Raw genomic sequence first — 143,184 nt, forward strand, 5'->3', positions numbered from 1 at the left:
GGTTGGGCATTCATATCCACATAGTGAGGCGGTGCCAAAACATAAGCTACATCTTGATGCAGGTAGTAATTTTGTGGAGATCTTAGTGGTATATAAGAGTGGTAAAATGATTGATGAGGCCCTCTTGAACCCGAAGCCATCATGGCTCCCTCCTTCCTCTTTTTGGCTATTAGCCAAACCCCCTGAACCATTCTGGATGGCTTGGGAGGTAGCTTTCAAGGCAGCTTGACTCAATATCCGGCCAGTTTTCAGACAGTTCTCTACCATCTCCCCGATTTTAATGGCCTCAGTAAATGGTTCGCCCATAGCGGACAACATATTCTTAAAGTAATCAGCTTCTTGATCTTGCAAGAAGATTGTAACCATTTATGCTTTGTTCATGGGTGGTTTCACTCTGGCGGCCTGCTCGCACCATTTGATAGCATACTGGTGAAAACTTTCCGTTGTTTTCTTCTTCAAATTAGACATTGAGATTCTGTCTGGAGCGATGTCGACATTGTATTGGAACGGTGTGACAAAATCCCGAGCTAAATCGTCCCATATATGCCAGTGGGAGATTTCCTGATCCATATACCATTCTGAGGCGATTCATGTCACGCTTTCTCCAAAGTAGGCCATCAATAACTCTTCTTTCCCACCAGCCCCTCTCAGCTGATTGCAATATCTCTTTATATGAGCAATTGGATTTCTGTGCCCATTATACTTCTCGAACTTTGGCATTTTGAAACCGGCAGGTAGATGAACATTTAGGAACATGCACAAGTCTGAATAGGAAACACTTTTTTGGCCACTAAGGCCTTGCTTCTTTTTCAAGCTTTGTTCCAAGTTTCTCATCTTTCAAGCTATTTCTTCCTGCTCGGGATTCCTAACCTCTCTTTCTTGATCAATTGGGGACTCACGTTGTGGCTGTAAAGCGTATTTGTCCGGAGTAACATGAGTCAGGTCAGGCTGAAATTGCGAGCCTTGGAAGGTGAATGTTGAAGGTTCAAAGCATAGTCTGGGCATGGTTGGTTGTGCCATGGTGAAGACCACTGGTGCGGAGAACAACGTTAACAGTGCTCTAGGGCACGGTGCCTTGGGGTGGACCACAGAAGGCATACCGGTGAAGTTGGATAATATAGAAGGGTACCCAAATGGGACAAATGGATTTGTCATAGGGATGTTGGTGGTTCCAACTGTCCTTGTGAGAAGCTCTGGGAACCCGGAAATTGCGCTTAGCGGTTCCTTACCGTTGGACCAAGCGTCCCACATTTCCAACATGCGGAGACGCATCATCTTGTTTTCTTCAGCAGTTTCCGACTCGGGTTGTGAAATAGCTAGCTCAAGGCTATTCTTAGTGTTAATAATGCGGAGATTGCTTTCTGAAGCCATTGGGATCTTTCCTTTGGATCGTGTAAAATAGGGGTGAGAAGCCAGATTACCGACAAAACCAACCACCTGAACAAGACTTACTGAATTGCACACAACACTCTTGTCAGTTTTGAGACATTTAACATATAAGGAACCGCACAATGGGGATGCAATGCACCTAAACAGTTAAATATTTCTAAAATATTTTTGCAATAGCTGCGTGTTTCATCCCGGCTTTCACTATCTCTTTTTCATTTTGTAGTTCTTTTCTTTTATTTCCACTCTCTTTTCTCTTTCGCTTTGTCATTCCTAGTTTTTCTTTCATTTTTGCCACACTTTTCTTCCCTTTTTTTCTTCTCTCTTTTTGTTGATTTTTACTTAGATTAATTAGGGTTATGATCGTATCTGACGGGGATTGCCTACGTATCATGACGTAGTATGAATTAGATGATTACGTAGTTCAGAGAAAGATCACGAATAAAGTAAATAAACTAATTCTTTGCACCTTTATTTGTTTTTCATATACAAACACACCACAAAAGCTCCAAACAATGAAAATAATTTTGAATTTTGAATTATTTTTTTTTTGGGAATTTTTGAAAGGAAAATTTTTTAAGAATAAAGAAAATATATTTTGGATTTTGATTTTTTATATATTGTGTTAACTTTTTTTTTTGAGAATTTTCGAAAGAAGGACTTCTAAAGAAGCAAGAAAATATTTTTGATTGATTTTTTTTTTTAATGAAAGACTTCAGGAAAAAAAATTGGATTTGATTTTTTTTTTTTTTTGAATTTTCTAAGGAAAGAATTCTAAGAAGGAATTAAGGAAATGGAAAATATTTTTGGATATTTTTTTTTTAAATTGGGGCCGAAACCGATGAGGTTTGCTACGTATCTCACATCTTGTGAGAATCAGACCCGCATAGTTCGGTAAGATTAGGAATTAAGTAAATAAACTTTTTTTGGATTTTGATTTTTTCTTTGTTTTTTAATTTCCGAAAGAATGACTTATAAAAAAGAAAGAAAATATTTTTGGTTTTTAATTTATTTATTTTTTTGAGAATTTTTGAAAAGAGAATTTGCTTTTATATATTTTTTTTGAATTTTGATTTTTCGAAGAAAGACTTCTAAAGAAAAAATATATATTTTTGGATTTTGATTTGATTTTCTTTTCGATGAAAGACTTATAAAAAGAAAGAAAAAAAATTTGTTATAAATTTTTTTTATTTGGGATTTTCTAAGGAAAGACTTCTAAAGAAGGAATTAAAGGATAATATTTTTGGATTTTTATTTTTTTTTAAAAAACATTGGGGCCTGAACTGATGAAGTTTGCCTACGTATCTCACATCCGGTGAGAATCATACCTGCGTAGTTCGGTTAAAACCGACTATGTTCTCTTTTGATTTATAAAAAATAATCCTTAAAATCATAGAACTAGACCACATCGTCCCCTTATTTTATTTTTATATTTTAATTTGTTTCTTTTAACGGACATTTGTACAAAAATCAGAGGAATTTGTCTCTTGTTCATTCAACTAATCTATCCTAAAGCCGGTCAACATACAAGACTCCAAATTAATGCAACAGATAACACATAAAATGAACATATTGGTCTTAACAAGGTACATGTCCTAAAATAGAACCTGGCCCATGTGCCGAGTGTTGCTAAGTTAAATGCACATGATGCAAATAAAGCGAACCTACTAGGGATATCTGGCATAAGGTTTGTTCTTCTAGGTTTAAAAATCCTAAAGGAGATGATATCTAGACCTGGCTTACCCGGGCGGACAACCCGAGCCGAGGAGCGTCAAACGTCACCAGTAGTAGAACAACACTGGCTAGCTAACGGATTTCTCTCCTAAACATGTGTGACTAAATCTTTCACCAGAAGTTGGTAGGCTAACTGTTTTATCTCAAGACAGAAATTTTGTGATGCTGGTAGGCAAACACAACATAACTAACTATTAGAAGACTCAGAGGGGTACGATAGAGGATACAACTTATATGTACGGTTCAACAATATCAAAGCAGTAAAAAGTGAACAAGTAGCACATTAGACCCAAATAAATCACAATATATACAAAAATTAATAAAGCCAAATAAGTCAATGTACAAGCTCGAATTCTTGAGAGTCCTCAGCAGAGTCGCCAGAGCTGTCACACCCCTTTTTACCCCCACAAAAGATATGTGTTATGGATTGTTGTGGGTTAAAGAGTTTTTTCAATTAAAGTGACAAACTTAAGTAGGGATTATTTTATTATTTAGAGTCGCCACTTGGAATTAATTTTTGGGTGTTCCAAGTCATCTTTTATTTGAATCCATAGTCAAAGGAAGATTTGACTCTATTATTATTGGTCTACAAAAATAAAGTCCGGGTAAGAAATTTTGTTGACCGTAGAGAAGGTGTAATGCATTTCCGAGTCCCGTGGTTCTAGCACGTTCGCTTTATTGATTACAACTTGACTTGAATTAATTTGGATAAACTATGCTTTATTGGTTTTTATATTTTATCTATGTCCGCTTTTATTATTAAAATATATAATTATCTTTGAAACGAATCACATGTGTGAATCCGTTCTGTTTATCGTGCCAAAATTGTGTCACACCTATGTGTACACAATTAATAATATTTCATTATACTAAGATTGTTTTTCCCAAAGTTGCGCGAACGCATACTTCAATTATAATTTTAAAAATCATAATTGTGTCACGCGAATGTGTACATAATCACGATAATTTATTTATTAATACGCGCCCAAAGTATACTAGCAATTATTAAGATTTTTTTTTAAAACTAATTTTGAGATTATTGCAAGGCCATTGATTACGGAATTTATTGTGGAAGAAATGTACTAAATTAGTTATGGAAGGTAGATTAGCTTACTCTAGATACTAAGTTAGCTCCAATATTTGTTATTGGGCTGATGGGCCTCTTTTATTAACGAAAGCATTTGGCTCAAGTCCTAAATCATACTAAGCCTTGCAACAACCCATAAGACAAATTACAAAAATGATTTTTTTTAGCAAAAAGCACTATTGCACAAACTAACCAACTTATACTAATTTTTCATTAACATAGCTAAAATAATGCAATAGAGATAAAGTTAGCATTAAGGGAAATATTAAAGCAGTCAAGCACACTCGTCAGAAAAACATAACTTCATTTAGCTTCAAGATTCACGACATATGACTTCCAATCATAAATGAATCAAGCAAAAAGGTGAGGAATGAACCTTCTTTAGAGTCGAAATCACCTCAGATACTAAAAATTAAAATATGACTGGCACATTGAGACCCGAGTTGCTATCGTGCGACGACCTCGACGGCGACCTCAACCGAAACCGACGACCGGATCTTTCGAACGACGCCCTCGAACTCAACTCTTGATGTTGTTGTTTTGTGGTGTTTTTATGGCTGTTTAGTGGTGAATATTCATCTGCTTTTGTTTGGTATTTAAAGGTTATTTTGGGAGGTAAACTACTGCATCTTTTACAGCGCTTTGGGGTTGAAAATGAGGTGCTTTGCTAGTAGTTTTGGACTGATTTTTCAGCAGATTCACAGCTTATTTTGATGCTCTCTTGGGCTGGATTTTGCAGCTGATTTGGGGCTGTTATGGTTCTGGATTTTGATCGTGTTCAATCGGTATTTGGTGCTGGTTTTTGGGACAGATTCGAGGTCATTTTTGCAGTTGTTCGCAGCTGTTTTTGCAGCCCATTTGGGGTGGGATTTGAGCTGGATTTAGGGCACAATTTCAGCTGTGTTTTGGATTTGGTCAGATTTTTGGGCTCCTCTACAGCTTGTTTTAAGGTGGTTTCCGTATAATCTGTGCACGAAAAAGGGTTGCCCTTTGAGGGTGTTTAAATGAAAAGAAATAAGAGAGGAAGAGTGGGAGTGTGAGTTGTTAAAGAGGAAAAGTCAGAGTATGAGTTGTTTAAAGAGTAAGAGTGGGAGTGGGAGTTGTTAAAGAGGAAGAGTGGGAGTGTGAGTCGTGAGGGAATAATTACGTTGGTGTTAAAATCTGTGATATAATCTTCCTAAGTAATAACTATAAAAGGTAAAATAAGAGCTAAACTTAAAATATATTTACATACTAAAAAGTGGTAAAAATTTCAAGCATGGTAAAAAATTAGGTGCTCACAGCATGCCCCTCTATGCTTGGAAACATGAAGAGTTTTCAGGCAAAGAAAAGATGAGCGATATGACTAATTTTTGGCCATACCATTATTCAAAAGGGAAGAGATAAGAGAAGAGTGCAACCGAGTCTTGATTTTGGATAGCCTACATATCCTGCATTATAGGGGAATTAGGCCACGTGTAGTTCAAGGGAAAAGATGAAATTCTGAGTTTGGAGAGTCTAGTGAGGTTCCGTCGAGGCTCAGGCATGTAGTCTTGCTATTACATCATAATCAAAATAAAAAAGAAACTAAACAAACCTATCAGCTATGAGTTACAAGATTCATACGTATAAGTCTTCTGAAACTTGATGTTGAGTCTTGACTAGTTTTTCACGCACAATTTGATCTGAACCTTGATGTTTACTAGTTGCAGGTGTTAGACTCCGAGGTCTGCGGACACGGCAGATATACCTTGAAGTCTCCAAAGCTGTCTCGGCTCACTGATAGTGCACCTGATAAGGAGCACCTGGATCTGCACACGAAAAACATGTGCATAGAGTAGCATAAGTACACTATAATCGATAACTAGTAAGTGCCAAGCCTAACCTTGGTCGAGTAGTAACGAGATCAGGTCAGGACCCTACTGGTATATATAATAATAAAGCAAGGCAGGAATGAAATATTGCAGTAAAATAAAGACTAAAATTTAACAAGAAAGAATTCATAGAAGGTAACAGCTCAGTACATAGAAATACAACAGGGGATCTCCCGAAATACCGTCTTGTAGTCCCAAATGTAAATGTGCAGGGGGATCTTCCAGAATACCGTTCCGTAGTCCCAAAGTAAATATGAAAGATAGGGGAATCTCCCAGAATACCATTCCGTAGTCCCAAAGTAAATATGCAAGACAGGGGGATCTCCCGGAATACCGTTCCATAGTCCCAAAATAAATATGCAGTACAGGGGGATCTCCCGGAATACTGTTTTGTAGTCCCAAAGTAAATATGCAGCTCAACTAATAGAAATAACAGTTACAACAGGAAAAACTACAATTGAGACTAAGTTCAAGTCAAGGAAAAACATGAATTTCACTAAAAACATGTTGCACGGAGTTCAGATAAACAATTAAGGCAAGCAGGCATGCTATTTTAGTCTAACAGGATACTACACATGTTAATAAAACTCAAATAAAAAGGAAAAACAGGTTATTATTTAGTAGAAACTAGGTTTTTACAACATTAGCACGTGTACGTACTCGTCACCCCACATACACGTCGCTTACAAATCAAAACAGTGCCAAATCCTAAGGGGATTTCCCCCACACAAAGTTAGGCAAGCCACTTACCTCAAACCAAGCTTAATCAATCGGTATGAATGCCTTTTCCAGGAATATACGACTCTAAATGGTTCTAATCTAGCCAAAAATAATTCGATACAGTCAACAAAAATTATACTAATCAATTTCATAAGAAAATACTACATTTTTCAATAAAATTCCGAAATTAACTCAAAAATTGCCCTTGGGGCCCACGTCTCGGAATCTGGAAAAACTCATAAAATCCGATAACCCATTCAATTATGAGTCCAACCATACCAGTTTTACTCAAATCTAACTCTGAATCGACATCGAAATCTCAAAAATTCGTTTCTATGAGATTTCTAAAATTTTCACAAATTTCCATCTCAAAACACTAATTAAATGGTGAAAATAATGATATATTCATGTATATTGACCAAATCTGAGTTAGAATCACTTACCCCCAATATTTTTCCTTGAAAATCTATCAAATATCGCCTCTCCTCAAGCTCCAATTTGTCAAAAACGGCAAATGGGACGAAGTCCCCTGTTTTATAATTCTGCCCAGGCAGCCCTTGGTCCTCGATCATGATTTTGATCCTGGCCCTCAATCCTGGCTCTCGATTATGTCCCTCGACCCTGGCTTCGATCCTGGACTTTGATCCCGGCATTCGACCCTGGGCCCGATTTCTTTTCTTCGATCCTGGGCTCGATTTCAACATTTCTAGCAGAAGAAAAATTGCAGCAGCTGTTTTAGTCCAACTTTTGATCTGTTAACCATCCGAAACACCCTCGAGGTACTCGGGACCTCAACCAAAAATACCAACAAGTTCTAAAATATCATACGAACTTATTTGAAACCTCAAATCACATCAAACAACGCTAAAATCACAATTCACACCCTAATTCAAGCTTAATAAAACTTAAGAATTTCCAACTTCTACATTCGATGTCAAAACCTATCAAATCAAGTCTGATTGACCTCAAATTTTTTACACAGGTCATAAATGATATAACGGAGCTATAAAAAAATTTGGAACTAGATTCCGACCCTAATATCAAAAAGTCAACTCCCCGGTCAAACCTCCAAACTTAAATTCCTATTTTAGTCATTTCAAGTCTATTTTAACTACGGACCTCTAAATAAAATTCCGAACGCGCCCCTAAGTCCAAAATCACCATACGGAGCTTTTGGAATCATCAAAATTCTATTCCGGGGCTGTTTACACATAAGTCGACATCCGATCACTATTTGAACTTAAGCTTTAAAACTTGGAACTAAGTATTCCAATTCATTCCGAAACCTCACCGGACCCGAACCGACTACCCCGACAAGTTCCTTAATAGTTATAAAGCACAGAATGAGCATTAAATAGGGGAGTGGGTCTATAACTTTTAAAATGACTTGCCGAGTAGTTGCATCCTCCCCCTCTTAAAACAACTGTTCGTCCTCGAACGAGCATAGAGACATACCTGAAGTGGTGAAAAGATGAGGATAACGGTTGTGCATATCCTGCTCGGTCTCCCAAGTCGCCTCCTCGACCGGATGACCCCTCCACTGAACCTTCACGGAAGTAATGTCCTTTGACCTCAACTTTCGAACCTGCCTGTCCAAATAGCCATTGGTTTCTCAACATAAGATAGATCATTGTCCAACTGAACTGAACTGAAGTCTAACACATGAGACGGATCGCCATGATACTTCCGGAGCATGGAAACATGGAACACTAGATGAACTGCAGAGAGACTAGGTGGTAGTGCAAGTCTGTAAGCCACCTCTCCAACTCTCTCAAGAATCTCAAAAGGCCCAATATACCTAGGGCTCAACTTGCCTTCTTCCCGAACCTCATAACACCCTTCATAGGCGAAACCCGTAGCAAGATCCGCTCACCAACAATGAATGCAACATCGCGAACCTTTCGATCCGCATAACTCTTCTGTATGGACTGGGATGTGCGAAGTCTATCCTGAATCACCTTAACCTTCTCCAAGGCATCCTAAACCAAGTCTGTACCCAATAGCCTAGCCTCGCCCAGTTCGAACCAGCCCACTGGAGACCGGCACCGCCTACCATACAAGGCCTCATACGGAGCCATCTGAATGCTCGACTGGTAGTTGTTATTGTAGGCAAACTTCGCAAGTGGCAAGAATTGATCCCAACCACCCCCAAAATCTATCACACACGCACGGAGCATATCCTCTAGTATCTGAATAGTGCACTCGGACTGTCCATCCGTCTGAGGGTGAAATGATGTGCTCAACTCAACCCGAGTACCCAACTCATGTTGTACAGCTCTCCATAACCATGATGTAAATTGCGTACCACGGTCAGAGATGATGGATATCGGTACGCCATGAAGTTTGACGATCTCGGGGACATAAATTAGAGCCAATTGCTCTGAAGAATAGGTAGTCATCACAAAAATGAAATGAGCTGACTTGGTCAGCCTGTCCACAATCACCCAAACTGCATCAAATTTCCGTTGAGTCCGTGGGAGTCCAACAATGAAATCCATAATGATTCGCTCCCATTTCTACTCCGGAATACTTCTGAAGCAACCTACCTGACCGTTGATGCTAATACTTCACCTGCTGGCAATTTAGACATCGGGTTGCATACCCTACTATGTTCTTCTTCATCCTCCTCTACCAGTAATGATGTCTCAAGTCCTAACACATCTTTGTGCCACCCGGATGAATAGAATACTGCAAACTGTGAGCCTCTTGGAGAATCAACTCATGCAAACCATCTACATTGGGCACACATAGCCTTCCCTGCATCCCCAATGCACTATCATCTCCAATAGTGACATCTCTAGCATCACCTCGCCAAACCCTGTCCTGAAGGACAAGCAGATGAGGGTCATCATATTGACGCTCCCTGATACGATCATAAAGAGAAAACTGAGAGACCACACAAGCCAATACTCGACTCGGCTTAAAAATATCCAATCTCACAAACTGGCTGGCTAAGGCCTGAACATCCAACGCCAATGGCCTCTCTGCTCCTGGTAGATATGCTAAACTCCCCAAACGCTCCGCCTTACTACTCAAGGCATCGGCCACTACATTGGCCTTCCCGGGATGATAGAGAATGGTGATATCATAATCCTTAAGTAACTCCAACCACCTCCTCTGATGGAAATTAAGATCCTTCTGCTTGAACAGATGATGCAAACTCCGGTGATCAGTGTAAATCTCACAAGGCACACCGTACAAATAATGCCGTCAAATATTTAAAGCATGAACAATAGCTGCTAACTCAAGGTCATGGACATGATAGTTCTTTTCATGCACCTTCAGTTGTCTGAACGCGTAGACAATCACCCTACCATCCTACATCAATACCTCATTGAGACCAATCCGCGATGCATCATAATATACAGTATAAGACCCTAAACCTATAGGCAACACCAATATTGGGACTGTAGCCAAAGCTGTTTTGAGCTTTTGGAAGCTCTCCTCACATTCCTCGGTCCACTTGAATGGAGCACCCTTTTGGGTCAATTTGGTCATAGGTGCAGCAATAGAAGAGAAACCCTCTACAAATCGACGGTAATACCCCGCCAAACCAAGAAAACTCCGGATCTCTGTAGCTTAGGACGGTCTGGGCCAACTCTGCACCGCTTCAATCTTCTTCGGATCCACCTGGATCCCATCACTCGATACTATATGACCCAAGAATGCCACTGAGTCTAGCCAAAACTCACACTTTGAAAATTTTGCATATAACTTCTTTTCTCTTAAGGTCTGAAGTACAATCCTCAGGTGCTGCTCATGATCTTCCCGAGTCCGGGAGAACACCAGAATATCGTCAATAAACACAATGACGAATGAGTCAAGATAAGGCCAGAACACACTATGCATCAAGTGCATAAAAGTTGTTGGAGCATTTGTCAGCCCAAATGACATCACAAAAAATTCGTAATGACCGTGCCGAGTCCTGAAAGCAGTCTTCGGGATATCTGGCTCCCGAACCTTCAACTGATGATATCCTGAACGTAAGTTAATCTTGGAAAACACTCTTGCACCCTATAACTTATCAAATAAGTCATCAATACGAGGCAATGGATACATGTTCTTCACTATGACTTTGTTCAACTGCGATAATCAATACATATCTGCATAGAACCATCTTTCTTTTTCACAAATAAGACATGAGCACCGTGATACACTGGGCCTGATGAAACCCTTATCAAGCAACTCCTGCAACTGCTCCTTTAACTCCTTCAACTCAGGAGGAGCCATACGGTAAGGAGGAATAGATATGGGCTAAGTGCCCGACAACAAATCAATGCCGAAATCAATATCTCTATCGGGCGGCATGCCTGGAAGATCAGCTGGAAACACATCTGGAAAGTCCCTCACTACTGGAACTGACTCAACTGTAGGGGTATCAATACTGACATCTCTCACATAAGCTAGATACGTGTCACACCCCTTCTCAACCATTCGTTGAGCTTTAAAAAATGAAATAACTCTGTTGGGAGTATACTCTAAGGTACCTCTCCACTCTAATCGTAGAAATCTTAGCATAGCCAGCGTCACGGTCTTAGCGTGATAATCAAGAATAGCATAATGGGGCGACAACCAATCCATGCCCAAAATAATATCGAAGTCCACCATGTTGAGCAATAATAAATCGGCTCTGGTCTCAAACCCACTAAGAGAAATCAAACACGACCGATACGCGCGGTCCACAACAAGAGAATCTCCCACAGTATTAGACACATAAATAGGGAACTCAAAGAATCCTAAGATACGCCCAAATATGGGGAAAAATAAAATGACACATAGGAATATGTAGAGTATGGGTCAAATAATACTGACGCATCTCTATGACATATTGGAACAATACATGTAATGACAGAATCAGAAGCAATTGCCTTTGTACGAGTAGGAAGGGCATAATATCTGGCATGGCCTCCCCCTCTAGGGCGACCTCTACCTCCCCGACCTCCACCTCAGGCTGGCTGAGTAGGTGGGGTGGAAACTGGTGTTGTAACCATAGCCTCAGGACCCGGTGGAGCACGTTGTGGCTGAGAAGTCTGTAGAGGTGCTCCTAAACCTAGGGTAATCCCTCACCATATGGCAAGTGTCGCCACACTCAAAACAAGCTCTGGGAGGGCGTGGCTGTTGTGACTGGCTCGGGCCAGGTCTGTTGGACTGGCCACTAGGAATACCCCATGCAGAAGGCACACTAGATAATAGCGTTGTATAATAAGGCTCCTGGGGCCTAGAAGGAGCTGGAACAGCGCTGGCGGCTGGAAGAGCTGCATGAATAGGGCGACTCACATAACCCCTACCATGACGAGCTGCTGGGACACGAGCACCATAATAAGAACCAGTATCTAGAGACCTCTTGGCCTCGCTCTCCTCTCTATCTCGGGCAGGCATGCCCTCCAATATCCTGGCAATACTCACAACCTGCTGATAAGAAATATCCATCTCCAACTCCCTGGCCATACTAATCCGGATACTGGGGTGGATTCCCTCAATAAACAGTCAAACCCTCTCTCGAACTGTGGCAACCAAAGCTGGTGCATGTCGGGCCAAATCACTGAAACGGACTGTATACTCTGACACAGTCATGGATCCCTGGCGCAGCTACTCAAACAACGCGTGCCATGAGTCCCTGAGGCTCTGAGGGACATACTCTCTCAAAAACATATCCGAGAACCGAGTCCATGTAAGTGAAACTGCCTCATCCGGACTACTCAGCTCATAAGCACGACACCACTGATAGGCTGCTCCTCTAAGATGGAATGTAGTAAAAGAAATCCCGCTCATCTCCGTTACGCCCATAGTACGGAGAATACGATGACACTCCTCCAGAAAACCTTGAGCATCATCTGTAGCCAATCCACTGAAGGTAGGTGAGTGGTACTTCTTGTACCTCTCAAGTATGAGTTGCTCCACCTCAGAAGTTGCTGCCCTAACCTCGGGCTGAGCTGGAGCTACCGGTTGTATTGGTACAATCTCTGAAACCTGGTCGACCTGAAACCGCTGCTCTAGAGTATCGGTGACGGGAGTTTGTGCTCCTCCCCAGCCTGAGATATGGCAAGAGCAAGTGGAATCAATACAGCCTGAGCAAAGGTGTTGAACATGCTCAGAAACTGGGCTAGAGTCTCCTGGAGGGCTGGTGCAGAAACAGGTACCTCAGGTGTCTGCCCTCCATCTAGAGCTACTGGGGGCTCCTCTGTAGCAGCTCGTGCGGGTACCCTGGCTACACCACGTGGATGTCCTCGGCCTCTACCCCGGCCCTGGCCTCTCGCGGCTCTAGCAGGGGGCGCGGGTGTCTGATCATCAGATCCGCCTGTACGTGTCCTCACCATCTGTGAGAGAATAGAATACTGAAGTTTAGAATTTTTGAAGACAACAATTTTCGCACGACAAGGAATCAAAGTAGTGAAATTTTTCTAACAGTTCCATAGCCTCCCGAAGATAAGTACAGACGTCTCCGTACTGATCCGTGAGACTCTAATAAACCGGCTTGTGACTCACAACACCTATGAACCTAGAGCTATGATACCAACTTGTCACAACCCAATTTCCCCTCCTTATTACGTCATGACGGCACCTAGTCTTTACGACCAGGTAAGCCTAACATTTGCGGAATAATAAAATAAAAACATAAATTTAACAACATAACTGGGTACCATGCTGCTTGGCATGTACAATAACCAACTATTCAAAACAATTACACAGTAATCCCAAAACCCGGAACATCGTGAATCACAAACTACAGAAGAAAAATCTAGTGTCTCTATATGCCAGAGTCTAACAAAAGAAAAAATATAGAAGATAATGGACGTGTGAAAGAGTAGAAGGGGACTCTGAGGTCTGTGGACGCGGCAGATATACCTTGAAGTCTCCAAAGCTGTCTTGGCTCTCTAACAATGCGGCTGATAAGGAGCACCTGGATCTGCACACGAAAAACATGTGCAGAGAGTAGCATGAGTACACTACAATTAGTACCCAGTAAGTGCCAAGCCTAACCTCGGTCGAGTAGTGACGAGGTCAGGTCAGGACCCTACTGGTATATATAATAATAAAGCAAGGCAGGAATGAAATATCGCAGTAAAATAAAGACTGAAATTTAATAAGAAAGAATTCATAGAAGGTAACAGCTCAGTACACAGAAATACAACACGGGATCTCCCTAGATACCGTCTCGTAGTCCCAAACGTAAATGTGCAGGGGGGTCTCCCGGAATACCATTCCGTAGTCCCAAAGTAAATATGCAAGATAGGGGAATCTCCCGGAATACCATTCCGTAGTTCCGAAATAAATATGTAGTACATGGGGATCTCCCGGAATACCGTTCCGTAGTCTCAAAGTAAATATGTAAGACAGGGGGATCTCCCAGAATACCGTTCTATAGTCCCAAAATAAATATGCAATACAGGGGGATCTCCCGAAATACTGTTTTGTAGTCCCAAAGTAAATATGCAACTCAACTAACAGAAATAACAGTTACAGCAGGAAAAACTACAATTGAGACTAAGTTCAAGTCAAGGAAAAACATGAATTTCACTAAAACATGAATTTTAGTCTAACAGGATACTACGCATGTTGATAAGACTCAAATAAGAAGGAAAAACAAGTTATTATTTAGTAGAAATCGGGTTTTTACAATAATTAGCCCACGTACGTACTCGTCACCCCACGTACACGGCGCTCACATATCAAAACAGTGCCAAATCCTAAGGGAATTTTCCCTACAAAAAATTAGGCAAGCCACTTACCTCGAACCAAGCTCAATCAATCGGTAAGAATGCCTTTTCCACGAATATCCGAATCTGAATAGTTCGAATCTAGGCAAAATAATTTAATACAGTCAATAATATACGAATCAAATTCATAAGAAAATACTATATTTTTAAATAAAAATCTGAAATTAACTCAAAAATTGCATGTGGGACCCACATCTTGGAATCCGGTGAAACTCATAAAATCCGATAACACATTTAATTACGAGTCCAACCATACCAGTTTCACTCAAATTCGACTCTGAATCGACACCGAAATTTCAAAAATTCATTTCTATGAGATTTTTAAAATTTTCCCAAATTTCCATCTCAAAATACTAATTAAATAGTGAAAGCAATATTGACCAAATCCGAGTTAGAATCACTTACCTCAAATATTTTTTCTTGAAAATGTATCAACAATCGCCTCTCCTCAAGCTCCAATTTGTCAAAACTGGCAAATGGGACGAAGTCCCCTGTTTTATAATTCTGCTCAGGCAGCTCTCGGTCCTGCCTCGATCATGGCCCTCGATCATGGCCCTCGACCCTGGCTTCGATCCTGGCCTTCGATCCTGACCCTCGACCCTGGCCCTCGATCCTGGCCCTCGACCCTGGACCTCGACCCTGGGCTCGATTTCTGCATTTTGAGGAGAAGAAAATTTGTAACAACTTTCTTAGTACAACTTTTGATCTGTTAACCATCTGAAACTCACCCGAGACTCTCGGGACCTCAACCAAAAACACCAACAAGTCCTAAAACATCATACGAACTTATTTGAAATCTCAAATCACATCAAACAATGCTAAAATCGTAATTCACACCCCAATTCAAGCTTAATGAAACGTAAGAATTTTCAACTTCTACATTCGATGTCGAAACCTATCAAATCAAGTGTGATTGACCTTAAATTTTGCACACAAGTCATAAATGACATAACGGAGCTATACAAATTTTCGGAACTGGATTCCGACTCCGATATTAAAAAGTTAACTCCCCGGTCAAACTTCCAAACTTAAATTCCTATTTTAGCCATTTCAAGTCTATTTTAACTACGGACTTCCAAATAAAATTCCGAACACGCCCCTAAGTCCAAAATCATCATACAGAGCTGTTGGAATTATCAAAATTCTATTTCGGGATCGTTTGCACATAAGTCGACATCCGATCACTATTTGAACTTAAGCTTTAAAACTTGGAATCAAGTGTTCCAATACATTCCAAAACCTCACCGGACCCGAACCGACTACCCCGACAAGTTCATTAATAGTTATAAAGCACAGAATGAGCAGTAAATAGGGGAGTGGGGGCTATAACTTTTAAAACGATTGACCGGGTCATTACAATTAATTCACATGAAGTTAAGTCTACGAGTTTAGGTGATAGAACGATTTCAATACTTAATATGATTTGATTTCTATATAAAGAAATTGAATCTTCTGCATTCTATCACTGATAGAGAGCTTCAAGCTTCTGTCTTTAGAGGTAGAGTCGAGAGGGGAACAAAAAAGGCTGAAGAGAATTAGCACAAAGTCGCAAACCCGTAACCGCAACCGCACCGCACAGATATTCAAAAAAAAATATTTTAACATGTCCCACACCCGCATATGTCTAAACCCGCACCGCCCCGCACCCGCACCGCCCCATTGCCATCCCTGAAAACAGTGTCTCAATCTATCGAAAACAACCTCTATATCTCCGCAAAGTAGGAGTAAAGTATGTGTACACATTACCCTCCATAAACCCCACTTTAATTAAAATATACTAGTATGTTATTGTTGTTTATCCTTAGGAATGCCCAAGGTGAGGTAGAGGAAACGGGAAGAGAACTAGAGAAGGGCTGATTAACTACCATCGAGCTACCACTCAATTATTTTAATTGACTTCCTATTTTTCAAATGCGACAGAAATAACTTTAGTTAGTATATTTCTGAATCATAAGAACTTTGAGTTGTGCTCGATTAAAATAACCTTTTGAGTGACTAATAATAGTAAGAAATGACCATTAGCAAATAACATCAACATGGTATTGTAAAGCTAAGTTTCATGGTAAAATTTCATTACAAGGTTTGTATTACAGAAGTCATACTTTTAGGTAAAAGATACTTGGTGGATTAACCATATATCTCAGTTCTCAACTAAACAGATGCTTCCAACTTTTCATCTTCAGAATCTTTTTCATCCTCCGAGAAATTTGGAGCTTTAGGAACAAGTCCAAGTAATTTGAACATATTCTGATCAGCATCATAGTCATTGTTGGGTGTAGTCAATAACTTGTCACCTGTAAAGATGGAATTTGCACCAGCAAGGAAACACAGAGCCTGCTCAGGGATAGAAAACCGAACTCTTCCGGCAGAAAGCCTAACCATTGCGCTTGGCATTGTTATTCTCGCTGTCGAAATCATCCGAATCATATCCCATATTTCCACTGGCTGAAAGATGAAAAATGAAAGATGAGATTGTCAAATAATTTGAGAAACTCAGATAGAATGACATTCATTTTGCATAGCATTCATTTCAAAAAGCTGTCTTCGTATCCTTTCACTTAATCTACTTACAGAAAGGCATTGAATTTCATCTGAGACTACGTGTCAATTATCTTGTGGTCTATGAATATCACGGTTTTGAAGAGTTTGCAAAGACTATCTCTGTTTATTGTTTTGCTCTTTAAGTTGCCGTTAACTAGAGATTAGGTTTCCAGTCATGTTCTAAGTTAGTTGACATTTGCCTGAAACCACGTGTGCTACTTCGCAGAGATTGAAAGGTAAAGAATCAAAGCTCAAACAAGGCTAAAACTTAATAAGATATAGTTCCTTAAAGCGGTAACGCTCTACCAAGAGCTCTTCTAGGACGGCTTAATGTATCATGTTGGTACTATATTATGGTTACAGGCCAAGTCAATCAGCATGTTTTTATTCCTGTTTTGGCCGCTGAAAGGAGGTGTACAAGGCGCAAAGCATTTTAGAATCACAAGTTAACAGAAAGTACTGCAATAATACTTAAAATTTCATTTCTAAAAATTACCTTCTGGTCTTCCAGGGGCGTGCCTTTTACTGCAATAAGTGCATTAATTGGGACACTCTCAGGGTGAGTCGGAAGAGTTGCCAGGGTATGCAACAAACCAATTCTATCCTCTTCAGCCTCACCAAGCCCTATTATTCCACCTGATAGCAGAAAATAAGGGGTTAGCTAAGATTTTGACAAGGTTTGGCACACCTTGGAGAAATTTACGGCACAACCTCAGAAAGATTGTGTCAAAGTAAAAACATTCCTCTTCAGAAAAGAAAAGTAAACACATTTAACACAATTTTTAATGATTCCCTTGAATTTCAATAATGACATATTAATTAAGAATATGTACCATCTATATTAATGATTCTTATATCTATGAACAGGAAGTCATAAAGGAGAAAAACATTTCAAGGAAAAGCAGCAAGAAGCTCATTTTGAAGTAACTGAAAGACCTTTCATTGATAATTTAAAACTCATGTCCAGTACTTGAAGTAGAGTTCAGTTTTATGTTCCATCAAGGGGCTGTCAAGGCTGCTTAAGAAACCTTAAACTGCCGATGAAATTTTACTTACGATCAAATAGTTTCAACTCCATATGTGGCGGTGTGAACCTAATAGTGTGATACTACAGTATTTGCATATACATACACATGCATGCACCAAATATAGAGATAGAGGTGTCTACTTAATGTTAGTTTCAATATATAAACACAAACTGCAAAAACCAAAGGTGAATGACAAGTTTTATACTTCAAACGAATACCTGAACACACATTAATTCCTGCTTCACGTACATGCTTCAGTGTTTCCAGCCGCTCGTCGTATGTTCTTGTGGTTATAATATTAGGGTAGTACTCTCTTGAGGTGTCAAGGTTGTGATTGTATGCTGTAAGACCTGCTTTCTTGAGCTCTAAAGCTTGTTGCTTCTCAAGCATTCCCAAGGTACAGCAAACCTCCATTCCCATGTCCCTTCATATTGAATATATTTTGCACAACATTAAGTGGCCGTTTGGACACAAAAATTGTAAAATTCCAAAAAAAAGTGAAAAAAAATTTCAAGTGAAAATGGTATTTGAAAATTAGAGTTCTGTTTGGACATGAATATTATTTTGAGTTGTTTTTGAAGTCTTGTGAGTGATTTGAGTGAATTTTGAAAAACAGCTTTTTGGAGTTTTTCAAATTTTTGAAAAATCCCAAAATTTATCTTCAAGTGAAAATTGAAAATTTTATGGCCGAACACCGATTTCGAAAAAAAGTGAAATTTTTTTGAAAAAAAAAAGTGAATTTTTTTTAATGTCCAAACGGACTCTTTATTTGGGGAGAGAAAAAACAATGGATGCCTCGGTTGTTTTCATGTCATAGCGAAATATATCAACATGCTTGTGTGTACATTTATATATGATACCAATGGACACTCACAATTTATGGTTTTCCTATTATTTTTGGTTAACTCCAATAAACAAGATTTGGAACAAGGAGCTAAGATGAAAATGCTGCACGCTTTTGGATTAAGAGTTGCAGAATCACAAAATTACCCATCAAACCTTCTCACGCAGAAGAATGCTTTTAGAATGGGTAACAAATGGTTTAACCAACAAAGAAGTAAATATATTCCGGCTTCTGTGTTCATTCTATGAAGCGGAAGGAATGCCTCTCAATTTTAGCAATGATCCTACTTCTCAATTTCATCAATCATCATAAATCCAGTTTCCTCACTCTTTCAATTTCACTACTTCAAAGAAAAAGCAAAATAGAGAGCAAGGCCATGCATTACTGTCCTCAACATCTAACCCATGTCCATGTCTGTTAGAGCACTGTGCAAGCACCAAAGCAAGCAACTAGAAGAACCAGATGAAGAAGCAGCAAGGATATTGCATAAGATGAGCTTAAATAAAAGTTCCTACTAAATATTTCTCATAGATTCTAAATGAATCTAAATAGCATCCATTTTCAACCCTCCTCCAATCTCACTTGGCTGGACCAAATATACTAAACCCATTTGTGATGCACTGCTAGAGAAATGAGCTCACAACGCTCTTCACTTCTGAGCGCTAAATCCTGAGAAAAGAAACATCATGTCTACGGTACCGACCTTGAAGAAATAGGTGCCAATACAGCAGAGCATTAAACTTTTTTATCAGGATATCAAGATGACCCTGTAATATACAGACATAACAGTGTTCACTAGCTTTCCGTTTTTCTTTGGATAAATAGCTTCTGACAAGGTGATTTACCCAACATATCTTATTGACCTTGAGGTTGGTGTTGCCTACATATCTACCTATGTAGATGAGGATGTGTGGTCCTGAAACTAAGCTTGAGAACCTTCTAAATGTTTGTAGATAATGGTCTACAGTACGTCAATTTTTTAGCTAGTTCTCTGGTAGGAGACAGGACACTGCAAGACAAACATACTGAATGTGTCAGGAGCAGTCTCCTGAATACATTCTTTGACGAGAAGAATAAACAAACAACTCCCTGCAAACTTGCATCTGTTTCTTCTTTACATAGATTAACACTTAGTTAACAAGTGACATAGTAGCTTATACATTAGATGAACAATTGTAATCTTTACCCTACCCAGAAAAGCAAAAGGCAGAAACAAGCCTCTTTCATTTTCCCTTCTCTAACCAAATAAGAGGCTATTGAAATAGAGCTAAAACAGTTCCTTCAGCTTCTTTTCAGCGAGTTGCCGTTCAGTGAGTATTATGACCAGCTAGCTAGTCAGATACCCCTCTGGCAGCTCAGAAAATGTGAAGATAGAAGAAAATAAAAAGAATAAGGAAATGCATAAACATTAAGTCCAGTGAATAGGGGACACCAAAGAAATGCTACAGATTCATCAAACTGCTGTCTACTTTACCCACCTCATTATAGTGGTGCATAACACCAGATATAGAAATCACTTGGCTTTCAGTGTAATATCAGAGACAGTTTATCGGAAGGTATTGGAGTGTAAAGGAGAACCATAGCCCATACCTTATTTCCTTCACATACTTGGTGATCTGGTTCATATTGGTTTTCCTTCCTATGGTATCCCTCCATGCAGCACCCATACAAAAACGAGTGCTTCCTGCCTCTTTTGCCTGTCAACACATAAAAGTAGCTAAAATACATTTAAAAGGAGATTGAACCTCATTGTATGTTACGTATAATGCTGCCAAAAGAAATCTAATTGATTGAGATAATTAATTTTTACTGCATATATTGTCATATTTATACATCTATAGGTTGGCCTATTATGGGTTACTTTGTTAGCCGTAGTGGTACAAGGGGCAGAATCTAGGAAACCTTAAATTTTTGAGAAATCATAACTTCCTCAGATGCAGTAGTATTTTATTAAAGGGCATCAATTTCAGGAGGAACTCCTCCCTTAGAAGTGGGATCATTATCATCTAGCCATTGTCACCCTCCAATATCAGGCTAAGGAATAAATAATGTCTACTTATACTTGAGGATAAAATATTCCACCAAGAGAAACAGAACAGAGCACCTTTCTTGCTGCTTCAAGAACAGCATCCTCATTCATGAGTTTTTGTGCTTTCAGTCCTGTATCGTATCTAGATGATTGAGGACAATATGAACAATCTTCACTGCATCCCCCTGTCTTAATAGACAGCAAAGTACACTGCTGTACTTCTCTAAAGTTATGAGAATGTCTATGTACTTGAGCCTGTAAAAATATTTTTTTCAATGAAGAAAAGAAAATATCAAAAACCAGATAGAGGGTCTCACAAGAACTTAAGTAAAACGATTAAGGAGCAAGCTCCAAAGTAACTAGAAATGATAACTGAAAAATGCATTTTTCACGTTGTTCTGGAATGAATGATAAAAAGTTCAGGTCACTGAGTTGTGGAATAGATGAAAATGTTTTCCATGAATTCATTTTTTACCTTGGGAATAATTCTTTTTATCTAGGAAAATAATTTCTGAAGCATTTTCCATTATTTGGTTGGACAAAATGCAGATTGGCATAGGATAGTTGTAAAAGAAGTAGCCCCGAGTATAAGGATTGTGTTACTTATTTTTAAGTTATAGGTTGACAAAAATATCTAGATGTTGATTGAAGTAAATATATGTAGTAGGAATCAAGATAGTTGTAAATCAATGTATTTGATGACATTGATTTACAAATATCTTGATTCCTACTACATATATTTAATGTATATAAATCAATGAATCAATGTATTTGATATGAAATTGGTTTACAATATATTTGATATGACGAGGGGAGCCTTGGCTTAACTGGTAAAGTTGCTTTCATGTGATCATGAGGTCACGAGTTCGAGCCGTGGAAACAACCTCTTGCAAAAATGCAGGATAAGGTTGCGTACAATAGACCCTCGTAGTTCGGCCCCTTACCCGAACCCGCGCATAACGGGAGCTTAGTGCACCGGGCTGCCCTTTAACGTATTTGATATGATAGGAGAATGTTTTGCTCAAAAATGTTCTTTTTTCAAGGAAAATATCTTCCGCCACAATTGACAAAATGACTTCTCTCACCTATTTTGTAATTTTTCTTTACAAATTTCTCAACTGATTCAATCTCATTGTATCAATCAACACCTAGACAGTGTTAAAAATGTTTACTAGTTCCTAAAAGTATCATCAAAACATTGTTTTTATAACTTCTATATCCAACCAAATGCTGAAAAATGATCCAGAGAATTATTTCCTAAGGGGACACAGTTTCCTCCACACCAAATGCACCAAACACGCCTTAAAAAAAACTAAAAATCATACTGTAAATTAGCACAAAGTTAACCACGTTAAGGGAAAATTAAAGCAAAACCAGTCAGGCTAAAACTCAGAGGAAACAACAAAATAGAACAAAAGATTAAAAAAACTAATTTGATAGCTTATTTATGATTAAAAATGTACGGTCGACACTCAATTCATCCGCAATAGTAGGAATTTTCTTTAGAAAAACTCAAAATAAAATCAATGCAGGAAAATTCAGTAACTCAAATGATTCAAAAATGGAAAATTCGTACACAAAAATGTCAGTAAACAGGAGAGAGGTAAAAAGGAGAAAGAATACGGACGCCATGAAAAAGGAGATCGAGGAGTGGGGAGTCGTAAATAGACTTGATTTCATCTCTGCTCCAGTCATTTCTAGGCCCTTCCCTTATACATCTCTCCGATTCTATTGCAGCTGCTGAAGCTGATAATGAGGAATAATTCGGGGGGCGCGACTGCAGTAGAACTAACGACGATAACGGCCGTCGAATCGATCGAAGCCACATCATCGTCTTCACTAACAACGATAACGGCCGTCGAATACTCAACAATGGCCGCTCTTTTGCAGAAGCACTAGTGAGCTGAAGCAGCAGTAGCAGCTCTCTCTATTTGCTATTTGCTGCTTTGGAAGTTCCGCTGTGTTATTGTTAGCACTGATTTTAATAGAGTGGGTAGTGGTTTAGGTTCGATTTTATTGTACTTTGTGCATCTTTTGTTGTGACGTTCTCCTTTTTAGTCGTTTCCTTTTTCTTTCTTTTTGAAATTTACTCAAAAGAAACCAAACTTCCGTTTTCTTTTTGCATAACATAAATCAAGTTTTGTTTTATTTACTGAAAAGGATACTCTCTGCCGTCCTAAACTAAACTATCCAAGTTTGCTAAATTAAGCAACTTGGTTTATGTTCCACAAAAGTTTGAGAGCAATAATGCACTTATGTACTTGTAACTCTTTTATAACTTTAATTAATGTCCGAGCTAGTTCAACTCATCTTGTTTAAATTTCGAGTATACGTTAATTCCCACCCGATAAAATTCACATAATGTTGTCTCTAATGGGATTCAAACATTTGTTTACATAACTATCAATCCAACTCTTCGACCACTAGCTCGCCCCCATAGAAGCTACTGTTACATTTGAGTTTATTAGAGATATATAAGTGAGACATATAAAGGGTAAAAACAGTCGCTTAAAACAAAGTACATATTTTTACAACTTAATTTGGATTTGTAAAAAATAAGGAAACGGGTCATTTTTGTCTGGACATACTAAAAGATGATGCTTATATTTCTTGGTTGAAAGTAGAAGAGATTGAGAAAAATTAAAAGGGAGTGGTGCACTACATGGACTCCATTAGTCCCAGCCCTTCTAATTGGGAGGTTCCAACTATAAAAACAATTAAAGAGAATGAATAATACTTCAATATAAATTAACAAATCATCCTCCCACTTGCACTTGATTATAGAATATAGTGTGAAGGACAAAGAGGGAGGAACAACAGTTATGATAAATCAGACTTAAGGGTGGCTACTGGCCACTTAAAATCCAATATACAAGCTGGTTTCTGTTCAACAGAACTTCTCTTTATTGGTTGAACAAGGAGGGATGTCACTCTTACATGGAATCTCTTGACAGGCAAGCTTAACATATCCACGACGAGCAAAATAATGGATTGGCAGTGCTAGTACTTTTGTTGTGCTTTTTCAGCATCTGAGAAATCACGGATGATCAACGACCATGCTGAACTGAATAGGTGTAAACTCATATTTTCCAACTGGAGCTCCGGTACAACGTGTGCTAGACATGAAGCCTCCAGAAGCAATGTAGAGTTCAAGTGCGCCTTTCTCAAGGATTAGCTTCACATAGTTCTCTTGTTTCCCAAACAAAGACCTTCAATTCATGCAGTGATATTACTAATCCTAGATAAGCTAAAAAATCTGCAATTCAGGTACATGTTACAATTCATAGGTTTAGTTGGTGGAAGACGAGAAGGTACCTTAAGTGTATATGATCACAATAATACTGATGCACAATAAAGGAAAGAACTGTATACATCATGTGGCATCAATTCTAATGCAAATCGACAACAGATTGATGAACTCTCTTAACACTTTAAACTAGAAATTACACCTCCATTATAATTTGCAGAAAGGCCACTTTACAGATGCAGATAAAAAAGATTTCAGAGTCCGTCAGCACAGCCAAAATGTTCCTAATCCATAGGTAAATCAATCAGCATATAAACTTTTTTGCAAATCATTTTTCATTTTGTGATGCCTAAGATATTTATACTTGTTTGCTGCTGACACCTTAAAGAATTTAAGGCGTCTTAAAACGGACAAGCAGCAAGCACCACTAGTATGAACAATTAAATCATCACAATTGACAACCATAAACTTTTCAAAATAATACAACCCAAGGATATAGTTCATCGGTCCATGAAACTGAATGAAGAACATTGATAACAGGATTTGAATATCAGTACAAGAAAGAGAAGGGAAAAAAAGCTTTGTGATTTCTTCCCATCTACCTAAGCTTTGGTGAGCCAAGTTACCCATATCCTTGCAAGTTGGCCCAGATACTACCATTGTTCTCCCAGAGAAGAAAACATAATGATGTTCATAAGTCAAATGTGTAGTTTTCCAGCATTGAAACTCTGATAGGCCTCATTACCAAATTTCTTGCCGCGAATTAATGATAGTAACAGGTAATAATGATATTTTCTGAAGAAATAGACGGTAATAAATGATACTTTCTGAAGAAATAGACAGACTTCATGAACAGAAATTACTAAGAAGGTCTATTAGTTCAAGTTAAATGCCCAACTGCCACTGTTACATGAATTGCATTAGGCAGTCAATGTCTCTCCTACAAGTTGGCAAACTAATTAAAGGAAAAATAAGAAGTGATCAAACTTCTTCAACAAGAATAATACAATTAAAAACGACAATGACGACAGCAATAACTGTTTGACAAGTAATGTATCAAGACACTTACCAGGAGCTAAAAGCAATTTGGCCTTTAATCCATGCAACGTAGATTTACCTTTGGTCAAAACGGCACATAACTTTCCTTGATAAAGAGCAGAAACCAATCACCAGCTCTTAGATTGAGTTTTCCAGCCATGAGGAAGCAGCTTAATGAAGTCGTTCCAGGATTATGAAAATATGCCTTTGCTAGATTTTCTATATATTATAATGCTGGAGGAGAAAATTTTGTTAACCTGTTCTTCAGTAAAAGTGAAACTTTATGTATGAAACAGCTAGAATATTCCAAAAGGTTATTCAATCCCCGGGAATGGGCTTCAGCAGTCAATGATGTCAGGATCTCGCTTTAGGTCATTACATTTGGCGTATCAGGAGACAAAATTCTCTATAGTTATCCAAGGCAAGACTCCAAGCTGTAAAATTGTTTCAATGATCCCACAAGATAGTCCATGGAAGACCATTGGTGCATTTCCAGCACTTCTCCAGATTATGTGTTTCTAGTGTTTCCATCCACCTAAAGATAAATATACTCATGATCTGTGATCTGAGACTGAGAGTGTGAACCTCAGTAAGAATTTACAAAGGAAGAAGGCTGTGGAGGTTCACGCGATAGATGTAGTATGCCATGACAACCTTACTGAGAAGCTGGTATTTTCTCCAACTTCAAAGTGTATGGCTTCATTATTAACATTGAAAACCTATAAGATTCCAGAAGTTTTGCTTTCGCTGAAACAGAAAAGAAAAATTGGACAAGTTTGACAGGCCAATAGCCATCCAATTAATCATGGAAAAAACTAAAGGGACAAACTTCCTCTTAGCTGGAGGGATTAATGGAACCAGAGCCAGGTGTAGAATGTCTTCCATAGATTTATGTCCTTATTTAGGGATCCTTTTTCTATCAGACTTTAGGCTTTATGAACTGTTGTGATTTTTATAAATCCCTTGGTCTTCAATCCATTGTTTTGTCCTCCACTGTTGTTTCATTCTTATTTTATTGTTATCCACAGTCGTTTCGTTCGTTCACTTTGGTTCTTGCCCGAGTCCACACTCAGCGCCCTTCATAACAGAAGAATGACAGCAGAGAGTCTAGCTCAGCTCACAAATTTCCCAACAAACTTAACGCGATAGCTTTGTGCAATCATTTTGGATCCTAAGTACCCTTTAACAGAGGCCTCACCTTGAAAACTTGGTTATAAAATTCCTTAGAGATTTTAAAAGCTTTCTGATAGATGATACAGTAAAGAATTACTTCGTAAAAAATATTCTACTTAATTAAGTATTAGTAAAAGATAGGCAGAAATTCGAATTTAGAACAAGAAAAAAGGAACTTAATAGTGCATCAACTAATGATTTCAGAAGTCATAATAGATACAAATTAATGCATTAATAATGTTACAGAATTTGTTAGATTTGATCGCAATATAAAAGTTGTTAGACTAGCTTTTGATAGAAATCCAAGTACTACAATCAACATGTTGAAAATTCCTCCAAACTTCAACCATTTTATTAATTGAACACTTTATGAGATACTTATCTTCTTAAATCTGTACACAAGAGACTCTATTGACTTTTGTATCCTGGAGTTTTCTGTTTGTCTCACTGCCTCAGAAGCTTGATGTAAGCTTTGGATTCCACGACCCAAACTGGCAATTGAAGGAGCTGATGGAAGAGATTCAGCAGCACATTCTATTCCATCTCCATAAACAAGCAAGCTTGCACAAGTGGCTATACTGCATCCAAAGGTAGTCCAAGGCAGAAATCCAACTGGCCGGACTCGGCGTTTCCTCATAATTTCATAGAATGCCGTTCTCATGGCTGAGAGGCTAGTTTTCTCTGCAGAGGCTATAACTCCGTGAGCCACGGCACGGATTTTCTCTGCTGAAGCAGTTGCCTTAAGGACAGATGATTTGACACCAGAACTTGCCATTCCAGGTGCTACTACGTTTGACTTCCCAAATGCAAGAGCAAGGGCCTTTTGAGTTTGAGTCATGATGAGTTTTAGAGAAGCAGGGACTTTGAAGGTAACAACCTTCACTATCGTAGATGCAGGAACAACTTTAGAAAACGAAGAAGCTCCTAAAACTGCTGTGGCCCCAGCCCCAACAGCTACCACTGGCTTAACAGCTAGTAACCCTTTTCTGTCACTTCGGCTCGAGTTGTCCCCATCGCTCTCAGAGTCAGTGACCAGCTGCTCAACAATGTCCTTAACTTCTTCAGGTATATTAATTTTCCAGTGCTTCCTTAGTCCAGCTAAGCCACTGGCATCTACTACTGCAACTATTGATTTGAACTTCTCGGCCTGGCTTCGGAGGGCCTGTGCAAGAAGGGCGTGCGACTTGTCCTCAACAGAAAGCTCAGAAAATTCAGTTGTATGATATCCCATTTTACTAAGAGGCAGCCGACCAGCATTATTCAAAGCTATTCTCAATCCTTCGACGGCAATCTTGAAGACATAAACCTCAAAAAGGATATTTGAATCAACAGCATTTCCATTGCAAACATCATTAAACATCTTCTGAGCACAAGCTAGAGCTCTTCCTATTGAGGGAATATCAACAAAAATATCATGTAGATCAGAGAGCAATGGATAAACAGTCTGTGCAAACTGTGGTACTTGATAATTCAACTGCAGCGGAACATCCTCAGACCCCATCTTTTGCAAGGAACCTGAATTGACCAAATGCGACGACAACAACTTTACCATCTGAGACTGAACATCACTCGTAACACAAAATGCACGCGAATTTGCTGACACCAATAACCCCGTTCTTAGAGGAACCAGACTATTACCAGCCTCTAAACCGAACACTCCAAACCTATTCTCGTACCCCTCATCCCCCACACTAGAACACTCATTAGACGTGCTGCATTTAACAAAAGGTGACTCGAGCAACAAGAAAGACGAACCAACTTCTTCAGCTGCTTTCTTAGCAGCAGACAAATGCCCATCAAACCCAACACCAAATATCTCCCTCAAAACAACCCGCCCCGCAACATTCTCATACTTCTCCTTATTAATTTTATGCACAAAACACCTCTTCAACACCTCAACCGACGAAGTTGGTACCGAATCCTCCTCCTCCTCCTCAAAATTTCCACTATTACTCAACAAAAGTTCCTCTTTTTGATCACCATCTACTGAATTACCCACTTGGACAACTACAGCCTCAGGCTTAACTTCTCTAATTAAACACTGGGCATCTACAGCAGATCGTTCAGATAAATTCTGAACACACAATACGTATATTACAGCCTGTGATTCGGGTTCACGAATCGCGTAAACAAACTGCTTTGTGTTTTCGGGTACTGATAATTTCCTAACTAACCCATCAGAAATTCTCAAGTCATCAGGTTTTATTACAGAAAAAGGCCACAGATTTTGCAAATAGCTTAAACCCCACATGGTCTTTGATAGCTACTGCACCTTTTAAAGCTTTATATGTAAGTCTAGTTACATTTGAAAAACAAAGAATAGACTTAATACTGGATTACGTATACAAAAAAGGGCTAAAAAGGATGTATGTAAATGGAAGAAGCCAAAGAAGAGAGAGAATTGAAGAAGGGTTACCTGGCGTTGATGAAGAAGTGTCAAAACTTTTTGTGTTTCAGCTGTCTATTTTAAGGGATTTTTTTTTTCCCAAGGGGTGAAATTATGTAATTAATGGTGTATTTGGTACAACGGAAAATGTTTTAGGTGATGTTTTCCAAAAAAATATTTTTTTGAAAAATAATTAGTAATTTTATTTATTTTTTGGTATTTGGTACGCAAATTAAGAAAAATAACTCAAGAGTATTCGTAAAAATTTAGATACAATAAACATGAAGTTATAAACTTTCAAACCAAATAACCTTTTTTCGGGGAGGGGAGGGGCGGGAGGGGGTGGTGCATAAACTCGAAGAACCAATAACCATTGGTATAATGGAAAATATTTTTCGTAGAAAATATTTGACAAGAAAATGTTTTCTTGAAAAACAAGTAGTAATCTTATTCGTTTTCCGGTGTTTGATACGCAAATTAAGGAAAATAACTTCTCAAGAGTAGTCATAAATAATTTAGATACAATACACATGAAGCCATAAACTTTCGAATCAACAACCTTCCGAACACACAAATTTCATAAACTTCTGAACCACTAAACTTTCAAACCCGTAAACTCTATAATTTCTAAACCCGCAAATTTCCAAACACATAAACATCTGAACTAATAACTTTGGAACTTGTAAAATTTCGAACATGTAAACTGAAAAATAAAAAAGTCCGGAACTGAAAATATAAAAAGAAAAAAAATTGTGTGGGTGGGGTGGGGTGGGGTGGTGCGGAAACGAAAAATATAAAATACAAAAAAATAAAATACTGGGGGGGGGGGGTGGGGGGGGGGCAAAAAATGAAAAATAACAAATAATTAAAGTTGGAGGGGGTTGGGATTAGAACTTAGATGTGAGGATAGGTGGAATTTTTGAAATTTTTCTAACTTTTTTTTAGAGAAGTCATTTTCCTCAAATTTTAGGAAAATCTGATATCTAAAAAAATATTTTTTAAACTATTTTGTGCAACCAAACAGTAAAAAATAGAAAAATATTTTCCGTCGTATCAAACACACTCATAGAATAGTAACTTTTAAGGGATACTGTGAGCTATGTTTTGAACCGGAACAACTCATTTAACCATAGCTTGAGCAATGCAAGATTATATTTTTGAAAATAGATTACTTTAAGTTGTGAAATATAACAATTCACAGTGTTAAGCCCCGAAGAAGAAGTTCCAATGCTACAAAATACATAAACAAAAAAGTTTTCAATTTATTACTTTGGGCTTCAAATACTTTTAAATATTTTTCAAAACAATGATGGCATCCTGCAAAAGGTCGAACATAGATTGTTCAAGACAAACCATTTTGCTTCATATTTGACAATAATATGAAACAAAATTGTATCTATTGCAATAGATATTCAAAACGGAAACTTGTCCAAATTATATGATATATAAATATTTTTATTTTTTATAACCTCGCGTCAAACTAGTGATTGTTTTCACTACCTAAAAATTCAATTATTAGCTAGCGTTTAGACATATATTTGATTGAAACTTGAAAAAAACAGTTTTTGAAGTTGTGTTGAATAATAATTTTTGAAAGTTAAAGTTGTGTTTGGACATGCATTTTATTTGAAAAAAAGTTGAAATTTTGTGAGTGGAAGAAAAAATTTCACCAAAAAATTGCTCTAAACAAGTTTTTGAGAACTTGGAAATTTTTGATTTTTTTTCCCAAAATATAATCATATTTCATAAATAAAACAATGTTAAAAAAAAATTAAAAAAATCAAGCCAAAATCTATGGCAAACGGGAGTTTAATGCTTGAAAGATGTATTTTAACAAGTGAACTTAATCAACAAGATTTAGACTTTTCCAAACAAATTGCATCATTACAATTTACAGACAAAACTTTATCTTCTTTTTTTTTCCAATTACTGGTTGACAAGCATGTGGTCGTTGAAGTATTTTGGCAAATCTTGTTGGACTTTGACCTTTGATTCCTCGTTACTTGTGTGACCATTTGGAGTGTCAAATGGGCGAGTCGAGATAAATATGGACAGGTCAAAAACGGATAAATATTCGATCTATTTTTTAGTGAATAATATGAAATGATAACTGTTTTTTATCCATTTTGTTACCGTTAATCTCATCTAAAAACTTAAGTTCTTAGACAAACCACACTTTTATCTACTTAATTATGTCTTCAACACGCCCTCTCACGTACGTGCTTGACTCCTTTTTATGAGTCAATCACGTAAAAAATCTTTTTTTTATTGGATGACGGTGAGACTCAAACCCAGAATCTTTATCTGCTCTAGCAATATGTTGAAGTGTGTGATCATCCAATCCAAAAGCTTAAATTATTAGAGAGAACATTATGACTCCAGCACTCATTAATGTTCAAGGATTGAAAATAACAATAAAAAATAAAGGTTGAATATTGGCTGATAAAATATATTAAACTCTACATATTGCGCAAATGTAATTGGCAGGTTCAATTCCTGATTTTAATAGCTACAATTTACTCATTAATATAATTTAGGGCAAAAGACTGAAAGAATACGTGTTGTCAATTCCTAATAATATTCAATTCCAGACATTATACTGACAGTCTGACAACGATTTAGATTTAAAGTAAATGACCGAATTAATAAAGGTTAAATCAATTATTCTGCTTTTTCATGTTTTCCCATTTAATATTTAGAATCTTTAACAATGCCCAAAATAGAATAGCGACTAGATAACTATAATAAGAATTTCAAAAACAAAATATAGCAATTACAATGGGAGAAAACACAAATATAAAATCTTAAGTTGAGTTGTATCTATCTTCTATATATAAAATAGGAGAAGCAAATCAATATGATGATGCCAAAGTGTAACAATAAATATTTAACTAGTTTCAAATTTTAGGACAAAATTAGTTAGGTTGGTTAATAACTAGTTACTCTTTTTTGAATTTGAATTTAAAATAATTAAATATCTATATAGTTTAAAGAAAATATTATCAAAAAAAAATATATATATAAATATATAACTTCAATGTAGAGATCTATCTATATAAAATAGGAGAAGCAAATCAATATGACGATGCCAAGTGCAACAATAAATATTTAACTAGTGTCAAATTTTAGGACAAAATCACTACTAGAAATTACAACTATGGCAACTCTTCCAAATCCGTTGCAATAGACACACTAACCGTACATGTAGGGCTATTGGGACGGATTTGGACGCGTTTCAAGATCCAACGTTACAATAGGTCTATTGGAACGGGTATTTGTAACGCTTTACAAACTGTCTCCATATAGGGATATTGTAACGGTTATGGAACTGATACCATTGTTCTGTCTATGGGAACATTTTTATTTTCTGTTGGGACAGTTTTAAACCGTTGTTGTATAATAATACCAGCGATTTTTTAAGCCTATTGCAACGGTTTCATGATATATTGCAACGGTTTTTGTAATATATTGGAACAATTATCAGTACCCTATTGCAACGGTTATTATGGGTTGTTGTTATTATTTGCTAGGTCTATTGGAACGGTTATATTCTCTATTGCAACAATTCACAACTGTAATTTCTGATATTTATGGAAGCAAAATGAGGAATATTTTCCTATTCAATGAAATTTTTTACACCCATAACTTATATAAACTACGAAATAAAATTAAAATATCCAACTAACATTATCCATATACAAAAATAAAATAAACATCGTTTGATTAACAATTCAAAAGTCAAAATATATAAGTTTGCATACAAAAAGTTCTAAACTAAAATATCCTTAGACATGATAATAGAAAGTCTAACAACGATCAACAACACTAAAGTAAGGTATTCATCACTGCTTTCATCCGCAATCATTGTACCCACAAAAGACAATCAGAAATAATTAAATAATTTTTTTAAGATAATGGAATCACAAAGTAATTAAATGACCAATTTGATAACTCAAAATTTTCACTCTCTCTAAATTCTTAAATTTTTCGGCAGAGTTTTCTTTGTAAATACGACTATCGCAAAATTTTCAACCCGCTCAAAACATTATTTGTAAATACGACTATTCCAAGATTTTCAACCTGCTCAAAACATGATACAATTTCCATACAGAACCTAAGATTCATCCACAAATCATAAGATGAGTAGGTGTACTTTAAGCAACATACAACAAACCAAAATCGTAACAACAACAACCCAGTATAATCCCATAAGTGGGGTCTGGGGAGGGTAGAATATACGCAGACCTTACTCCTACCCCCAGAGGGATAGAGAGGCTGTTTCCGAAAGACCCTCGACTCGAGAAGAAGAAAAATAAACAATAGACAATAGGTCAGTGACAGCAATAGAAGATAAAAAATATTAACAGCATCGTAAGAAATAGAAAAATAGATGTAAAAGCAATAACTATAAACAGCAATACTGCCATAGAAAATAGTGAGAAAACTACATAAAGCACTAACAACCCACAACAAAACAACAACAACAGGCCAACCCTGCCCCCGGAACAACCCTAACCTACAATCCTAATGCTCGACCTCCACCCCTTCCTATCCACAGCCATGTCCTCGGAGATCTGAAGTCGCGCCATGTCTTGCCTGATCACCTCATCCTAATACTTCTTAGGTCGTCCTCTACCTCTCCTCGTACCTGCCAATGCTAACGTCTCACACCTCCTAATCGGGGCATTTATGCTTCTCCTCCGCACGTGCTCGAACCATCTAAGCATCGCTTCCCGCATCTTGTCGTCCATGGGAGCCACGCCCACCTTCTCCCGAACATCTACATTCCTAATCTTATCCAGCCTAGTGTGCCCGTACATCCATCTCAACATCCTCATTTTTGCCACTTTTATCTTCTGGGTATGGGAATTCTTGGCTGCCCAACACTCAACCCCATACAACATGGTCGGTCTAACCACTGCTTTATAGAACTTGCCTTTGAGTTTCGGTGGCACTTTCTTGTCACACAGGACTTCGGATGCTAACTTCCATTTAATCCATCTCACTCCTATACGGTGCGTGACATCCTCGTCTATCTCCCCACCCCCTGAATAATTGATCCAAGGTACTTGAAACTCCCTCTCTTAGGGATGACTCGAGAGTCAAGCCTCACATCCATGTCCGCTTCTCCCGACTCATCGTTGAACTTACACTCCAGATATTTTGTCTTAGTCCTACTCAACTTGAAACCTTTAACCTCAAGGGCCTGTCTCCAAATCTCCAGCCTCTCATTAACGCTGCTTCCTGTCTCATCAACCAGTACTATATCATCAACGAACAACATACACCATGGCACCTCCCCTTGAATATGGTGTATTAGCGCATCCATCACCAGGGCAAATAAGAACGGGCTGAGCGCAAACCCTTGGTGCAACCCCATAACATCCGGAAAGTGTTCTGAGTCACCTCCCACAGTCCTAACCCGAGTCTTAGCTCCCTCATACATGTCCTTTAATACCATAATGTAAGCTACCAGCACACATTTCCCCTCAAGGCATCTCCAAAGAACCTCCCTAAGAACCTTATCATACGCTTTCTGTAGGTCAATAAACACTATGTGCAAATTATTTTTCCCATCCCTGTACTATTCCACCAACCTCCTGATAAGGTGGACATCTTCCGTAGTGGACCGACCCGGCATGAATCCGAATTGGTTGTCGCATATAGACACTGCCCTCCTCACCCTTCCTTCCACCATCATCTCCCAAACTTTTATGGTATGACTTAGTAACTTGATGCCCCTATAGTTGTTACAATTCTGGATGTCACATTTGTTCTTGAACAACGGTATCATCGTACTCCACCTCCATTCATCTGGCATCCTTTTCGTCCTGAAGATAATATTAAGTAGCGTAGTCAACCATTCCAAGCATGCTCTACCCACACTCCTCCACAATTCCACCGGAATTTTGTCCGGTCCGGTCGCTCGGCCCCTACTCATATTGCACATAGCTCCCACGACCTCCTCAACCTTAATACACCTACAATACCTAAAGTCTTGGTGACTCCCACAATGACCCAATTCCCCTAGCACAATGTCTCTGTCCCCTTCTTCATTCATAAGCCGATAGAAGTAATCCTGCCATCTCCGCTTAATCTGGGCATCTTTCGTCAATACTCTGCCTTCCTCGTCCTTGATGCACCTCACTTGATCCAGGTTACGAGCCTTCCTCTCTCTAGCCTTGGCCAGCCGAAATAGCTTCTTCTCCCCTCTTTTGTCCCCCAACTCCTCGTACAGACGACCGAACGCTGCATCCTTAGCCTCCGTGACCGCTAACTTCGCCTCCTTCTTGGCTTCCTTATATCTTCCTCTAGTCACTCTCCTCTCTTCCTTATTTGTGCTCTTCACTAACCTAAGATACACTATTTTCTTTGCTTCCACTTTACCTTGGACCACATCATTCCACCACCAGTTGCCTTAGTGTCCGCCATAGTAACCCTTCGAGACCCCTAGCACCTCTCTCGTCGCCTTTCTTATATAGTCCGTTGTAGTTGTCCACATCTTGCTAGCGTCCCCACTACTCCTCCAGGCGCCCATAGCCATCAACCCCCCCTCCAACTCCTGAGCTTTATCTCCGTCAAGGCTCCCCACCTGATCCTCTGTCAGTCGGTTGACCCTGGACAAACTTCTTCTTCCTCCTTAATAATATATCGACGTCCATCACCAAGAGCCTATGTTGTGTCGCGAGAGTCTCACTCGGGATAACCTTGCAATCCACACACAGCCGCTTATCACATCTCCTAAGAAGGAGGTAATTCAATCTGAGTCTTAGCCACCGTACTCCGGAATGTAACCAAATGATTCTCCCTCTTCGGAAAACTAGAGTTCGCAATCACCAACTCAAAAGCTCTAGAAAAATCCAACAATGAGGTACCTCCTTCGTTCCTATCCCCAAAGTCGAAGCCACCATGCACCTCGCTATATCCATCAGCACACGACCCTATATGCCCATTGAAATCCCTTCCTATGAATAACTTCTCCGCAACTTCTGCGCTAATAACATTCAGAGTGATCCCACCAACTACTAACTTAATCTCCGTTAATCTATCGTTTACCCTCCTAACCTCTACCACTGACTCTCTAAGTTCCCTATCTACCCAAATACCCACTATGTTCTTACCTTTCCTGCCACCCGAGTACCATAGTTTATACCCGTCCGCATTCCTCGCCCTCGACCCTACCCACCTAGTCTCCTGAACACAATCTATATTGATCTTCCTCTTCTGTAGGATCTTCGCCAGCTCTATAAACTTACCCATCAATGTCCCTATGTTCCACGATCCAATTCTCAACCTATAGGCTCCATTGGTCCCCTTACCCCCTTTTGGCCCCGTCACTTCCCATATCTCCTGCCTTCTCCCCCGCCCACCCCGAGGACATGCCCTTACTCCACCATTACAGGCTCCAGCTACTGGACGAACGGTAGCCTAGGGAAAATGCTAACACAAACAGCAACGGTCCAACTCTAAGCAAAAAGTAGTAGATATTGGCATTCTACTAGAATGACTAAACTAGAATGTACCAATACGGCAACAGTATAACTACACAAGAGTATAACTAACACAAGAGGAGGGAAGCTAAAGAGCGGAAGGTACCAACTACCGAGAATAGAACCTGGAGTGCCGACTTGATGTACACCCGAGACTGCGGAGCCTGACGTACTCCCTTCCAACTTTCCTTCGTCCCTTGGTAAAGCTCACCGACATGCTCAGCTACGTTTGCACGTGCGTCCCGCCCGTCTCCAAGTATCGCAACAAAACAACCTGAAAAACTCTCAAACACAACGGGCCAACAAGAATGGGGGAGGGGTGGCAGGGCAGTCACCGTACTGATGTGACACAGGGAGTCTGGGGTGGTCTGCCTTGGAGGCGCCAGACCGGACTACTGTCACCGGTCTGCAATCACCGGAGAAGAAGAAGACGCAGAAGCTAGGGTTCTTACTCTAAGGAAATAGAAGAAACAGGGGGAGAAGGAGAGAAGGGCAGGGGGAGAAGAGAGAATATATAGAGAGAAGGGGGTTGGGACTGGAAAAAGAGAAGAAAAGAGAGTGGCCGGTGGCGGCACAGTCGCCGAAAATGCCACTACTAGGGCTTTGAAAAGAAGACGAAGAGAAGAAAAAAGAAAAAAAAGGGACGAAGAGGTGGTCGGGGAGAGAAGGGAAAATAGAGAAATATGAGAGAGGGTGCTTACCTGGCCACTAGTTGTCGGCGGCGCCAGAGCTGGAGTTTTCTCCGGCCTATTTGAGCGTTACCTAATGAGAACGAAGAAAGAGAAAGAGAGCGTATGGAAGAAAGAGAAAGAGAGAGATGTGCGTGTGCGGTAATATCAAAACAAAATCCGCAAACAGACAAACCAAATCAAACAACTCACCAGTCTGTTATTTTTTAAGCAAGACAATCTGCCTTAACAGCTTCGAACATTATTTCATCACAAAACAACAACACCCAAACACCAAGATAATTTGTATCCTCTTACGTGTATATGCTCCGTGTAGCTACATTAGTAACTATAAGGACGATATTACGTACTAATGATATGACCTGAAGAATTCAAGCATGACACACAAGAAGATATAACAAGTTACAGGGCATAACTTAGAAACCGAATCCATTAGATCTTCCGAGATATACTCGCATACAATGTAAGTTAATAACATAAATTAGAAATAGAATCCTTCTAATCTTCTAAGAGCACCATCTGCATCAGAAGCCAGTATTACTCTGACTTGTTCAAATACCTTAGATGGAGAAAGTGGGCATGTTATTGGCTTAGTGTTCTTAATCACTACTGAGAAAGACATGAATAAAAACTAATTTGTGTCTGATTCAACAGGGAACGGACTTTGACAAACCTTAATTTATTAGAGCTAACTGGGCACGACCCTTTAGATATAAGAGGGTGTCTGATGCATTTTCATCTTTTCCCCCTCAACTTTACTCAAGTTCAGCACGTTGAAGCAACATCAACTTAGGATTCTTGAAGTAAACTTCCATTTCTACATGTTAAAACTAAGTGGAAAAGTTATCTTGTCGGCTACTCAGTTGAATGCCTTTTTACAGTGACCAGTTCTGTATTTTCACGACTAATTAGGTTTAATTGTAAAAAGAATAGAATGTTCCAGTTGTGTGTTAGTGAAGGAAGATACGGAAGCTAATGAATCTCTGATGAAATAGGAAGAAAGTCCAGGGACAACTGAACATTGTAAGAGAAATTACAAGTTTCCCACACAAGAGAAAAAGGCAAAAAATATCACAAGCTTCCATTGTCATTTGAGATAAATATCGTCAAAATCCAAACTTTATAAAATTTTGTAATGTTGGCTCTACTATGCAGAAGTTATATATCCTCCACATAAATGAAATCACCATAAAGATACAACTAAAAGATAAGGTAATAAACTGAGCATACCACAACTGCCTTGATTTTTGACTCTAGTAACAACACATTTCTCTCTCCAATCCAAAGACGAACGACTATCAACAATACCAATATCACTTAAAACTCTAGCAGAAGACGATCCACACTAAAAATCTAAAATTCAAGAACTCATTGTTGGTTACAAACAACCTAAAATTAAAGAAAAAGGAAAGATTAAAGGAAAAAACCCAAATTAGATAACAAAACTTACATATTCGTTTGGACGACTTCTCCGATTCGAGCATAAAATTGATTTTGGAATTTGAGGATTTGGGGAAGGTTAGCAACTGTCGTTGAGATGAATCTATAAGGAGTTGAAAGACATTAGAAGTAGAATGATCTTAGGTTTCTGGATTTGGATTTTAGGAGAGAAAGAGAGAATTTTGGGGGAATGAATCTTAAGAGGCAAAAAAAAAAGAGATGGGTTCATTGGATGTATCGAATGAACCAGTGGGTGGGTTTGCTGGGAAAAGATTTTAACTTTATATTTACATTATTAAAATTAATCAAAATTATAAGGGGAGGGGGGTGATTTGGAGGGTTTAGCAAATTTCAGGCGGTAAAATGAGGAGGGAATGAAAAAATGTTCCCATAAAAAAAATTCTACAACCGTTCCCATAAATATGTCTATTGGAAGGGTGTACAGACCGTTGCGGAAAAAACTTCTATGGCAACGGTTCTGCTACAATTGCAACGGTTTGATAGTTAAAGTGTGCTGATATCACCCAAATGCTATTGTAACGGTTGTAACTGTTGCTATATACACTCTATGGCAACGGTTTGTGAACCGTTGCAGTAAACTGTTGCCATAGGCCCATTTTCTAGTAGTGAATTAGTTAGGTTAGTTAATAACTAGTTACTCTTTTTTGAATTTGAATTTAAAATAATTAAATATCTATATAGTTTAAAGAAAATATTATCAAAAAAGGAAAAAATATATAATATATAAATATATAGAATAGGAGAAGCAAATCAATGTGATGATGTCAAGTGTCACAATAAAAATTTAACTAGTATCAAATTTTAGGACAAAATTATTTAGGTTAGTTAATAACTAGTTACTCTTTTTGAATTTGAATTTAAAATAATTAAATATCTATATATTTTAAAGAAAATATTATCAAAAAAGGAAAAAATATATAAATATATAACTTCAATGTAGAGATATATAAAATGATAAGACTAGTTTATTTTTTGAGATGAGAAATATTTTGAATAATAATTCATATGGTCATATTATATGCTATATGGATAAGATAAAATTAAAGAAAATAACATAAACAATAATTTCAAGAAATAAATAAAATGTATAAATATATAATTTAACTTCTTATATAGTAATCTTAATAAAAAAATTAAACTTTCATATTAAATACAAACGGGATGAACAATTTAATTAAATTTCTTATTGAAAATAATACAAAAATAATTATTAGTAGATTTATGACATATAATAAACGGAAAAGGGCCAGAACTAACTGTGAACTATAGTTCAGGATTAAAAATATCCTTTGTCCACCTATTGGGTTATTGGTATCCCTAACATTTTTTCCCCGGCCTTTACATGCCACTCCGACTAACAACTGGTAATTTTTTAAAAAAAAGGTTAATGACTAATTACGTGGAAAATGCTCATTGGTCTATTTTGAAATAAGGGACCTCAGTACATATTCAAACCAGATGAACTGTACCCACCACAAAAACCCACCCGCTCCGACCCACAAACTAATAAAATACGAATTTCACCTAACTCTAACCCTTATTTTCTCAACCATCTTCTTCTCTCCTCTTTAGGCGATTTTATAGTCCCGAAAATGTCTGCCACTTTATAGAGATTGTGTAGTAAAATATTCGTTAAAGCTGAAGGATTAATGTTAAAATACAAGATCCGCACAAGATCTTCTCTCATTCAAGTAAGATTCTACTGGTTTTGTGAATAATATATGTTTAGGGTTTCCTTGAATCTATCAACTTTTGTTGCTTTTGAAGTTTTAAGAATATTCACTTATTTCTTCCACGTTTCGATGCCTTTGTTTAGTCAATTTCACATTGCATGTGGTCCCAATTTATTATGTGTTGTCCGAAATATAGGGTTTAAGGGATGGTCTATGATTTATTTATTCTTACGAAAAAGGTCGAGAACTGACCCTGAACTAGTGTTTCAGGATTAAAAATGTCCTTCGTCCACCTATTAGGCTATTGGTATCCCTAACATTTTTTTCTTGGCCTTTACATGCCACTCTGACTAACGGCTGGGAATTTTTTTTAAGAAGTAGGTTAATGACTTATTACGTGGCAAATTCTCATTGGCCTATTTTGAAAAAGGGACCCATTGCATATCCAAAACCGTTGAGTCGTACCCACCCTAAAAACCCACATGCCCCGACACACAAACTACTAAAACATGAATTTCATCTAACTTTAACCCTTGTTTTCTCAGCCATCTTCTTCTCTCCTCTTTAGGCAACTTCATAATTCCGAAAATGTCTTTCACTTTATAGAGATTGTGTAGTAAAATATTCGTTAAAGATGAAGAACTGAAGTTGAAATACAAGATTCGTACAAGATTTTCTCTCATTCAAGTATGATTCTACTGCTTTTGTGAATAATATATATTTAGGGCTTTCTTGAATCTGTCAACTTTTGTTGCTTTTGAAGTTTTAAGGATATTCACTTGTTTCTTCCATGCTTCGATGCCTTTGTTTAGTCAATTTTACATTGTATGCAATCCCAATTTATTTTGTGTTGTCCGAAATATAGGGTTTACGGGAATGATCTATGGTTTAGATATTCTTATGGGGTCTAATTTTTTGTTGATTCTTGTTATATATTTGAAGCTTTTAGGTTAGTTAGTTGTTTGTTGGTTGCGTGTGGTCCATGCATATTTTATGTTTCTGGTAGGGTTTGGAAAAATGATTTTTTGTGTATTTATTTGTATGTGGTCTCATTTATAGTTAATTCCAGATATCTATTTGTAGCTTTTTGTTTGTTATCTCCTTGGTGGTTGCATGTGGACCCCTGCCTTTTTTATTGTCTGTTTTTAGGGTCAATAAAGAATGTTAGTTTGTCTTTTATTTTTTTGATTTTATATGTTAGATGGGTCCCTTTATCTTATTATTGTATGGCTTGCATATGACTTTTTTGTATAATGCTTGAGAAGGTAGACTTGATCTTTAATTATGGGGGCAGATGGGTCTTGAAGCCTCTTGTGATTTATATTTAAAATATGAATCATGTGTTGCAAAGATATGATGTGGATATGTTGCCTTATATTGACATTTGTGCTTAATACAGTGAAGTCCTTAGGTTAAAGGAGGTGAAACGGATTTTATACGACAGGGTATTCAGGTAGATAATATGTGGTTGAGGGTGATGAAGGCATTAGAAAACTAATATCTTTACTATCTGCCAAGTTTAATGTGGTCCAGTTATTTGTTGTACATGAAGGTGAAGAACGAGTAATATCTCCTAACATTATTCAGTATAATGAACAAAATATTGGCACACTAGAGGTTGGTACTAATTGTGACTCCTCTGGTGAAGAGGGTGCTAGTGAAACTGACTCTAGTGATTATGATTGTGAGCAGTTGGAACTCTTCAGGAAGGAAATGACTAAAGAAGTCACTGAAAAACTGAAAAAATACAAAGAACTAGAAAAGGGAATGAGTTTTAAAAGCTTGGCCGAAGCTAAAAGAGTTATGGGATTATATGCAGTTGCTACTAGCCATGGCCTTAAAGTAAAGAAGAGTGACACTACTAGGGTGAGATATAAATATGATGTAGGATGTCCTTTTGTGTGCCATATATCCAAGAATAAAAAAGATCAAGGATTTAAAATCAAGACCTTAAACTTGAAACATAAATGTGACCCGGCTTATACAAAAAGAAGAGCCACTACCAACATTTTAGCACACTATTTCAAGTACAAGGTTCAAAATAGTCCAAGTACAAGGTGAAAAACATGAGAGTGGATTTGGGGGATCAATTCAAACTTAATGTTAGCTATTCCACTATGAAAAAGGTTAAAAGGCTTGTGTTAGAGAAATTGAAGGGTAGCTACATTGATGGTTACAGTAGATTAGAGGCTTATGCTCAAGAGTTTAGGGATATAAATCTTTGCTCTGATGTGGGGATAAACATATCCAAAGATGCTTTGGAACGAGGAAAAAGAAAATTTCTTAGAATGTATATTTACTTCCATGCTTTAAAAATTGTTGTAAAGGAGGATTGATGCCTTTAATAGGTATGGAGGGTACTTTTCTAAAAGAAAAATATAAGTGAATATTACTTGTTGCTATGCCACAAGATTTAATGAAATACTTTTATCCCATAACTTGGGCAGTGGTGAATAAAGAAACTAGTAGGATTTGGAAGTGGTTTTTAGAGCCACTAAGAAGTTCCTTTGATTTGGAAGATGATGCATCAGTGACATTAATATCTAATATGGAAAAGATAATATCTAACTATTTTTATCCACATGTTTCTTTGTACTAGTTTGACTATATGTTTAACTCGTTGTTTTCATTTTTGTAGGGTCTGCTTGATGTTGTTTCTACTATGCTTCCTAATGCAAATCACATATGGTGTGTTAGGCACATAGAAGCTAACTATAGCAAGAAGTAGAGGAGTTTGGAGTTAAAAAAGTTGTTGTAGTGGTGTACTTGGAGCACATATGAAGAGGAATTTAAAGATTATTTGAAGTCCATGGGTGATGTGACTGAAGAAGCTGCTAAGACCTTAGTAGGATATCCACTCCCAAAAATTGGTGTAGAGCATACTTTGACACCATTTGCAAGAACAATATGGTGGACGATAACTTTACAGAATCTTTCAACAAATGGATTTTAGAAGCAAGACAAAAACATATAATCAAGATGCTGGAAGAGATTAAAGTTAAGGTAAAATTTTATTTTCTTTACTGTTTTCCATCTTCTTAACTATTTTTTAACTTATTAACTATTTTGCACTTCTTAACTATTTTTTTCATTTGTTAAATGTGTTCTCAACATTTTAACTGGACGGTGATGAACCTGTTAAAAGATCATGAAGAAGAATGTACAAATTAGAAAAGGAAACATCAGCCTATATGCCATGGAACTATATAGTTATTACAAAGCTATTGATGCAGAATATGAAGTTGACTTTAATGGAGAATTTGGATATGAAGTGATTGAAGGCACAAATAAGAATATGGTCAATTATGAATTGAAGAGATGTACATGCAGGGCATGTGACTTAACTGGAATACCATGCTCTCATGCCATCAAAGCTTTACTTCATAAAAAGCTTGATCCATTAAGTGAGGCACATTAGTGGTATTAAAAGAAACTTCCATGATGATGTATGTGCATAAGATACAACCTGTTAGAGGTGATGAATTCTGAAAAGTTGAGCCAAAACATGCTATGGAGCGACCAGATGTGCATAAAGTGGTTGGTAGACCAAAGGCCAAGAGAACAAGAAAAAATGATGAGGTTAGGAAGAGAAAGGGGTTATAGTCTGCTTAAAGGAAAAGACTTCTCGTTTAATGTGGGTATTGTAGTGAACCATGTCACAATATCAGAACTTGTCCATTGGTAATCTATTATTCATCTATATTCAACTATTTCTTTATTGAAAATTTGTGTTTAGTTCCACAAATTTAGTTCCATACTAAGCACATGTTTCAACTTTTGTAGGTTCATGGTAAGCACAAGCATTTCTTCCAAGGAGAATATTCTCAAACTGTGGAAGATGTGCCCTTGACAACATCTCAAGATAGTCAAAATTCAAACTTTGACTTCATGCCTACTCCTAGACTGTGATGACCCAAAAATTTTATCTTTAATTTAAACATTAATTTATGTGTTCTATGAAGATGTTGAGAGCTTACCTGCTATGAATTACGTATCACCAGAATAGTTGATGTGAATGACGTTCATTTTCTAGAAATATATTGCTTATCGGGCCACTGTTAGTATTGTTTTCATGTTATATTACATTGATTGGATTATGTATGTGTTGTTAGGATTGATTTTTGAGATTCTCTGGCAGGTGGATAGGCCCAGTTACAAATGAAACTCTGGCTAAATTTTTGAAAATTTTGGGAGTTAGTAAAATCTGAAAAATTGAAATATGCAAAAGAAGAGATAAGTTATGTTATGTGTTTGGGGGCGGACTCTACTTCTCATTCGAGGACTATTAATATGATCAGTATTAATTGGATATGATAATAAGTGTACGGGGCATATTATAAGTGACGTGGGGTCTAAGGAGAGGCCTAAGTCTAAGTCAACTTGGAAAATTTTATAATAGACTAAAGTTCCAAATGAGTACGCACAAGATGAAATGTTGGATGAGCATATTTACTTATATATAAGGGGTTATGTGATGGACAACCTATCAAATGAAAGACCTTCGAGTCTAGTTTCTAACTCTTCCCATCGTTCGTCATTTGGACACTCCTACAATAAGTTATGACCAAATCACCAAACGCTTGCAGAATTTGTACTACCGCGTTGCGCCTGTGGGAATTTCCAGAATGTTCCGAAATTTCATTTCCAAACACTTTTTGCACAACCCCGCATTGTACAAAATTGAGTTTTTATAACCAGACCCCCATTTCATTTAACTTGATTGGGGTTCATTTTTGGGCAATTTCTGGTGTTTTAGAGAGAAGGGAGAACGATTCTAGTGAGAGGGAAGGGGAGAACTAAAGATTTCACTACTCTTCCTTGAATCAAACCTTGAAATCGCATCAAAGGGTTGCTAAGGCTTCAAAGAGGTAAGAATTTCTTTCCCCAATTCTTCAATTTCGAAATCCAACTAGAAATAGGTAATTAGTAAGATGATTCTTGGATGTGAAAGTATTAATTATACATGCGTGTACCAATAAGGTTTGTGGGAAGATTGTTGAGTTCAAATGAGTAAAGATTGAGTTGAAAATGGTAGAAATCTTCAAAGATTTTAATTGAGGATTTGAAAGGCAATCCGATGTCGGAACTCCATAATTTTTGTATAGTTGAACTCGTATCGGAATGGGTGTTCGAATTCCATGAGTTTTTTTGGGATTCGAGACGTGGGTCCCAATGTCGATTTTAAAAATAAATTTCGGATTTTAATCCGAAAAATTAGTAATTTCATATGAAATTAATTCCTACGATTCGTGTTGAGTATATTAAATTATTTCTGACCAGATTTGAAGCTTTCGGATGCAAATTCGCGAGGCAAAGTTTTATTGGAATCTTGAATTTGGTTGTAAAGCGAGGTAAGTGTCGTGGTTAACCTTGACTTGAGGGAAAAGAGCCCTTAAATTATTTGTTAAGTGAATTTTCATGTGTAATGACATATAGGCGAGGTGACGAGTGCTTGTACGTCGTCAAATTGATTGTTTGCATAATTATCTAAAAATCATAAATTATTTTAAATCATGAATTAATTATTACATTAATTATTTATCTCAAATTCCTTATTCAATATTATGTCTTAAATCCATGTTATAATTGCTACATGCTTATTTGAATTATGTGTCGTAATTGCTACTTGACATTTAGCATATTATATATTAAATTGCCTATTTTTTCCATGATTTTCACAATTAATTGCTACTTGTCATTACTTGTTTCCTAAATAAATCATAATAGTTGTATGCTTCGTTGTCTAATAATTTCTTATTAAATGTGGTATTTATTGGAGTATTTTTTACATTTAAGAGTTGTTTAATTATATTGTTGGAGTGGGTTGCATGCCGCAACGAATTTATTTTAAGTTTATATTGTTGGAGCGGGTTGCACGCCGCAACGGAATTTAATTGAAAGATTATATTGTTGGATCGGGTTGCACGCCGCAATGAATTTTATTTTAAATTTATATTATTGGTGCGGGTTGCACGCCGCAACAGAAATAAATTAAGGGATTATGACTGCTGAATTGACTTCAATTTTTGATATGATTTACCGGTCTTACTTCTATTCATGTTATTATTATTATTAGTGCGTACAGGTTAATGTAAGCGACATGCCTTAACCTCGTCACTACTTCGTCGAGGTTAGGCTCGACACATACAGAGTACATGTGGGCGGTTGTACTCATACTACACTCTGCACTTCTTGTACAGATACCGAAGTTGGTCCCAGTGGCGTACAATAGATTTGCTTGAATTAAGCTATTCGCAGGAGACTTGAGGTATAACTGCATGTCGTTCGCAGTTCTGAAGTCCCCTTCCACTTTATTATAGATGTGTATTTCTTTCAGACAACTTCATTTTCATTCAGACCTTCATTTATATTATTCTAGTAGCCCGTGCACTTGTGATACCAGATTCGGGGGATGTATTTGGATGATTAGGTTGTTATGGTCTTCCGCACTTTATTTCAGTAATTGACTTCTGTTTAATTTGATTTGCTTAAAAATGGCTAATATTATTCTAACGTTGGCTTGCCTAGCAAGCGAATGTTAGGCGCCATCACGGTACCGAAAGTGGGAATTTCGAGTCGTGATAGGTTGGTATCAGAGAACTAGGTTACATAGGTCTCACGAGTCACAAACAAGATTAGTAAAGTCTGAAGGATCGGTACAGAGACGTCTGTACTTATCTCTCAGAGGCTATGAAGTTTTGGAACAATATCACTTCTTTCTTATTCTATCGTGCGATTTTATTCTGTCATCGATTATTGAACCATTCTATTCTTATTCTCTCGCAGATGGAGAGAACGCGTAATACATCTACCGACGGACAAGGGCCAGAGCCCCCGGTGGTAACTATGACCAGGGGTAGAGGTCGAGGCCGAGGTCGCGCTAGAGGTAGAGGCAGAGCTCAGTCTAGAGCTCGAGCATGAACACCCGTTGTAGAACCTCAGGTGGATCTTCAGGAGGAGGTTCCAATTCAGACTGTATCGGTTAGACCAGTTCAAGTTCCGGAAGGATTCATAGCTACTCTAGTGCTTCAGGACGCTCTAGTCCGTTTGGTGAGTCTTATGGAGGGCATGGCTCAGAATGGTACATTTCCAGTGGCACCAGCCGCCTCACATACTGGGGGAGGAGAACAGACTCCCACTACTCCCGCTTCGGAGCAGATGGCTCCCCAGTATCAGGCTCCAGCAACCCCGCCAGTTGGGGTAGTTCATCCAGTTGTTGCGGCACAGGTCGGTGATAGGCCTGCCATGTCTTCTGAGGCTTTATTGAGGTTGGACAAGTTTACTAAGCTCTTCATAGTTCACTTCAGTGGTACACATTCTAAGGACTCATAGGATTATCTTGATCGATGCCATGAGGTGTTGCAGAACATGGGTATAGTTGAGACCAATGAGGTCGATTTTGCAGTATTTCAGATGACGGGTTCCGCCAAGAGGTGGTAGAGAGATTATATGTTGACCAGACCAGCTAGGTCGCCTGCACTGACTTGGGAGCAGCTCTCGCGACTATTTTTAGAGAAGTTCCTCCCTATTACATTGAGAGAGGATTACCGTAGTCAATTTGAGCGCCTCCAGTAGGGCAGTATGACTGTTACTCAGTACAAGACTCGTTTTGTGGATCTAGCCCGTCATGCTCTCCTTTTACTTCCTACTAAAGGGGAGAGAGTGAGGAGGTTTATTGATGAACTCACTCACCCTATCAGGTTTCATATGGCCAAGGAGACCAAAAGTGAGATTTCTTTTCAGGCGGCTGCTAATGTTGCTAGGAGGATCGAGACAATTCTTGCACGGGAGAGAGGGCAGGGGTCTGATAAGAGGACTCATCATTTCGGTAATTTCATAGGCGCCTCATCTAGAGGCAGGGTTACTTATGGTAGATGCCATCATCCCAGGCCATTTTATTCAGCAGTTCAAGCATCTCACTGTGCTTCATGGAGTCATGGTCCTATTATGCCTTACTCTGGGCAGCCGTCATTTAGTGCACATCCAGCTCATATCAGTGCATCACCGCTCCAAAGTCACTACAATGGTTATTCGGCCTATTCGAGTCAGTTTCAACATCAACAGCCATAACAACAGGATGGTTGTAATGAGTGTGGGAATATTGGTCACATCAGGAGGTATTGACCTAGGTTGCCGAGCAACAGATCTCAGCATGATTCACGTGCCATCATACCGGCACCGGTTTCTCCACCACCTGCCCGGCCAGCTAGAGGCAGGGGTCAGAAAACTAGAAGTGGAGGTTAGATTGTTAGAGGTGGATGCCATCTAGTTAGAGGCCATCCCAGAGATGTAGCTCCGAGTGGTGGGGCCCATCTCCGATTCTATGTTTTTCCTGCTAGGCCTGAGGACGATTCATCCAACGCCGTGATCACATGTATTGTTCCAGTTTTCCATAGAGATATTTCAGCTTTATTTGATGCAGGATCTACTCATTCCTATGTGTCCTCCTACTTTGCTTCATATTTGGTTCTGCCTCCTGATGTTTTGAGTGTTTATGTGCATGTGTCCTCGTCGGTGGGGGATTCTATCATTGTAGCATGGGAAATTGAAATGTGCGAAAGAAGAGATAAGTTATGTTATGTGTTTGGGGGCTGACTCTACTTCTAATTCGAGGACTATTAATATGATCGATATCAATTGGATATGATAATAAGTGTACGAGGCATATTATAAGCGATGTGGAGTCTAAGGAGAGGCCTAAGTCAAAGTCAAGTTGGAAAATTTCATAATAGACTAAAGTTCCAAATGAGTACGCACAAGACCAAATGTTGGACAAGCATATCTACATATATATAAGGGGTTATGTGATGGACAACCTATAAAATAAAAGATCTTTGCGTCTAATTTCTAACTCTTCAAACTGTTCGTCATTTGGACACTCATACAAGAAGTTATGATCAAATTACCAAGCGATGGCAGAATTTATACTACCGCACCGCCCCACGTGCCGCGCCTGTGGGAATTTCCAGAACGTTCCAAAATTTCATTTCCAGACACTTTTTGCACAGCCTCCTCGCGCCGCCCCATGCACCGCGGCTGCACAAAACTAGGTGTTTATGACTCGACCCCCATTTCATTTAACTCGATTGGGGTTCATTTTTGGGGCCATTTTTTGGTATTTTAGATAGAAGGGAGAGCGATTCTAGTGAGAGGAAAGGGGAGAACTAAAGATTTCACTACTCTTCCTTGAATCAAATCTTGAAATCACATCAAATGGTTGCTAAGGCTTCAAAGAGGTAAGAATTTCTTTCCCCAATTCTTCAATTTCGAAATCCAACTAGAAATAGGTAATTAGTAAGATGATTCTTGGATGTGAGAGTATTAGTTATACATGCTTGTACCAACAAGATGCGTGGAAAGATTGTTGAGTTCAAATGGGTAAAGATTGGGTTGAAAATGGTAGAAATCTTCAAAAACTTTAATTGAGGATTTGAAAGGCAATCCGATGTCGGAATTCGATAATTTTTATATGGTTGAACTCGTATCGGAACGAGTGTTCGGATTTCGTGAGTTTTTTCAGAATTCGAGACGTGGGTCCCAATGTCGATTTTTAAATAAATTTCGGATTTTAATCCGCAAAATTAGTAATTTCATATGGAATTAATTCCTACGATTCGTGTTGAGTATATTGAATTATTTGTGACCAGATTTAAAGCTTTCAGATGCAAATTCGCGAGGCAAAGGTTTATTGGAATCTTGAATTTGGTTGTAAAGCGAGGTAAGTGTCGCGGTTAACCTTGACTTGAGGGAAAAGAGCCCTTAAATTATTTGTTAAGTGATTTTTCATGTGTAATGACGTATAGGCGAGGTGACGAGTGCTTGTACGTCGTCAAATTGATTGTTTGCATAATTATCTAAAAATCATAAATTATTTTAAATCATGAATTAATTATTATATTAATTATTTATCTCAAATTCCTTATTCAATATTATGTCTTAAATCCATGTTATAATTGCTACATGCTTATTTGAATTATGTGTCGTAATTGCTATTTGACATTTAGCATATTATATATTAAATTGCCCATTTTCTCCATGATTTTTATAATTAATTGCTACTTGTCATTACTTGTTTCCTAAATAAATCATAATAACTGTATGCTTTGTTACCTAATAATTTCTTATTAAATGTGATATTTATTGGAGTATTTTTACATTTAAGAGTTGTTTAATTATATTGTTGGAGCGGGTTGCACGCCGCAACAGATTTATTTTAAGTTTATATTGTTGGAGCGGGTTGCACGCCGTAACAAAATTTAATTAAAATATTATATTGTTGGATCGGGTTGCACGCCGCAATATATTTTATTTTAAGTTTATATTGTTGGAGCGAGTTGCACGTCACAACAGAAATAAATTGAGGGACTATGACTGCTGAATTGACTTCAATTTTTTATATGATTACCGGTCTTACTTCTATTCATGTTTTTATTATTAATGTGTACATGTTAATGTAATCGACCTGCCTTAGCCTCATCACTACTTTGTCGAGGTTAGGCTCGACACTTACAGAGTACATGTGGTCGATTGTACTTATACTACACTCTGCATTTCTTGTGCAGATACCATAGTTGGTCCTAACGGCGTACAATAGATTTACTCCGATATAGATATTTGCAGGAGACTTGAGGTATGACTGCATGGCGTTCGCAGTTCTGAAGTCCCCTTCCACTTTATCGTAGCTGCGTATTTCTTTCAGACAGCTTCATTTTCATTCAGACCTTTATTTGTATTATTCTAGTAGCCTGTGTACTTGTGACACCAGATTCAGGGATGTATTTGGATGATTAGGTTGTTATGGTCTTCCGCACTTTATTTCAGTAATCGACTTCCGTTTAATTTGATTTGTTTAAAAATGACTAATATTATTCTAACGTTGGCTTACCTAGCAAGTAAAAAGTTATGCGCTATCACGATCTCGAAGGTGGGAATTTCGGGTCGTGACATGGATTCAAGGTGTCTTCGAGTGAACCACCAGCTTGTGAACCACCAACTCAAGCTTCTCAACTTCCTAGTCAAACAAAGAAATCTACTCAACTCCATAGTCAAGCAAAGAAATCTTCTCAATTCCCTAGTCAAGAAAACAAAGCTGCTCAATACATCAGCCAAGTAAAAAAAGCTGCTCAACACAAACCTACTGCAACTAAGAAGACAAGTAAACATGCTGCTACACCTCCGAACATGCTGGTACACGAAGATGAATATGATGATGTTACTGGAGATGAAGATGAAGATAAAGATCCGGATTTGAGGCCAATGGTGATATCTGAAGCTTGGACTATCCTTCAACAAAGAAAGTTGCACCAAAGACCTATTGGTACCAGGAAGATTAATTTTAAGGGAGATGGAACTGGTGTAAATTTGCCTACTAATCTTCCCAATTCACCAAAAAAAGTCACTTGGAAAGGCAAAGAAGCTGTGACTATGAATGGTGTTGTGTTAATTCACCCCAAAATATTTTTTGATGTGCTTAACTTGTGGTGAAACAGTATAACAACATTCTTAAGTCTTTATGGTTGTTAGTTATCTATGAGGAATGTCCTTTAATTATCTATCTTTGATGGATGTCTTGTGTGGTTGTTGATTGATTAATTACTTTGCAATTCAACGAAGAGACAGACAAATTAAGGAATAGTCAAATTTGCTTGATTGAACACAACAATAAGTACTACAAAAACTGTATACTTGTTCATTTACAAACAAAAAAACCAACTGAGATGGGTACGTTGTAGTGCACCTTCAAATTTTTCTACTACACCCGTAACAACTAAGATGGATAAACTGGATACCAACTAACATTTAACACCCACACAACTTCATTTGACCAAGCCAATAACATAGTATAACAAAATAAATATGCAACTTCAACTTCAACACATGGTCTTCCTGGCTACAAAACAAACAAAAACCGCCCATGACAACAACATAGATTTTTTCCATCGTTGTAAATTTTATTCCAAGTTCGACACTTTCTTCGAATGTGCAACATTACTACCTAACAATTCATCCAGGGTATTCTTCAAATTGTCCCTTTCTTTACGAAGGGCATTCAATAAAATCTTTTGAGTGTGGATAAACATTGACACATGGGTCGGAAGTTCTTCATCGCGCCATTCCCAATAACAACAAACAATGTCTTCAGGATGAGGACATTTAAAGAATCTACTACCACCATTCATAGGTGTCGTAGCAGTAAACTGGTTGGCAATCAATCCGCAAAAATATGTGCGGGATTTACCTGATTCACGAGAAGAAATAGCAGATTCCAACATTATAGAGGACTACGAATTGATTTTGTTGAATTTGAGAATTCAATTTGACAGGTGGGAGATAGGGAATTTGGTCTGCAAAGATGAGAGAATACGATGGATGAGAAATAAAGTGAAATCTGTTTTTAATTTAGGTTATTAGTTTGTGGGTCAGGGTGAGTGGGTTTTTTGGGGCAGGTACGGTTCAGTTGGTTTGGATATGTAATGGGGTCCCTTGTTTCAAAATAGGCTAATGAGAATTTTCCACGTAATTAGTCATTAACCTTCTTTTTAAAAAAATAATAATTATCAGTCGTAGAAAGAGATCAGACAAAAATATTAAACAAAGTAATATGCTAATAAAAATTTCTATTAACAATGTACAATACTAAGCATTGGATAATAGAATAAAGAACATATAGAACAAAATATTTATTCAATAACTATATAAGTCCATTTGAACTAATTCAACACCATTCATTTAGAAAAATAATACAATAATATTCGTATTATAAATAAAAACTAAATAAATAAAATTAAAATATTTGGAACAAAAACAACTAAATTTTAATTAGGAAATTATACATAATATAAGCATACTATATATAACACAAATTAATAATTATTAAAAATATTGGTGGGTTTTTATAAATATAATAAAAGGTTTATCTCCTTATGCTTTTGATGAATCCAAAATTATAATTTAGCAAAAAAAAATATTATATTATTTTAATTTTCAGTAAACTACAAATGAAATAACTAATCAAATATTACAATAGAAAATAATGTCCGAAAATAGGAGATAAAGATAATAATATGATATTTATATTTTAAATTAATTAAAAAATAAAAGATAAATAAATAACACTCAAAAACAATTATTGATAAATTTAGTCCATTGAAGAAATTTGAAGAGTATAACATAAGTTTAAAAAAAAAAAAATTCAGAGTAAGAAAATATATATCTATGTTATATTAAAAGAGAAGTAGTATCAAAATGTTAAGCTAATTGACAAAAAAATAAAGAGTTATATTAGTAAATGTATAGCACTAAGTACTTGCTAATTTAATAATAAATAAATAAGGAACAAATAATTTATTTGATTACTATATAATGTGTATTATTTGATTTTGTATAGATTTTGTATATTTCAGCATGCTATATTAAATAATAAAATAACAACAAAAAAATTTATTAAAATAAGATGATATATTAGAACATAATTTTATAAAATTAATATTTTGTCAAATTATCGATATAATTATGTAATTTACAAAATGTCGCACGAAAAGTTGAACTAAAAATAAAACCTAACCTAACTATAGTGCGAAACTACGAATTAAATGACGTTCTAAACAACACAAGTCACGTGTACATACATATTAGCCGCACATGATCTGCGTCCGAATCAGCATGTGGAAAACGACACCTGTGTCTAAAGCCCCCCACTGACCCACTCATCAGACTTCCACTGAGACTCGCTCCGGTTTGGGGTCAGAGCGACCAAAAATCTTCGATACTAATTACTATTAACGTTTTGCGCTCTACGCACTTCTTTAATTACACAGTTCTTTGTTCTTCTCCTTTCTTCATGTTCATCTCCGCACCTTCTTCATCAATCTCCATCAGTAAGTCCTTCAAATATTATTTCTCTTCTTACTGTTTCAATTACAGTAGCTTTTGATCTGAAAGTCTTTCTTTTTTGTCTCTGTCTGTTTGAAGAGAGAATCTATTTCTGTTTTTTCATTTCATATTTTGTTGGGTTGACATAATAAAATTAGCATCCTTTATGAATTAATTTTGATTTTTTTGGGTGTATTTTTTTCTCTTGTATACTGCAGCAGTATTCGATGAGTAGTTTCTTGTATTGTCATGGAGGTATTATTTTTGGGCAATTAGTACTTCTATTGCAATGGTGGTTGTATGTCTTAACTATACTGCCTTAGTGGCATTTATTATGGTGTCTAAATGTTGCTTTTAATTCTATTTTCCTATGGCCACACATCAGTCACTGTGGGACAACCTACTGATTAACTGTTTAATGAGTATTTTTGTTTTTCTTGAGCTTTTACTGCACGCTGTTTGCTTCAGTTGCAGGTTTTCTGGTTGTCTTTTATGTGCGTAGAGTTCCAGTCATTATAATGTCAAATAATTTGTTCTGCTTTGGAAAACAACAGGTCTAAGAAGGATTTGGGAGAACCAAACACTGTGCCTCTTGCATCTGTTGCATTTATCTGCAAATGAATGATTTTGTATATCATTTATTGGTTCTTATTTCTTGAAACCCAGAAAGAGAAGGGTAGTCTCTGTTAGTTATTGTTAAAAGTGTTATGGGTGACTGAATACCAAAAACCTCGTAAGCGCGCTACTGCATAAGATGTAGCCTCTATTTTACCATATTGTTAATATCTTTATTTGGTGTTTAATGTCTGAATACGACCGACTTTCAAATGTGCACAGAGAGTTTTAACATTCTTGCTTGGTAAGGGTGGCAAAAGGTACGAGAGGTGGCACCGTTGTGTCTCTTCTGCACCTCTTGAAAGTAAAAAACAGAAGAGCTTCGACAATATCAAGAACTTTAAGTTGTTTATGTTTATTAAAAAAAAATATTTATTGAGTTGTGGAAATGGATTCAGCGCTCTATTTAAATTGTTTGGAGTGATTCAGCCTAAGTTAACACTCTGTGCTCCTGATTTTGCTTCTAGACATATTTGATCGGAGTTTTGATTTGTTTATCGAAATAAAATTTAGATGAAAGCCTAATTACTCTTTTCTCATCATCTTAATGAGAAGATGTGTCTTTATTAGGTATATTATTTTTTTTGTGTGTTTTACGTGGTCCTTAGTTTAGCTTTTTCTCTAAAGATATTGGCTGCTGTTGTAGGTCCTTCGCATTGCTTCAAATGTCATACTGATGGAGTTGGTTGCTCAGTATCAGTTGGAGTTACAAGCAGTTTGATCAAACCATCACATGAGGTTCAGGGATTCTCTGACCATTCAGGTATAAGGTATGTAACTTGAGAATCTCTCCTGATTAAAAAAAAGATTGAGAATCTGTAGCCCATGAACAGAAGGGTGCTTGACTTGATTAATATTTCTGATTTATTCCAATCTAATCCTCAATATCCTAATTTTCTTTTCAGAATCACTAACATACTAATCTATAACGTCTTCTTAAGTCAACGGTCAGCCGTAAAAATAGTGGTTTGTCAGCTATGGTTTATGTAGTGCTGCTATCTTCAAGATAGAGGGTCTGGGTACCTATACTAAAGTGTCGACATTAAGCGAGGCAAAGCACTCATTTTAATTACACCGAGTTTCAGGGCTTAACAGCTCCCCAAGCTTGCCTTTAACAACACTAGAATGAACAGTAGGAATGAACTTAGAATCTTTTCTCTCTTCATTAAATTTGGTATTATTTGATTCTACAAACCATCAAGGCTAAATAGGTTGAGAAGGAATAGTTTGGTCAGAATCGGACAACATATTAGTTATGTACGAGAGACTTTTCAGCTACAAGGTTCTTTAGTTATGTACTCCTTGAAAGAGATTAGGCTTCCGGTGTATCATTTTGGAGACTCTAGTTGAGTGCTTATTGGACTTGTCATGCAATTTGTTTACTTTTGCTATTCTGGTTCTACCAAAGTTTGACTTTTTCTGATTAAATTTTGTGTCCTTAAATTTCAACTGATATATGTGCTTCTATGTAGTTTCAGGCCTGAGAATCCTTTCCTCGGAGCTACACAATTGCATTGGCTGCCTGTAGGACGTGAGAGTAGCCTTTCAAGACTTTCAGTTGCAGCAGATTACCCAGATTCATTTCCTGATTCCTCTAACTATGTCGGGAATCATAGCTATCACCCTCTTGAAGGAATGCGAGACCACAGAAGAGTTCGTGATACTCAACTTACAGCTGCTGAAACAGCAAGGACAATTGTTGAGGTTTCCTTATGCTGTATAAATTAGATCTTATATCCGTTCTACATGAAGCGGAGAAAGTTTTCATGGCAGAAGTACTAGCATATATCATCTGGATGGCTCAGATGGTGTGTCTGTTTTTTTAATTGCAGGCTAATAGCAATGCTTTGTTGATATTCCCTGGCATGGTTCATTGTGAACCTCACGAACAAGAGTCATGGGCAGAATTTGAGTACGTGATTGATGAATATGGAGGTTTGGCTGTTTCTGTTGTAGTGTTCCTCACAATGTTGTAATTTGATCCTTTTCCCTTATTAAATTCATAGTTGATGGTTTGCCTTAATGTGTTCAGACATATTCTTTGAAATTTATGATGACAAGAATATCTTGCGAGATCGTGATGCAAGTAATCCCGTGGTACAGATTTATACATAGTTGGATATTTATCTTTTGTGGTTAATTTGAAGATCATGATTGAGCTTTGCGTGTTCTTGTCAGATATTGTTATCTGTATCTTCATAAGCATGCTCTTCTCTGAATCACTTAGTGAATAGTTATGCTTTTTTGCACAATGCAGTTATAATCTGTTGGCGTCTTCTTTATCAAAAAAATAACCTGTTAGCATCAATTTGGCTATGTGTCATTTCTCTATTCATATTGTCACAACCCAAAATCACACCCAAAATCACATCTGTCGTGATGGCGCCTATCTCAATACTAGGTAAGCCGACAACCTCAATAAAATACAATATCTTTTAAATTTGAAAACATAATATTTGAATTCAATAGAAAACCTCATAATTTCGGATATAAAACACTCCCAAAACCCGGTGTCACTGAGTACATGAGCATCTAAATGATAACAAAGTCTGCATGATAAAAACACTGTCTGAAAATATAGAACATTACAATAACTGAAAGGAAGAGAGTCAAAGTCAGCGGACGCCAACTAGCTACCTTGATAGTTTCCAACTGATAACACTCTGAGATCTAACAGTCGTCGTGTCCGGAAGCATCTGGATCTGCACACGAGGTGCAAAGTGTGGTATGAGTACAACCAACTCAATAAGTAACAAGACTAACCTTTGGGCTGAAAGTAGTGACGAGTTCAGCAGGTACAGTCCGGTATAGAAATAACAGTACAGAAAGGTAGGCATGCTTTCAAGTTCAACAGTTAACCTCAGTACAAGTAAAATAGCTCAATTATGACTGATATGAGGAATATGACATCTCTATATCTACATGCCAATATACATACTGTATGTGATGCACTTCAGTGGAAACCTCGTATACTCAAATCTCAAAATACTCAATCACTCAGTGTTGTATATGGCCAATCCAACCCAGGGGAGATCCATCCCATGTATATATACACATCGACTGACAGTCAGTCACTCACTACTGTATAAGGCCAATCCAGCCCAGGGGTAAATTTATCCCCAAATGTAAATGACTCGGACAAGATCCATGTCAGGGAAATTCATCATAATTATAAATAAATAAGGCAAGTCCATGCCCCGGGAAGTCCATCCCGAATAATATATAAATAAGGCAAGTCCATGCCCTGGGAAGTCCATCCCGAATATAAATCATCTACGCTCACTGTGGGGGTGCAGACTCCGGAGGGGCTCATTCAGCCCAAGCGTGATATAAAGTCGATATGGCCTGCTGCAGGCGGGCATCCCCGATCCATATAATGATAAAGCCGATATGGCCTGCTGCAGGCGGACATCCCCGATCCTGTAAATATCCTCACAATGAATGAACATGGCTGAGTATGAAATGTATATTTTTAAAGAATTAAATTCAATAGCAGCACGACCTTATGGGTCCCAAAATATCGGCACGTAGCCTAAACATGATCTTTAATACGAGTCTCAGCTCAATTCCCTAACACGTGGAGAATATTCGGATAATAACATGATTCTTTAATTTTTACAACTCCACAAAATTTATTTAAGTTACAATTTCTATGGTGCATGCCCACACGCTCGTCACCTAGCATGTGCGTCACCTCCAACAATTGATATAACACAAAATTTAGGGATTCATACCCTCAGAACCAAGTTTAGAAATGTTACTTACCTCAAAACCGTGTAATTCTTTATTCCGCTATGCCTTTGCCTCGCGAATTGGCCTCCGAAAGCCTCGTATTTAGTCACAATTAATTCGATTCAGTCAATATAAATCATAGGAATTTATTCCATATGAAAATACTAATTTTCCAATAAAATCCGAAATTTAACTCAAAAATCGTCCGTGGGCCCTACGCCTCGGTACCCGACAAAAGTTACAAAATATGAACGCCTATTCAACCACGAGTCCAACCATACCAAATTTACCAAATTCAGACATCAATTCGACCTCCAAATCTTAAATTCTTATTTTGAAATCCCTAAGTCCAAATCCTCTAATTTCACCTACTCCTATTTCGGCTCTTATACATGCTGCTGTCACCTTTCAAACCAAGCTCTTGGTGCCTGCTTTAGCTTGCCGGAGGCCGTAACATAAATCGCTTTCTTGAGCTTGCATACCAAGTTAGGATTCCTAGGAGAAAGAAGCCTGGAGTTAGAAGAGGTTGAATAGAAACTTATTCTTGCCCCGTTCCCTTATGTTGTTGAAAGGCATTCTATTCTTCACGTCAAATTAAAATAAGGCCACCTTTTGATTGCAGCCAAGGCAAGAATGCCACGAATGGTGTTTAGCAATCTGAAGCAAATGTTTTCCCTATCTCTAAAGGGGTTCGACTCAATATTCTTGAAGGAATCCTTTAGCTACTAATCTAGCCTTGGATCTATCTACCGAGCCATCCGCTTTATGCTTGATCTTGTAAATCCACTTGCAGCCAATGGCTTCTTTCCCTGCAGGCAATGAGACTAAGTCTTTTTATTTTTTTCTTGGGCATTGATTTCTTCCTGTATAGCATCTCTCCAGCAAGAAACACGTAATCTAGTCGAAATACTCAATGATAATCCAATATTATTGACTAACATAGATCACAAGTGACTTACCTCAAGTTTTCCCGTGAATTCTCTCCGAAAAATCGCTCAAAACCGTGTTGAAAATGTCCAAAATGACAAAAATGTCGGAACCCTATGTTTTTGTACACTGCCCAGAGGTTCCGCTTCTGCGGAATTTTAACCGCATTTGCGGTTCCGCTTGACTGCCTTCGCTTCTGCGGAGAAGAAGTACGCTTCTGCGGTCTGGTGGACGCTTCTGCGGTGCCAGTCCCCCTTTGCCCAGGCCGCATCTGCGACCATTTTGTCGCTTCTGCGGGCTCGCACCTGCGAGCCAATTTCCGCAGGTGCGATTGCATCGGTAGGCAGCAACAAGTTTCAATTGTTCTAAGTCCAAATTTGATCCGTTAACCATCCGAAAATCACCCGAGGCCCCCGGCACCTCAACCAAATATACCAACAAGTTCTAAAACATCATATGAACTTAGTCGAAGTCTCAAATCACATCAAACAACGCTAAAACCACGAATCATACCCAATTCAAGCTTAATGAAACTAAGAACTTCCAACTTCTACATTCGATGCCGAAACCTATCAAATCAAGTCCGATTGACCTCAAATTTTGCACACAAGTCATAAATGACACAACGGACCTGTGAAAATTTTCAGAACTTGATTCCGACCCCGATATCAAAAAGTCAACCCCCGGTCAAACTTCCAAACTTAAATTTCTAATTTCGCCATTACAAGCCTAATTTAGCTACGGGCTTCCAAATAATATTCCGGACACGCTCCTAAGTCCAAAATAACCATACAGAGCTATTGAAATCATTAAAATTTTATTCCGGGGTCGTTTACACATAGGTCGACATCAAGCCAACCTTTTCAACTTAAGTTTTAAACTTTGGAACTAAGTGTTCTAATTCATCCCAAGACCTCACCGAACCCGAACCAATTACCCCGACAAGTCATATAACAACTGTAAAGCACAAATTGAGCAATAAATGGGGGAACGAGGTTATAATACTCAAAACGACCGGCCGAGTCGTTACACATAATGTCCAAAGGATCATGCATGCCATGTAATTATTTCTTGGGCTAAAGGTTCAATCATGCTGTCATCCCAATATCCAACCTGCACATAGTTGATAACTTGATATCATTATTTGGATCTTTTGTTTTATTGTGTAGAGTTCTTTGTTAAGTTCTCGTGGATTCCAAGATTATAGTTTTTTTGAGACAATTTTCCTAATGTAATTTTTGGACTATCTCGTTCCCTTCTATCACGGCCAAACTCGGATCATGACCGAGACACGGGAAGTTGACCCTCTAGCATGCCTACCTGTAATTTACAAGAATTTTGTCAGAGTTTCCCTGATTCTCCCTTGATTTTGCACACCCGTCCACAACCCGAAGCATCCTCTAGACAATCTCAACCTCACAGGCAGCTTTCATACATCCCATGTCTTATCATAAGAACCTGTCAACGTAAAGATCTAACACAAGGATCTTAACATACTAAAGTTTAACTAGACTTTTTACATAACTGAGTTCACACCTCAAGTGTAACTAATGGAGCATCTCTAGAGTGCCGAAAACACAAGTCTCATGATACCATACACATATTATACTGGCCCAGACAAAAGACATCAGTCTTTCAATGTCAATCACTCTGTCTATGGCACGGTGTCAATCTCCACAACTGAATCTGTATTTCATAAATAAAGAAAACATAATCTATAACTTACCGTTTGGACAAGTCATTTAAAAGAAATAGTAATAATATAACATATGTTGTACCAGTGATATTTAAGTGTTCTCTTTCTGTTCAAACCTCGTCTGACCAACTCGAAGCGAATTTGAATCATGTTTAACAGGTTCCAAACATCGTTTCTCGCTTGGTCAAAGGAAAACATCATTTAACATCCAACGACATACACAAATACTGTTATAACCTGTAATTTTATTTTATGCGCACATGAGCGCACATAACATATAAAGTCTAACATATACAACATGTACAAAGCAGTTGGGGTATCACAAAATTTTAACACCTTTAATCATTTGTGTCAAATCCGCAAATTGGGGCAATTGGATGTCCATATAAAACATGACCGAACTATCTCAAGTGGCCTTGCATTTTATCCTCTTTGTACTTGTACTTTCTGTAGGATGTGATCCAATTGAATAGTTTTACGGTAGCCGTCAACTTACCAAAATTCGTCTCTTTTATCCAGACTAGGTACCAATTTAGAATGGAAGCTCATATGTCGCAGTTAATGACTTAAATATGTTTTTCCCCTTTAAATTGTATTTCCTCCTGTGGGATCTTTTAATGAAAGTTCTTCCTCTGGCTTTATATGGAGTGGCTAGTGTCTCGTTTTTGACATTGAAGTAGACTTGTCTTGAGGTTGATAACCAGTTGTTTAAGAATGTAGTTATATTGGAATTTGAGTTGTAAGAGCGTAGATTAGTCGTGAAATATCTGGGTCCTAAGCATGTAGGTCAGTGCTGAAATTTCTACTATCTCTATTCGACTGGATTACTTCAGAATGCATTGATTGGAATTTGTTTCTCGTGCTGAAATTTCTACTATCTCTATTTTACTGAATTACTTCAGAATGCATTGATTGGAATGGATTTCTCCCAATATGAGAAGAGGAGGGCAGAATCATCTGACTACAGCAACTTCATAGGTGATTCTATTGATGATACTTATTTCTTGGACAATTACTTAGAGGTGAGTAAGCAACTGCTGCTACTTCACTATATAAGTCGGATGACTAGCCTTAGTTCTTCTTATTCTTATATGTATCCTAGTTTTTTTTGCCAGGTTGAAAATTCTGAGATGTCCGACTATCAAGTTGATTGGGCGATGCCAGATAGTTCTAGCAAGTTGCACCCAGTTTATTTTGCAAAGTGCTTGACTAAGGTGGTTATCATTTCTTTTAGGTTTTAGCAACTCTCCTCCTAGTTTTTTTTTCTTTCATAAACGAACTGTTGCAAGAAATAATCTAAGGAGCATGTACATAAGAAAAATGCAGACAATATCACTATAACAGCTTATTTCATTTAATAATTATGTTTCAATCCAAACTAGTTGGGGTCGCTTTATTCAAGTATAATAAGACAAAACTTTAATGCTCTAAAGCAGAACACAGAAAGTTTCAACTTATGATCCTCGACCTTTTCTTTTTTGATAAGTTTGGATTTCGTCGATTTTTTCTGGACTTATATCAAAGTAAAGCTCTCAATAACTATATGACGAATAGAAATATTAAGATAACCTTCACAAATAAAGCTCTGAATACCTACTTGACGAATAGAAATATTAAGATAATCTTCACAAGAGGAAGAATTAACTATCCTTGTTGCGAAGAGGTTTGGCGGTTTCTTGGGGCCTCAATCTTGTAAGTTGAGTCAGGCCTCATTGGCTACGGGAATAGACTAATGCTCCTTACAAGAGACCAGTGGACAAACGAACCCTATAAGCAACTAATGGATAAAGGCAGTCAAACAGCTGTAGACGTGATGGGCGAGAACATGGAGTGTACTGTATTGCAAATTAAAAATAAGGGAAAGGCACGTGTGCAACACATGCAAGGTCCAAGTTTAAATACAATTGATCTGGGCCTTAATGATCCAAATAATGAGTTGAAATTAAATGGGCCTGATTCTGCAGCCCAGGTCATTTTTAATGACCTTTTACGCAAGCCCACTGAAGAAAAAAGAATGACACCTTTTATTGAGGAACTGGGCAGCGCCTCTTGCTCGAAAATTCAAAAAACCAACGCAGGGGATCCAATTCCCACTGCAAACCTTGAAATTATGGCACAGGCAATACCACACATGTATTGCGACCAGCCAGAATGTGTAGCCGAGACAAGAAAATCGGGACAGAAGGCAGGGGAGGATACTATATGCATGAAAATGGGGGAAGATCAAGTTGATACCAGATTGGAGCACCAACAGCAGTTATGTCACCTCAATTCTGATCAAAATTGGGAGGTGGAGGAGGTTACTCCTCTCTCAGTACAACACCACAATTCATTAATGGAAAAAGAGATGGATGCGACACTGTGGGTACATCAGGATATGATTAAATTGGGAAAAATGTTCGGAGTAGACTTTCAAGGCCATGAAGAAGAAGCACTGGAGTTACTCATGCAAATTGACAGCTGTAGACAAGTCAGAAGATTGGAGACAGAGGTGGAGGTGAAGAAACAAAGGTTCAAAGGCTCACTGGAACTAAAAGGTTTGGCCTCTTTTGATGTCAAATTTAAGAGTGATGGGAAAAGAAATAGGGGAAAAGATCTGTCTATTCTTGCAATATGAAGATCAATTTAATAACATGGAATGTAAGGGGATTAAATGACAAGAAGAAAAGGGAGATCATAAAGAGTCAAGTACTCAATTGGAAGGCAGACATTATTTGTCTGCAGGAGACAAAATTGGAGGGGGAAATCAAGAAAATTGTCAGTCAAATTTGGGGTGGGAGATGGGTGAGGTATGCATGTTTAGAAGCTAGTGGCACGAGAGGGGGAATTTTGTTATTATGGGACTGCAGAGTATGGAAAGGGGAGGTGTTACAGATTGGTGCATACACTTTGACATGTAAGTTCGAGGCTCTTTTACAGAACTTCCAATGTCATATAACAGGGGTATATGCTCCTAATTGCAGAATAGAAAGAAGAACAGTATGGAGGGAAATTGGTGCAGTGAGGGGCCTGATGGAAGGCCCTTGGGCAGGTTGTGGTGACTTTAATGTCACAAGGTACCCCTCTGAAAAACGGGACTGCTCGAGGAGGTCCAGTGAGATGGTGGAATTCTCAAATTTTATAGAAGACATGGAGTTGATAGATCTTCAACTCGAAGGAGGCTCCTACACTTGGTTCAAAGGGGATAATCATACCACTGCTTCTAGAATTGACAGATTTCTAATTTCAGAAGAATGGGATGATAGCTTCAGAAATATCAAGCAAACTATCCAACAAAGGCTGATCTCTGACCATACCCCTGTGGCCCTACGTTGTGGTGCTTGGGAGCAAGATAAATCATACTTTAAGTTTGAAAATTGGTGGCTGAATTCCGAAGGTTTTGATGACAGAATCAGGAATTGGTGGTCTTTTTTTGAATTTTCAGGAAGACCAGACTATATTTTAGCTTGCAAACTAAAAGCTCTCAAAGGTAAGTTAAAAGAATGGAGCAGAAGTTTTAAGGGAAATCTGGGAATGCAAAAATCAAAACTGCTGAGTTAATTGACAGGTTTTGATGCAACACAACAATCAAGAGCTTTGACAGAGGAGGAATCAGTGAGGAAGGCAGCTATCCTCATGGAATTTGAGGACCACCTCAAGAATGAAAAAAGTGCATGGAGACAGAAATCAAGAGCCCTGTGGCTCAAAGAAGGGGATAGAAATACAAAGTTTTTCCATCGTACTGCCAATGCATACAAGAGATGCAACAATATTGACCAACTAGTGATTCAAGATGAAACAGTGGAGGAGCCAAACAGAATAAAGAATGAGATCATTGAATTCTACAAGAAGTTATACACAGAACCTGAAGAGTGGAGACCTGCAACCAATTTCGACAATTGCCCCAAAATTTCAGAATTATAGAAGGAGTCTCTACAAAGCAAATTTGAAGAGCAATAGGTCCTGAGCTGCCTGAAGATGTGTGCAAGAGACAAGGCCCCAGGTCCTGATGGATACACAATAGGCTTTTTCATTAAGTACTGGGATATTTTGAAGCAGGACATCATAGAGGCTTTCAACAACTTTCATTCCCAGGAGATGTTTGAGAAAAGCTTCAATGCAACATACATAGCTTTGATTCCAAAGAAGACGGGGGCCAAAGAATTGAGAGATTTCAGACCAATCAGTCTGATAGGGAGTTTCTACAAGCTGCTCTCAAAAGTCTTGACTGAAAGACTTAAGAGGGTGGTAGGCAAATTAGTAGATGCTCAACAAATGGCTTTTATCAAAGGAAGACAAATAATGGATGCAGTGTTGATTGCTAATGAAGCTGTGGACTCAAGAATCAAACAGAAAAAACCAGGAATTCTATGTAAACTAGATATTGAGAAGGCTTATGATCATGTCAACTGGAGATTTCTGCTGAAAATGTTAGAAGAAAGGGGTTTTGGACAGAAATGGGTCAATTGGATGAAATTCTGTATCTCTACTGTTAGATTCTCCATTCTCATAAATGGATCTCCTGAAGGCTTCTTCCCTGCTTATAGAGGTCTAAGACAAGGTGATCCCTTATCTCCCTTCCTTTTCATTATAGCCATGGAAGGCCTGAACAACATGATAAAGGCAGCTAAAGTCAATTTATGGGTTAAAGGTTTTGAGGTTGACAGGAATGGATCAAACAGTCTAGAGATCACACATCTCCAATATGCTGATGATACTCTAGTTTTTTGTGATGCTGAAGAGGAGCAACTGAGGTTTCTGAGGATTATCTTGGTTCTGTTTGAGGGAATCTCAGGACTCCACATCAACTGGAGAAAGAGCCATATTTATCCCATTAATGAAGTTTATAATATGGAGCAACTGACTTTTGTACTGGGAGGAGAAGTAGGGTCTCTACCTACTACATACCTTGGGATGCCGTTGGGTGCAAGATCTAAATCCAAAGAGATTTGGAACTCAGTTATTGAAAAATGCGAGAAGAAGATGTCAAGGTGGAAAGCACAATATCTATCAATGGGGGGAAGGCTAGTCTTAATCAACTCAGTTTTAGACTCACTTCCTACCTACATGATGTCTTTGTTCCCAATTCCAGCCAGAGTTATACAGAGATTAGACAAAATTAGAAGATCATTCCTTTGGCAGGGGAATAAGGAAAAAAAGGTCTTCCATTTGGTCAAATGGAAATCCCTCACAATGGCGAAAAGGCAAGGTGGTCTGGGAATCAGAAACTTGAAGAATCAAAGCAAGGCTCTCAAAATGAAATGGCTATGGAGATATTCTCAAGAATCCCAAAACTTATGGAGCAAAGTGATCAAAGCTAAGTATGGTGAGGAAAATAACTGGGTGTCAAAGAAAGTCAGCACATCATATGGAGTTAGTGTGTGGAAATCCATCAGGGCACTTTGGCCTACAATGAAGAATCACACTTTAATTAGAGTGAATAATGGAATGAAAACATCATTCTGGAATGATAACTGGTTGGGACATAGATGTCTAAAGGAACTTTACCCTGATATGTTTGGTTTGGCACAAAACCAACAGAAGACAGTAGCTGAAATGTGGACTTCTCAAGGATGAGAACTCACCCTTAGAAGACTTTTATATGATTGGGAGATAGCAAGATTAACTGACCTCTACAACAAGCTGGAAGCATTCAAAGGAATACAGGAAGGGGTGGACTCACTTTGGTGGCAGAGGCACAACAGAGGGGTCTATCAGGTGAAGGCAACATATAAGATTTTGAATCAAAGTGATCTACATATAAATGATTGGCCATGGAAACATATATGGAGAACCAAGATTCCCTATAAGGTAGCTTGTTTCACTTGGCTACTAGCAAAGGAGGCTGTCTTAACCCAGGATAATCTCATAAAGAGAGGAATCTCTTTGTGTTCAAGATGCTTTCTATGTGGGGAATATGCGGAGACAGTTAGCCATCTATTTATACACTGCAAGATAACAGACCAACTATGAAAAATTTTTATTAGTCTAAGGGGTATTTCATGGACAATGCCCTGCAGGATTACAGAAGTTCTTTTTAGTTGGGAAGAAGCTGGAGCTGAAGCAACTAACAGAGATAGATGGAGGACTGTTCCAGCATGCATCTGGTGGACAATTTGGAAAGAAAGGAATGCTAGATGTTTTGAAGACAGAAGCAACTTAGTGCAGAAGATCAAACTCAATTGTATTCTTCTTTTTTGTTTTTGGTGTAAACAGATTTACACAGAAGATACACTATCAATCCTAGACATACTAGGATCTTGCTAGGACTGCACACTAGCACATCCAGCTAGCATTTACCTGTAAATATGGTTCCCAGTACAACCTATGTACTGACTTTATTAATAAATACTAACGTTATCAATTAAAAAAAAAATAGACTAATGCTCCTTACAACCTTACTTGGACAGGATCTGTTCTATAGGCCAGAAACCAAGTCTGGTGGATGAAACAAGGCCATTAGACCAGACCGCGATTAGCAGCCCCCATAGCTTTTGAGTCATGGAGCCATAGAGGATCTTTTTCAACCCCAATCTTGGTGTGCTGGGGCGGTCTAATGGCTGTCCAAAAGACTCTTCAATATTTAAAAAATTAGTTAGACTATGCTCCTTATGATCACCTGGGGTGACAATTAATCATAGATACTGTACACTTGTGTTGACACGTTTGTCTTGTTATTGTTTCATCACTCATTCATCAGTTACACGCTTATTTTTTGAATACCACCATCCATACCTCAGCAAAAGAAAAGAGGGAATAAAGGAAGAGAAAAAAAAAAGGATCAAAAGGAAAAAAAGAAAACCCAAAGAAAGAAATTAGGTCACAAGAAATGTGTGTTTTCCTATACTTCACGAGATAAATGGTTATTGGGTATTTGCTATCTGACTTACAAGGTTAGGGTGAAAATTACCAAATAATAAGTTATTGAGAAGCAAAAGTGCCAGCCAAGTAGCACCCAAGGGTGTGGCCTAGTGGTCAATGAAGTGGGTGAGAACCATGAGGTCTCGGGTTCAAATCCCAACGGAGGAAAAAACACTAGGTGATTTCTTCATCTTTGTCCAAGTCTTAGTGGATAGAGTTACTTGGTAACTGTTGCTAGTGGAAGGTAGCAGGTATTCCGTGGAATTAGTTGAGGTGCGTGCGAGCTGGCCCAAACACCTCGGTTATCAAAAGAAAAAAGTGCCAACCAAGTAAAATACAAGGGGAAAAATAATAAAATTCTTCTAGCATACTGCCCTACAGTTTCAGGTACAACTTTGTGTAAATTATCTAATTATTGTCTCTCTTTGGATAATGACCTTTCCCAATTTGGTTCTGCTCAAATGTACACTAATTTGTGTATTTCTTAGGCTGTTGACATGGAACATGCTAAGATGATGGATTATCCATCAAATGGCATTTCAATTTGGGGACACCTCAAGCCTGCCTTTCTGGAAGAAGAATTTTATGTTCGAAGGCTCTTCAGTGATGATGAAGTTGGTGATGGCTACAGCTCGGATTGGAAAGGTAAAGTTAAACTATTAATTCGTTTCACACCAAGAGGATGCAGGAAATTTTCAAATTCAAGGCTAGAAAATGTTCTTCTAAGTAGTTTTGGTGTGATAATCTGTTGTCTTGATAAGTAAAAAGAGTTTCTTCTGTTGATACCTTCATTTAAGGGATGATTGCTCTATACGTCTAAACTGATAGATGGTGTTTGGCATTGCTGAGTGATCACTTCTAATTTAAACCATCTTTTAGGAAGTTGAGATATTAGGAGGTCATTCTTCAGGTCAATAGACACTGGATTTTGCATTTACCCTTGCCCAATTGTGAGCTAAAAAGCAACATATTTCTTATCCCTGAGTGTTCTGTTTTATTTTGTCTTATATCTTCTTTGGTTTACAACAATGCATTTCCTGCTGAGGAAGTCAGTGTGGGTTTTCATCAATAGTCTTTAATAACTGCAACTGAATGGTGCTTTTCTCATTTCCATTTTTTATTTCTCCTGCTGAAAATTTTATCAGTTTGCAGCATTTGCAGTGTGGATGTTCTGTAGGGACGGTGTCATTATAGTTTAGAAATGATATATCTCAGATCAGTGTGACAGTGAAAGATCTCTCGCCACAGTAGTTTTTGCCTTTTCGAGTAGATTGTTTTGATTGTTTTATTTGATTATCTGTATTAATTCAATCATTTAACTTCCAGATGGAGAAACTTTGAGCTTCGGTTCAAGCTACGACAAGAGCTGCAGCTTATCGACTATTTACAGATTGGAAATCATCAAGATTGAGCTATTTTCTGTATATGGTGCTCAGGCATGTATACTTTAAACTCATTTTATGTTTGTAACAATTTGAAATGAAATAGCGCTATCACATGTATAGGTATATATGTAAGTACCTTTTGAAGCTTGAGATGGCAAGATTAATTTGTACGCGAGGCAAAACTAACTGCAAAAGCCAAGATTTTACAAATTTTTTGATGCTTGTGAACTGTGGAGGTTAGAGAAATATAAGACAATCGAGATAAAGCTGCATTGGCACTGTATTCTTGTTCCTTGGTTATATTATACATGCAATTTTGTTTATTTTGTAGAAGACAAAACAGATATTTTGCAACTCATATGTAGGATTGTTGCTTGGGGTGTGGTTCAGACTTGGAAACTAGCAGTTTAAACTTTAGGTTGAATTCAGCAGTGTAGAAACTACAAATTGTCCATGTCAGTTAGTGTCAGCAAAAAGGTGATTCATGTATCTGCAATTAATCAGTTTAGTAAAATTAGACCTCCTCGTAATATGCTTATTTCTCTTTCGGCTGGTACACACTTTTCTTCCTCTACTTGCAAAAAAAATTCTCTTACACACCTTAACTTTGTGAGTCACTTTTGACGCACTCCAAATTGTAAAAAGTGAGTCTGAGACCCGTAAATTGCCATGTCGCTTGGGTGTCCTAAGCTAAAATTTTGAAGCGTGTGAGATGTTAAAAAGTCGGAGAGGTCTCATTTCACCGCCACATTTCCAGAGTTATTTTCTTTGGGGGTGAGATGAAGGGTGACTGGAAATTCAATGGAAAACCACGTTTGTTTGTTCAAAGAGGAGGGTCCTTCCGACAAAGCATTTCTTCACAACTTTGTTTTATTACAGAAAAAAGAACCCACAAGAAACACAAGTTCAGATTCCGGTCATCTACTTCACATCTCTTGGTTTATTACAGATCCAAAGCTGTGAAGAAAGGTGTTTGCAAGGAGTCGGAGGAACTGAGCTCTCAGTGGGGAAAAATAAATGAGGGTGGAAAAGTGGGGTCACTTCTAATTGAACTCCAGCCGACTAAAATCAGATTCCTGGGTGTAGTTGTGTTCTTTTAAGTGTTGTATTTTTCTCCTTTTCAAGTTTAGGAAACGCATAAGACACGTATTTGGCGCGAGTTATGCACAACCCATTTTGAAGTGATCATACACAGAGCAAGGGTATACTAGGCTCATTTTTGCAAGATGAGGTGTTTAATGAGTCCCCCGTGTAGTTTAGGCGTGTAAGGGGGAAATGTTGACAAATTTTAGGGGCATAAGTATGGACTAAGCCTTTCTCTTTTGTCACGTGTAAATTTTGTTTATAGAGTGGAGCATGTACGGGTTGTCTATTTTTAGGATTTCCTTGAAAGAACTGAAAAATGGTAGAAGCATAGTGGGCAGAAATGAGAAAAGTATGTTCTTTAAAGTATTTAAGCACCTTAGTAAGCTACGATATCATGTTCAATGCTCATCCTTCTTCTTTGGTGCAGTTAGCAGTAAATTTGCATGACTTCCAGGATGCTGAGCCTGACATTCTTGTACACTCAACTCCAGCAATTGTAGAGTGGTTTAGGCAGCAAGGAATAAAGTGCAAATTTGCACTTAAAGCTCTTTGCAGAAAGAAAGGACTCCATGCTGAGGTTCTTTTCTATCACTAGTTTGGACTATCAAATTTACTTTTATTCGTTCAACGGATTTGGAGTAAAATAAGTTTATTTCATGTAGAAGTTGAAATCTGGTATTTCTGGTGTAAACTTTGGCAGTTACCTTCATGTCCTTTCTCCCCGCCTCTTTTTAAATTTTTTGTTTCATTTGGAGAAATATTTGATTGATTATGTCGTCTTTTTACATCATGCAAAATTAAACTAACTGGTAAAAATCATAGCTAACTCCAACATTTCCTACTTCAGCGGGAAGAGGCGAATTTGCTAACATATACCATCTGGAACATTTTTTCATATCTTTTACATATCAATATTTGCAAATCCCTAATATAATTCCACCTTTTTGCAGAGAGCAAACTTGATTGGATTTGACAGTCTTGGCATGGATGTCAGAGTTCTATCGGGAACTGAAGTACGAACTCATCGTTTCCCCTTCAAAGTTAGGGTAAGCGATACAAAATGCTTTTGGCTTTAAAAGCTCGCTGATATTCTAGTGAAACTTTGCTCAGTAACAATGACTTGGGATATCACAAAAAAAACATGATTTTGATTTTCACCATAACCTCTTTAATATTACTGTGCAGGCAACATCAGTGGTTGCTGCTGAGAAACAGATACGGCAGCTTCTGTTTCCCAGGTCCCGCCGCAAAAAGTTTAGGACTCCTGAAAGAGCTGGAGATTTGGACTCACTTTAAATTTAATCTTACTGTTTGGGAGCAGATCTCGTGAATAAACATATTATCTATATTTCAATAAATTCTTGCATGCAGTTGGTTCTCAGTTCCTCTCCAGTTTTGTTTTCTCTAATGTTTTCCTGTAAATGGGTTACATGCTGGATTTAAATTCTAATGAAGCTCTCTATGATAAGACATAAAAGGAAAAAGGAAGGTGAATTACAGCTAGGGGCGGATTTAGGTTACCCGAACCCCCTTCGCCGAAAAATTACGCTATATATAAGGTAAAATTTATTTTTTACCTCTATATATTAAGTTTTGAACCTCCTTGACACAATCCAAAAGTGTAGCTTAGTGGTCAAGGGGGTTCAAAATCTATAAGTTCAATTCTCACTAGCTACAATTCTTTTTTTTTGAACTTCCTTCGGTGAGATTCTGTCTCCGCCACTGATTACAGCATATGCTTCTTCCATATTGGTAATTAAGTTGAGAAGGGAAGGGCCAGTTTCCACTTTATAACTCAAATATTCTCTCATCATTTGGCAAAATAGTAAGGGCACCTTCTTAGTAGATTATCATTTGCATGCCCCCCAAAAAAAAAACACATTTCTTAAAAATTAAAATAACAACTTATTGTAAGGGTATTGTTTTGATAGATAACTCTTTTGCAGAGTTATTTATATTTGGGATTATTAGCCCCGTGCTAGAGCACAACTAATGATACGTGGATTAGGCGCACATTATATAGATAAAAGCTTGATTCAAGTGGTTTAGTAGTAAGAGCATAACAAGTAATTATTTTATTCTATTGTAGACAAAGGCTTGATATTTATTTAAGTGAAGAAGGTTAAAAGGGGCTGGTTAATTGTTTCAGACTGTGTTACAGATTCTCATGCATTTTTCGGATATCAAACAAAAATATTTGAGGTTATTAGTTTGCTTAAATCTATCTAATTGTCTTGTCTCAGTTCAGGAGAGAGAATTGATAATAGACACTCATTGGTATATTCGCTGTATGCAAATGTTACCTACATTTGCTAACGTTTTCTTTGAAGAATCCGAACAAAGTATACACATCTGTGGCGCATACAACTCATTCGACACGAGCAAAAGATCCGCGTAACACATAACTATGCACTGTCTCTAATTACAATGATTACTAATTACATTCAATTTAAACAATAATAATAATAATAATAATAAAATATTTAATTTGTTCTATTAGGTTTAATGTAAATTAAATATTGATAAATAATTTTGGATTCTGATTCCTCTATGTAGGAATCAATAGCTTTTTTCTCGGTTCGTGAGGATGATTGTGTTTCTAAAAGTAATTAGTGCATTAAAATACTTCACTTTCTCCACTATGACCAAAAATAAAAATAAAATTAAAATTTGAACTCTACTTATAGTGAAAATAAGCTTCAGAACAAGATTTGGTATATTTTATCCTAATAAATTTCCCTCAAATCATTGTCAAGAATCAAGATAAACATCTCAAGCTGTAACTTAATATTTCCCAAGTTTACAACTTTACATGCACATTTAGGATATCAAAACATCGCTAAGGAACACAAAGAAAATGTTCATTTATCCTCCCCTCCCAAACCTCTTACTATTGCCTTGTTGTAAACAATTAGCGTTCCAATAAAAAAAAGATTTTTTCATTTTACTTTGCACAATCTTCTTAATTTTGAAGATAACTTAGCATGCCATATCAACACATGACATGAATTTTAGACTTTATGATAAGGTAACATTTGAATGGACCTTGGATTAATAAAGTAGATTCATCTTATGCGAAGGAAACAAGATGACCTAACCAAAACGAAACCGGTCTATTACTTAAATTCATGTTTTCGAACTTAATCCAAATAATTTTTTATTAACCCAATATTTGATTTGTCAAACATATCTTGAATTAGGATTTACCAAAAAATTGTATGAACATAATTCAATAAAGTTTAATTGTCTGCAATTACAAGCATCCGAACCTTAACTTCACTAGATTGTCACGTTAACTTTTCTAGTAGAGTAATTTCCATTTGCAAATTTGTTCTTTATTTCGAGATACATAAAAGCTGTGTTAAAACGAAAGGGAAAAGTCAAGAAAGAAAATTTTCATCGAGTAAGAAAAATGACTAAGTAAAACTGTTAAGCAATGGAATATGATTTTCCTACACTATGAAGTTGAGAAGCGCTTTTCTGGGAGGTTGAGGTGTGCAGGGAGGGGTGGAGGGAGAAGTAAAAAAGGAAAGTCACCAAACTACAATCAAGATTTCCTCCATTCTGTTTCTTTTCCGCCCCCTGTTCGAGTTACATTAACCTCTGTAATGCTAGTAGATGCAAAATTTTGCCTACTATCTTCAGTTTTGAAGTTCTCGCAGGCATCTTTCTGTGCAGGATGATCTAGGCCAGCTTCTTCGTCAAACCGCTTGCTTTGTGCAGTGTCTTCATCAGCAAGGTTCTGATCCACCTTATCACCTCTGAAATAGAGTCAAATATGTAAATATGTTCTGCTATCTCTATAAAAGCATTTGGCTAATTGAGCATTTAACTATTGAGATTGACCAACAATTTATAAAACTAGCGACTTGCTAAGTACAGAGTTCAGGTTGCGGGCTGGCGGACAAAAATATATCAGGGTTACATGGGTAGCTTTATGGAGGAGTATCATGAATGGAGTTCTACAAAAATGTTACAACTAGGGCAGGTAATGGGCACCAAAATCAGCTTGTGGAAGCAAATGGGGCATCCCCCTTGGTGAAGCATTCCGACCATTTTCATCATGCCCAACCAGCAGAGAGCAACAATGGCCCAGATTTGCGAAGAACGGAGAGGAATAATTTTATGGGACCTGAACTATTGGAGAAACTTCAAAAACTGGGAGATCGGGGAGCTTGGCGATCTACTTGAACTCTTATATAAGAAGCAGGTCTCATTTATGGGAAACGATACATGGAGATGTGAAGGGCAGAGAGATTGTATGTCTACAGCATAAGTGTCAAAGATATGCTGCTAGGATGGAAATTTAAATGGAGGAAACAGAGAATAACTTGGGTATAGCCCCACTGATACTTATGTGAGTAGATTGGGAAGGGAGAAATATGAAAACGTTTGAAGGGGTAGAGAATCCTTTTGTACATATAATGGAATGCTTTGTTCCTTTTACACTTTTGGAGTGGTATCATATCTCAGTGTGACTGATGATTGACCTCCCAGAAGAGATTATCCTCCTACGGGCTGGAAAATAAGAATTATGCAGTCCAGGTCAGCATTGATGACTAGTTGGTACTTGTAAAAAATCATGTTTAGCCGCAACATTCTCTAAACTTTTTAGTATCAGCTTGCTTATGGGGTTTTCCCGATCATATCAATGAAATTTTAACTTCATCAAAAACAATCAACTGCAATGCGCACATTTATAACATGCTGCTCTTTGAGCAAGATCCTGAATGCCAACCCCTCAGTGACAACAGACATGTTTAAGAAGCCGCTATGCTATCTCTTAAGATACCAACCACTATAACGATTGGAGCAGTGAAGCAATAACCCAGCAATTAGATTATAGTCTTAGTTCTATGAAAACATGGACAACAACAAATATAAGCGCTAATATCAAGAGAAAGATAAACCCCATTCATTGACCAAATTTGTTACTTACCCAGAATAAACAAGGAGTCCCACAGCAACAGCAGCAAAAGCTACATAATACATCCAGTCAACCTGAAGAAAAACGATACTGATTTCAGAATAGCACTAGTGTATCACAGCAAAAGTAGTAGTTCCACGTTAAAATAGATTTTAATCCTCAAAAATTAAAGTAATCTGATTGTTCTGCAAACCTTCTCATGATATGCAAAGATACGAATTAAAACAGCCCACATATCAGAGGTAAGCAAGGCTAGATTTAGCATTGTGGCACCGCTCATCTGCATGAAAAAGGTGGCATTTCAGAATGAAAAAGCTAACTCTAAACCTGATGATCCGCAACAGAAATTAATTTTCAAGAGCCAGGACTGATTATATCTAGAACCAGGAAGACATCACTTTTCTTTAACAGGTCAGCATATTGAAGATTGCACCACTACTAGCTTTGGATTGGAACATGATTGCTTGATTGATCAATTTATCTTTCTATACATGTATTTACATGTGTGTGTGAGAGAGAGAGAGAAAGAGAGAACAGTAGAAAGACAGCAAGATAGAGAGAGTGGCAATACCTTCAGCAAAACGGGAACAAATGAGTAGAATAGAAACATCGCCAATGCAAATCCAACAAAGGGAAGTGTCTGAAATTCCCCATGGTAATAAATGTTTAGGCAGCTTGATATGAGGATAAACAAAAAGACTACCATAAGAAGGAAAATGAAACAAAGTATGTAAACTCAAAAAATGAGAAGGAATGGTGAGCCAGTTCCGCTGCAAAAGAACCTCATCAATACTCACATTATATGATTATAACACTTACTTTTGGAAAGGCAAATTAGGCTCCTTGAGATTTTTTTTTTTAATCTCAGATATCTCACATTTCTATAATGTTTCAGTTAACTGCATTGTGGTTTTTTTTTCTTTCTACTAAAGCAGTGTATCTTGACCAAATTTTAACCTTTAATATTTTTTATCTTGAACCTCTTGCTAACCCATCCAGTGACTTAGTGTGTCCCTAACCTGACCCCTCCCACCATTGCCCACCACCTTTATCCCCTTTCCCAAAATATCAGCCCTCTATACTTTCTTTTCCAGTTTTGAAATTTGAATTAACATGCGCAAGACTGACCTTTTCGTAAGCATGTACAATTTGCAAAGAAAAGTGGTTGAACATAAAAAAGGAGTTATCAATGTTTTTGGAAGGAGACAATCTGAAAACTGGATGATATTTGATATAATGTTTCCTCAATCGCATGATATTCATGCCTTTTTCAGCTTGTCTTCTTTTTCATTATCGGGACGGTAGATAGGACATCAGGAAAATGTTGACCTCAATCTTCTTAGAAATATGCAGACTGTATGTTGCTAATTTCACCTTTTATAATTACAGCTTCATGTTTGGGGTCCGTTGATACTTGTGGGAAGAAAAAAATCAAAGTGTTCAAATGAGTCATATCCAACATAAGTGGACTTGCTTAGAAATTAAAGAAATGATACTACACAAATTTGCTTTTCCAAAGGCAGCATTAATTTCTTTTTTCATTTTCTATATCCATGTTCATTGGTGAGGAAATAGATCAAAACATAGGAGACTTACTGCTCCAGCTGACCAATGAATGGACTTCAACTCATTGCGCTCAAGTATGCTTCTGTAGCATGGTTAAAGAAGTCATGTACATCACAGAACATCAGCAGCAGTTAAAGAGTATGAATTTATCAAGAAAGAAGGTTAACCCCCAGTAAAATCTTAAGAAGACAGAACATTAGGATACATTTGGCAAGCACTAACAATGGCACCAAACAGGCCCAGAAATGCCATGAGTTCAACCCTATCAGCACTTTTAACAAAAAACTCCTGCATAGAACATGAAATAAAAGCATTACAATGCGAAACAGGAGAGCCGACTTGAGAAACAAGACCAAGAGAAAAACAGTTCATAGTTAAAAGGGCACTGCACTGTACAAGGAATCAACACTACCTGAGAGAAATAAGATATTCAACATCAAAACTCCCAGTCTATTCTTGCCTTCACAGTTCACTGGAATGACTTTTACCCTTTACCATTAGGTGAATAGCATAAGGAATGTTCAATAGTGTATGGGTTGCCAACTGATCAAATTTGATTATGGAGCAAACATTAAACAATGAATCTTTTTTTACAAGTATTTATCAGCAAATTGTCACTTAGAGGTAGTTTGCGGAACCACATTAATGCACTCAAAACAGAACAACCCAATATCCTCAGACAACCTAGGAAGAAAAGTTTAATGGCACTACTGAATTTTATAGTTTATGCCGGAGGATAAAAGAAACATGCATATGGACCGATGTCAAATAATTAAATAGATAATTGCAGACATCAAGTCAAATAATTTAAAAGTAGTCTTTTGCACAGTGCTGAACTGCTGATTGGATCGGCCAAAGGGAATACAAGCAAATACTGTTTCAACTGGAACAACCTTGCTATGTCACACAGGGAAGAAAGAACTTCTCTAACTACACATAGATATCATTTCTGGTTCGAAAAGTTAGTGAATTTTCACAGCTATCAATTGTTTACCTCACTGACATTAGTCACAGCATACAGCGTAGCTCCAGCAATCACAAGTATATCCCCTTTGAGAGGATTGCTACCACCTACAACAATGAGAAATTCAATGACACAAGGAATTATATATTCACCCCCTTTCCAAAAAGTATCAGATGATATACAATCATATATAGGAAGCAACATAAGCAATAGGAAAGACCATGCGGTGAAACCATCCTGATAATTAACATCAAACAGAAACAAGCAGGATGACAACTGGTTGTAACAATATTACTTGATCGATCTGCGGCATGTACATCTGAAAAGATGACCAGGACAAGACCAGCGATACAGATGGCAACAGCGACTAATTTTCTGGGTATGTATTTTGTCTTCAAGAAAACCCATGTAAAAAGCAGAACACAAGGAATTGTCCAGCAATCCAGCAACATCACGCTTGTCAGGGATGTGTACTGGTAGGCCTTCACAACTGCAAAGCAAAGGCAACAGAAAATGAACTGAGAGTTTGTTTAATGACAAAATGTGGAGTTTGCATTTCGGGTAAACATGCATTGCCAATCCTCAGAATCTCTATCCAGAAGAGGTGATTATAGTCTGTGGAAGTAGCAGAGGAAGCTGCATATTTTGAGCTATTGATGCAGTGCTTAAAAAAAACTTCATAACATTCATATGACACTGGCCAATCCTGGCAAGAAACAATCCAGATACAAAAACAAGAACGTTGAGAAAGAACCTGTAGTACTAGTTTTCTCATTTCTGTGTCCTGTTGTGCTAGCAATATCATGATGTTTCTATAATGCACAATAAACATATAGTTCAACTGACATGCACGAAATATAACTATCCAAAAAAAAGCAAAAATGTAGGGCAATATTTGTTTAACAAACGCAAGTCATCAAGGTTTGATCAGTGAATACAGAAAAGGGACTGTAAGAACATCAAGTAAAACATATTCATCTTTCAAAGATACAAGGTGGGGTAGGTGAAGAGGCGGGACAAAGATGAGGGGAAACCGTTTATTTGGCTTCCATCGACAAGAGAAGATCAATGAGGCAATTACCAAGGAAATTGGCCTCCACATCAACTATTCCAAGGAGGACATAATAATACCATTTTGCCTGGTCAAAAAGAGAACAGAAACAAAAGAGGTAAGCCAAACATTCAATCTTAATTGCAACAGCTTGCTTAATTAAACGAGCATCAATAAATAAGATCATTTAAAAACACAGAAACAAGAACACAACTCTTAGAAAAGCTGAGTTATAAATGTCCTATATCAGATAAGGGCATGAAAAGGAGTTTTACATGTCTTGGGCTACTTTAGCCATCATATCAAGGTTTCTAGTTGAATGCTCGTCTTTCATATGGTATGAGAGCCAACTTTTGGTCTTAAGAGCTTTTTGAAATGGTATCCTTGTAAGTAAAAAATGACATATTAAACTCACTGGTATATTTTTGTAAATTTGGCAACCAGCACAGCTTTTTGTGCTGATTGATGTATCGTTACCATTCTAAAAAAAAGAGAGAGTTTTTTGAAATGGTAAGAACTATTGATGTCAAAGTCAGCACTAAGAAAATGATGTGGTTACAGCCAAAAAAAGATCAAAAAGAAGAAAAGTGTGATTATCTATACAAAAGATCCTATGAATTGTAACAGGATCTCAGCATCCTCTACTAAATTCATTTTACACCAGAAGAATCCAAGAAAAAAATCAGATTTTGATTCTCCATATTCAGCTCATTTGTCCATCAAAATATCTTCTCTTTCTTTTGTCCATCAAAACTTTTGGACGTAAGAGTTTTTGAAAAGGTTTATTAAAGTCTTGAGCTACTCCACCTGTCACCTTAAGGGTTTAATTTGGATGTTCAGATTCTACAAAAAATAGCAACACAACACTTGATTAAAGACAAGTAGATGGGTTCAAGTAATGTGCTACGAAAACGAGTTCAAGCTAGCTTGGGTTCTAAAATTTAAGATTTGTCAAAACTCTTAAATTTCAAACCCAAAAGCTTTTACTCTATCTGTCCTAAATACAATTTCTATAACTGTTTATTGAGAAGTACAACAACAACAACAACAACAACAACAACAACAAAAAACCCAGTGCAATCCCACACGTGGGGTCTGGGGAGGTTAATGTGTACGCAGACCTTACCCCTACCTTATGAAGGAAGAGAAGTTGTTTCTGATAGACCCTCGGCTCAAGAACAGTGGAAAGGACCAAATAAACAAACAGTAACTGCTTATTGAGAAGTGAAAATAGTAATTGTACTAAGTGGGAGAACATGGGAGGCTAATACAAAAGAAAATGTTGAATGGAGAACAATAAAATTAGGCCTAATAACTCTTGCAGGAGTTGCGTAGATCTTGAGACATTTTGATAAACTAGATTTTTTCCAGAGCCTAGAATATTCAACATGCCTTAAACACCAATAACTAACTTTTGCCGCAAAATACTCGCTTTCATACACTTGTCAAAAGTATGCTCATTCCTTAGATAATTGTCAATCAATTAAATGACAACAAGCACAATAGAAAGCCTTATGGTGAACATGATGAAAAATTAAAGGTTCTAGAAGCACTCGAAGAGTGAAAATAAACCTTGAGTGGCTTTTGCCTGTAAATCATAAAGCCTCCATAAAATAACGCCAATAGCACGTAATTTAGAAAAGACTGCGACGTCGGTGCATTGATTCCTATAGCAAGGAAAAAAGAAAATTACTTGTCAAAAAAATAGACAGGGATAAAGGACACTAACTTAGATTACATTTTTGTCTTTTAGAGGAGGGGATGGAGAGGCCATGGACGGAATACATGGGTGGCAACATCTTCTATATCACCCCAAACTATTGCTATCTTTGTAAGAACCCTTTTGAAAATCAATTTTTAGAATTTAGAAATCCATCACAAGATTTAAAGATAGCAGTACTTAGCCCCAGGAAAAATTCTTGCTGCACTCCCCTTAAATTTTACCATCCCTTAATACTAACTCAAAGAGCACTAGATTCACAGAGTAAGTTAGCCATCTCAAGAACGCAAAATGCAAGTACTGGCCCCACTCCTTAAGGATGATACTAAGCAAAACTCTGTGGAGAAAGATAGTTTGGTAGACAAAACTATAAAGGGACGTATGTTTTCCAATTCCATACTTCTTCAATTGAGTATACAGTTTTCATGTACAACTCCAAAATCAATGTTTTACTACTTATTCAATTTGACATGTCAATCTTTCTTTTCTAGCAGTTCAAACGAATGTCTATTGTCCAAAAAGTAAAAATTCCATTACATATTTTATTGTCTCTAGAGATTCAATAATTAGAATTTCCATTACACATTATACAGAGTATTCAGTAAAAGAAACAGCCAAGCCACTCAGAGCTACAGATATGATGACGATTGAATTAACATTAATTTGCTTTCAGTTCGAAGTTTTGGTACACACATTCCAACTTCCACTTTAAATATTTATTTATTATGTTTATAATTTTAGTTGCAGAATGTAGAAACCAAAAGGACCCATTGGTAGTCACAGTAATCAAACAAACTGTCAAGCTACTCAAAGCCTCAGGCCTTCAGCTATGATCACAATCGAATCTAAGATTAAAAAATCAAACAGAAACTCAAGAAGTAAAATTAAGCAAAAGAAAAGGACACAAATTGTACCTTTTCTTGCGAGTTCGGAGGATGAAAAACCAGTGGCGGTAATGAGAAGGGACAGAAATTGGCCTAGCAAAAGACTCAGTAATGTTTTCTTCGTCCAAATTCCCTTCGCGTTCACCATATCCTAAACCTTTATCTATAAATAAATATTGGCAATCACCAATCTGTGAAAACCCAACCCCAATAAATGACCTTGAATTTTTTCACAGAGGCATCTCAGAGAATGCAGAAAAACTGCATACTCTGTTTTTTCTTTGATACCTATGTATATATACCTATATATATATAGAGAGAGAAAGAGAGAGGTGATAATTATTATGATGATGATGAAATTGATTACTATTAGAATATAGCTGTAAGCCGAATCTTTACAAAAATCAACGGCCGTAAAGAATTCCCAAATTCCTTGTCACTGTCGCCCTTTTGTTTTCGCTACTCGCCGTGTCGCCGTGAGAATTTGACTAACAAATTATTGGTTATTTTGATTTTGTTTTTATAGTCTTTTAAATATTTTATTGTTTACATTATTTTCTAATCACCAGGTGGGTCCAGGGTAAAGTCAGACGTTAACGGATGGAATGCGACGACTTTAATGTAAGTGAATAAACAATGGATTGAGAAAATAGCAAATACATCCTAATATCCTATGTTACATGTTTAACTCAAACAAAAAAAATTATTAGACCGTCAAACATCAACAAGCTTACAATAAAACTAGTTTGAGTAGTCTCATTATAAAAGACTAGCATAATTCTTAAGCTTTTTATTAAGCAATAAGCAACTAAATTTGCTTGCCGTTGTCCAAAATCAGAGAAATATTAGAATTTCTTTTTTATAACAAACGACAATCCTCTAAAAGTACTTCAAACTCTGTAAATTCTTCATTTGAGAAGATACCGAGAGGCTTTTAAGCTTTGTATAACTTAATTTTAAACTTGGTGTAACTTAAAGAGGGTGAATGGGAAATGGAAGGAAAAATGAAATATTTGAGTTTCTCTCCTTGACAAATGGACATTGTCCCATATTGGAGAAAAAAAGACTTTTGATGGTATATATATATATATATATATATATATATATATATATATATATATATATACAATTGCTCTTCTTCACCTCTTAAAGAGTTAAGAAGAAGGCAAGCCTCGCGCCGTCATTGTCGTCGCTCGCTCGGCTTCGGCTTTGGATTTGGATTTGGTCAAAGATCGATTGATTGATTAATCTTTTTGGACAAAATTTATTTCAATTATTTAATTAATTAACGAAAATTCAATCCGGAATAACCCATGACCCGCGACTCGATCCGGTCCGATTGCAAACCTTTTCAGAAACAGTGCCAAATGGTCTATAAATATGCCTTGAATCCCAAGATCTTTACTTACTAAATTTTCTGATTATCTTCTTCGTCTTCTGCACAATATTTTCTAGTGTGTTTTGCGACCATTGAGTGGTTCGAAGTTCACCGGAGTTTTTGGTACCAATACGCTGGTGAGTTAAATCGTTCTATCCTGGGAGGATAATATTCCAACACCTTGGGTAAATGAGGGGAATAAGGACACGCTGTGCATTCGGTGGGCTCGATTTATTCCAATATTATTTTTTCAGAATTTATTTCGTGCAACTGATTCTACTAACTTTCTGTTTCTATTTGTATTTCAGAAAGTTTAACGATTTTTATTGTTTATTACAGTAATACAGAGTGAATAATAGATACACCAAAGCATAATTTCCTAGGCATCACATTCGACTAAACCCGAACTATCAAAATGTTGAACAAACTAGGGAAAGCAAAAACGTAAACTCATAATTTCAGCAATATCTAGCATTGACATAACCTCAAAAAATCGGAGAAACTGCAGCTACAAACTAACCTGCTAAATCACGCACAACACCCCATACTTTACTCCAACCACAAGAAAGAAAGACATCTCTATCTATATTGTATTTTCAAATCTCATGTGCAAACTTAAACCAAGATGATGCCCTAACCCGAGTGGAAGCACCCACCAAACCTCTCAACCACTTTTCAGGCATGGCAAGATCTTGTTCGCTTTAAATTTTCAAATCTTTAGATAGCACATAAGTAGGAGGAAGAACTTTACCATTCCAAACAAACTCGTTTCTCACGGCTCAAATTTTTTAAAGGACTTCACAAGTCTGCCGAGTCTTCAAAGAATCTAAGGTATTAACAACATAACTAAGGAACTTAGCCATACTACTCATATTGCCATGTCGCCCAGACATCTCCCAAATTATCGCAATCGAGTAATTCTTGTTTTCCATTTTCTATCAAGCCAAAAATAAATGACACCATGCTTGAAGATTAATGCCTTTAGTTAATAGATTGGACTTATAAGCAAAATATTCCGAGCTAATCTCCAAAACAAATCTTTAATCTTGGAAGACACTGTTAAAACTCGATCAACGAACAAATCACTGAAGTTTATTCTAAGCTCATAGTGAGATTAGAGAGAGAGAGACGAAAGTTTCTCGGTTTCTATTTTGCTCAAAGTCAGAGGAAAAATAAAATATCTGTCTACCAAATATTTTTGTCTTCTATCTATAAATGGGCCATCCCACTACTTACACTACAACTAGAATAAATACATTGTGGGCTTCGGGGCCCAATAGTAAAAGAAAGAAAAATAGCCCAATTTGTTAAGTAATATCATCATCTTGTATCTCAATACCTCCCGACAAGTTGGAGGATGAGATAACCCCTAACTTGCGAAGATGCAGATGATGAATAGCTCCCCCCAACGGTTTAGTGAACATATCAGCAAGCTGATTGGCACTGGAAGTGTGAAGCAGCTGAAGTAAACCTTCATTCAACTTGGTGCGAACAAAGTGGCAATCCAATTCAATGTGCTTTCTGCGCTCATGGAAGACAAAGTTCTTAGCAATATAGATGGCTGCCTGGTTATCACAAAACAGAGTAACAGGAGAAGAAAAAACAACACCAAAATCATAAAGAAGCCTGCAAACCCAAGTGATTTCAGCAGTGGCCTTACTCATAGACCTGTATTCGATTTCTGCAAATGACAAAGAGACTACAGATTGCTTCTTGGACTTCCAGCCGACTAGACAACCCCTTAATAGAAGGCAAAAACCACTAATGGACTTCTTACTATCTGGTCAAGAACCCCAATCACTATCACAATATACACTGAAAGAAAGATCGAGAGAATTATTGTAGAAAACCCCAAAATCAAGAGTACCATTGAGATAACTGAGTAAACGTAAAACAACCTGCATGTAAGGAAGGCAAGGCTTCTGCATAAATTGACTTAAATGTTGCACTGCAAAGCAAATATCAAGTCTTGTACGGGTTAAGAAATTAAGTTTACCCACTAAACACCTATAAGACTCGGGATTGGGCAGAGGATCACCATGATCAGCCTGCAGCTTGTCATGCATTACAATGGGGGATATAACTGAAGAACAATCATATGAGTGGAACTCTTTGAGAAGATTATGCACAAATTTTTTCTGATGCAGCAACATCCTACCCTCAGAATACAACACTTCATTACCCATAAAGTAGTTAAGATGGCCCAAATCTTTAATCTTAAATTGATCGTGGAGAAAGTTTTTCACAGCAGCGATCTCACACACATATGTCCCAGTGATGATGATATCATCAACATAGACCACTAAGAGTACTAAAGCATCACCAGAACCCTTAGTAAAAAGTGAATAATCATTGAAAGAGTGTGCATAATCTCTAGAGGACAAAAACTGAGACAACTTTGCATATCATTACCTTGAAGCTTGTCTCAAACTATACAATTTTTTTTTCAGTTTACAGACCAAAGGAGTGGAAATAGAAGCAGCAGATGTAGTAGATACAGAAAGACCAGGTGGGAGCTTCATAAAAACCTTTTTAGCTAAGTCCCCATGTAAGAAAGCATTATTAACATCTAGTTGGAATATTGGCCAATTTTTTTTAACAACTACAACAATTAAGGTTTTAACAATAGACATTTTAACCACAAGTGAGAAGGTTTCATGGAAATCTATGCCTTCAAATTGTGTATCACCCCTAACTACAAACCTAGCTTTATATCTTTTTATACTCCCATCAGCTTTGCACTTAATTTTGTATACCCATTTGCAGCCAATTGGCTTCTTGACTTTGGGTAACTCAACTATATACCAAGTACGATTAGTCTTCAATGCCTCAAACTATTTTCTCATAGCAGTCTGCCACTCAGGGATAGTTGCTGCCTGAGAGTAAGTAGTAGGCTCAAATGCATGATGCTCACTAGAAGTAGACATAACAGTTGAATTAGCAGACCTGGAGCTAGGATTAGGTAAATTGCAGACATAATTATGTAAATAAGAAGGAAGGTTGTGAGGCCTAGATGATCTCCTTAAAGGAGAAAAATCAGATTCAGGAAAAGAAAGAGGGAGATTAGAGGAAATAAGAGAGTTGTTCAGAGATAGTTCAGAATCATAAGGAGCAGGACTAGAGGGAGGAGGAGAAACAGGAGATGCAACTGATGGGGCAGGGTAAAATAGATCATGGGACAGTGAGGAATGTTGTTTAACAAAGTGACCAAAACAGGCAGAAAATGGTAAATTTGACATGGTAAGGGAAGAAGATCCAGATTTAACAAAAGGAAAGACATGTTCATGAAATATAACATCTCTCGAGAAAAGACAGACTTTATTCTGTAAATCATACAGCTTATAGCCTTTCTTCTCAAAGGCATAACAAATGAACACACAAGGAATGGCCCTAGGCTGTAGTTTGCCCCTATGAGGTTTTGGAAGAGTAGAGTAACATAAGCATCCAAAAGCTCTAAGATTTGAGTATGTGGGGAGTTTGTTATATAAGATCTCATAGGGACTCTTGTTCTTTAACACAATAGAAGGGAACCTATTTATCAAGTAGGTGGCTGTGAGTATGCAGTCTCCCCAAAATCTAAGAGGAAGACCAGATTGAAAAAGAAGAGCTCTAGCAGTTTTCAAAAAATATTTGTGTTTTCTCTCCACAACTCTATTTTGTTGTAGAGTGTAAGGACATGTTGTCTGATGCAATATCCCTTTTCTCAGAAAAGAATTTTGATCCAAGAGTGTTGGATCCCAACTCTAAGGCATTATCACTTCTTACACGCTGGACTTTCAATTGGAATTGAGTTTCAGTCATGGCAATGAAAGCTTTTAAGAAGTCAAAAGCATTGCTTTTGGCTCCCATTAGGTGGGTCCAAGTGGCTCTTGAATTGTCATCAACAATGGTTATAAAGTATTTGGAGCCAGTATAGGTATGGGAGTGATATAGACCCCAAGTGTCAATGTGAATCAGCTGAAAGGGCTTTGTGGATTGTATACTACTATCAGGAAATAGTAATCTTGTTTGTCTGGCTAGTGGACATATTGGACAAGAAAAATTTTGTTTGGAAGCTAACTGTGAACCAAACATAGAGATATGTTTCATTCTAGAAAAAGGAATATGCCCAAGCCTATAATGCCAAACGACATCCATTTTATTGATATTATTCAGAATTGCATTAGTATTTATATGTGTTTCATCAGCATCAGCAATATTTACATTCTTTGCATTGTCTTGTATCTCAGGGAAAACACAAACAGGAGAAATAACATGGGGAACAACAGGGGAAATAACACTAGAAGAGTAACTGGATGCAGTACTGGGAGAAGCAACAGGAGGAAGTAGGAGCTTGTAGAGATTGTGGTCCAGTTTACCAAGAACTAGAGGCATCTTCAGAGAAGGGGCATGTATAGTATAAAGAGTTCTGGTAAACAGAACAATCCCATTGTATTATTCTAACAGCTTATGAACTGAAATAAGATTGTGTTGAAAAGAAGGAACATAAAGAACATGATGAATTGTGAAATTTGGAAACAAAGTCAAAGATCTTACTAAATGAACGTTGACTTTATAACCATTTGGTAGAGAAACTAGACAATGTATAGGTAGTGTCTTCAGATTAAACAGTGAGTCCTTATGAGAAATCATGTAGTCAGAAGCTCCGAAGTCTCTTATCCAAACAAAACTATCTACTTGTGAAAGCATGCATGACTTGAGCAGAATACTTTCTGATAACAGCTTGCCAGCAAAGTTAGCAAAAGCCATTAGAGTGGGAGTAGAGGAGGAATCAGCAGATACATAAGATTGTTGCAGTAACATCATCAGTTGGGAGAATTGATCTTGTGTCAAACCAGGAACCATTGAAGCATTTCTAGACTCAGATGACTTGACATAATCAGGAACCACATTAGTAAGAGGAGAATGAGAGTTCACTTCAACGTGAGTTGCAGTTTTCTTACTGCCAAGCCCTTTTGTGAACTTAAAATTTGAAGGATACCCATATAGCTTGTAGCACTTGTCAATAGTGTGACCTGGTTTCTTACAATATTTACATGTAAGAGGTCTTTGAGCATCAAAATTGACTCTGGAAGGAAAACCCTGCTTAGACACCCCAGCATTGAAAGATGCAGATGTAGGGAGAAACTGAGGAGAGGTAGAAACCTGCCTCTACTTCTCATATGACAATAATATACTATAGACAGTGCTCATAGATGGAAAAGGCTTAATCATGAATATATTGATTCTAGTTTGCACATATATATCATTGAAACCTATCAAAAATTGATACACCTTTTGAACATCATCATCTTTTTGATAATCAGATTTGAAACCACAATTGCTACAAGACCTGACTCTACTAATTGACAAGCCATCAATTTCATCCCACAATTGCTTGATTTTGCTGAAATATGAAGCAATATCAAGTGATCCTTGTGAGGTGTGAGCAAAGCTCAAATACCCTTGACCATATCTTTCCTCCAACTCACTCCAAATATCTTTTGCAAGTTCAGAGTACTCAACACTACGAGCAATGTCTTTGGACAGGGAGTTGGTTAACCAAGAGACAACCAAATCATTACACCTCAGCCGCTATCTCGCCAAGGGAGAACTGTCAGGAGGCTTAACTGAAGATCCATTAATGAAATCTAGTTTATTTCTAACAGATAAGGCCACAAGGATGGTTCGTCTCCAACTCCCATACCCAGTACCATCAAAAGGTACAGAAACTAAAGAAAATCCTAAAACATCAGACGGATGCACATAAAAAGGATTACATGGATGCGTATAATCATCTTCATCCTCATGAAAGACAGAACGAGAAGCAGGAGAAGGAATAGTTAGTAATGCAGATGTGGAATCATCATTATTCGGCATTTTGTACATAATTAATCAGGAAAAGATGCACACACAAACAAGCAATGAGGAGAGATAACTAGGGTTACCAAATTTCCTTCGTGACCGGAAGAAACAACGGCCTTGTAAGAAAAAATAGTCAGAAGGACGAGCAAAGCCTAGCTGAATGAGCAAAAATGCAGAAACCACCAAACCCTAGGTTGAGGAAGACACCTAAGATAATATCAAAAATAAGTTCGATCAATCATTGGGAACATTCAAGTGCTAGTAGAAAGGCACTGATTTCCGTCGTCAACACCGAAAAAGAAACTCAAAACACCGACGAAAAACTCGTCGGAAAAACTCAGAAACGCGAAGAAACAGCAGAACCTCAAAACTCCGATGAAAATGTGTGAGGGTAACATCGGACGAGAGATAATTATCCGATCTATCTAGATCTGGGCTCTGATACCATGTTAAAACTCGTTCAACGAACAAATCACTGAAGTTTATTCTGAGCTCATAGTGAGATTAGAGAGAGAGAGAGAGAGAGAGAGAGAGAGAGAGAGAGAGAGAGAGAGAGAGATTTCTCGATTTCTATTTTGCTCAAAGTCATAGGAAAAATGAAATATCTGTCTACCAAATATTTTTGTCTTCTATCTATAAATGGGTCAGCCCACTACTTATATTACAACTAGAATAAATATATTGTGGGCTTCGGGGCTCAATAGTAAAAGAAAGAAAAACATCCCAATTTGTTAAGTAATATCATCGTCTTGTATCTCAATAGACACTTCAAGTGCCAAAACTTCTTCTTGTCGATAAAAAGCCCCGTGAAAGCTTAAAGCCTGAGAGAGAGAGTAACAAAAATTATAAGCTGATTTAACCATGTAAGTTGTGAAATGACAAATTAAATTGATCAATAGGTTAATTCCATGTGCCCTCCCACCGTTCACATGTGTGGTTGGTAAACAAGGATCGATTTTTTAGCAATATATTGTCAAATATTCAATATGATTCCACATGATCTAGTTTCGTTCAAGTAATGAATTCTAGCCAACTGAAAGGATCTTCTAATCAATCCAAAGATCATTTGGATTCCATTAGTAATGAGGATTCGAAATATCACACATTGATTAATCAAAGAGAGATTCAACAACGAAAAGAAAGATTAGGCGATAAAGAATAAAGAAAGAAAGCTATAAGGAAAGATCCCAGACGTAGCTCGCTCCAGGTGGATTCACTTGAATAGGAAGTTGAATAGTGAACTTTAAGAGAAGCCTTCTAACCCGTTTTAAAGCGTTGAAGAGAGAGATACAACTAGCCTCCTCTCTTATACTAGTTGGAGTACTACAAATTATTTTTGCTTCATATTATATGGCCACTGAGACGTGGATTTTAAGAAAGAATTATAAAAGTTTTTGTTACAGAGTCAAAGATATTTTTAGAATTTGTGATTTTAAATTATATATGCATGGCTATTAAAGCATATCATTAAAATCAAGAAAAATTCAAATTATTGAGTTTCAAGTGTAGGAAATTGTTATTCTATCGAAAAATACTAGATTACATCATTAGCTGCTTTTATGTTATCTATAGGTAAAAACTTAACAGAACTCAGACGCCTTAATTATATGTTACTACTACTAATATCAATGTAGACATTAATATAGAGATCATTTTTCTCATACTCAAATTAAACGACCCTTGGAGATAGCCAGCTGTCCAAAATCATTCTATAATTTTCTCCAATATTCAATTTGACCATAAACATTGACGAATGATGATCAATCCGCATTCTTACATTGTGATCCGTTTATTTTACTTTTATAATAACACTGACGTCCATTTTTGTTATAGTGCTAGCTAGGAAACAAAATCATGCAATCCATTGACTTTAGTTTGTGTAGAGTAATTTTAAAAAATATTCCCTCCGTTTCATGAGGTATTTTGATTCGATACGAAGTTTAAGGAAAAAAAAAAAACTTTTAAAATTTGTGGTCTTAAAAGTTTAAGGGGTAAAAGCTTTGTGGGGCCATAACATTTTTATGGTTATAAAAGCTTCTCATTAAGGGTAAAATGGGTAAAATGAAGAGTTAAAATTAAATTATTTCCAAATATAGAAATATGTCATTTATTTTGGAACAGACTAAAATAAAAAATACTTCATCTAATTTGAAACGAAGGGAGTAACAACTAGTTGGGCGTGCTATAAATAGTGAATAATATAATGATTGCATTATACGTCAGACGCAAATGATTAAAAAATGCATTCAAAGTTAAAAAAAAAAAAAAACAGATAAATGGTGGTCCGATCCTGAAATTGCAGGCTACACTTTCAAGAATTGGTCTAAAGAACGCAATAATACATATACACGGTTATTCTAATTTTTACTAAAATAGTCTCTAGAGTTGAGTATGTTAAGTACACGAGCTGAACCAAACAATGACTATATAGTAACGAGTTATTAAACTTGAGGGGTCCCTAGATTTCTGTGTTTCTGACTAGTAATAAAGTGTTGAAGGGGTAAGATCTTTTGAATTAGAAAGGTAAAAGTATAGTCTGAATTTGCCAAATAAGTTTTTTGCCAAATAAGTTATACATCTAATATCAGCCTAAAAGAGGGTGGAATAGAAGGAATCAATTCTTTTTTTTAGTAGAATATGTTGTCATGTCAGAAAAGCACCTCTTTGTTATAAGCAAAGGGAATTACTTTTGTGAACAAAACCTTTCTCATTCTTTATTCGGCTTGAAACCAAATATAACCAGATATTAAAAGGCAAAAAGAAACAAGTAACAATGTGTTTCTTTTTTCCATTTCCTGTTTAGGTACTTTACTTTCCTTTATTTAATCCAAACAAACTTGCGCATCACTCGTTTTTATTGTATGAAAAGAATATATGATAAGTGGAGTTTTCTGTGTCACATAGCTTAGCTAGGGTCAAATACAACAGCCAGCAGTAGAAATGTAAAGCATATAACAATAGGCAATGGCTTTTAGGTTTTCAAAACGGGGAAGGTTCAAATATATCCATATATTTTCAAAAATGGTCTAAGAATACCTCTCGTTATACTATTGGGTTATCTATACCCTGCAGTCAATACTTTGGGTTCAAATATAGCCCTCATTTAAACGGAGGGATATGTGTTATCGTCCTATTGACCAATTCTAAATATCTCCTAATTAATTAAAAAGACTCATTACCCATACCCGAAAAATATTTTTCTAAAGCAATTTTTTTGTAAAAACTGGAAAAAAGTAATTTTTTTTTACTAAAAACTGAAAAAACAAAAATATTTTTTTTCCAGTTTTTACAAAAAAACTGCTTTAAAAAAAGTGAAAAATATTTTCTAAAACAATGTTTTTGTAAAAACTGGAAAAAAAGTTAAAAAATAATTTTCTAAAGCAATTAAAAACTGGAAAAAACTGAATTTTTTTTAACTAAAAACTGAAAAAAAGAAAATATTTGTTTTTTCAGTTTTTACAAAAATATTACTTTAGAAAATTACTTTTCAGTGTTTGTTTTTAGTTTTTACAAAACAAATTGCTTTAGAAATTATTTTTCAGTTTTTTTTAAAGCAATATTTTTCCAAAAACTGGAAAAAAATATTTTTGATTTTTTCAGTTTTTAGTAAAAAAAACAATAAGTTTTTTCCAGTTTTTACAAAAATATTACTTTAGATAATTGCTTTTCAGTTTTTTTAAAGCAGTTTTTTTGTAAAAATTGGAAAAAAAATATTTTCGTTTTTTTCAGTTTTTAGTAAAATTATTTTTAGTTTTTTTCAGTTTTTACAAAAATAAATTGATTTAGAAAATTATTTTTTGGGTATAGGTAATGAGTCTTTTTAATTAATTAGGAGATATTTAGAATTTGGCAACAGGACGATGACACGTATCCCTCCATTTAAACGAGGGGTATATTTGAACCCAAAGTATGACTGTAAGGATATAAATAACCCAATAGTATAACGAGAGATATTTTTAGATCATTTTTAAAATTGCATGAATATATTTGGACTTTGCCGTTTTCAAAATAAGGAAAGGAGTAGATACTGATAGACTTTCACTTTTCTGCTATACTCATCTTTTTCTTAGCAAGCGTCCAAATAGACTAAAGAAGTACATAGATAAAAAAAAAAGTCTTGCACCAAATTTAATCAGTTTAATTTGGTGTAAAAGTATATTCACCCACAATCGTTAGTTTTTGTGTTTGAGTCATACTGGAGAGGAAATGTGAAACATTATATATATTCCTATTTTTTTAAAAATGGATTTTGGTAAATAAAAAAAAGATATTCTTGAACAAATATCACTTACTTTAAAGTTTAAATTGGTGAATTTCTAAACGGAATATTCCTTAACGGACGTCAATATCGTCTATGATAATAAGACCGCGGTTGGTTCGTAAGAGGAGTAAAAGCGTCAGTAGAGAGAAGTGGACCAAGCACAAGGGATGAGACAAAACAATGGACCTTTTATGAATTTTGAAGATTGTGCAGGGGTAAAAAAGGGAAAACAGTAACCGAGGCCAAAACGCATCACTTTGGTCCCTGGATATTAGAATTTACAACACATTATAATATCATCCTAAATTTATGATCTAGTGTACTATTGCTTAACTTGGTTGACCAATGGGATATCTTGCTGGCTTTTCTTACTAGGCAATTTGATTTTAATTTTTGTCTATTGCTTCCGATTATGAGATAATTGCACATGTTGCTATCTCGTGCACTCAAATTACAAATTTTATTTAAGTAAAAACGAAATGACAGAATAAATAACAATATCATGTTATAAAATATTAAATTATAATGTATGTCTACCACTCTCTATTATCTCCATAATTATCACTACTCTAATACTTATGGAGTTATGATTGTAACTCCATAACCTCTTCATGATCTTCCTCCATGATCTCAAATGCTTAATGATATGTTTATGGTATTTTTTGGTATACCTCTATGTAATACTATAAATAGAAGATGAAAAGTGATATTTTATATGCTTGAAAAATACACTTGAATATATGGAAGAAATAAGGATCTCTCCTCTCTTTCTCTATATCGATCTCTTAGTTTGTTTTTTTCTTGTTCTATATTGTTACTTTGAGCTATATTTCATAACACGTTATCAGCACGAAACTCGACCCGCTACGAACTCATACTATTATCACGTAGCTAACTGAAAGTTATTCACCTCATATTGCACTCAGTGCTTGAAGAAATCAAAAGGGAATAAAAAAATTATTGTTTCCTTGCGCTCAATCCTAAGGTATACTACTCTTAATTTCTTTGTTGTACTCTATCTTGGCCTAGCTATAATAGTTTTCTTCTCTGATTATTTGAGATATAGGGATATCTATAGCTATAAGAAAGAAACAAAGATTTTCATAACATATAGCTTTCCCCCATTTATCACTACAAACTATTTGTGGTGAACATTAACTTTTTCACTATTACATGAATGTTTTTTCTTAAGTCTCTTAACTCTGTTTCATTGAAATTACTTTCATGACAAGTGAGGTTTGCTCAGTTGGTAAAAGTATCTCCACCTATTAATCATTAGGTCCTGGGTTCGAGTCACGCTGGAGGGAAAGTATGAAAACACTATAAATCTTCCTAAAAAAAATAAAAATAAAAATAAAACTGGAATTACCTCCATATGATGCTAGTTTTGTATGGTTAAATGTTCCTCATCTTTATCTTGAATTATACAATTTAGTTATTGTGTTATATCATATATGCATCAGCATGTGTGCTTGCCATCCTAAGACCCTCCCGTCATTTTAATTCTTCTACTTTTGGATGAACATAATTTTTTTGGTTTCTGTCTTGCATGAGTGCTAAAGTGATTTTTCTTTACCAAGTTTCTGACTGTATGTTGTTTAATAATATTAATTTTAGAAATGTTAACTGATTGATAATAATTTTTATATATATGAAAAGATGCTTTTAAACATATAAATAATTGAGTGCCTTATAATGTTATTAAAAGTGTTTATTGAACTTCTAAGACCTATTAGTAGTGTGTACATGGCCCTTAATATGAGATTGACTTTTGACTTTGAAACTTATGTTATATGATCATGTTGGATTGGGATTTTACTTTCCAGTTTTTGTTTGGCTTCGTGATATGATTCTATTGCTTCTTTAAGAAAGAAAAAAGATTTGTGAGTGAAAAGTTTTACACTTAGTTTTCTATTTTGGCAAAGGCAATATAGTACGTTAATCTTCTGCTTTGGGCACATGAAAAATAATGTTAATTATATTGTGATCCATACTAATTAATTAGATACACATATCATCTATCTAGGTTGATTATTTTTGGAAAATTATCTTTTAAAAAATAATTTTGAGGACCAATAGTATTTGATGTGCTTTAACATCTTGATTAAGATATGAGATTACATGGATACCCACTAATTGACTTTCTCTTCTAATAATAAAGTTCATATGTTGCATCAAATTAAATACGGAAAAGGGCCAAAACTGCCATCACACTATTTGATTTTGTACAAATATGCCCTCCGTCCACTTATTGAGCCAAAAATACCCCCAACCTTATCTCTCTGTCTCACTTATGCCCCTACGACTAATGACCAATGCTAAATACAAAAAAAGGTTCGTGGTAACTTTTTATTGGTCAAAAAAATTAACTTCTCCATCTTTCCAATTCTACCGCCATCATAGCTTCCACCATCCCCTTTCCTCCATAGCAACCACGTTGCCACCACATTTTTAGTCTAGGGGGCAGTTTTGGTCCTTTTTCATATTTTTATCAATTTTTTCATTTAATATTTATCATTGAAGCTGTCATTTTTCGAAAATATTCGCCAAAAGATCCTAATTTTCACATTTATATGTCACTTAAAATGGTAAATCTTTTTTTCTTTCTCATCACATAAGATAATCAAAGAACCCATTATGAATTCATGGGCTTTAAATTTCAGAATCCAGATTTTTCTTCACAATTTTTGTAAATTTTGCAAACTCTTAATAAGTTATTAGACCCAAATGGTAATTTATTATATAAGACGAAAATGTTATGGCCTATGTACTCCTCCTTGAACAAAACCCTAATTTTATAACAAAGAAAGGACATCAAATCGAAAAAAATTAAAGATTTTCTAACCGGACTCTTTCGATTAAGCATAATATTCTCGTTGTTATTGTTCGAAAATGGAGGAATGGAGCAAACATGAGAATTATGGTTGTGATGGCAGTGTAGTTGTTATGGAGAAAAGGGGTTAGTGGCAGCTATGGTGATGGGAGAGTTTTGATATTTTTTTAGGTGGGTCGGACTTTGGAGTTGGATAAACAAAAAGGGTTACGGGTGAGTTTATTTAATTGGGTCATATTTTAAAATTGGACCAATAAAAATTTGCCATGTGTAATGTAAATAAACTTATTTTTTATTTGGCATTGACTGTTAGTCGTAATAGCAAAAGTGAGCCAGAAAGTTAACGGTGGGAGCATTTTTGGCTCAATAGGTGGACTGAGGCCATTTGTACCAAATCGAATAGTTCATATGCTGCATCAAATTAAATATGTGATAAAGTGATGCAAATTCTTAAATTTTATTTATCACTAGACGAGTTTATATTTATAACCATTAAAATGGGTAATACTTAAAAGTTGTATGATGACGGAATACTGTGATAACATTGATTAAGGGTAAGATGGTGGGTTTAAGTCCCAGCACACCATGAGAGTAAGACATCGAGTTCGAGTCCTGATGCTCAATGATGATAAGATTTGGGTTTGAGTCCCAATTTATTATGGCCTAACATGTCTTTATATTGGTAAGACATTAGGTTTGAGTCCCAATGTACCATATTGATGATATAATGATGACTAAAGAAAAATAATATATTTTTCATGAAAAGGCATGAAAATTGTCCCACTTGATTTGCTTCATTCTTGAAGTGAATGTGATAGCAGTGCATAATAAGTTTCAATGAAGACAAACCAAACGATATCGTTTGGTTTAATGCCAGGGTCGGCTGAGTCGGTAATTGTAAAAAGGAGAATAATAACAGTTCTCAAAATATTTCTTCAAAACTTGAAGGTGATGTTTGCCATCAATGTGGTATGAAAATAATAAAGCACACCCATATGATTATAGTCCACTTAAAAATGTGGCTTGTGATAAGTATTGTAAATGCAAACTCTTTCCTGAAAGTGAATGTGAAAATATATATGTGATTAAAGATTATGCATAATAATGTACTTATTATGCTCTAAGGGAGGTATGAGACAAAGAAAGATAATGAATATTACTGTGTAGTTACATGGATGTGTCATTGGTTCCGTACATGTGGTACGCCAAAAAGAAATATTTTGTCATGCCTTATAAAAAGTTATTAAACGCAAAATTAAAGCAAAAAATTATTTTTCTTATGATGATTTTGACCAAGACAATTATTATGATATGATTTTCTTTGTGAAGGAGATATTCACTATATGGATGGTGTGAAAAAAGATCTTGTAGTACAAAAGCAATTAAGAGCTCCGGAAGAACTAATTTGTTACCACCCCGATGAATAAAATTGTTCATGACATTGATATTGTAGTAAGTCTCAAACGAACCTTTTTGAGTTTCAAATGTATTAGACAAAGTGGTTGGCATATTGAGACTATAAATAGAAGGAATATTGAATATCTTTATATTACTATAACCATACCGGGTAAATATGAAAGGTTATATAACTTTTCTTCTATCTGTACTACACAAGTATAAGTATGATGATGCAATCACATGCCACAAGTAAACTGGAGGTTTAATGAAACAAATATTAGTTGGCATGACCGGTTGGCCATCTGTAATGACCTGACCGGTCGTTTTGAGCATTTACGCTCCTTTCAACTATTTGAAGTCTTGAATAACTTCCTACGAGGTATTATGACTTGTGTGAATTATCGGTTTTGGTTTTAAGGTATTTCGGAGTTAGCCTAGAAGAATGAATTTTTATGTTGGAAGCTTAAGTTGAAATAATTGACCAGATATTGACTTATGTGTAAACGACCTCGGATTTGAATTTTTATGATTTCAATAGCTCTGTATGATAATTTTGGACTTAGGAGCGTGTCCGAAAAATTATTTGGAGGTCCGTAGTGGAATTAGGCTTGAAATGCCGAAAGTTAAATTTTTGGGAAGTTTGATCGGGGGGTTAATTTTTTGATATCGAGGTCGGAATCCGATTCTGAAAATTGAAATAGTTTCGTTATGTCATTTATGACTTGTGTGCAAAATTTGAAGTCATTCCGGATTGATTTGATGTATTTCGGTACAAGATATAGAAATTAAAAGCTCAAAGTTCATTAGGCTTGAATTGAGGTGCGATTCGTAGTTCTAGCGTTGTTTGATGTGATTCGAGGTTTCGACTAAGTTCGTATGATGTTTTAGGACTTGTTGGTATATTTAGTTGAGGTCCCGAGGGGCTCGGGTGAGTTTCGAGGTGGTTTCGGACTATTTCTAGGCCATTCTTAGTTGCTGGTTTTTGGCCACAGAGGTATGCATCGCGATCGCGGACAAATGGTCGTGATCGCGAAGAGCAATTTTGTTGTTTGGGCACTGTGAATCGCGATCGCGGAAGCCTTTTCGCAATCGCGTAGAAGAAATTCCTGTTGTACTGACCTGATTTAGGAAACTTATATCTCGCAATATATAAGGAATTTGAAGATGATCCAAAAATGAAAGTTGTAGCCCTTGTTGTCTAGGTTTCAGAAATGTAAACCAATTCTCATTTGAAATTGTGTACAAAAGGTTATGGTGGATAAACTATAGGCTATCTGGTTGCATAGGGTTGCCTTTGGAAGCTTATATCTCGGAATATATAAGGAATTGGGAGATGAGCAACAAATTAAAGTTATAGCCCTTGCTGTCTAATTTTCAGAAAGATAAACCAATTGTAATTTAGAGTTTTGTACAAAAGGTTATGACCATTATACTAGAGGCTGTCTCGAAGAGCTGGCATTTGTTCTTCGCGATCGCGAACGGCAAATTTTGCGCTGGAAATTTTTGTTCTTCGTGATCGCGAAGAGTAAATGACTGGACAGAAGATAAAATTGTGGGTTTTGGTTTCTTTCTTCATTTTCGGATTTTGAAGCTCGGATTGGGCGACTTTGGAGAGGAAACTTTTTACAAAACTTGGGGTAAGTGTTCTTGACTCCCTTGTGATTATATTCCATGAATTAATATTCGTTTTCAGCATTAGATTATTGATTTTTCAAGAGAAATTGGAGAAATTTCTACAATTTCATAAAAATGAATTTACGAGATTTGAACACCGATTCGGAGTCGGATTTGAGTAATTTTGGTATGGTTGGACTCGTGGTTGAATGGGGGTTCGGATTTTATGAGTTTTATTGGATTCCGAGATGTAGGCCCTACGGGTGATTTTTTGGACGTAATTTCGGATTTTTAGAAAATATTAGTATTTTGATATGGAATTAATTTCTATAATTTTTGTGGGGTGAATTAAATTATTTTGACTAGATTCGAGCCGTTTGGAAGTTGATACGCGCATAATGGGATTTTTGGAGCATTGTTTAGCTTTCTCGACATTGGATTTGGCTTGTTCGAGATAAGTAACTCTTCTAATCTTGGAGTTGAGGGTATGAATCCGGAATATATGTATTTCATAAATTGTTGGGAGGTGACGCACGTGTTAGGTGACGGGCGTGTGGGCGTGCACTATAGAAATTATGACATAATTGTTTTTGTGAAATTTTGTAGTTAAATAATATTGGCATTTTTCATGCAGTTTTACGTGTTAAAGAAATTGAGCTAAAAAACATATTAAAAAATCATGTTGAGGCTATGTGCCAGTATTATTGGGACCCACATAGGTCATATTGATGTGAAATATTTATTTTAAATTGAAAATTCATACTCAGTCATATTCATGTCATTACATATCATATCTCAGTCTCTGTTATTATTTATTGATACATCATATCATCATTTTGGGATGTTCTCATGACATTGTGAGCCCATGAGAGAGAGACTGGAGAGATTGATGACTGAGGGAGGCCGAGGGCCTGATTGTGAGGATATTTTTGGGATCGGGCTGCACGCCGCAGCAGGCCATGTTGGCTTTATATATATTATACTATTGCACATGAGTTGTCGATGCGGATCCAGGTATTGATACCATAGCGCGTGAGTTGTCGATACTATAGCACGTGAGTTGTCCGCGTAGCACGTGAGATATCTGTATGGATCCAGGTATTGATACTATAGCGTCTGAATTGTCCGCGTAACACGTGAGTTATCCGTGCGGATCCAGGTATTGATACATAGCGCGTGAGTTGTCCGCATAGCACGTGAGTTGACCATGCGGATCCAGGGATTCATATTATGACACATGAGTTGTCCGTGCAGCACGTGAGTTGCCCGTGCTTATAGCGCTTGGGCTGTAGGAGCCCCTCATGAGTCTGTACACCCCACCCCCACCCCAGTGAGCGCAGTCGACTATAAACAGGGATCGGGCTGCACGCCGCAGTAGGTATTGTATAGCGCTGAGTGATTGAGTGTGCTGAGCATAGTGAGAGAGAATGCGAGACATTGAGATTGAGTACTCTGAGAGTGTGAGTACATGAGTACAATCTCTGAGATACATTAAATTGACATGCACATATGACATACATGCATAGTGATGTGATTTCCTCATGCTGTACGATATCACATTATTCATGATTTCTCTCACATGTTGACAAATGGGCATAGTGATGCATTTGTTTTACACTAGTTATCTGGGAAAAAAATGAGATATTTTATTTATCATTGAAAGGATTTTAGAAAAATTACTGTTTTCAAACTTATTCATATTTTTGGTAATCTTCGGTATACGATTCGGATTTTCATTGATGTACTTGAAAGGCAAAACTATTTTCAGAAGTCATGATTTGGCTGAGCCTTTATTCTTGAGTTACTTCTGGTATTACTTGTTTAATATTGTTATGAACTATTGTTGGTTATGGAAGTTGGACTCTGACCTTGGTAGAAGCTCGTCACTACTTTTAACCTATGGCTAGGTTTGTTAGTTACTCAATACATGGGGTCGGTTGTACTGATACTACACTTTTGTACATTGCGTGCAGATATTGGTTGCCGTTGTTGCTATGCTCGATGGTTGCGGGATCTGAAGATGTACCTGCGTTCCTGTTGTAGCTGCCTCTTGTTCAGGGTAGCCTTAAATTTATAAAAGCTCTGTTAATGTATTATTCAAACAGACTATGTATTATTTTATTTCCGCTTTGTATACTCTATTTTTAGAAGCTCATGATTTTTACTACTAGTTCTTGGGGAGATGTATTGGTTTTAGATATTTTCTTTTAATAAATTTCATTGGAATTGGATAGTTGGAAATTGGCTTACCTAACGGGTTGGGTTAGGTGTCATCACGACTAGAGGAATTTTGGGTCGTGACACCATCCCGGTTCAATTATGATGCAAGAAATTAATTGAGAATTATATTGGCATATATTGAAGAAATGGAAGATTCTTCAAGAATTCTTTTGTGTTGCTTATTCTCATGATATATCAGTTAAGGTTGGGATTGAATCGCTTGATTTCTGGAACGAATAAAGGTGATAAATATATGGGTCCAGTCACCTGCCATGTGGACCGTTTACTATTATATGTGTTAGAATAAATTGTGGAGCGAGAACAACAATAGCGTATATGACAATGACGCATCGAAAAAATTGTTGAACTCACCACCAAAATAATAGCCCCTAGTCGAATCTCTTGAAAACGGAGTTTTATCCACGAACTAAATATCCTAGATTTTGTGTGTGTTTATGGGAAAATTCAAGAGGAAGTTTTTCTGTCTCTTGAAGTTTTATTTTGAAAGCATATGCAGACTTCTCGTTTTAAAGAAGAAAAGATACGGTTTTTCTTCTGAAAAACCAACTTGCCACTTTTTTCATATTCTTCTTCCCTTTTATTGTGCAGTTCTTTATAGATAACTCACTTATGTCTTTTATATGGGTTAGGTCAGCCCACATAGAGCGACCCTAAACCAAAAAAATCCAATATCTCCCACTTCGCTCATGTTGGACCGGACTAAAACTAGTATCATGAATAAATAACATACTTAATTCATATAGACAAGTAGTTCATGCGACCTGCGAGCATCAAAAGTTATAATAAATTTCAAACCTATTAAGGTTATTCTGAAGCTCTACGTAGAAATCCGATCACATTCGGAAAGGATTCACTACTAACATGAGGATCTAATTACTCACAATACCCCAGACATCATCCGCTACTCTAGTAGCTAGTTATCCGATCCATCATCCTCGAAGAGGCGAACTCGAGTTCATGTTTAACTTTGTATCTATAATTACACTTGATACCCTCATGGTAAGTGTATTGGTCGAACAATAACTATAAGTTAAATTACAACAGTTAAAATTAGTTGTCTTCCCTTTCTACTCGAATCTTTCCATTCCAAATCAACTACTTTCCTAGACGTGCATTGCATTGCCGAATCACTCGTGGCTATTAGTGACATGCTAAAGTAACAACATTGATTGGCACTTCAAGAGACAGTAAAAGGTCAAAGGGTATTCCAATAAAAGTTAATATAACTTCTTTGGGATCTCACACAATGAAGAATTAGTGATTCATTCTTCCATTATCCCATTGGTCGTTAGCACACGCGGTATGAAACACGTGTTACAGTGTTCTCACTATATATTAGTGCGTGTGAATTATTCTATTAATCATTCAAGACCATACAGATCTTGGTCTAGACACCTTCAAATGTCTAACCCGAGTTTCTTAATTCAATAATCCTCAAATCCAACCTTTTTGAGAAACTCGCATCTGGCATACAAAACAAGTCATACTCGAATGGTAAAATTCGTAAGTCTGACTAGTTGTCAAGACCGACTTTTACAAGTAAATATAACCTTGCATTATCCAAGGTTCTATAAGGTCTCATCTCTTCACGATTCTTAACGTAAGAGGCGATTGCTCGTGTGAGAGAGACAATCTCGTGACTTGTTCGACACACTTTATCAACAAAACATCATCACATGCATACGAGATATAAGCATAAATTCAAGAGTCAAATATTGATGAGTATATTATAATAATAAAGTCATTTTACAATACATAAATATGTTCATATCCTTCGCAAACCTAGAGCCATAACATGTTTCTCAAACAGGTCTCTAGATATCTCCTTTTTAAGAGGATCAGCTATCATGCTTCGCGTAGGGATGTACTGTAAATTTATCTCTCCACTTGCCCCCATGTCTCTCACAAAGTTATACTTGATGTCAATGTGTTTGGTCTTGCTGTGATACTCAGGATCTTTTGTGTATGCAATAGCTGCTTGACTATCACAATATAGAGTCATGGGACCCTGAGAGTTCTTTGTAATATTCAAATGTTCAAAGAATCTCTTCAACCAAATAGCTTCTTGTACCGCAGATGCACAAGCCCCAAACTCAGCTTCCATCGTTGAAAGGGTTGTACAAGTTTGTTTCTTACTTTTCCATGAAATAGCACCTCTATTAAGTAAGAAATCATAAGCGGATGTTGATTTTCTATCATTTTGGTCACCAGGCCAATCAGCATCTGTGTATCCTCTCAAGTATAAATCATTTCCATTATAACATAGTGAATAACCTGCAGTTCCCTTTGGGTATCTAAACATTCTCTTCACAACTTTTCAATGATCTCTGCCGGGATTAGATTGATACCTGCTAACCAGACCTACGGCATAACAAATGTCTGGGCGAGTACACATCATAGCGTATATCAAGTTTCCGACAACACTTGAGTATTGAACTCGAGACATGTCTTCCTTTTCATTTTCAGTCTTGGGACACATTTCAAGGCTTAAGGTTTCACCTCTCACTATAAGAGCATCCATGGATTTGCAACTATTCATGTGAAAACGCTCCACAATTTTCTTTATATAAGTTTCTTGAGATAGATTCAATAATTTTTTGGAACGGTCTCTTTGGATCTTAACTCCAAGGATATAGTTAGCCTCACCCATATCTTTTATATTAAATGACTTTGAAAGCTATGACTTGATAGTTTTCAAATACTCCAAATTATTTTCGGCCAATAAAATATCGTCCACGTAAAGAGAAAGAATTAAAAACATCCCATTGGACTTTTTCACATAAATGCAATGATCTTTATTGATCATGGTGAAATTATACGAGATCACCTCCTTGTGAAATCTCAAATACCATTGCCTTGAAGATTGCTTCATGCCATAAATAGATCTTTTCAATTTATAGACCTTCTTTTCCTGGCCTTTAATGATGAAACCTACAGGTTGTTCCATGTAGATTTTTTCATTTAGTTCTCCATTGAGAAAAGTTGTCTTCACGTCCATTTGATGTAATTCCAAAACTAGCTTGTAGCTAGATTGCTATTCAAGAGGATCAACAGTTGAGGTTTATATAATTAATAATCTAAAATCTACAACTATTGACTAATGACAATCGCAACAAAGGTAAGCAAGGGAGTTATTAATGGAAGAAAATATGGATTGATAGGATAGGTGCAAGATAATTATTCGGGATCTAACTCTAGATAATTCACTTCTAATATTCAAGTGAGTCTCTCGAATTCACTTAATTATCAGTACAATTGCTTAGTAGAAACTCCTCTATCGGTTAAATCTCAACCTCACAATATGAAGCAGTTTAAGCTCGGTGAAGATATGCAAGAATTCATAATGGATTGATCTTTAGGAGAATCTCTTTCGATTATCCTTCTAACTAGGTTTAATCAAGGATTCAACTAGCCTCTTTCGATTACTTAGAAGAATCTATAAACTCAACCAACAATATAGTGCAAATATATCACAAGTTATGCCTCTTTCGAATACAAGAACAAACGAACATTTGTGCAACAATTAAGTCTTCCAAAAATGATTCAAATACATAAAAATATAGTTATAATCCACAAACAACCATCAATACACCAAATCCATCAAAACCCAAAAGGTTCTACTCCATAAACATGGAGAAGTTTTTCATAAATGAAATAAAAGTAGAGGAAAACATAAATACAATCCAAACTCGGATCTTGAGTGAGGAAGGAAGGATGAAACTCCTGTGATAGTTCTTCTCCTAATTCTCCTTAGCTTCCCTAGGTCTAAGGTATATCAAAAATCCAGAAATGGTGTTTTTCCCGTGTATTTCAACTATCCCCAAATGAACGTCGGACAAAAATACCCTTTTTAGCGGAAATGGGAAGATACTCTAAGATTTTTGTACTACCGCGATGCGGCATGCGCCGCATTAGTGGCAATTTTCGGAACAATTTGCAAAATATTTTCTGGAAACAATATGTACTGCCGCGCCGCCCCATGTGGCGCGGTAGTGTAAACTTCTTAGAGTAATTCATTTTTTCCATGTTTTGACATCCGGACTTGGTATTCGACCCCCGAACACGATCCCGGCTAAATATCTTGGGCTTCTACTCAGACTTCAAAGCTCCAAATAGCTCAAATTTGCTCCGCAATATCTAAATAACTCGAAATTACTCCTACACGGCATAAAACACACAATAACTGTAAAACACTACTAATTAAAGCTCAACATAAGTAACGTGCAGTAAATTATAGTGCAATAAGTGACTAAAATACGGTATTATAGCCTACCATCAATTGCTTTCATCCACTCATCCTCAGTCACAAACTTTGACTCGTCCATTTCTGTGGGAGATACCATGAAAACGTAATCTTCAGTCTTATAAGTACGTTTAGGTATATTTTTCTGGTACTATTTCGTAGTTGAAATTCAGATTTTTCAGAAGGATTTTTGGATTGAGAAGTCCCACTCGGATCAAGAACAAGATTTTGATCGATTTGATTATTAACTGTGTCAGAAGACACTTGCTGACTATCTGAGTTCAATATTTCATAAAGAGGCTCTCTATTCTTTACCTCGCCCTTCTCTAGAAAATCATTTTTCAGAAATGTGACATTTCGCGATTCAATCTCAGTAACACTTCCATCCTCTAATTCACCAATGAACACATACCCTTTAGAGTGTTCTGAATATCTTATAATGATACATTTCTTGCCTTTTGGATCTAATTTACCAAACTTGCTAAAAGAAACTTTTATATATGTTGCACAACCCCAAGGTCGTAAATCATTTAAGTTTGATTTATGACCAGTCCAAATCTCATAAGGAGTGGAAAAACTGATTTAGAAGGCACTTTGTTCAATATGCAGGCTGCAGTCAATAACGCATCTCCCTAAAAGGAGATAGGTAAATTTGACTGCACCATCATGGACCTTATTATGCCCAATGTTGTTCTATTCCTCCTTTCTGCTACACCATTTTGATGAGGTGTGTAATGAATAGTTAATTTTCTGGTGATGCCCTTTTCGTTACGCAATTCTTCAATTTTTTTTGATAGATATTCACGTCCTCTATCGGTTCTTAAAGTCTTAATCCTTTTGTCTAATTGATTCTCATCTTCATTCAAATATTTATTAAATCATTCAAGAGCTTCAGATTTATGAGAAATCAAATAGACATAACCAAAGCGCGTGAAATCGTCAATAAACATAGTGAAATATAAAGCAGCAGACCTAACCCTCACATTCATTGGACCACAAATATCAGAATGGATCAATTAAAATGGAAAATCAACTCTCTTAGCCTTGCCAAATGGTTTATATGTAATCTTTCCGACAAGACAATTTTCACAAGTTGACATTTCAATTTTAGAGAAAGAACCTAAATATCCTTCTTTAGCCATTCTATTCATTTGATCCTGCACTATGTAACCTAATCTTGCATGCCATGTAATAACATCAATGGTGTTATTACTAGAATAACATGTCATAACACAACGATTAACATAATAGTTATACGTAGAAGGATTACAATTTAATATAATAAAACCATCATAACGATGTCCAAAACCATAAAGAACATTGTCTAGAGTAATTCTAAGACCATTGTGACTGAAGTTCAAATTGAAATCTAAATCTAGAAGAACAGACACAAACACTAAGTTTCGTCGAATATCTGGAACATATAGGACGTCATGCAACATCAAAGATCGGCCATCACGCATGTCCATTCTACAAGTGCCTATCCCTTTTGACTTTAAGCTTTACATTTTCCCCCACATATATATGCTTTGATCCAGGTAGAACTCGACGAAACTCTATAAACACTTCTCGATCACGGATCACATGGTCGGTGGCCCATGAGTCTATAATCCATACAAGATAAGATTCAGTTAGTAAAACATTGCTAGAAACATATATAGAACTAAGAGATGCGTTTTGAAATGCTACCTTTTTTCGGCTCAGTGCACTCACGAGCAAAATGCCATGGAACTTGAAAATTGTAGCACTTCATCTTACTCTGTCTTTCTTCTTGTAGAACCATTTTCCTTTCTTGGAATTTGGCTTGTTTCTTTTCTTGGAGGATCCTTCTCCGGTCTCCTTACCATTTTCGTCTTTTTTTCAGTTTCTCTTGCGCTTGAAGCTTGAACTATTTGTACCACTTGATTCTGCCACAAAGGTATTAGGTACAACTTTAGCAGCACCAAGTCGCTCATCTTCAAGCTCCACATGACAGGCAACATCAGCAAAAGTTTAACGTTATCATTGTTGGTCAAGTTAACCTTCAGATGTTCCCAATTATTGAGAAGTGATCGAATCACTGTCTAAACCTGCTGCTCATCAGAGAGAGCACTGCAAGCACTTTTGAGTTGAGCAATCATATTTGACATCACCCTTAGATGTTGCTTGACAATGTGATCATGGTATTTTTTGTACGTGTCAAACTTGATTGTCATCTGTCAAAGGCGAGTCAAAGTTGTACCCCTATATGCCTCTCTTAAATGTCCCACATGGCTTGAGCATCAAGATATTGCTCACATTCGTGGATGAGATCATCAGCAACTGAACTTACAATAATTCCACATGTAATGAAATCTTTCTTTTTCAAATGTTATAAGTTTCTAGATCCCTCCTGTGTTGGGCAGTGTTGCCCTCCTCTGGGTGACTCATAACAAGGTTAATACTTTTAAGAGCATCTTACTCTTTGAGTATATTCCATATTTTACGACTCCATATGTCGTAATTTTCATCATTCAGTTTGTCACCCTTGTTCAAGTCATCAATGATACTTTTCGATGCCAAGTCTATTATTAGAGACAATATTACAAGTTTAACTCATCAATATATACTGCGGTCAATTTATGCATGTGATTACACACTCAAGCAAATTAATTATAATATTAATTCTACATTTAGTATAGAATCGAAAGGTCACTATATTTCTATTCATTATTTATATCTAAATATTTTAATTAATATTAAAATATCTTCTTAGTGTGTACTTTATTTCAAATCTCAATCCATTATAAAATAAAATAATAAATAATATATGTAATTGGTGAGACAAACAACATAATTTAAATTTCATTAAAATACAACAACAATAACAACAACAACAACAACAACAACAACCTAGTATAATCCCACAAGTGGGGTATGGGAAGGGTAGGATGTACGCAGCCTTACCCCTACCCTGGCAGGGCAGAGAGACTATTTCCGATAGACCCTCGGCAAAAGAAGGTGATAGAAGCTCTGATAGCAAGTAATAGCAAGACAAATAATTAGAAAACGAAATCGAAGATAGCAACAGAGAATATGAAAGAGGTAACGATAACAAGTAATAGCAAGACAATATATTTAGAAAACTTAATCCAAGGCAGCAAATGAGAATATGAACGAAGTACTGCCAGCAAACTATGAAATTACCGATGGCTAGTAATAACAAAACAAGACATGCGAATATAGAAAACTAAGGAAAAAAGGTACCGTACTAGCACTAATACTATCAAACTATAGAAGGCAAAGGGAAACACACGACTACCAACTAACCTTCAACCTTCACTCCCTTCTATATAGGGTCATGTCCTCAGTTAGCTCAAGTTGCGCCATGTACCACCTGATCACCTCTCCCTAAGACTTCTTTGGCCTACCTCTACCCTCCTCTTCATATACTCGAACCATCTCAACCTCGCCTCATGCATATTTGCCTCCACACGGGCCACTCCCACCTTGTCCTAAATAACTTTATTCCTAATTCAATCCAATTTAGTATGCCCACACATCTATCTCAACATCCTCATTTCAGCTATTTTCATCTGCTGGACATGGGAGTTTTTGACTAGCCAACACTCTGCCCCATACAACATAGTCAGTCTAACCACTACCTTGTAGAACTTACCCTTAAGTCTCAACGACACATTCTTATCACACAAGACACAGAAAGCGAGCCTCCATTTTATTCACTCTACTCCGATACAGTGTGTGACATCCTCATTTATCTCCCAATATTCTGTCTTGGTCCTGCTCAACTTGGAACCCTTAGACTCCAGAGTATGTCTCCAGACCTCCAACCTCTCATTAACGCCAGCTCGCGTCTCATCAACCAGAACTATGTCATCTGCAAATAACAAGCACCAAGACACATCCTCTTGAATGTGTCGCGTCAATGAATCCATCGCCGGGAAAAACAAAAATGAAAGTGATGATCCCTGATGCAACCCCATCTCAACCGAAAAATATTCAGAGTCCCATCCTGCTGTCCTAACCCGTGTCTTAGCTCCATCATACATGTCCTAAATCACTCTAATATATGCTACAAGCACTCCCATAGACTCCAAACATCTCCATAGAACCTCTCTCGAGACTTTGTCATAGGCTTTCTGCAGGTCAATGAACACCATATGCAAATCCTTCTTCATCGTCCTATACTGCTCCACCAATCTCCTCACAATGTGAATTGCCTCAGTAGTCGACCTTTCCGGCATAAAACCAATCTGTTTCTTGGAAATGGACACACTCATCCTCAGCCTTCCTTCAATCACCCTCTCCCACACTTTCATTGTGTTGCTAATTAACAACTAGATACCGCTATAGTTGTTGCATTTTTGGACATCCCCTTTGTTCTTGTACAAATAAATCATCGTACTCCGCCTCTACTCATCGGGCATGTTCTTTATCCTAAAAATGTCGTTAAACAACCTAGCAAGCCATTGTAAGCCCTCCTTACCCGCGTTCTTCCAGAATTCCATCGAGATCTCATCTGGCCCAGTCGCTTTACCCCTACTCATCCTGCGCATAGCCCCTACAACCTCCCTCACTTGTATGCGTCTACAATACCCAAAATCTCGATATCGCTCTGAGTACTCCAACTCCCCCAGTACAATGCTCCTATATCCCTCTTCATTTAAGAGTTTGTGGAAGTAAGACTGCCATGTCTGCCTAATATGTGCCCTCTCCACTAAAACTCTACCCTCCTCGTCTTTTATGCACCTCACTTGGTCCAGATCCCGAGCCTTCCACTCCCTCACCTTCGCCAGCATGTATAACTTCTTGTCCCCGCCTTTATCTCCAATTTCTTCGTAAAAATGACTAAACGCCACAGTTTTAGCCGCAGTAACCGCCAACTTCGCCTCCTTCCTAGCCTTCGTATACCCCTCCCTGTTAGCACTCTTCTGCCCCTCGTCTATGCTCTCTACTATCTTCAAATATGCCGCTTTCATAGCTTAAATTTCATTAAAATAAAATATATAATAATAATTTATATGTTTGCTAGGACATCCATGTACCAATTGAATACTAACTATTGCACATATATGCTAAAAGATGCACTACGCCAAATATCATGATAAATCTCAGTTAAAATTTTATCCCAAGGCTCTCGAAGAGAGTCTGCTAAAATAACACATGCTTCCCAATCAGTAATCTCTATGTATAGACAATTCAGATCTTTTTAACTGAAAAATGTGTACATATTCATAAATAGAAGCATCAGGGCCATTTTAAATTCCATAAACTCCCTAAATTTCTTTCCTCATTCCCTTCATTCTGCCCTCTAATTCCTTAACTCATTTTGCATCGCTCTCGGGACATTCCTGATGACTTCAGGCCCCGAGTCTGAATCATTATAGAAATAAGTCTTGCGACGATGCATCCTTCTACGTTGTCTCCTTCCTTAACTTCGAGAACTCCTACTTGGAGTAATTCGAGCTTGTCACTGTTCAGCCGTATCTGAAATAGGACCAAGAAAACAATAAAAATGGCTACAACCATTCAGTATGACAACATATGTCACAATAAATCATAGAATTCTATCAATTCAAGGGCTTAGGACTAGACAAATTTTCTATATTAAGGAGATATTAAGTTATATTAAGGCCAGTTTATATTAATTCATGGCTCACATAAAGAAAAGGTCATTAAGGAAACTTATTCAAGTTAACCATAGTTCCTTACGTAATTGAATTCCATAGCACTTCAAATAAAGTATGGCCATTTGAAAAAAAATTGTTTATATCCAACGGCACTTCTCTCACCAAATTAATTATGGTCAAAATCCTATAGGCCATATACAAACACCTCCAAAAAAAGAATGTGAAAGTAGTATTTTGTTGTGTATTATAACAAAGAGACAATTTAATGAATTCACGGAACCTACATATGTCTTTTAATATGTTCATGACACAATCATCATTATGTTGATATGTAGAAAATTTCTACTACATGACATACTTTGTTTATAAAAAGATATCATTCTGACAAATCTATTTTCTATAGTACAACTATACTTGTCAAAACAACTATACTTCTCTTTAGAGCTGTCAATATGGGTCGGGCTAGGTTAACCCAGTCTAGCCCACATGAATTTTAGCAATTGACGGCTGAGCTGGGCTAGCCAATCGTTGTGATGGGCCTTATAATGATTAGCCCAACCCAGTCCTAGGTGGGCCACGGGGCCCCATGGGCTAGCCTATTATTTTTTAAAATATAATTTTATATTTTTTAAGTTCTAACCTAAAAAGATAAATATTTAAAAGTTAAAAAATATCTTATCGAAAAAGTTTTACAAAACATAATAACTTTTTATATTGTTCCAATATATCACAATAAACACTAAAAATAAAATACAAGACTATATTTCATTCACTAAAAGTCAAAAGTCAAAACAAACTATTCAAGAGATCGTCCATGACGCTTATGGGATATCCAACACATCATCGTTATCAAACACATTTGAATCCGCCAGTGACAAGGTTGTCTTAATATCTTCACTTTCAACTACATCTACAATTCATATGCAACATTAATTAGTTAACTATTAAGAATAATTAAATTTTAAAAACTAATAATATTCAAATTCACATAAAAAAAATTACTAGTTTGAATTTGGGAAAAGTCGTGCAACCAACTTCGATTATAACAAGTGTTTGGACATTTTCATGATGGATGCAACTTATGTACTTGTCACGACCCAAATTAACCCTTCGTAAGGTGTCGTGATAGAACCTAGTCGTAAAAAATATATAAAGAAAACACAACATTTTAAAGATAAACAGCATATTGTGAATAGCCAAGAGTAGTACCACTCGACATATACAAAATAATTTTCCAAGACCTGAAATATCATAAAGTCACAAGCTGCTATAATTTATGTAGCTCTATACAAAAGTCTGAAGATAATAAAGAAAGTCTCTAGGCGAGGGAGTAGAAGGGAACTCCGAGGATCTGCGGACGCAAGCAGAAGTACCTTGAAGTCTCCTAGAATCAGCAGCACACACTAACCCCGAGGCTGATAGCTCGCACCTGGATCTGCACATGAAAACATGTGCAGGAAAGAGCATGAGTACACCACAATAGTACCCAGTAAGTGCCAAGCCTAACCTCGGTCGAGTAGTGACGAGGTCAGGTCAAGGCCCTACCGAAGTAAATATAATAAATTAAACAGTAAAAGATATAAGTAAAATTTACGGTAACACAGTTAAAGAAATTCTCGAAAATTTAACAGTTAAGGGAGCCCTCGGCTCAGAACAAGATAAACACAGTGGGGAATCTCCCCGGATATTGTACCGGAGTCCCAAAGTAAATATGCAGTGTTGGGGGATCTTTCAGAATACGTCCGTAGTCCCAAAGTAAATATGCAGTGCTGGGGAATCTCCCGGAATACGTTTGTAGTCCCAAAGTAAATATACAATACAGGAGGATTTCCCGGAATATGTCCGTAGTCCTAAAGTAAATATGTAGTACATGGGGATCTCTCGGAATACGTCTGTAGTCCCAAAGTAAATATGCAGTACAGGGGGATCTCCCGGAATATGTCCGTAGTCCCAATTTAAATATGCAACACAAGATGAAATGGCAGGTATGGCATCGAGTTATACAGTTTATACTGAATACAGATAAGGAAAGTAGGGACTTAACTAAGCATGGCGCACAGAATATCAAATAGGCAGTTAAAACACGTAAGCATGCTTCTCTAGTCTAAGTTTAACAATTAAATATATTAGTGCAATTTAATAAGGAAAAATAGTTTGTGATTTAGAAAGGAAAAACAGGTTTTTTTTTGCAATAATAACCCATGTACGTACTCGTCACCTCACGTACACGGCGCCCACACATCAATTAATATCGAACATCTTAAGGGAAATGTCCCTAACACAAGGTTAGACAAGCCACTTACCTCGAACCGCTCAAATCAACTCGATATCACGATCTTGCCACGAGTATCCGACTCGAAATGGCCCGAATCTTTTCAAATTAATTGTATAATGTAAATATAACTAGAAGTAACTAATTTAACTAATTAATTCGAAGCTAAAGCGTGAAATTAGGAAAAACGCCCAAAAAGTCTCTTCGGGCCCACATCTTGGAATCGGGTAAAAATTATAAATTATAAATACTCATTCACTCATGAGTTAACTCGAATAAAAATCATCTAAATCTAACGTCAAATTCCCATTCAAATCTCAGATTTTTAATTGGGGAACCTTTTCCCCCATTTCCAAACTTCTACCCTCAGTTTCCTTAATTGGACAATGAAAACAACAATAGATTAATGTATTATGATCAAAATATAGTTAGAATTAGTTACCCAATAGTTCTCCTTCAAAATTCCTCGAGAAATCGTCTCCCACCGAGCTCTAAATCGAATTGGTGAAAAATGAGGGATGAACCCTCGAAGCTGCCTCTTCAACCCAGCGATTTTTGCACCTGCGCTCATGGGGTTGCATCTGCGATCACGCACCTGCGGAAAAATCATCGTAGGTGCGAAGGTCACTTACCCGGTCTGGGTCTGCACTTGCGCGCTTGAGTCTGCACCTATGGATGCGCTTCTGCGCTCAATCGTCCGCTTCTGCGGAACCTTGGGTCCTTCTCACCTCCGCATCTGCGACTGCCCTTCCGCAGATGCGGCTCCGCTCCTACGGCTCACTCGTCGTATCTGTGACCACTGACTCCCCGGCCTAAAAGCGCACCTGCGATCCAAGCCTCACTTCTGCGAGGCCGCACCTGTGGACTCCCCACCGCATGTGCGAAAACACCAGAACCAGCAAAAATCAAAAATTCATCTAAGTCCAAGCTCTCACCCGTTAAGCATTCAAAATACACCCGAGGCCCTCGGGACCTCAACCAAACATACCAACCAATCCTAAAACAGCATACGAACTTAGTCGAGCCTTCAAACCACGTCGAACAACACCAAAATCATGAATTAAGCACGGATTCAAGCCTAAGAATTTAAAATTTTGAAAATTCTACAAACGACGCCGAACTACATCAAATCTAATCTGAATGACCTCAAATTTTACACACATGTCACAAATGACACTACGAACCTGCAACCACTTTCGGAATTCCATTCCGAGCTCGATATCAAAATTTTCACTATCGACCGAAATCGCCGAAAAACTAACTTCCGCCAATTCAAGCTTAAATCTACTACATACCTCCAAAACACATTCCGGACGTGCTCCTACCCCCAAAATTACTCAACGGTGCTAACGGAGTCAACGGAATTTTATTCCGGATCCTTCTTCACATAATTTAGACTATGGTCCAAACTCCAAGGCTTAAACTCACAACTAGAGACTAAGTGTCCCAAAACTCTCTGAATTCCATAACCAATCACTCCGGCAAGTCCCAAAAGCAGAAACAAATATGGGGAAAGCAGATATTAGGGGATCGGGGCTCTAATTCTCAAAATGACCGGCCAGGTCGTTACATCCTCCCCCTCTTAAAATAATCGTTCATCCTCGAACGAGTGTAAAGATATACCTGAAACTGTGAAAAAATGAGGATACTGGCTGCGTATATCCTGCTCGGTCTCCCAAGTCGCCTCCTCGACCGGCTGACCCCTCCACTGGACCTTTACTAAGGCAATGTTCTTTGACCTGAGCTTTCTGACCTGCCTGTCCAAAATGGCTACTGGCTCTTCAACATAAGATAGATCCTTGTTCAACTAGACTGAGCTAAAATCCAATACATGAGTCGGAACACCGCGATACTTCCGGAGCATAGACACGTGGAATACCGGGTGAACTCCTGCTAGGCTGGGAGGCAAGGCAAGCTCATAAGAAACCTCCCCAACTTGCCACAATATCTCAAAATGACCAATGAACCTCGGGCTCAACTTGCCCTTCTTCCTGAACCTCATGACGCCCTTCATAGGCGATACCCGAAGCAAGACCCGCTCACCAACCATAAATGCCAAGTCACGAACCTTCCGGTCCGCTTAACTCTTCTGCCTGGACTGGGCTGTGCGAAGTCTCTCCTGAATCACCTTCACCTTATCCAAGGCATCCTGGACCAAATCTGTGCCCAACAATCGGGCCTCGCCCGGCTCAAACCATCCACTGGGGACCGGCACCGCCTACCATACAAAGCCTCATACGGTGCCATTTGAATGCTGGACTGGTAACTATTATTGTAAGCGAACTCTACAAGTGGCAAGTATTGGTCCCATGATCCTCCGAACTCCATCACACATGCACGGAGCATATCCTCAAGAATCTAAATCGTGCGCTCGGACTACCCGTCCGTCTGAGGGTGAAAGGTTGTGTTCAACTCCACCCTAGTACCCAACTCCTGTTGTACGGCTCTCCAAAACCGTGATGTGAACTGTGTACCTCTGTCTAAAATGATGGATACTGGAATACCATGAAGGCGGACAATCTCTCTAATATAAATCTCAGCCAACCTCTCAGAAGAATAAGTGGTCAACACTGGAATAATTTGAGCTGACTTGGTCAGCCGATCCACGATCACCCAAATAGCATCGAACATTCTCAAAGTCCGTGGAAGACCAACTACAAAGTCCATGGTGATCCACTCCCACTTCCACTCTGGGATCTCTAACCTCTGAAGTAATCCACCCGGCCTCTGGTGCTCATATTTGACATGCTAACAGTTGATACACTTGGCAAAAACCCAACTATATCCTTCTTCATCCTCCTCCACCAGTAGTGATGTCTCAAATCCTGGTACATCTTCGCGGCACCGGGTTGAATGGAGTACCGCGAGCTGTGGGCCTCCTTGAGAATCAACTCCCGAAGCCCATCTACATTGGGCACACAGATCCCGCCCTGCATCTTCATCACACCGTCATTACCAAAAGTCACATCTCTAGCATCACCTCGCCAAACCCTGTCCTGAAGAACTAGAAGATGAGGATCACCATACTGGCGCTCCCTGATATGATCATAAAGAGAAGACCGAGCAACCATACAAGATAATACCCGGCTAGGCTCTGAAATATCCAATCTCACGAACTGGTTGGCTAAAGGCCTGAACATCCAAGGCTAAAGGCCTCTCAGCTGCCGGAAGATATGCCAAACTCCCCAAACTCTCTGCCCGGCGACTCAAGGCGTCGGCCACTACATTGGCCTTTCCCGGGTGGTATAATATAGTGATATCATAGTCTTTAAGTAGCTCCAACCACCTTCGCTGACGCAAATTAAGGTCCTTCTGCCTGGACAAGTACTGCAAACTCCGGTGGTCAGTGTAAATCTCACAGGGAACACCGTACAAATAATGACGCCAGATCTTCATGGCGTGAACAATAGCTGCTAACTCGAGATCATGAACCGGATAATTCTTCTCATGTACATTCAACTGTCTAGACGCGTAGGCAATCACCCTACCATCATGCATCAATATCGCTCCAAGGCCAATCCTCGAGGCATCACAATAGACAATGTAGGACCCCGAACCTGTAGGCAATACTAATACTAGGGCTGTAGTTAAAGCTGTCTTGAGCTTCTGAAAGATCTCCTCACACTCATCGGTCCACCTGAACGGAGCACCCTTCTGGGTCAGCCTGGTCATAGGTGCTGCAATGGATGAAAATCCCCCCACAAAGCGACGGTAATACCCCGCCAAACCAAGGAAACTACGGATCTCCGTAGCTGATGATGGTATGGGCCAACTCTACACTGCCTCCACCTTCTTCAGATCTACCTTGATCCCATCACAAGACACTATGTAGCCCAAGAATGTCACTGAATCAAGCCAGAATTCACACTTAGAAAATTTTGCATACAATTTCTTCTCCTTCAAAGTCTGAAGCACGGTCCTCAAGTGCTGCTCATGATCTTCCCGAGATCGGGAATATACCAGGATGTCGTCAATAAACTCAATGACGAAGGAATCAAGATAAGACCGGAACACACTGCGTATCAAATTCATAAAGGCTGCTGGGGCATTGGTCAGCCCAAATGACATGACAAAAAACTCATAGTGACCATATATGGTCCTAAAAGTAGTCTTCGGGATGTTCGGCTCCCGAATCTTCAACTGATGATAGCCAGAACGCAAGTCAATCTTGGAAAACACCCCGGCACCTTGTAACTGATCAAATAAATCATCGATGCGAGGCAAAGGATACATGTTCTTCATTGTAACCTTGTTAAACTGGCGATAATCAATACACAAACGCATAGAACCATCTTTCTTCTTCACAAATAAGACCGGAGCACCCCAAGGTGATACACTAGGGCTGATAAAAACCCTTATCAAGCAACTCCTGTAATTGTTCCTTCAACTCCTTCAACTCAGGAGGAGCCATACGGTAGGGAGGAATAGAAATGGGCTGAGTGCCCGGCAACAAATCAATGCCAAAATCAATATCTCTGTCGAGCGGCATTCCCAGAAGATCAGCTAGAAACACACCTGTAAAGTCCCTCACTACTGGAACTGACTCAACTGTAGGGGTAACAATACTGACATCTCTCACATAGGCCAAATACGTATCACACCCCTTTTCAACCATTCGCTGAGCCCTAAGAAATCAAATGACCCTGCGGGGAGTATACTCTAAGGTACCTCACCACTCTAATCTCGGCAAACCTGACATAGCCAACGTCATGGTCTTAGCGTGACAATCAAGAATAGCATAATGGGGCAACAACCAATCCATACCTAAGATAACATCAAAATCTACCATACTGAGTAATAACAAATCAGCTCTGGTCTCAAAACCACTAAGAGCAATCAAACACGACCGATACACGCGGTCCACAACGAGAGAATCTCCCATGGGAGTAGATACATAAATAGGGGAACTCAAAGAATCTCAAGATATCCCCAAATGTGGAGCAAAATAAGAAGACACATATGAATACGTAGAGCTTAGGTCAAATAATACTGATGCATCCCTATGACAGACAGGGACGATACCTGTGATGACTGAATCTGAAGCAACGGCCTCTGAACGGGCTGAAAGGGCATAGTACCTGGCCTGGCCTCCCCCTCTAGGGCGACCTCGACCTCCCCGACCTCCGCCTCGAGCTGGCCTGGAGTGTCACCACACTCAAAACAACCTCTCTGAGGACGTGACGGCTGAGACTGACTCGGACTTGGCCTACTGGACTGGCCGGTAATAGCACCTCGAGTAGGAGGCATACTGGATACTGGCGGTGCATAATAGGGCTCCTGAGGTCTAGGAGGAGCTGGAACACCGCTGGCTGCTGGAAGAGCTGAATGAACAGAGCGACTCACAAAACCCCTACCATAGCGTGCTGCTGGTGCACGAGCTCCTGAATAATGACCAGTCTCTCGAGACCTCTTGGCCTCTCTCTTCTCTCTGTCCCGGGCAAACATGCCCTCCACTCTCCTGGTAATGCTCACTATCTGCTGATAAGTGATGTCCATCTCCAACTCCCTGCCCATACTGGTCCGAATACTGGGGTGGAGTCCCTCAATGAAGCGATGAACCCTCTCTCTGACCATAGCAACCAGAGCCGGTGCATGGTGGGCTAACTCACTGAAACAGACTGCATACTCCGACACAGTCATAGCACCCTGACGCAACTGCTCAAACTCTGCGCGCCAAGCATCCCTGAGGCTCTGAGGAACATACTCACGCAAGAACATCTCTGAAAACTGAGTCCAAGTGAGTGAGGCTGCCTCATCCGGACTACTCAACTCATAGGCACGCCACCACTGATATGATGCTCCCATCAACTGAAAAGCGGTGAAAGAAACCCCACTCGTCTCCACAATGCCCATAGTGCGGAGAATATGATGACACTCCTTAAGAAAACCCAAAGCATCATCTGAAGCTAGTCCACTGAAAGTAGGTGGGCGGTACTTCTTGTACTTCTCAAGTCTGAGCTGCTCTGCCTTAGAAGCAGCTACCCTGATCTCATGCTGAATCGGAGCCACTGGGGGCATAGGAATATACTCTAGGGCCTGACCAACCTGGACCCTCTGCTCAGGAGTGCAGGCTGCGGGAGTCTGTCCCCCTCCCCCGGCCTGAGATGTAGCAGGAGCTATCGAAAATAGTCCAGCCTGAGCCAGAGTGCTGAACATGCTCAAGAACTGAGCTAAAGTCTCCTGTAGGGCTGGAGTAGCAATAGGGATCTCCGGTGCTGGCCCTCCAGCTGGAGATGCTGGGGGCTCCTCTGACGCAGCTCTCGCAGGTGCTCAGGCTGCACCGCGTTATCGTCCTCTACCCCGACCCCGACCTCTGGCGGCTCTGGCGGGGGCTCGGGTGCCTAATCGTCGGTCCTCCCATTACGGGTCCTCACCATTTGTGAGAAAGAATATAATAGAATCTTTTTTTTTGGTGTCAATAACTCGCAACACAAGAAAATCAAAGAAATATGATTGTTCTTAACAGTTACATACCCTCCCGAAGATAAGTACGGACATCTCCGCACCGATCCGCGAGACTCTAATAAACTGGCTTGTGACTCGCGACTCCTATGAACCTAGTGCTCTGATACCAACTTGTCACGACCCAAATTAACTCTCTGTAGGGTGTCGTGATGGCACCTAGTCTTTATGACTAGGTAAGCCTAATATTACGAAAAAAAAATATAAAGAAAACACAACATTTTAAAGATAAATAGCTTATTGTGAATAGCCAAGAGTAGTACAACTCGACATATACGAAATAATTTCCCAAGACCCGGAATATCATAAAGTCACAAGCTGCTATAATCTATGTAGCTCTATACAAAATTCTGAAGATAATAAAAAAAGTCTCTAGGCGAGGGAGTAGAAGAGAACTCCGAGGATCTGCGGACGCAAGGAGAAGTACCTTGAAGTCTCCTAGAATCAGCAGCACGCACTAACCCCGAGGTTGATAGCTCGCACCTGGATCTGCACACGAAAACATGTGCAGGAGAGGGCATGAGTACACCACAATGATATCCAGTAAGTGCCAAGCCTAACCTCGGTCGAGTAGTGACGAGGTTAGGTCAAGGCCCTACTGGAGTAAATATAATAAATTAAACAGTAAAAGATATAAGTAAAATTTACGATAACAAAGTTAAAGAAATTCTCGAAAATTTAACAGTTAAGGGAGCTCTCGGCTCAGAACAAGGTAAACACAGTGAGGAATCTCCCCGGATACCGTTCCGTAGTCCCAAAGTAAATATACAGTGCTGGGGGATCTCCCAGAATGCGTCCGTAGTCCTAAAGTAAATATGCAGTGCTGGGGGATCTCCCGGAATACGTCTGTAGTCCCAAAGTAAATATGCAATACAGGGGGATCTCCTCGAATACGCATGTAGTCCCAAAGTAAATATGCAGTACATGGGGATTTCCCGGAATACGTCCGTAGTCCCAATTTAAATATGCAACGCAAGATGAAATGACAGGTATGGCATCGAGTTATACAGTTTATACTGAACACAGATAAGAAAACTAGGGACTTAACTAAGCATGGCGCACAGAATGTTAAATAGGCAGTTAAAACACGTAAGCATGCTTCTCTAGTCTAAGTTTGACAATTAAACGTATAAGTGCAATTTAATAAGGAAAAATAGTTTGTGATTTAGAAAGGAAAAACGGGGTTTTTTTTTGCAATAATAGCCCATGTACGTACTCGTCACCTCACTTACACGGCGCCCACACATCAATTAATATCGAACATCTTAAGAAAAAAGTCCCCAACACAAGGTTAGGCAAGCCACTTACCTCGAACCGCTCAAATCAACTCGATATCACGTTCGCGCCACGCGTATCCGACTCCAAATGGCCCAAATCTATTCAAATTAATAGCATAATGTAAATATAACTACAAGTAACTAATGTAGCTAATTAATTCGAAGCTAAAGCGTGAAATTAGGAAAAACGCCCAAAAAGCCTCTCCGGGCCCACGTCTCGGAATCGGGTAAAAATTATAAATTATAAACACCAATTCACTCACGAGTTAACTCAAACAAAAATCATCTAAATCCGACATTAAATTCCCATTCAAATCTCAGATTTTCAATTGGGGAACCTTTTCCCTCTATTTCCAAACTTCTACCCTCAATTTTCTTAATTAGACGAGGAAAACAACAATAGATTAATGTATTATGATCAAAATAGAGTTAGAATTAGTTCCCCAATAGTTATCCTTCAAAATCCTTCGAGAAATCATCTCCCACCGAGCTCTAAATCGAATTGGTGAAAAATGAGGGATGAACCCTCTAAGTTGCCTCTTCAACCCAGCGATTTCCGCACCTGCGCTCATGGGGCCGCATCTGCGATCACGCACCTGCGAAAAAATCATCGTAGGTGCGAAGGTCACTTACCCGGGCTGGGTCCGCACCTGCGCGCTTGAGTCCGCACCTGCGGATGTGCTTCTGCGCTCAATCGTCTGCTTCTGCGGAACCTTGGGTCGTTCTCACCTCCGCATCTGCGACTGCCCTTCCGCAGATGCGACTCCGCTCCTGCGGCTCACTCATCGTATCTGCGACTACTGACTCCCCGGCCTAAAAGCAAACCTACGATCCAAGCCTCGCTTCTGCGAGGCCGCACCTGCAGACCCCACCGTAGGTGCGAAAACATCAGAACCAGCAAAAATCAAAAATTCCTCTAAGTCCAAGCTTTCACCCGTTAAGCATCCGAAACACACCCGAGGCCTCCGAGACCTCAACCAAATATACCAACCAATCCTAAAACACCATACAAACTTAGTCGAGCCTTCAAACCACGTCGAACAATACCAAAATCATGAATTAAGCACGGATTCAAGCCTAAGAATTTAAAATTTTCTAAATTCTACAAACGACGCCGAACCACATCAAATCTAGTCCGAATGATCTCAAAGTTTACACACAGATCACAAATGACACTACGAACCTATAACCACTTTTGGAATTCCATTCCGAACTCGATATCAAAATTTTCACTATCGGCCGAAATCGCCGAAAAACTAACTTCAGCCAATTCAAGCCTAAATCTACTATAGACCTCCAAAACACATTCCGGACGCGCTCCTAACCCCAAAATCACTCAACGGAGCTAACGGAGTCGATAAAACATTCTGGATCCGTCTTTACACAATTCCAACTATGGTCCAAACTCCAAGGCTTAAACTCACAACTAGGGACTAAGTGTTCCAAAACTCTCTGAATTCCATAACCAATCACTCCGGCAAGTGCCAAAAGCAGAAACAAATATGGGGAAAGCATATATTAGGGGATCGGGGCTCTAATTCTCAAAACGACCGGCCGGGTCATTACAGTACTTTTGCCATAACACGTCCATCAATGCTAAATGTTGATTCTGATGCTACAGTGTTAGTATGAATACTAAGTACATCACGCTCCATCACTGAAAGATCGAGATATTTTCTAGAATGGTTCTTCCAATACATGACATGAACATCACTCTCTTGAATCTTCTCAAGATCAAGCTTTGGTTCCTCTAAGTAAAGATCCAGTTATGACTTTCCATCGCTAGAGGCGGTATACTTTTTATATTTTATATATTTTAAATAAATATTTTTATTAGGCCCCCGGCCCGGCCCGGCCTCAGTCAAGCATCACTGGCCCCGAGCTTACTAGGGCCGGGCTTAAAAGCCTCATTTTTAAATGGGCTCCAAAAATTCTAACCCAACCTGCTAAATCTCGGGCTGGGCTGGACTGACCCAACGGGCCAAGCCCATATTGACGGTTCTACTTCTCTTATTTTCCTTTATAGTCGGCAATCTCAGGAAAGAATTTAACATCAATTTGTTTGTTTTATGAGGTAAAACTCGATTAGGTTATCCAGTTTACGGCGCATAAAAAAATTATATGCGCCTACACCAAACAAAGATTATTTGTAACGAAGTATATATCACGGTGGCAGCAACTAGGAGTGAACAACGTAGGCTCTGATGCCATTGTTAGTAGAGGCGTATCCAGGATTTTATGAGAATTGGTGCACTAGTAGTTAATTTGATTCTCTAAAATTTTGCCATAACAATAACTTAATAAGTAAACTACAATCAATATTATTATTACAAAGGCGCATCATTCCGACAAATATCAATTATAGTTTCCCTACCTTGGAGAATTATATCATAGTAAATATGGTTATAAATACTTAGCTCTATATAATAAAACTTAACAACTATTCAAAAAGAGAATGGTAAATGAAGAAAGATGGAATTTGATATTGAAAAAATTCAAACTAACTTAGAATTTCACTTTTTTAAGAGTTTTTGAAACCCAAAGATAGAAACAAACAAAAATGAAGAAAACAAAAAAGAAGGAAAAGGCAAGGGAAGCCAACAAAAAAAACAAAAAAATAAGAATTTAATCCAAAGATAGCTAAAAGAGTGAACCAAAATAAAGATAGAAGGAAGAAAAAAAATAAAAAAAAGAAAGATAGAATGTGGGATTTCAATTGAAACAAAAAAGAAAGATCGAGCATAGAAAAGAAAGAAGAAATAGAAAACTGGCTTTAAATTAAAAGATAGGGTATGGATTCGATCCCTAAACCTGAGGGGCAAAGGGGCACTATGCCACCACTGCACCAAATGCTCTTTTGAGCATGGGTTCCCACATACAACTATAAGTATTCTCTCAGAAAAATACCAGTGCAATACACAACTTAGGGAGGGGTGCATGAGTTCACGTGCCCCATACCCCTCCATGTGGATCCACCCCTGATTGTTGGAATAAATCGCGGAGCGAGAACAATAATAGCGTACCTGTCAATAATGCAACAAAAGAATTATTGAACTCACCACCAAAATAATAGCCGCAAGTCGTACTCTAAATCTCTTGGAGATATGGTTTTCTTCTAAAAATCCAACATGCCACTTTTCCATATTTCCTCCCCTTTTATTGTGCAATAACTTCTTTATAGATAACTCCCTTATATCTTTTACATGGGTTGGGTCAGGCCACATAGAGTGACCCAAAACCAAAAAAAAACTAATAATATGATTTTAATGGATGCATCTATTCTATGCTTACATGTGCATTTATTATCAACTTTCAGTTTGACTTTTGCAAGGTTGGTTGCTTAAATTATTAGAGCACAATTCCAAAATATAAATTATGATGATTTATCTTGATAATGCTGGTTCAAATCCAAGTTGGTTTAACAGAAATTGTTTGCCTCCAGTTATAGCTAAACCATTGGTTATGAGAACAAAACTCCCAAATAAAAAAATTGGTATGAGATATATTATTTAATATACAACAACACTTGTACGCATGTAGCCAAGTTATGATAAATTCTCCCCATCACAATTGGTTCAGGGTCAGGAACCAAATAATTTCTATCTAAAAATATGGATGTGCTATATGATATAATTATGCCACCGCAATGCACAAAGATGGGTTCCCAAAGAATGTTGAGAAATGTGTTAGTGATCCCAACATCAGAGGAAAAAAATGGATGGCTGAAAAAGTAATACATGGAATGAATTATTATGAGTATACCTAGATCCTCGTACAAGAAAATGTGAACTTGAAGTTCAAATGATAATTCATTTGTAAAATATTTTCAGATGTATTTGTTGACCCAAAACTAAATGTTATATTTCAGCTGCTAATGCTCCAAATAGAATAAAGTCCATGATGGACAGAGTCTATGGCACACATAAAGCGTAATAGACTAATCGGTTTCAAAAATAAAACTCCTTGAAGAAGGAGAGGAGCAAATGTTCAATATGGTCATAATAAAGAGACAAGTGCTCTTGAATAGCACCACAATATAATACGTCACAAGACCTCATGGGAAAGGCTCAGGTACCTGAAAGTAATGAGATAAACAGATCTCAATAAGTTATGTCTTATTTAGTAACGATGGAACCGATATAAAATGATCGTCGACCATGTTGTTAATATAATATAGCGCTCAATATTATTAATATTGACGAGGATTTTGAGCTCAAATCTGTCATGGAATGTGGACAGATAAATGATTGTCCAAAATAAAAAAAAATACGCAATCAACATTGATTTCACCTGAAAAATATGAAGTTGGACGAATAGTCCAACACCTAAAAGTTATAAAGTAGTGGATGTATAAATATATTCTTGTACAAAAAGTGAAATGAAAAATCAAGTCGATAGACATAAAGACGACTTATGGCACAAGATTTTTCGTAAATATCCTGACATTAGTTATATGGAGACATGTTCTCCTGTGGTGGATAAAATCACTTTCAGGTTTTGATCTGGAAATACCTGAAAAACTTGATATGCATATAATGGAAATTATTGAATGATTTAAATTGTTCTGAAGCATACTAAGGTTTTCAAATAATTTATTAAATAAAGCTTCAACAAATCTTTATGTGGATTAGAGCAATCATGGCGTACATAATTTATTTTTGTGTCTATTATAATTTGTGCACTAATGTATCTTGTTAGGACCATTAGTATAGCAATATGTTAGTGAGATATAATTTTATTCATATATGAAGATATTAGAATACTAGGAATCATTGATATATGTTTGTTTATTCTAACAAATATTGTCAAGGTTTTGTTAGTTATGCAAATGCATGCATTTTCTGAAGTTCGTTTTTCAAACAATCTATTTGTATGTGAGGGTAATGCCATATTACTATTTCACAATGCAGTAATTGTTGATACTTATTCAAGTCATGCCAATATACAAACAACTGATAAAGCAAGTCACTCAACACACAACCGATGTGTGACTTTTCTTTGAAGATAAGACTCCAATAATAGTGAAGACGATGATGTTTGCTTATCTCAATTAAAAAAAAGGGTATATTTAAAGAGACAGAATAAACCATATATTTCATCAAATTTCTTTATCAGACGCAATATTTACCAAACGGTAAAATAGATGTTCAACAAATTTGTTTGCTTGATAATTTGGCAGTTTTGTTCAAAAGCATGATCAACTTCAATATTTGAGAAGTTGGTATACACGATCAGAATGCGTCATCTCGGAGAAATAAATTGATGTTTTCATCAGGCGGATGCTAATACGCGTTGTACTATTTTTTCCTAACTAAAGTTTTATCCCACTAGGTTATTCCTGGCAAGGTTTTAAATAAGTCAACAAGCAATGCGTATTATTAGATATGTGTACTCTTTTTCCTTCGATAAAAATTTTTTCCCACAAGATTTTTTCCTAGTAAGGTATTAACGAGGCATATTATCTATGGACATCCAAGGGAAGTGTTATAAAATATTAAATTATGGTGAATGTCTACTCTTCTCCATTATCTCCATAACTCCCACTACTCTAATACTTATGGAGTTATGATTGTAACTCCATAACCTCCCCCATGATCTTTCTCCATGATCTCAAATGCTTAATGACATGTTTATGGTATTTTTTGGTATACCTTTATGTAATACTATAAATAGAGGATGAGAAGTGATATTGTATATGCTTGAAAAATACACTTGAATACATGAAAGAAATAAGGATCTCTCCTCTCTCTCTCTCTCTCTCTCTCTCTCTCTCTATATATATATATATATATATATATATATATATATATATATATATATATATATATATATATATTGAGTATTCCATACTTAGCCTACATGACTATATATCACTAATAATAATTGTAATTCACATAAGAATTTTCCTCTACACTAAGTCACTAATGGTACGTATTGAAACAACACAGCCTAAAGAAATTTTATTTCATAAACACTTATAAGAAATAATTTAAGTACATGAGAAAATTCCTTTCAACCACATAAAAATGTGAGACTGTTAACCCAGATATGGACTCAGCGACTCCAGTTAAAGGAAAGGGCCCAGCCCAGTAACAATAGAAGATATCTGGCCCAATTATCATGTTTAGTTTCTTTCTATTTTCTATTGCTGTAAATATATATACACGCATTATCATATAAATATTCAAATATAATAATAAAGTTGGAATGTTTGGTCTCAGTTTGGAGACCGACTCATTTTCTCTCATCTCTCTCTCATCCTATCTAGGGTTTTCTTTTCTTATTTCCGCCATAACTGGTTAATCATCAACCTAACATGGTATCAGAGCTGAAATTATGAGCTTCAATCCGATGTTACCCTCGCCCAGAGTTTTGAACGATTTCATTTCTAGTCTCTGGTTATTCAGAGACGACTGCTATTCGACGATTTTGCCATCAAATTTTGGGGATTTCTTCGTCTTTCCTCTTCAATCGTCTGGTCCTACTAGGAGGTTTGGTTTTCCAAGGTTTTCCTCAGCAATTTCTGCAAATTCAATTTTCTAGGATTTCATATTCAGAGAAGACTTTTCTTCTTCAAGTTTGAGAGGAAGGATGGTAATATTCTTCCTGTTCAACTCTAAAATCATATAAATCCGATGTTGCATGCAGTACACTGGTGTAGAAATTGTGTTAATTAAGTTGATAATTGCTTTCTCTCAATTTTCTGAATTTGAACTTCATTGTATGGGTAGTATCATGGAAAACATTGGATCACCTAGTAATACGACCTTTGAGAGATTTACTCCCTTTACGATAGATCCATCCCATCCTTTATATGTGCATCCGTCTGACAGTCCTGGTAGTCAGTTGTTGTCTGTGACTTTTAGTTAAACCCCATGTTTTCGTACGTAAAAATACGCCATAAGTAAATTGATGAAAGCTCGAAAATGAGATATTAGATCCTGAATTTTCGTACGTTGAATTTTCGTTGTAAGTTAATCGACGTAAGTTCAGGAATGGGATTATTTTGAGATTATAAGCATTATGCTATTTCAAACAAGTGATGAGTAAATTCGTGAAGGTGAGAGGGTAGGCAATTTGAAGAAAACGAATTTCGTCGAAGTTTGATATTTTGGGATAAAATACGGTCCAAGCTACAATACCCCATATTTATAGACTAGTGTCATACAAGGTACCACATGACCATGATAGCAAGATGTATAAAGTGTGTTAAAGGTGAGTAGTATTATAAGTAATTTGAGATAAATCTTAATTATATGGATAATTGGTTAATTATTAAATTAATGGGGGATTAATGAATTGATTTAGGAATTAAGTGTGATTTTTGGATAATACTTATAACCGTTTACATGGCAGCCCATCACTATAATTAGTGACTCATGAATTATGTTGCAAAATGACAAAGTTAGGTAAATTTTGGGTAGCTTAGTCATTATGCAAATAGGGCCCACAAATCTTAATTGTAAAGGACTTTCATATGTCTTTAAGTGAGACACTTACAGATGGAAAATCTAAAACAAGATTCATTTGACTCTTTTACAAAGTGAGATAAAGTAACGTGAGTTTGCTTCAGCAAGTTCATACAAGAACACGTATATACATGTAACGTGAGAATTTTAGCATCTTCAACAAATTTATTTGGTAAGGGAGTTATACAGAAAGGCAAAGCCAAGAACGAAGGTGGGAGAATTTAGAAATTCATACGAGACTCCATATTATAATAGCAATGGAATTTTGCGATTATAAGGGAGTACGATGCAATCTTTCTCAAGAATATAATACTGATTTTTCCCTACTCCAGATATGTTAAGGCTATCCATTCTTTCTTTTTGGCATGATCCAAATGATACAAACGAAACGAACAAAATACGCAACTTTCATAAATGACTCTATTCATAGAAATACTAGGGGTGTTTATATTCTTAATTCCCCAATGAAATTATTATTATATTCTCTGTTCATGGGTCTCAGAAAAATACGTATTTGATAAAGTTTATCCGAAAGACATATTGATTTTATGATATTTCGAGAAATCTTATTAACGTATTCTTATGCATTTTATGCATTTATACATGTACATTGACCTATGACTCAGACGGAGTTATATACGTGTATATATGTATATTATATTTCTTTGTGATATGGGAAAAGGTTATGGAATTATATATGAACCACCACCTGATCAGTTAGTATACGTTGATGATTTTGCCCACAGTGGTCGAGATGATATGATGGGATGCCCTCATAGGCCTGAGGATATTATGAACGCATATACCTAAACATGGTATGATATTTATACGCATATGTATGACATTGTAAATATTAATAATTCATAGAGTTATTCAGGCATACATGTCGAGTCTTTTACTCCATATTTTTCTCATGTCTATTGCTTATTGATTTTCATTCTTTACATACTTGGTACATTATTTGTACTGATGTTCCTTTTGCCTGAAGACACTGCGTTTCATGCTCGCAGGTCCCGATAGACAGGTCGAAAGCCCTCAAAGTAGGCTATCAGCTCAGCGGAAAATGTTGGTGCGCTCTATTTGCTCAGGAGTTGCTTGTTTGGTCAGTATGATTTAGACGTGTATTGTTTGGTATGGCGGGACTCTGTCCCGACCATTATAAAAATTATATATTCTTAAAGGCTTGTAAACAGATGTCATATACGTGTGTTGTATGGCCTTGTCGGCCTATGTTCAATGTACACGTGTTTATTTTGGTCTTATAGGCCTGTATGCCTTAAGTATAAGTTGGTACTTCATGTTGTATTCTACTTATTTCACGGTAGCCTCTCCGACTCGGTTATCTATGATAGTATGATACAAAAAGATACGTTATGTTGGTACTCGGTTGAGTAAGGTATCGGGTGCCCGTCGCGGCCCATCAGTTTGGGTCATGACAAAAGTGGTATCAGAACAGTTATGTCCTAGGGAGTCTACAAGCTGTGTCTAGTAGAGTCTTGTTTATGGGTGTGTTGTGCACCACACTTATAAGAAGGATGCTATAGAGAATTTAGGACTGTCACTCTTTCTTCTTACTCGAGATCGTGTGGTAGAGCTTAGTTGTAAGAACTCAATTCCTTAAACTCTATCTTATTCATAATACGACGATACCTTCATCCAGAAAGGCGGTTGTGAAAGAGTTGAGTCAGAGGAACTCGATTTTACATCATGCTTATGTTGAGTAAATGTAAGGTCTCGAGCAGATCATGTGTGTACTAAGACGTGTGAGCTTCTAAAAAATGAGCCTAAGGCATGAATATCTATCCACCCATATGGTAAAAAGCAACGAGAAATTCAGAAGGCAGATACAACCTTCAACAAGTAAAAGGAGCAAGGTGAGAAGGGTACGAGGTACCCAGTTAATGAAGATTATCGGTATTTACAATTCAGACAGAAAAATATAAGCATTTTAAGTTACCTTCAACAGTAACAGAGGTATGTATAATTGGTCACACCCATCTCAGTTATGCCCTATGGAAACTAACAGATATGATTTAAGAGAATGACAAGATATCAGGATCCGGCTAGGGTTAGAGTAACCCAAAATGGTAAATGGATTGTTTGTGTTAGTTGACATTTCCGAAGGATATTGCAAATGTGATAATAGATTTCCTTGTGAGACACCCAGATGGTGCACTCTAAAATAGTACAGCTAGATATGAGTACTACAAGGATAGGTACTGGAAGCCTTGAAGAAATAAAACTTGCCTTAGTGTAGCTCCCGTCCCTAGTAGAGCGAGAATGTTAGGCAACCCGAAGAGCCAGGGGATGGAGCAAGGAGAACTAAAAGCAAAAGAATGTCTTGTTGAAATTTTCAAAATAAAGTGATAGACAGAGATGTTAGTAGAGAAATAAGAAGAGAGTTAATAAATCATTATGAGTAAGATGTGATACATGGATGACAGCGGTAAATCAAAAAAATGACAGTATTACAGAGTCTATAGTTAAGTGAAGGAAGAGACGAGAGGTGACAGACCTTGAGGCAACAAAAGAGTATAGGCCATAAAGTCATATCCTCATTTTGAGAAATAAGTTCGTGATTCCAACGCGACTACCGGAAGGAAAGTTAGAACCCAGATTAATAGAAATCAGTATGGGTTGGTGAATAAGATAAACTAAACATGAATTAGGGACTGAGTGATTTGAGAATGGTCGACATCATAAGAATTTCAGATTTTGTTCTGGTGATAATAGAATGGACAACATATGAAGATTCATGAGAAATTCAGAGAATGACCATTCAGGAAGACGCTTTCCTAAAGCAAGCAATGTGAGCAAACTTAAGCTTAAGGGACTGTATATGTCAGTTATACTAAGTGTCACCCTCGCGAGTAAGGAAATTTGTTGTCCTTGGTACATAAGGATTACCGCGTGGCGAGTAAGGATCATCGATGATGTGAAAAGACGCCAAAGATGAAAAGGTAAAACATCTATACGTAGATTATCGTACCACTAAATCTTAGTGCTCCCCTAAATAGGGAATATGGTGTGATGTGGCATTAAGTCAGAATTAAATGGTTCTAGTAAGTATGGAATGGTAAAGGAAGAATGCGATAAAAATAAAAAAGGAATGAGATTGCACTTATACAAATCCTACAGATATGCTACGATTCCAGAACGTTATGCAAGCACGAAGGAAGTAAGGGTTCCTGCCCGGGATGCTATTGATAAATAAGAAGCCAGTACGAGAGGTAAGTTAAGACAAAGAAAATAACCCAAGAAAGATTACGTAAAATATTGATATGAGAATGGGCCAACGAGTAGCTAGTAGTTGATCCAGGAAGAGCCTAGTTATGGCTAAACAAGAGGACACAGACAAATCAACATATTGTGCAAGATAAACAAGAGTGAACCCCAACATGGGGAATTCAGTCTCGCAGATATGACATCGTGAATCCTTGAGAAATATTCAGATAGGAGTTGGGGTAGTTAAAGGTACCGTATGAGTATTACGGAAATAAAATAAAATGGCCAGTGGGAAGACTGTCAAAATATCAAGTTTATAAGCAACCCTACAAGCACAAAGGTGTGGAAGTAAGTAACTACGGACAATTATAGGAAAGGAAGGACATCAAAAGGTCCATCGAATATACAATTTAATAAGCTCACAAATTTACAAGAGTCAGAGTATCCTCCCTAAGTACTACGATGAAAGACTAGCTAAGGAAATAAGGAAGAAGGTTTCAACCTAAGCACAGTGACCTAAAGAGGAAATGGTCTTGTAACAACAGTCTCACAACAACACTGTATGTACCCCATAAGAAAGTGGCACCTATCGTGGCTAATGAACAAGAAGAAAAAAAAATCAAAAGGTGATATTCAAGATCATATGGGTTGTATGGAATTCCAATATGTGTGGGCACTAAGATAAGCCAAGTATTCATGCAACAAGTGGCAGAATGACCAGGAAAAGTAATTGCTTACATTTAAAGAAAGTTGAGAAGGAACGAAAGAAATTATTCGATCAATGATCCAGAGTTAGTTACGTTATGAATGCACTTAAGATTTTGGAGTATTATCCATGCAGCATATATGTTAATAATCATACTGCAGTAGAAGACTCCGGTATAAGTTAAAAGAAAGAATTGAGCCCAGGTCATAAACAAATGATTGAATTGTTAGAAGATTGTATCATGGATATTCCAGAGTGTCCATGAAAGGCTAAAGTAATAACAAATATCATGAGCCGCAGATCGGAAGATAGCTTAAGCCTGCACAAAGGCTGGTCAGAAGGAAGAGGAAACTAAAGAGTTACATGAACGAAGCAAATCAAGAGTCTGATTATTGGACCCAGAAAATTTTAGACATCATGATTGAGAGCATTGCAGAATCACTCTTAATATCATAGGTACAAGAGAGATAGTACAACAACCATATTCTACAACGGCTCTACGACAAAACCAGTTAGAAGAGTACCATCCTCATAAAAACTCAGTATGAAGCTCTCACCGGATTGTATATGCACCAGAGGTGCAAGTATTATAATAGAGCTTCAAGGTGTGGATGTGAATTATACCTGTGTGGAAGGGAGGTCATGAAAGAGATAGAAGATGTGATGCGAGATTTTAAGGTAAGTAAGGTAAAGGGGAACAACGTACGAGATACTCAAAGCAGAAGGTTGTGAATAGTCCATACTTCAGATAGAAGGCCAGAAACGCTGAGACTTAGTATCCAGGAATAATAACAGCATCGTCAGTGGCATATTTTCTGGCCTATGGTTTCTATGTATCAAGAGGTCTAGTTAAAAGAATAAAGAAGAGTTAGAAATGATGTGATATCTTGCTTGATGTTCCGGGATGGCATAAGAAAATCTACGATGCAAGTAAGTTGAAGGAAGGTTGCGAATAGTATAAATAGATATGTGTAGGTCGTAAGGTAAAGTATGGTAAAACGACAAGGTTTTAGGAAGACATGAGTAAGGATAAGAAAGGGCGAGTGAGAAGGTGACGAGAATGGATAAGTCCTCGGGATTAAGCCCATGAAAACAAGAGAGCTGATGGTTTCTCTAAGTTATAGAAAGCTCAGTATAGCCTGAATGAACTCAAAAGAGTAATAAGGGTGTAATTGTGATAGATAAAGGATAAAGTTTGGAATAGATGAAGGATGACATTTGGGCCTTCGATTGAGTAATGATTTCATGAATTGTATAGGACTAAAATACCCACGTAAGGTGAATCACATTGGGATGCTATGAAATATGGTTATGGATGTATGGTATCGCCCCAAGGTGGATCAGGAAAGTCACTTCAAATGTTCATCGATGCAACGTAAGCTCTAGTGGCAATGTATTACATAAGAGGATTCAAGTTATCAGTAGTAGATTGTAGATCAACATTGAGGTGAATCAACAATGGATGGATAAAAGATACAAAGTATGAGATGAGATTAGACCATCATTCTTAAGATGACCAGAAACGAGAGTAACTTGGAGTTTGGTATCAGACCTCAGTAACAATCAATCAAAGTAATTGTTATGGTAGTAAAGTCATACGGATGGATAAACGAATCTATGAAATAAGATATAGCAATATTTGTAAGTTCAACAAAGTATCGAGCAAAGAACTTCAGTATACCTATAAATGCTAGAGAGACATCTTATCAAGCTTTGTATATGCTTACAAAGTGAGGCCTATAGATTGGCTAAAAACTGGAGGAAAAGAGAGAGAGAGTCGCATAGGCGCACATACAAGGAAAAAGTCGTACATGCTGCATGACAGAAGGTAGCAAGAGTTACGAGGTTGGAAGAATTCCGACCACAGACCGTGGTGGGAGAAAGAGGCCTAAAGGGGGGAATGCCCTGGCCTTTGGATTTATTCAAAAACAATTGCCTAAATGGCAAGAAGAGTATTAAAGTATTTGCAAGAGCTATGAGTTATGAGAATGATAAGTGCATCAGTCAACATTCGAGGACGAATATTCCAAAGGGGGAATGATGTTACACCCCATGTTTTTGTACGTAAAAATACGCCATAAGTAAATTGATGAAAGCTCGAAAATGAGATATTACATCCTGAATTTTCGTACGTTGAATTTTCGTTGTAAGTTAATCGACGTAAGTTCAGAAATGGGATTATTTTGAGATTATAAGCATTATGCTATTTCAAACAAGTGATGAGTAAATTCGTGAAGGTGATAGGGTAGGCAATTTGAAGAAAATGAATTTCATCGAAGTTTGACATTTTGGGATAAAATACGGTCCAAGCTACAATACCCCGTATTTATGGACTAGTGCCATACAAGGTACCACATGACCATGATAGCAAGATGTATAAAGTGTGTTAAAAGTGAATAGTATTATAATTAATTTGAGATAATTCTTAATTGTGTGGATAATTGGTTAATTATTGGATTAGTGAGGGATTAATGAATTGATTAAGGAATTAAGTGGATAATTTTTGGATAATCCTTATAACCATTTACGTGGCAGCCCATCACTATAATCAGTGACTCATGAATTATGTTGCAAAATGACAAAGTTAGGTGAATTTTGGGTGGCTTGGTCATTATGCAAATATGTTGTATTTTACTTATCCCACGGCAGCCTCTCCGGCTCAGTTATCTATGATAGTATGATACGAAAAGATACGCTTTGTTGGTATTCGGTTGAGTAAGGTACCGGATGCCCGTCGCGGCCCATCGGTTTGGGCCGTGACATTTATATGAGCGCATCAGAGAGAAGCAATATGATGATCCTCATTTACTTGTCCTCAAGGACACGGTGTGACACGGTGATGCCAAACAGGTTGTTGTGGGGGAAGATGGAGTTCTGCGAATGCAGGGTCGTATTTGTGTGCCTAATGTGGATGGGCTTTATGAATTAATTCTTGAAGAGGCACACAGTTCCAGGTATTATATTCATCCAGGTGCCGCCAAAATGTATCAAGATTTGCGGCAACATTATTGGTGGAGGAGAATAAAGAAGGATATAGTTGCATTTGTAGCTCGATGCCTGAATTATCATCAAGTTAAGTACGAGCACCAGAGACCTGGTGGTTTGCTTCAGAAGTTAGAAATTTCTGAGTGGAAGTGGGAGCGCATCACTATGGATTTTGTTGTTGGGTTTCCACGGACTCAGAGAAAATTTGACACAGTTTGGGTCATTGTGGACAGGTTGACCAAGTCAGCACATTTCATTCCAGTGGCAGTTACCTATTCTTCAGATCGGTTAGCTGAAATTTATATTTGTGAGATTGTCCGCCTTCACGATGTGCCCATGTCTATCATTTATGATCGAGGTACGCAGTTCACTTCGCATTTATGGAGGGTTGTACAAGGTGAGTTAGGCACGCGAGTTGAGTTGAGTACAATATTTTATCCACAGACAAACGGTCAGTCAGAGCGCACTATTCAAATATTGGAAGATATGCTTTGCGCTTGTGTTATAGACTTTGGAGGTTCTTGGGACCAGTTTTTGCCACTTGCAGAGTTTGCTTAAAATAATAGCTACCAATCGAGCATGTAGATGGCTTCATATGAGGCATTATACAGAAGGCGGTGTCGTTCACCCGTTGGCTGGTTGAAACGGGAAAGGCTCGGTTGTTGGGTACCGATTTGGTACATGATGCCTTGGACAAAGTCAAAGTTATTCAGGATCGACTTCGCACAGCTCAATCTAGGCAAAAGAGTTATGTCGACCGTAAAGTTTGTGATATTGCATTCATGGTTGGAGAAAGAATATTACTCCGGGTTTCACCTATGAAAGGTGTAATGAGATTCGAAAAGAAGAGCAAGTTGAGACCTAGGTATATTGGACCCTTCGAAATTCTTGAAAGAGTGGGTGAAGTAGCCTACAGACTTGCACTACCACCTAGTTTATCAGCAGTTCATCCGGTGTTCCATGTGTCTATGATCCGGAAATATTATGGTGAACCGTCCCATGTGTTAGATTTCAGCTCAGTCCAATTGGACAAGGATTTGACTTATGAGGAGGAACCGGTAGCTATTCTAGCCCGGCAGGTCCGACAGTTGAGGTCTAGGAGTTATCCTTCAGTTCGGGTACAATGGAGAGGTCATCCGGTAGAAGCATCTACCTGGGAGTCCCAGTCGGGCATATAGAGTAAATATCCACATCTTTTCACCAGCTCAGGAACTTTTTCTAATTCCGTTCGAGGACGAACGTTTGTTTTAGAGGTGGAGAATGTGATGACCCAAAAGGTCATCTTTAAATTTAATAATTAATTTTGTATTCTAAGACCTCGAAAAGCACTATTTATCATTCCTCGACTTGCGTGCGCAGTCTGTATAATTTTTCGAAGAGTTTTTATGTAAAAAATGAATTAAGATGTGAAATAGAACTTTAAAACTCAACTAAGTTGACTTTGGTCAACAATTTGAGCAAACAGACCCGGATTAGTATTTTGAGAGTTCCGGTAGGTCCGTATCGTGATTTGGGACTTGGGCGTATGCCCAAAATTTAATTTGGAGGTTCCTAGCTAAAGTTATGACCATATAACAGAAAGTAGTAATTTAAAGGCTAAAGATTTTCAAAAGTTTGACCACGGATTTGACTTTTTTATATCGGAGTCGGAATCCGATTCTGAAAATTAAAATAACTCTGTTATGTCATTTATGACTTGTGTGCCAAATTTGAAGTCATTCTGGATTCATTTAACATATTTCGGCACAAGTTTTGTAAATTGAAAAGTTTAAAACTCAAAAGTTCGAATCGAGGTGTGAATTGTAATTTCGATGTTAATTGATGTGATTTGAGACCCCGAGTAAGTCCGTGTTATATTACGGAACTGGTTGGTATAATTTGACGAGGTCCCGAGGGGCTCGGGTGAGTTTCGGACGAGTTTCAGATCATTTTTGTAAAAATTGCAGGTCTGGTTCTGGTGTGTCGCACCTGCGCAATTTTGGCGCAGGTGCGAGGTCGCTTATGTGGCTGAGAGACCGCAAATGCGGAGGTCTAGCTTCTGCGGCTTCCTTCACGCTTCTGCATAGTCGCATCTGCGACGTGAAGGTCCGCAGATGCAGTCCTCTGCTGGCCAGCCTTGCTCCGCAAATGCGAGGCCGCATGTGCGAAAATATAGCCCGCAGATGCAAAAATGCTGGGCAGAATACATAAAATCGGGTTTTAGCCATTTTTATTCATTTTTGAGTTTTGATTCTCGGATTTTGGCGATTCCAAATGGGGTTTTTACGACTTTGAATTGGGTAAGTGTTCTATAACCAAAAGTGATTATATTTCATAAATCCATGTCTATATTAATCATTTATTTCGGATTTAGATGGAAGAAATTTGAATTTTTGTAAAACTTTCCAAAAACGAAAAATTTAGATTTGAAGGTCCATTTGACATCGGAATTGGATAATTCTTAGATGGTTGGACTCGTATCGGAATGGTGTTCGAATTTCGTAAGTTTTTTCGAGTTTCGAGACGTGGGCCCCACTGTTGATTTTTGGGATGAATTTCGAATTTTAATCTAGAAAATTAGTAAATTCGTATGGAATTAATTCCTACGATTTGTATTGAATATATTGAATTGTTTATGACTAGATTTGAGGATTTCGGACACTAATTCGTAAGGCAAGGGTGTATTGAAAACTTGAAATTTGGTTGCAAAGCGAGGTAAGTGGCATGGTTAACCTTGACTTGAGGGAATAGAACCCTTAAATTATTTGTTATGTGAGATGCATGTGTATGACGTATAGGCAAGGTGATGAGTGTCTATACATAGTCAAATTAATTATTTGCATAATTACTTGAAAAATCATAAATCATTTTAAATCATGAATTAATTATTATATTAATTGTTTCACTCATATTCCTTGTCAAATATTAATTCTTGAATTCCTGCAATAATTGTCACATGCTTATTTGATTATTATTCGTGAACTTTATTATTCGTTTAATTATTGATGAATATTTTAGAAGGTGAAGTCGGTATTTTGGTATTGAATTGATTGATAAGTATATATCCTCGCACTTAAATACTCTTTCGAATTTATATTATTATTTTCATGGTAAAGAAGAGTGTAAAAGCACGAAGGGCGTTGCCGTGTCATTTGTGAGTGTAAAAGCACGGAGGGTATTGTCATGCCATTTGTGAGTGTAAAAGCACGAAGGGTATTGCCGTTACATTTGTGAGTGTAAAAGCACGAAGGGTGATGCCGTGTCAAATGAGAGTAAAAGCACGAAGGGTGGTGCCGTACCATTTTTATATTATCATTTGCTCATTTTATTGTTGATAAATTAATCGGCTGCTAAGTGACACCCCTCCTGCTTAAATTATTATATCCTTCCCCTTCGCATGTTCCCGTCCAATTTATAAATTTGTTATTTATTATATTATTGTTACTTCGTATTTGTATATACTTGTACAAGTTATTTATGTACGTGTCTTGTCATATCCTCGTCATTATTTCGTCGAGGTTAGGCTCGGTACTAACCAGTACATGGGGTCGGTTGTACTAATACTGCACTCTGTACTTTTTGTGCAGATTTCGGAGTTGGTCCCAGCGGCGTACTGTAGATTTGCCCGAATACAGCTACCAGTGGAGACTTGAGGTATAACTGCACAACGTTCGCAGTTTTGAAGTCCCCTTCCATATTATCTCAGCTGTGTATTATATTTCAAACAACTTGAATTTTATTCAGACATTTATTTGTATTATTTTAGAAGCTCGTGCACTTGTGACTCCCGTTTTTGGATGGTATTTAGACATCGCTATTATTATGAATTATTCACTACATTTCAGACCTTACTTCCACATTTGTCTCTTTGTTATTAGTTAGTTTAAAATTATTTAAAAATGACTAATATTATTCTAACGTTGGCTTGCCTAGCAAGTGAAATGTTAGACACCATCACGGTCCCGAATGTAAAAATTTCGGGTCGTGACACAAAGTTAAGGTTATATCAACTAGGTTCTTACATCTAAGACATGATATAACTTTACTTAATGTCCTTCTAGTACCATATTTCTATTTTAATTTAATTTCCATTCATCAACTTATTACTCAGCTGAATTGTATAGCAGTTCTTACCAAATTCCATTGTTCTCTATAGGGCCCTTCTCTGAAGAGGCCACTGGTAATTGGTAAGGTTATTAGCAGGCTCTATTATCTTCATCCAGATGGAGATTTGTTTCCCAGCACAAGTTCTTCTCTATCATCTTTCGTTGATGCAACTTGCAATGAGTCTGTTTTTTTATGTAGGATCAATTCCATGTAATAAGTCTGTTCCTGCACCTTTACATCCTTCTTCTCATTCTTCTTATTTCAATGCCTTACCTCCCACTTTTATGGATATTCCAGCTATTCCTCCTATGTATACTCAATCTACTAGTCATTCTGAATCTTTCCCCACTTCTCATATTCTCCTTTTATCTTCACCTCTTATTGTTTCCCCTGTTTTTATTTCTACATCTCCTAATTCCACCTCCACTACTTCTGATCCTCCTCAGTTAAGAAAGTCCACTTGAACTGTCATTAAACCATCTTACCTTAAGGTTTATGTCTCCAATTCTACACAGTCTAAGATTTTCTCTAGTGAAGCTCACATACATGAACCTCAGTTCTACCAGCAGGCTGCAGGTCCACCTGCCTGGCAAGAGGCCATGTTAAAAGAATTCCATGCGTTTGAGGCTAATCATACTTGGGACATTGTCCCTCTTCCCCCAAATAAGAAGGCAATTCCTTGCAAATGTGTTTATAAGATTAAGCAGTGGGTATATGGGTCTATTGAAAGATACAAGGCAAGGTTGGTTATTAGAGGTGATACTCAGAGGGCAGGCATAGATTTTACTGAAACCTTCTCCCCTGTTATCAAGCTCACCACCATTAAATGTCTCTTAACTCTTGCCATCAAAAGAGATTGGATTGTGTACCAATTGGATGTTAATAATGCCTTCCTCCATGGTGATCTCCATGGGGATGTCTATATGAAAATTCCACCTAGTCTTGATGTCTCCTCTGCTTATTCTTCAGTTCCTCCGACATGTAAGGTCAAGAAATCTCTCTATAGCCTTAGGCAAACATCCATACATTGGTTTTCAAAACTGTCCGAGGCTTTGCTCTCAAGGGGCTACATTTACAGTCTCAATGATTACTCTCTTTTTACCAAATCCTCCTCTGGTTCTTTAGTAGTATTGGCTATCTATGTTGATGATATTTTATTGGTTGGAGATGATCTCACTGAACTGAAATCCCTAAAGTTCTTTTTGGATGCTCAATTCAAGATCAAGGATTTGGGGTCAGTCTACTATTTCTTAGGTCTGAAAATCTCCAAGACTCCTTAGGGTTATATCATGAGTCAGCATAAATCTACTACTAATCTTCTTGCTGAGTACAACTGCTATCACTTTTCTTCTGTTGTGACTCCTTTGGATCCTTCTGTTAAGCTGACCCTAGACATGGGTGACCCTCTACCTGATCCAAGTCAGTATTGGAGGCTCATTGGCAAGCTCAATTTTCTGCCGCACACTAGACCATATATCTCCTTTTCTGTCCAACGTTTGAGCTAATTTCTTCAGACACCTCATGTTCCTCACATGATGGATGGACTCCATGTTCTCGGATGTTTGTTAGCTGCCCCTTCTCAGGGTGTACTTCTCTCCAACTCTTCTGACTTGTCTCTTGAGGCATACTCTGATTCTGATTGGGCTTCTTGTGCTATCTCTCGCAAATCTGTTACTGAATTTTATGTGACACTTGGTGGGAGCCCACTCTTTTGGAAAAGTAAGAAACAACCCACCATTTCTCTGTTTTCCGCTGAAGCTAAATACAGGGCACTAAGGACAGTAGCTGGTCGAATCTGTTGGCTGGTCAAATTACTTGGGGATCTTGGTCTTCATATTTGTTCTCCTGTCTCAGTCCATTGTGAAAGTCAGGCTATCCTTCACATTGCAAAAAATTAAGTTTTTCATGAGCGTACGAAGCATATTGAGATTGATTGCCATTGTGTCCGTGAGTGTTTGAATTCTGGGCTTATTTCTTTGCATTTTGTTTCCAGTTCTAACCAGCTAGCTCATATTATGACCAAGGCTCTATGTGGGCAGCTTAATTACAGCACTCTTGACAAGCTTGGTGTGTTTTCACCCTCCAGCTTGAGGGGGGTGTTAACCCAGATATGGACTTAGCCACTCCAGTTAAAGGAAAGGGCCCAACCCAGTAACAATAGAAGATACTTAGCCCAATTGTCATTTTTAGTTTCTTTCTATTTTCTTTTACTGTAAATATATACACACACATTATCATGCAAATATTCAGATATAATAATTTGGAATGTCTCGTCTCAGTTCGGAGACGACTCAATTTCTCTCCTCTCTCATCCTATCTAGGATTTTCTTCTCTTCTCTCCTCTCTCATCCTATCTAGGATTTCCTTCTCTTCTTTCCGTTATAATTGGTTAATCATCAACCTAATAGAGACACACTTAAATCATTTTAATAGTTGGATTTCCTGAAAAAGAAATCGTTAGAGAGCTGTTTTAGCTACAGGAAAAGCTACTTCTTAAGCAAACAATCAATTATTTCAATACAAACACATTTATCGTCGCAAAATATGTGATTGATTTGCAACTTCATTCCATAATGACTAGCACAAAGTGTTAGAAATAACTATTATCATTGATAATTATGGAAGAGCCATTACTCTTTACGTTGAACTAAGTTGTTTTATAGTGTAGTAATAAATAGAATTAGATTATTGTTACAAAAGGTTAATAGATTAAACAAAAATTCTCAAAGACTAAAAATATGTAAATGGAGATGTGACATTTTTGGTGGAAATCACTGCTCTCTATGAAATTAAGTCTTAATAGAGACTCTAAATACCGGCAGGAAAAGGAGAATTACTCCCGTCGCTCCACTTTAATTAATTTTTTAGTTGTTTTCATACATATTAAAAAAATCACCTTTTAACATTAATTAACAATAAAATTAACCATGTTAACCTTAATTTGTTCATTGAAAATATACCCCTCCGGTCCACTTTAAGTAAATTTTAGTTATTTTCACACATATTAAAGAATCCATCTTTTAGCATTCATTAACAATGCAATTGACCATATAAACCTTAATTTGTTTATTAAAAATATAACAAACACTCATAGTCTCTTTACTTTAAGAGCAACTTTAAAAAAAAGAAGTTAATTCTTTCTTGATATTTGAAAAAAATCAAATATTATGGACCAAAAGAACAAGACCAAAAAATAAATTAAAGTGAATCGGAGGGAGTAACAAATATTCTCAGGCTCTTTATTCCAAGAACAACTTTAAAAAAAAATAAGTTAATTATTTCTTGATATCTTAAAAAGTCAAATATTATGGACCACAACAAAGACAAAAAAATCAATTAAAGTGGATCACAAAAAGTAATAATCAGTAAATGACAATTATTTCAAATCTTTTACTTCTGTTTGTTTGGAATTTAATGTTTCTACCGATCGCTATTATAAATCTCCACTTTTTGAATATCACAAAATTCCTCTGCCGTTTTAAAATTCTTTTTAATTTCCTTTTATGGTCTTTCAACAATCTATCGTATACTTCCTCATTTCACTTTTAGTTATCAAGTATTCTAAAAATAAATTTTTATTTTTACTTGTCACTTTTCGCATATCAAAAGAAAAATAATTTATATTTTCTGTTTTTCCCTTAGCATTAATTACTCATTCCAAATTATTTTTCAAATTTATTAAGATTATACAACAATTAAAATAGGTATCATCATAAATTATACAATTTATTTATTGTTTCTTAAGGAACATGCAAAGTCATAGTGGACAACTAATACTACAAAAAAAAAAACTGTAATTAGCTACGAACGTTGTCGCTAAAACGCTCGTAGCTAGCAGAGTTTCTTGATAACCCGTCGCTAAATGAGATTAGCGATAATTTTTTCTGTTTAGCTACAAAATTTGTTCGTCGCTAAAACT

General features: G+C 37.4%; 7 protein-coding genes and 1 pseudogene across 10 annotated transcripts; 2 read left to right on the plus strand and 6 right to left on the minus strand.

The window, feature by feature from the left end:
- Positions 1-16,516: 16,516 nt before the first annotated feature.
- On the minus strand, positions 16,517-22,926 carry LOC107809497 (biotin synthase, mitochondrial). The gene is made up of 6 exons (XM_016634149.2): positions 22,568-22,926; positions 21,016-21,195; positions 20,502-20,608; positions 18,286-18,491; positions 17,536-17,675; positions 16,517-16,943 (listed from the first exon to the last, which is right to left on the minus strand). The coding sequence occupies exons 1-6, from the start codon at positions 22,769-22,771 to the stop codon at positions 16,650-16,652; spliced, it is 1,131 nt and encodes a 376-aa protein (XP_016489635.1). The 5' UTR covers positions 22,772-22,926; the 3' UTR covers positions 16,517-16,649.
- Positions 22,927-26,567: 3,641 nt separating this feature from the next.
- Positions 26,568-28,850, minus strand: LOC142161653 (uncharacterized). Its single transcript, XM_075244506.1, has one exon. The coding sequence runs from the start codon at positions 28,647-28,649 to the stop codon at positions 26,766-26,768; it is 1,884 nt and encodes a 627-aa protein (XP_075100607.1). The 5' UTR covers positions 28,650-28,850; the 3' UTR covers positions 26,568-26,765.
- A 5,165-nt stretch (positions 28,851-34,015) lies between these two features.
- Positions 34,016-36,044, minus strand: LOC142175859 (uncharacterized). The gene is made up of 5 exons (XM_075242858.1): positions 35,660-36,044; positions 34,775-35,171; positions 34,468-34,615; positions 34,148-34,320; positions 34,016-34,028 (listed from the first exon to the last, which is right to left on the minus strand). Exons 1-5 carry the CDS (start codon positions 36,042-36,044, stop codon positions 34,016-34,018), a joined length of 1,116 nt encoding a protein of 371 aa, XP_075098959.1.
- Positions 36,045-53,810: 17,766 nt separating this feature from the next.
- Positions 53,811-71,631, plus strand: LOC107792779 (uncharacterized protein At3g49140). Of its 3 annotated transcripts, none has more exons than XM_016615014.2 (12): positions 53,811-53,974; positions 55,231-55,354; positions 56,057-56,288; positions 56,417-56,519; positions 56,617-56,681; positions 61,842-61,961; positions 62,055-62,153; positions 68,268-68,424; positions 69,106-69,215; positions 70,678-70,827; positions 71,201-71,296; positions 71,436-71,631. In XM_016615014.2, the coding sequence occupies exons 1-12, from the start codon at positions 53,938-53,940 to the stop codon at positions 71,544-71,546; spliced, it is 1,404 nt and encodes a 467-aa protein (XP_016470500.2). In that variant the 5' UTR covers positions 53,811-53,937; the 3' UTR covers positions 71,547-71,631. The 3 variants fall into 3 exon arrangements, with proteins under 3 accessions (XP_016470500.2, XP_075100076.1, XP_075100075.1); XM_075243975.1 differs by having other exon boundaries at positions 53,812-53,974; positions 56,063-56,288; positions 69,106-69,219; positions 70,682-70,827; XM_075243974.1 differs by having other exon boundaries at positions 53,813-53,974; positions 69,106-69,219; positions 70,682-70,827.
- LOC142176920 (small nucleolar RNA U3) lies at positions 67,311-67,492 on the plus strand (annotated as a pseudogene).
- A 2,018-nt stretch (positions 71,632-73,649) lies between the features above and the next one.
- LOC107792780 (uncharacterized) lies at positions 73,650-81,681 on the minus strand. 2 transcript variants are annotated; one of them, XM_016615015.2, is made up of 11 exons: positions 81,393-81,681; positions 80,331-80,425; positions 78,789-78,846; positions 78,003-78,197; positions 77,738-77,814; positions 76,949-77,031; positions 76,774-76,825; positions 75,749-75,817; positions 75,371-75,457; positions 75,190-75,251; positions 73,650-74,011 (listed from the first exon to the last, which is right to left on the minus strand). In XM_016615015.2, exons 1-11 carry the CDS (start codon positions 81,508-81,510, stop codon positions 73,798-73,800), a joined length of 1,110 nt encoding a protein of 369 aa, XP_016470501.1. In that variant the 5' UTR covers positions 81,511-81,681; the 3' UTR covers positions 73,650-73,797. The 2 variants fall into 2 exon arrangements, with proteins under 2 accessions (XP_016470501.1, XP_075100009.1); XM_075243908.1 differs by lacking the exons at positions 78,789-78,846; positions 80,331-80,425 and having other exon boundaries at positions 81,393-81,646.
- Positions 81,682-87,174: 5,493 nt separating this feature from the next.
- On the minus strand, positions 87,175-88,599 carry LOC107784196 (uncharacterized). Its single transcript, XM_075242860.1, has 3 exons — positions 88,387-88,599; positions 88,015-88,314; positions 87,175-87,891 (listed from the first exon to the last, which is right to left on the minus strand). Exons 1-3 carry the CDS (start codon positions 88,597-88,599, stop codon positions 87,175-87,177), a joined length of 1,230 nt encoding a protein of 409 aa, XP_075098961.1.
- A 20,966-nt stretch (positions 88,600-109,565) lies between these two features.
- On the minus strand, positions 109,566-110,132 carry LOC142175860 (uncharacterized). The gene has a single exon (XM_075242861.1). It carries the CDS (start codon positions 110,130-110,132, stop codon positions 109,566-109,568), a length of 567 nt encoding a protein of 188 aa, XP_075098962.1.
- Between the last annotated feature and the right edge of the window lie 33,052 nt (positions 110,133-143,184).

This window comes from Nicotiana tabacum, chromosome 22, assembly GCF_000715075.1.
Source record: "Nicotiana tabacum cultivar K326 chromosome 22, ASM71507v2, whole genome shotgun sequence".
Taxonomy (NCBI): Eukaryota; Viridiplantae; Streptophyta; class Magnoliopsida; order Solanales; family Solanaceae; genus Nicotiana; species Nicotiana tabacum.

Coding starts and splice junctions, on each gene's coding strand:
- LOC107809497 (XM_016634149.2), bottom strand. CDS start 22,771: ATGATGTGGCTTCGATCGATTCGACGGCCGTTATCGTCGTTAGTTCTA. Junction 20,609..21,015: donor TTCTTGAAGCAGCAAGAAAG/GTGCTCTGTTCT, acceptor ATGTGTTGACAG/GCAAAAGAGGCAGGAAGCAC. Junction 16,944..17,535: donor CGCCCCTGGAAGACCAGAAG/GTAATTTTTAGA, acceptor TTCATCTTTCAG/CCAGTGGAAATATGGGATAT.
- LOC107792779 (XM_016615014.2), top strand. CDS start 53,938: ATGTTCATCTCCGCACCTTCTTCATCAATCTCCATCA. Junction 56,682..61,841: donor GTGATGCAAGTAATCCCGTG/GTACAGATTTAT, acceptor GAATTACTTCAG/AATGCATTGATTGGAATGGA. Junction 69,216..70,677: donor TTTCTGTATATGGTGCTCAG/GCATGTATACTT, acceptor TCTTTGGTGCAG/TTAGCAGTAAATTTGCATGA.
- LOC142175860 (XM_075242861.1), bottom strand. CDS start 110,132: ATGAAAGCGGCATATTTGAAGATAGTAGAGAGCATAGACGAGGGGCAG.
- LOC142175859 (XM_075242858.1), bottom strand. CDS start 36,044: ATGGGTAAGTTTATAGAGCTGGCGAAGATCCTACAGAAGAGGAAGATC. Junction 35,172..35,659: donor TGGGGATAGGAACGAAGGAG/GTACCTCATTGT, acceptor ATGTGGTCCAAG/GTAAAGTGGAAGCAAAGAAA. Junction 34,321..34,467: donor AGATGATGGTGGAAGGAAGG/GTGAGGAGGGCA, acceptor ATTGACCTACAG/AAAGCGTATGATAAGGTTCT.
- LOC107792780 (XM_016615015.2), bottom strand. CDS start 81,510: ATGGTGAACGCGAAGGGAATTTGGACGAAGAAAACATTACTGAGTCTT. Junction 78,198..78,788: donor TGTGGAGGCCAATTTCCTTG/GTAATTGCCTCA, acceptor TTTGCTTTGCAG/TTGTGAAGGCCTACCAGTAC. Junction 77,032..77,737: donor CTGTGACTAATGTCAGTGAG/GTAAACAATTGA, acceptor TGTTCTATGCAG/GAGTTTTTTGTTAAAAGTGC.
- LOC107784196 (XM_075242860.1), bottom strand. CDS start 88,599: ATGCCGAATAATGATGATTCCACATCTGCATTACTAACTATTCCTTCT. Junction 88,315..88,386: donor CCATCCTTGTGGCCTTATCT/GTTAGAAATAAA, acceptor TTGGCGAGATAG/CGGCTGAGGTGTAATGATTT. Junction 87,892..88,014: donor AAGATGATGATGTTCAAAAG/GTGTATCAATTT, acceptor TATGAGAAGTAG/AGGCAGGTTTCTACCTCTCC.
- LOC142161653 (XM_075244506.1), bottom strand. CDS start 28,649: ATGTGGGGTTTAAGCTATTTGCAAAATCTGTGGCCTTTTTCTGTAATA.